Source organism: Scleropages formosus, chromosome 2 (assembly GCF_900964775.1).
Source record: "Scleropages formosus chromosome 2, fSclFor1.1, whole genome shotgun sequence".
NCBI lineage: Eukaryota > Metazoa > Chordata > Actinopteri > Osteoglossiformes > Osteoglossidae > Scleropages > Scleropages formosus.
This window is the reverse complement of record NC_041807.1, coordinates 5,836,588-5,980,766: the sequence shown is the minus strand read 5'-3', so window position 1 is coordinate 5,980,766 and position 144,179 is coordinate 5,836,588. Positions and strand designations below refer to the sequence as shown.

At 43.0% G+C, this 144,179-nt stretch overlaps 2 protein-coding genes across 4 annotated transcripts; one reads left to right on the top strand and one right to left on the bottom strand.

The window, feature by feature from the left end:
* Positions 1–39,907: 39,907 nt before the first annotated feature.
* On the bottom strand, positions 39,908–43,844 carry LOC108938218 (protein FAM72A). Of its 2 annotated transcripts, none has more exons than XM_029249675.1 (4): positions 43,325–43,844; positions 41,988–42,065; positions 41,322–41,446; positions 39,908–40,057 (listed from the first exon to the last, which is right to left on the bottom strand). In XM_029249675.1, exons 1-4 carry the CDS (start codon positions 43,468–43,470, stop codon positions 39,939–39,941), a joined length of 468 nt encoding a protein of 155 aa, XP_029105508.1. In that variant the 5' UTR covers positions 43,471–43,844; the 3' UTR covers positions 39,908–39,938. The 2 variants fall into 2 exon arrangements, with proteins under 2 accessions (XP_029105508.1, XP_018614101.1); XM_018758585.2 differs by having other exon boundaries at positions 39,908–40,033.
* A 392-nt stretch (positions 43,845–44,236) lies between these two features.
* srgap2 (SLIT-ROBO Rho GTPase activating protein 2) lies at positions 44,237–133,234 on the top strand. Of its 2 annotated transcripts, none has more exons than XM_018758582.1 (23): positions 44,237–44,535; positions 45,567–46,004; positions 92,428–92,620; positions 101,179–101,341; positions 107,778–107,840; positions 112,619–112,834; positions 113,189–113,317; positions 115,863–116,084; positions 120,029–120,130; positions 120,384–120,581; positions 121,607–121,691; positions 122,672–122,699; positions 123,302–123,332; positions 124,446–124,506; positions 124,644–124,721; positions 125,390–125,524; positions 125,821–125,926; positions 127,082–127,306; positions 128,789–128,868; positions 129,203–129,401; positions 130,042–130,194; positions 130,522–130,840; positions 131,237–133,234. In XM_018758582.1, the coding sequence occupies exons 2-23, from the start codon at positions 45,938–45,940 to the stop codon at positions 131,675–131,677; spliced, it is 3,294 nt and encodes a 1,097-aa protein (XP_018614098.1). In that variant the 5' UTR covers positions 44,237–44,535; positions 45,567–45,937; the 3' UTR covers positions 131,678–133,234. The 2 variants fall into 2 exon arrangements, with proteins under 2 accessions (XP_018614098.1, XP_018614099.1); XM_018758583.1 differs by having other exon boundaries at positions 44,238–44,535; positions 129,221–129,401.
* The last annotated feature ends 10,945 nt before the right edge of the window (positions 133,235–144,179 follow it).

Sequence of the window (144,179 nt, the reverse complement as noted above, 5' to 3'; positions counted from 1 at the left end):
GAGTGAGATGACTGTACCCAGTACAATAAACCAGTTCCATTTAATGCTTTATGCAAGATTGACAATGCTGAAAATGTCACACTACCAAATAGCGTTAACATGGTACAAAATATTTATAAATGCACCCAAGTGTAACACTGTTGTATATGCATGAATTAAGGTAGACAGAGAGCAGGAGAGAGAAGGAAAATTGAAGAAAAAGTTGAGAAAAGTCTCTTTCAAAGCCAGCGAATTAAGCAGAGAAAAACAAGGGACAAAGTATACACACTACTTTCTCGACACTTTCCAAGTGCAGCTCAGGGAATACGCCACCAACAACAACAACAAAGGGAAGAGGAAGGATGAAAGTCGACGCGGCAATCAGGATCTTCTCATTTCCCTTGGTAACGAAAAGGCAGTCATCTGGAGCCCTTTGGCTTTCAATGGGGCTTTAACTGAGTCACAGAGGCGAAGTGTTTCACCGGGGACAAGGGCCTCCCCAGCGACACCGGGTTTTGTCCCAGCACCCTGCAGGGGGCGCCGTGCGGCACGCTCCTGAGATCAGGGCAGATCAGAGCCCTGCTGCAAGGGTGGCAGCCCCCTCGGGTGGAGGGTGGCAAGGGGGGGTTGCCTGCTGGCAATGCTGTGGAGGAACAGTAGGGGGGCTCCAGCTCCTGCAGAAATCAAGGGGGGGTGGGGAAATCAAATCGAAACACAAGGGGTCCCCTGCGGTACGTGACACTCTGCCAAAAGAGTGCAGGCACACGGGGATACGTTGGGGGTTGCTGTAGTGTACAGTCTAACTCTCCCCCCCAACATGCATCACTTTAAGTCCAGGAGATAGCAGGGTCAAGGGTCATTCCTCCCGCACTCAAAGCCTCTCAGTGCTTTGCCACAAAACCGGTTCGTAGGGAAGAATGCGCAGAATTTCTGGAAGATCATCAGCCACAAACAATAATTGGCAGAGAGCACAGACCGGTCCCTCCGTTTCTGGGTGGTTCGTTCAGGTGTCCTCTCACAAAGCAGCCTTTGGTAAGCGCTCCCTTTCCACACAGACTGTGCTGCTTGAAGAGATCTTTCATTCTCCGCCTAAAGTGAGGGTGAGCAAGGACAGGAAAAATGCTGAAGGTAAAATCTAATTAGAGAGGCAAACGAGGGCAAACAGCAGAGTACATTAAAACAATAAACAGCATGCTTCAAAATGGCCCCAGATTGGAGAGGCGATATAGCGAGGCAGAGTAAGATGATATTTTGTTTGTTTGCGCTGAGATTTCCCTCAGAGGCCCCACTGACAACGAGGAACTCCCGCGTGGATGGATTGGAGGCTCTGAGCCCACCATATGTGGCTAATGAAATCCACGTTTCTGTCGCCATGCTGCCAGCACGCTGCCACTTGAAGCACAAAAACGCTGCACCTGAGAGAAGTCATGGCCTTCAACCTGTCTCTGCCTCAGAAGCGTAAAATCTGCGAAGATGTATGCCAACCTACCCACCGCCCAAAATGTAAAAATCAGTAGGCTATACTGTTCATAAAAGTTCATGCACTGAGTCACTTCGAAACGGTGGAACTCCACAATTCATTGAAAACTAAAGCAATTTGCAGAGCAGTTTGAAAAAAGGAGTGTGCTGAGAAGTGCTCCTAGTTTTGTGTACTTACGGCTTGGAATCACACCTCTTTGCCGGGCGAGCGTGAGGCTAGCCCCCAGATGTCGGGGTAAAGGGGTAAACTGCTGATCAGGCCCCGGAGCCAAGAGAGTATTTCACATTGTGGCCAAGAACAAAGGCAGCAAAAATCAAGGCGACGGATCCCGTCTCCCTACACGGCCATCCTTAATTCATGGTGTTCGCACTAAAGATGATTGATTTTAATTGATGACACGCTATGTATTATGGAATTAGCAAAATTTAATAAGAAGCAAGAGCTAATGCATTTGCCATTGTGCAGAGTGTACATTAACAGCTTTGAAATTTGACATTTTCTCCTTCCCCGTTGTCACTGTTGTGCCACTTTGCCAAACAAAACATCACCTTGCTTTATGCTACAAAGTTCTCATTTCAACAGGATTAATTCTTCAAGGTTGGTTTTAATGTTAAAATCATTTCCCTGGGAAATGCATTTCGATTTCACTGTTGCAGTGCTTGCCAGCTACTTTACTGGTAACACACACACACACACACACACACACACACACACACACACACACATATATAACTCTTAAGAACTAATAATGATGAAGAACTGAAAACAGGTTTAGATTCCAGTTCTCTTTTACAAAACAGTGTTCACTATGTTTGAAAGCTGACATGTATTAAATTCTTCCTCCATTAAAAACACTCTGTAGAACTTATTTTTTAAAAAGTATGTCGATATTAATTAGCTAAATTAAGAAATGGCCTTTAAAAAGGTTTTTGTTTGTGTTTATCGTACACCTATTGAAAATCATATCCATGAGGCATACTGGAGGGAACTGGGCTGGATTAGACTAATTCCACATTTCAAAATGTACCCTTTACTTTTCTGAAATGTTTTTTCCAGGGATGAAGAGCAGCAGCAGCCTGGGCCTGAGGATGGGGGGGGGGGGCACTTTCCCAATAGCCAGTCTAACCTCCACAAGACCCCTACCCTCCCCGTGACGAGTACCCCCACCCATCAGGTCAGGGTGTTGCGCCCATAATGCACCAGAAGGAATGACTATAAAAGGTAAAACAACGTTCCCTGAACATCGCTATTATAAACACCGCATAGAGAGGTGAGTCCATCCTCTCCACCCCCTTGCCCACACAACCATCCCCCCTCAGCCGGATGGGACAACCTCTGCAAAAGCATGGGAAAAAAATTTTGATAATATAAACGCCCTTGTACAATACTGTGTCCTTTTTCATCAACATCCACAGCAGTATGCTCCACTGACTTTACTGGCGCCTGCCAGTGCCAGTTCTGACCAAAACAACCAACTGTAGCCCCCTGTGCTCAGCACTGCAACTCGCCATAAGGTGGACATGGTGGGGGATGTGTGGTAGGGGACATGTGAAACAGCTATTAAGGAATTACCATGTTATTCACACAAAGGAAATGACAATAAAATCATCTTAATTTCTACGCCTGCATTGCTTTGAACAAACACGGTGTGCCTCGAAGAGAAGGGCCTGGGGTGTTTCGCCAGAGTCTCAGGTTACTAACACAACACAGTCGAGATTGCCAAGCTGAGCAGGCTGTTCCATCAGGCCAACACACTGCTTTTCTTCTCCTTTATTGTTCCATTCGAGCGGAAGAGAGATGCTGGGGAGCCTTCATTTGCCCAGGATTCCTCTGGGCTGACTCACTGGACGAAACCAGGCAGAAAAAGACAACGGCTATCCCTCCAATACACTCCCTACTAGAGGTCAGCCTGCAGTACATTTCTGACTTCGATAACATGATGTATATGAGGTCCTCTCCACTGGTAACTGATTACTAGCTGATATTAAGCATTTTACCTAAAGTTCTTAAAGAAGGGAAAATAAATTTTATAACTGTGCCATCGCAGTCGAGAATAGTGCATGGGACAGATCTCTGGTGAAATTGTGCGTCATACAGAAAACTGCCCAGTAACAGGTAGGTGATGCGGTCGGCTGTGTTGCCTGTTAACGCTTGACTGTTGAACAGTACAATATAGTTAATACAGGCCCTTACTACTGTTTTTCCTCATTATAAATTAGTCTTTCTAGGTTGCTAGGTGATACTGATATTTATTTCAAAAACCTAATGACATTTCCTCAAAGTCAACTTTATTGTCATTCTATCTATAGGTGAGTTACACATACAGGAGAATGAAATTTCATTTAAAACTTTGGATTTCTTGTGCCACACAAAACATACAGTTCAGTTTGTAAAAAAGATACATACAATAGATGAGTGCAGAAATAATACAAGACACTGCAGTTCAGTGCAGTTCAGTGCAGTTCCTGAGTTGCTTAAAGATTTTTCACTTTTTGAACATTTGATATTGACACTTTAAAACATGCTGGCATTTATAAATGTTAATATTTAAAAATACACACACACACACACACACACACACACACACACACACACACACACACACACACACACACACACACTTTCTGAACCGCTTGTCCCATACTGGGTCGTGGGGAACCGGAGCCTAACCCGGCAACACAGGGCGTAAGGCCGGAGGGGGAGGGAACACACCCAGGATGGGACACCAGTCTGTCGCAAGGCACCCCAAGCGCGACCCAAACCCCAGACCCACTGAAGAGCAGGACCCAGTCCAACCCACTGCGCCACCGCACCCCCTTATTTAAAAATACTAAACAGAAATTACCTTGTCTTCAGAAAAAGGCTGACATATACCTGCTCCACTACGAGAGCTTCAGCCAGGTAAACAGCTCAGTCTTTAGCATTCATGTTGCACAGGGTCACTACTTTCAATAGTCTTCTTCCAATGCTTTTAGTAAAAAATTAATAAGCCACATGCAGCAAAACCTTCAAACACAAAACAAAAAATAAGAATGCTCTCAGGCCTGTGAAGCTAATACCAGCAGATGCCGACTGAACTTGGAAAACTTATTCTGTAATAGTTGCGTAAGCAAAACGATATATTGGTCACCCTGTATTCTGTTTGCCATTTATTTCCCGATGTCCAAACAAACCATGCACCTGTGAAAAAAACAGAAGGAAAATAAACAACAAAAGGTCAAAGTTTGTGCAGCAGAGAGCCGTAGACAGATGGAGCACAGCCTCCCAATTCCTGTCTTGGTGCATTCACATGCAATGTGGTGGAAGACCCCCACAACAAAGAGACCCCACTAATCAGGAGTTTCGGGGGCCCACCTGTCGACCACTTTTTTTCAAATTACTTCTGCAACTACCCTGGTAGGATGTGTTAATTACAAACACGTGCACAGTAAATGCACTATCAGGACCTCTTTCAGTGCAACTGAGATCACAATGGGGCCCAGTGGCTCTGTTTTAAAGCCTGGAAGTAAAGTTCCAGTTTACCCGAGTACACGGGGGGTCCATAAAATCTGCAGTAAGCATGGCACTTAAAAGAGTGATTCTTTTAAAGAACATGTGAAATCGGAAGCAAAGCAAAAGCAGAATCTTTCCGATTTTTCAAAACAGTTAATATTCATCATTCTTTCTTTGTTTATAGGTTGCACTTAGTGTTAGCAAAGATTGCTGCAGCACAGCCCATGAAACACTGCAAAGACAACTGGTTTTAGGTTTGCATTTGTCTGTCAGAGCACTGTAGGCATAAATGAAATGTGAAGCATAACCATGCAAAGTAAAGAACAAAGGCTTCCAACAAAGCATGAAAAGATCTTTGCACGGTATGCCAAATGAATTGAGTAAACCACGGTAAATTTGAGAAAAGCATCAAGGTGGAGGGCAACAGCAAACTGACAAAGCGGCTGATTTGGCTAATCTAATCTCCGAAATTCACTTTTAAATGTGATATTCAATTTCCTCATTGCATAGGTACATACCCTATTTTCTTTAATAACAAAAATAATCATTTGTTTGAGACATAAAAGCAAACATCAAAATCAAGACAGCCACTGAAGGAGAAGGAGTACAATTCCATGGAGATTTTCCAAGGTACAAACACAGCCTTCGCTAACAAGGGCATGCAGAATTGGTTTTGCCCTGGCCTTTCAGGTATAATAATAATAAAAGAGATACAAAAATTGTGAAATTTAACATTTGCTCAAACGGAATTAAACACAAAAGGATCAAAAAAAAAATCCAAATTTTCCTAAAAGTCAGAAAATTTCACACACTTGAGCATTACCCCCCACCATCACTCCAGCCCAATACGCACAGAAGATGGAGCTGAGAAAACAGGGACCATCCTGTGGGAAGCAAGAGCTTCTGTGGACAAACTCATGAAGCTCTTGGTTTTAGCCTTCACAAACAAAATTAAACAAAAATGTCACACGACGGTATTGATCACTCCATTCATTCGCCCTCAGCGCCAACACTTAAGGGGGCCTGGTAGTACAAACATTTTGATACCTAGCTTGTATTGTTCAAGGACCGTATTTGTGTCAGCACTTTGGGGTCAAGTGCTTGACCAAAGACAACAGACACTGACCACAAGTGATTCTCGGAGAAAACCAGAATTTCTGTCGACCAAAAGCAGCCACACCTTTCTCCTCTCTGATGGACGACAAAAGAATTAAACAAAAGAGGGAGAAGTGAGTCAAACAAAAGAGGACAAATGAGGGCGGAGGAAGTACATCGCTAAAACCCAGGAAGGTGCTGACAGGTACTAAAACAGCCAGATGATAGTCAGAGATTTTCTGGGAGCTAATATAGCGAGAGATTAGTGAGACAGGACTGAGCGCGGAGGGGCTGAAGGTAGAGGGGGAAACAGATCGTCTCAGTCCCTGCTGCTCAGAGCACAAGGACAAAAAGCACAGTGTTCCAAACGAAACCCAACACTCAATATTTTGGTAGCTCCTCTACAGACAGATAGCAATCTCTCCCTGTGATATATAATATTCCCCTGGCCAACAAATAATAGGGAAATTTATTGCCAAAGTACCGGTTCTTTGCTTTATGAGTCTCTTGGACGGATGAAACAGCAAAGACTGTAAGACAGTCAAGCAGCTTGTTTAAACGGTAGATACTTATGGTCAAACTTTGTTACAGGGGGAAACTCAGCTTTCCGGTATCTGTCTTCTCCTAGTGAGATACAAAAGCATTTATTATCAGACTTCGGCAAGCCTCAGCCTTCGAGCACTTAGAGCTGAAAAATGTAATATTTCATAAAAAGAGATTTGGATAAGGAACCACTGCTTCACCAGCCTTTATGTTTACGACAGTTGGAAATGAGCTGACTATTTTTCAAAGAGTTGGCCGTGAACGAATTAGCACTTCCTCTGTTGCTACTCCTGCACACAGAGAAAGCCTGGATAAAGAACCAAACACCTGCAATACCTGCAAGTTTAATTTAAGGCATTTTTTTCAGTTTGCTTAATACTCACCTTTTTATCTCTCATGTCTCCACATGTAAAATATAACACTGAATATCCTACAGCTCAGTGTTGCAAAACAAAATTTGTTAGCAATGAAAATGCTGAAGAAAATGACCTTTTAGTAAAACGCCAGAATTTAACACAATGACACACTTCTGTGTTGATATTCTTGAAAAACAGCCTGCTACCAAAAATTCTGAGCGTACCTACAGATTCACACTCAAATTTTGCATTCATGTGTCCTGTTCATATTCAATACCTGAAACAATGCAAATAATTTCACATACAAGTACATATCTCAAATAAAATCAATCACATCTACCTCATCTCATTTGAATATAATAGACACCTTCATGCTCACTAGAAAAGGCATAATTACGGGTCTCCCAAATGTAGTGCCAGTACACTGACAGGCTTAATGCAGGGCTAGAGTCTCAAAAGGCAATCTTCCCTGTCCAAGACCTCAGGAAATGAAGAACCCCTTGTCTCCAATCACCATACACTACAATTTTACTGTCTTAATACACATTTGCAAAGGTTTGAAGAAATATGAAGGACTGTTCAATTTAACTGAACTGTGGTGTCATGAATGGCCTGATTGAATCTTCCCTCTAACAAACTTATAAAATTATTTCTGCATGACATAAGATCCAAAGTTTCAAACTGAAGCTGAGAAACAAAGAGGAACCACATAGTCTGAGTTCTTGAAAATGCAAGTAATGCATCAGGCCATTAACATCACACATTTACTTATTTTTTTTTTTTTACATTAATAATATAGCGGGTGGCGCAGTGGCGCAGTGGGTTGGACCGCAGTCCTGCTCTCCGGTGGGTCTGGGGTTCGAGTCCCGCTTGGGGTGCCTTGCGACGGACTGGCGTCCCGTCCTGGGTGTGTCCCCTCCCCCTCCGGCCTTACGCCCTGTGTTGCCGGGTAGGCTCCGGTTCCCCGTGACCCCGTAAGGGACGAGCGGTTCTGAAAATGTGTGTGTAATAATATAGCAGTCGATGGGAATGTAGTTTTAAACTGCAAAACATTTTCACACGATAATCTGAAGTTGTTGAAATCTAACTTAACTGTCTGGCTAAGATAACTGAACCAATACTGTAATAAAGGTAAGATTAATGTTATAAACTAGGTTTATTTCAAATTACCTGCTGTTATTCCTTATTTCGACACATATAAGCCCAATTTAGCAAAATGGGCAAGTGCTAAACTTCTGAAAAAAAAATCTAAGTATACACACACACACACACACACACACACACACACACACACATTGTCTGAAACCGCTTGTCCCAACCTATTAAAATATATCTATTAGACTCAAAATGGAACTTAGAGGCTTCCTTGAGTTTCAAAATTTTTATTTTAATACTTAATGCAAAATTGATATTAGCAAGCAGAACTTTCAGTTGACACTTTGCTCATTAAGCTGTTTTCTACAGGTACTCAAGATAAATAGCTCATTGAAGGGTACCATAGTAAGAACCCTTACAGGATTTTGAACCTGCCTTCTCTTGTTTAGAAATCTTCTAGAACAATATCCATGTATCATCCATTTTTTGTTTTTATTTAAGTTAAAACTTGTAAAAGTAATGGTCCTCTAGGATTTGTATTGATTGATTTAAATTTATTTGAAGTGATATGCATAACTAAAGGGTATGTTGTACAGCAGTAAAAGCAGTATTGACATTGATTATCAAAGATGAATACATTAACAACAAAGCAGCATTATATTTCATTATCAAGGATCTATACTACAAGAAGAAAAGGGGCTTTAAAAGGAAATCACAAGAAAAATCTCCTTCAGGTCTTTTTTTCACAGAGCCTCACTGTATGTTTATTTGAAAAGATGTTCTCGGCATCACTGTTTATGTACTCAATGCAAAGCAATTATAGCCTAACTGAGGTAGCCTCACTTTATTGACTGTGGAAACTGCTGCTAAGACATTTTATGGACTATGAACCTAAATGTTCAGGGGGATCTTATCTCTGGTGTCCGCAAAATGTTTGAAGTGATAGGGGAGGAAAAAATGCATTACCATAAATTCATTACTGAGACCCAACAGCGCTTCCAAACACAAGGAGATGTTGTTTAGAGTATTCGACTTAACAGATTACAGATATAAACGTTTTACTGGAGGAAACGGCTGCGAAATATGCAATGTTTACACAGGGGAGGGTAAACAGTGCTCTTAGGGGGGATGAGTGGCACGTTAAGAAATGAAATAAACATCCAATAAAATAAACACTGAGCGCATGTGTATCGCGTGGTGGTGAAAACCTTCACCTAGAGAACCCGTTGCAGAGAGGGAGCAGGCAGGATCCTGTCCACCAGGCCCTTGGTTTCTAAGCCCCTGAGGTGCTGTAAAATGGCCCTGGATGAGTTTCAAAGCTGCTCGATGTATTACTCCCCCCACCACCCCGTCCCCCACTGTGTCTGGAGGACAGGGAAAGGTATGATGTTACAACACGAGTACGCAATGCCTTCAGGGCAGCGATGGACCCTCTGGCCTTTCTACTGAGGGATGCATAAAAACGCAGCATTCGGTGGAGGGGGTGTGGGAGTAGAAAATCACACTAAATGCCAGTGAGGGTGTTGTTGGGAGAGAGGAATAAAACTGTTACTTTGATTGCTTTAATCTCAGTCATGCTTGTTGGTTGTTGTTATTTTGGCCCCTGTTGGCTGTAGACGATAAGGATGGGAATGAAAAACAGACTCAAGGGACACAAACCTTGGGAAGTATCCTGGTTCGTGGTTCTTCTCCACAATGATTCCAGGAGCACCACAACCGCCACCACCACAACCCCCTTACCCTTCATCCTTTTTCACAGTCTCACCCCTGAACTGTGGCTGGTGTAATACATAGCATTGCTGCACTACTGTAGTATGGTCATAAGACACATCCTTCATACCCTGATGGAAAGAAAACCCTCGTGAATGGCTTCTGAAAAGCAAATCCACACCTCGTCATAGTCCACCATGGATTCCTGAAACCAATATCAGTCACACTTCTGGACAATCGCTTTCACTAATAGTGTAATCCGGTCCTGCTTACTGTCTTATATGAGTTTGTTCATAAAGTACCTTGAACATTTTAAAAGATGTGCAGCCACATATATCCACATACAGCTATGCCTTCTCTGAATTATGCTCCAAAGACACGTTTTCCTCATCGCTACGTTTACTTGACAGGTTCTGTAATCCAGGCTGACAAATTGTATTAACCAATGTATTACTTTTGATTTACAGTAATCGTATGAATATACACTGCCTATAAGGCACCTTTTGTCACAGAGGAAGTACTACAGGTATATCTTTGACAAAGGAAATGTCTAAGATTGATTCTTTCCATAAACCAAGTACAGGTTACCCAGGAATGATAGAGAGGGAAAGAAAACATTTCGCCCCAAAAAAGAAGGTAAAGCAGACAAGTTGCGTTGAGAAAGCACACCCCCAGCTTGGCTGCTTAATGTCTCCGTGACATTTTTGCTCCAAGCGCTCCCCTCATATTTTCATCAACACTGTGGACACAGGCCCAGTAGAAGAAAAAAAAGGAAAAAACAACAAAAAAAATCCTGAATAACACTATTTGTGCTGTCTGTGTCTCACAGAGGGTTATGTGACCCAGACAAGGTCAAAGGTGAGAGTTCACCATGAGGGCAGGGAAACTGGCTGAAGCAGCTAAAGCTGGATTATATTTCACTACAGATCTCTCAGTGTTATTTTTCCTGAAGGTTACATTGACCAGTTTGTTCTATTCTTCAGCATGTACCTTCATCCAGGTATACGCTACCCTTTTATACGTCATACAGTGACACAGAAAATGTTGACATATTTCGGACGTATTTTGTAACTGAAGCTGAAAATTATACATTTACACCATCCCACTGTATAATTTTTGCCTTATCACGCATGGCATATTCATGGTCTTCACTATACAGCAGAGCTCCTTTTTTACTTAAAGTCATTAATTCATTCAGACGATTTTTTGCTCAGTTCATCAAGATGCTGTATGTGGCTCTACAGGTGAGATCTGGCTGTGACTGAGGAAGTACTGTACCTACAAACATTTGCATTAATGCAAAAATTTTGATGACAAACAAGCTGACTGACAATCACTCACTGTTTTTCAGTGTTCGAAAAGGAAAGATCTGGTAATTATATTACCCACACAGTGGGCATATTGCTAAAAAGTCCTGAACACGTGCAATTTTGTTAACCAATTGTCTTGCTCAGGGTTGCAGTGGTCCAGAGTCTAGCCCAGAATCACCAGGCACAAGGCTGGGGGGTACAACCTGGGCAGGACGCCAGCTCACTGCATTGTAGCCACACATGTACACATAACAGCCAGCTTAGTGTGACAGAATTCACCTGAAATACATGTCTTTGGACTGAACGAGGAAACCCGCACAGACATCGAGAGAACATGCAAACCCCACACAAACTGAGCTGGATTCAAACCTACACTCAAATAGTGTAGAGCACTTTCCACTGTACCATCATGACACCACCTTAGATGATGCTTTGTCTAAAGAGATTTACTGTTTTTACTGATTTACTATTAAGCTGTTTACAATTATTTACCCATTTACTTGATCAAGGCAACTACAGCAGCAGGCAGAGCTCAAACCCGTCTACTTGGAGTACAAGGCAGCTTGAACCACTTTGCTACCTGCTGCCCAGACTGTAGTGTATCTTACCCAGCACTGCTCATTGTGAATGGCACAGTGCATAATATATTTTCCTAGCATTGAACCAAATTAAAACAACAATCATAGCCTAACTATTAGGAATCATTCTGACAAAAACTAGGACTGCAACCCAGATGACTTGGGAGTTCACCAAACCCAACAGCTGACATTCAAAACAAGCCCAGAGCCACTTCCTTTCCAAGTTGTTTTCCTAGTGCATGTCATCTACCTTTTCCTCTTAGTGTTTAGAAACCTGTTACAGGGACTACCTGAGGGCCAACCTCGATTTACTTCTGAAGTCGGGGACAGCAGCATCAGTGCTTAAACAAATACCGGGAGATTGCTAGCGAAAGTCACACCTGTGTTCCATTACTGGTGACAGGTGAAACAGTCCACAGACTACTCTTTTAAACAAACCATTGACCAGGCTTACATTCCTATAAATGTTTGACATCAGCAACAATTATATCTGTGGTAGCCATAAACAAAAAACATATTAATGCACTCCACAGAAACATACTGTGGATCCTACTCTCAAGTGACTTCGAGAAGTGAATGAAGCCAATATTCCTCTACAAGACAGAATTCTGGTTTTCAAAGATGGACTGGGCTCTTAGTTAATCTCAGGTCATTGGGAAAAAGAAACTGTTTAAAATGCAAAGGCGATTTTGTTGAACGCACCAGTGAGGCCTACAAACATTGCACGTCTCCCCCTGGCAACCCCGCTAGAGAGGACATTCTGTGCCGGTTGAACCACAAGGGGATGAGACTGGACCGTTGGCAGCACAAACAGTCCTTGGTCGTCATATTCATTGGGTCACCACACCCATCTGGCCACTGCACCGCTTCACAGTTACTACAGATGATCGTAGCAATACTATGTTTTCGTGCTTACGGGTAACTTCTCCTTTTAGCTGACCACTCCCACTCGGTGACCTTGACCATTATGTGAACACTCCAACTAGGTTACCATGACTCACTGGCCCCTTGCAGGTAGTCAAATTTACTGGGTGATGCTTCTCACAAGTCGACTGCTCCCACTGTGTAACCACAGAAGAAGAGTTTGCCTACAGCATATGACCAATTTCTCTAAGGTCTTTCCACGGAGCACAAAGGGCGCAGGCATGACAGGATGTTGAGAAAAAAACAAGACAGGATTGATGAGAGGGACAGAAATTCAAAGATGGCCCTTGTTTATACTAAAGGAATCATTCAGCAGGCCACATACTCATTTCAGACAAGCACTGCAATGTCCAAAACAATTTCAAGCAGCAGGAATAAAAGAATACATTTTCCTCCAAGTGTATTTTCTGCATTGTCCCTTTTAATGGCTTGCAGTGCCCGAAAAATGAGGAAAGGACCGCTGGATTTTTAATTGTTTCTGAGTGCTTTAATGTTTCAGCCGCAGTCTTTGATATGCCCTCACTGAAATGTGCAGAGCCCCTTGAGAGCAGTAAACATTTTTTTAAGTGTACTGAATACCTCGGAAGTGTGTCCAAGAGTTTCCACATTAGTTCGCAAGCATTTCATTGAACTAAACATGAACAAGGATTGCCCTTCCAATGGAAAAAAAATGTGTGAGTGAATCATTTTTGTGGCTGGTGCAAATATGAATCCGGCCCTCACTAGTGTATCACCTGAGCATTCAGTATCATGGAACTGGTGCTACACACACTTTTGTGGATGGTCTAGCATTTACACACAGCACCACCTGGTGGGGAACCCCAGCACGCTGTCTTTGGAGAGGGGTTCTGGGATTGTCACCTTCAGGCTGTTCCATTTCCAAAGTGTAATTTATACCATTTCGGCAAAACCTTGCAACTTTTGCTCAGGCTTGTATACAGAGAAGGGTGAAAACGAGACCAAGGCATCACACTCCTGGATAGGGCACCTGTCAAAGTATGGGCCGGCAAACGTCACCTGCTTCCGTGACAAACGAGAGAATGGGCGTGTTTTCCGCCGGCCCTTGCGGGCCGTTGTGATCTCTGGCTGCCTTGTCGGCCTCAAACTGTGGAAATGCCAGGGACATTTGGTACTGAATCACAGATGAGATTAGGATCCGATAAAAAGCTGCCACGCAGCTCAGAAGCTCAGGTCATGGTGCCTGTCTCCTTCTCTGCAGACTCGCTCACAGATGTTGCCTCTTCTCAGTTATTAGGCACACTTATTGGTACAATTTCCTAATCAGTGATTAATGGTGCAGATGGGTTTATTGTTTTAAGGGGGATGCGGGTAGGGGTTGGGGAGAGCCCACAGATGACACCATCCTGCCATTCATTTTTCTTCCCCTCCCCTTTATCGTCCAGCCTGAGTGGTACAGACTGAAGCCACCTGCAAATTACAACTTAGTACTTGAAGAGTTAAGAATGTGTTTCTTTCAGGCTATTGTTGGAGTGTGGGGGTCAGTAGGGAGGGGGTTAACAGAATCTGGTAAAAGCCTTTAATCCACAGTCTGTCAGGCCCGAGCTCTGCTTGACGTCCTATTGATGTGTAACAGAACAAAACACAGGGCCCCTTACTAAGCTCCGGCCTGGGCCCCATTCACCGCGACAGGAGAGCAAATTCTTCAACCGCGGAGCCCAGGTCTTAAAGGGGACATGCAGCTGAATGGGCCTCACTCAGCGAGCGGCACGCTCAATTCACTCATTTCAGAAAGGAAGCCAAGACAAGGGTGGTTTTTAAGGGAGGAGACGGATGCCTGTTGTACAATCGCATAAATAATAAAATAAAACAGTCAAGATGCGAACTTTTTTTTGGGTGGGGGGGTTGGGGCACCAAGAAGCTTTTTAAAGTAAAGATAAAGGCCCGGGAAGTATTTTACTGATAATCTGACATACAGAGTCATAGATGGAACGCAATGTTTATTATTCCTTGTACGTTAAACTCAATGAAGAACATACACCTTCTAAAAACCTTATCAATCAAATACATATTGAAAACAATGAGCAAATTTTGTTGGGAAAATTACAGCATCAGTATTGATGTGAGAAGTCCGAGCATGAACCCCAAGTAAACTCTAACTGCTCAATAAAAAATTACAAATAATGGGACGAAAAACCTGCAGAACCATGAGTTCAGATGTTTGGCATTTAGGAAGGGAGACCAAGACTTTTGCTTTGGAGAAAAGCATTTGTTAAATGAATACATGTAAATGTAAATGTATGTAAGACTTGAACAGTGAAGGAACACTGGGATACAAGGAGCTAGACATAGTGGGTATGAGGATGACACCAGATTTCGAGTGGAAAGGAGTTATGCTTATCCCTCCCATACACACACACACATTTAGCTGTCAGTGCTCAAATGATGAGTGGGACTAACGTTTTACATTCATTCATGCTTTTCTCCAAAGCAAGTTACAATATAAAACTAAATACAATTATTTACCCATTTATACAGCTGGATAATTTTACTTGAGCAATTTTAGGGCAACCACCTTGCTCAGGGGTATTACAGCTGGAGGTGGGATACAAACTTGCATCCTTTGCATCCAAAGGCAGCAGCTCTAATCACTGCACTACAAGCTGCCCCCATGTCCCCTTTGCCACTGGTCTCATTTGACCTAGTGTTACAACTGAGTTCAACCTTTCAAGTCCAGTTTAACCCTGAGTCACAAGTCACCAAGGTTTGCTCAGTCACTCAAACTGAAGCACATTAACAAGATATGAAACTTAAGAAAGCTTATAAATTATTATAAATTTATGTTTTCTTGAAATAATATATTTTAAACAAAGCATTTAGCAAGCATTTAGTTTTAATACCCATCCATGGTGTATGTCTGTGCTACATTCTTTCCTGTCTGGGTTATGTTTTATTTTGTCTTTGTTGGTCATCTTCACTCATGAATTCAAGCACTTACAGTGACCAAAAAGCAGAGTCCTGAACAGCTGAATCATTGTTGTAAAAAAGGGTGGACTTATGGTGATAAAACAACCTTTTTAATTTAAAAAAAAAATACACTTTTAGAAAAATCCCACTTTGAGTTCTTCCTGTTCCCACCAAGCCTGAGTCGGATTCCGGTAGAATAATGACTCGGGTTTCAAACTTCAACGTTGTTTCAAACCCATGGCCACATGATCCCAATGCATTGTGTGACTTCCATTTAGCCGGTCTGTGCTAGGTGTAACCATAAGGAAACTGTACTGGGTCCAGCAGCAACCCAGTTGGAAAGGGCTGGTCAAAGCAGAGCGTTAAACTTGCATTGATTTGACCCTAAGGTACCTGAGAAGTACCACCAATCCCTTCCTTCACATACAGTGCACTGCACTACAGCAGAGGTTAATAATCTACACATCTGACACAAAGCTGAGCTTTTCCTTCATCAAATATTTAAATGCTATTTTTTGCGTGTACTGCAAAGCAATGCTCCTTTTTGTTCATCCCTGACATCAAGCCAGCCAAGAGTCAGCGTGAGCCAGTAAACCAACACACAGACGGCTGCAGGCCTCCTCGCACTCCCGCTGCAAGAGTCTGCAACTGCCGCCTCGTTAATTATTTAATTAGACATGCAGAGAAAGATCGCTGAATAATTAAGGAGCTGGTTTTAACTAAATAAAGAAAGCGTTTGAGCCACATTGGGCCAGGACCTTAAAAAAAAAAGACCAATGATAGCATCAAGCCAAAGGAAGGAAGAAAGGCAAATGAGAGCTTCTATACATTTTGTTTTAATGATTTCATGCAACTTACTATGGACTCTAAGAAATACTGTGTTCAAAATAATGTGAGCACACTTTGAAAAAGAAGTGTAGCCAGTGCAAAGGAGATGGTGAGGAATATACGGTGGAGCACTGTGGCAACATAATTTATGCTGGATACACGATGAGTTGCACGTCACTTTCAAATCTTATATACAGCACAAGAACACCAAGTTGGTGCTTTGAGCAGCTTATAATTCAGGGCTAATCCTAAAGAAGGAGGGACAGGGGGAAGGGTGCGAGGGAGAGACGCAGCCTTGGCGTAAAGGAGTTTGAAAACAGCTGAGGGCAGAATATCGGCGAGGCTCCAAAGACGAGCAGGCGCCTGTTACTGCCACGAGAGTTGCTGGCCAGTGAAACCATTAAATACCGCTGCTCTAAGCTGACCGTTGCATATTCATGGAGTGCGTATTTAAATGCGGAAGCACGGCCCTCAGAGTCAGAGCCAATGCGCAGCCTCCTCCTCGCATGAATTATAATGAGCTGCTGTATCAACATGGGGGTTCTTCTAGGTCCCGAGTCGTGGACCGCTAGAGACAGTGGAAGGCACTGGAGGTCTGACACGGCACAGACTGGTCATGACAACATATTTTGAAAAAAAACAGTATATGATGCAGACCTTGCTGTCATAACAGCAGCTTATATATATGCTTCCATCCAAACGTAGTAAATGTTCTAAATTTTACAACAGGTTGTGTGTATGTACCTGCTTAAGGGTGCAACAGTTGGGCTCCTCACAGCAGAGCCAGGACCTTCAGTCTCTACTTTCAATGCAGAAAGTGTGACATTAGTGTTTGTTACAGCCTTGGCTTTCAAAGGCGCACGGCGTTGAGTCAGCATCCACAGCAGCCCAGTCGACAGGTTTCTGGTGGCGAAACAGGCCGTGTCTGAACAGCAGTCACTTCCATTGTCACACACACACGCACAGCAGTTCCCATGGTTTCCTTAATTCACCACCTTTTCACCTGGGCTTTTTTAGCAGACACAGAGAAAGCGTGCGCTTCGTGAGCCTGCGTTACACTGCCGCAGCAGCGTCTCCCTCCACTATAAAATGAATCATTCTCATTCATGAATTCCAAAAATTAAAAACATATCTAAGGTATGTTCAGGTAAGGTAAAACACTTACAACGAGTAAAGGTGGCGATAATGATCTTCAATTGTTTTTTTTGTTAGTAGTTGCACTTCAAATGTACAATAAATTAAAATATATTAGAGTAACAGAGCCAAATGCAGCTTTGTTGTGTGTTGTATGATACCACTCTACTCTAAGATTCACAGACTTTCTATCACTCTGTACAGCAGCTGACAAAAAAATACATAAATATAAAACTAATAACAATAATAAGAATAATAAAAATTGCAATAAAAATAATATTTTGCTTTCTAAGAGAAGAGAGAATTTTCATGCTTTTACTACACCAAAAATATTATACAATGCTAATCAAAGAACATAATCATTTTGAGAAATGTCATTAAAATTTCTGCAAGGAATATTTGAGAAAGTGAATAAAACAAAATATAAACAGTTAATTTCATTCTGAGCAAAGGCTATAAAGCCTGTATGAAATCCATATTGATTGATTCATTCATTATCTGAACTTCTATTAATTTTTGAGAAACACAATCCCAAAATGGTGCTAATTGAGTAAAGTCTTATAGTAAGTAATTCCTTAGAATGAACCGTCAGGTTTCTGCGGGTTAAATACATATATTGCCAGCTCTACAAGATAAACAGGGCATCTCAGTAACTCTTCAGGACAGCATTTGATATATGTTTCAAAAAAGGCTACTTTTTATTTTTGAAAACATGTCAATTCTTCAAAATGTCTGTTTTAAATGTTTCAAGGAAATAGGAGTAACAAAAAATAACAGTTCATTTATTATTATTATTATTATTATTATTATTATTATTATTATTTATAAATTTATAATAATAATAATAATAATAATAATAATAATAATAATAATAAACATAATAATAAGAAGAAGAAGAAAGCTGTCAAGTCATACTTATTGAACTATACTCTTGTACTCAGTTGTACTGTGCTGTACTGCGCTGTGTATTGAAACTAGTGTGAGTCTCTGAGTTCGTCGAAGTTGTAACTTCCTTGGTGTCTCCACATACACCGTAATTTAAAAAGATGCCACATTTTTGCGTGTTCAGGAAACAAACGGACAGGCGGGTCAAGTGAATCATCACCTTCTACACAATAAAATAACTCAATATGTCCGCCAACAAAACTTTAAACTCGTTTCTAAAAGCAAGTGCTGTCCGGTCCAGTCCGGCTTATTCCAGTCCAATATAGTTTACTACAGTGCGACACATCTCATTCCGGTCCGGTCCAGTCCAGTCCAGTGAAGTCCAGTCCAGTACGTATAAACTCCTAGTACGAATTAGGAAGGAGCAGGAGGAGCCCGACGGGCGCGAGACACTGAGACACTGAGACGCTTCCTTCCTACCTTGTCTCCCCGGCCCTTCTGCGCGCGACCTGCACGCCATATTACACACAGGAAGGACTCCATCTTGGCGAGAGTCCAAGGCCGTCTCTCGGGGAAATGGACACGTCGGACATGCACATTATTATTATTATTATTATTATTATTATTATTATTATTATTATTATTCAGGCAACTTCTTCGTCACCAACTGTTATGATGAGTTCCACAGTCTCAGGGGTGCTGATAATGGCGTCACTTTATTTATTCATTTATTGCGAGCTTGTTGAGCCCGAGTTCAATAAACAAGTTAAATAATACACGGACTTAACAATAAAACAAAGGGTTTCGTTGAGCCGTCGGGGACCTCTTCAGTACAGAGATCCTCTTTTTCCCCAATGGCTTAATTAGCAATTTGATCCTTTAAATTAGTTTATTGAAAGAAACACAACTTTTACACAGAGCCTCGTAATCAGAATTCCTAATAGCCCAGAAGAATAGGAGACATAAAAGCACGTACATTTGCTAAGTTTCTCTTTGTTCCAACTTTCAGGTTAGGCAATAAAACACAACTTGCTACCAATTACTTGCAAAGAGGTTTGGGGTCCCGGGGTTGGGGGGGGGGGTAAACGGGCCATTGGTTTAAAGAGTCATTTTCCTCTTTCAAATGTCCTGTCAAAATACGACATTTGAAAGTGAAAGCGCAACATTTCTGAAGAAACATCATTAAGTATTTAAGAGTTCCAGTGTTCTGATATAGTATTTAAAAGGACGCTATCATATCACCACTGTTGCGATTCAGCACCAACGTGTCGTTTTTCACTTGTTTGCCGTGTAGCACGTTATTATTTCCATGAAAATCTTTTTAAAATTATTTTTATTTTTAGAATACGTTTTTTTTTGGGGGGGGGGGGGGGATAACTTGTGAATTTATGCTGCTCTCCATACATTCATTTCTTCCATCTAAAAATATAATCCGCACACGGAATGAGTAATTTTCCTAATAAATGGAATATCACTGGTTTACAATACATTAGAGCTCCTGGAGCGAATCTGTATTATATATTAGGGTAATTACATTTCCACCCAGATTATTTTATATTTTACGCAGATAAACAGCCAGACATAACAACAGATCGGTAAAGATTTGTCCTTAAATCTGAGAAGTAATCAGGTAAAATATTTTGCCTATTTCAAGACTCCACATTTGGTGGTTTCTTCGTAAGCACACTCTTCCGTGATTTACAATCTACACTATAACAACTGTGAGTCCACGTTAAACAGACTAAACATTTTACAGTATTACACTGTAATTTGGATTTTAGCTGTGAAGCACAGATTGATGGCACTATTTATGAAATAGAGTAAATCGTGGTAAATACAAGTGCCTGAGTATTCTCCTCACATAAAGCAGCAGGAAGGACTATATCTTGGAAGCCCGTTCACCCTCCACATTTATTCAATATTCATTTTCACCTCGCGCGAAATTAAATTAAGGCTACTTTAAAGTAGGCTATGTCAGGCCTGATTTAATGTAACTTTAATTATATTCTTTAATGTGTCGTTTTCACTCTCCTTAAATAATGCCGCAATAACAATGACTTGGAGGCAATTTTTCATACACTTAGCACGTTCCGATTTGTTTATTTTCGTTAGAGAAAAATGTTTGGCGCTCCTTCACGAAAAGCGTAAAATAACCGTCGCTTTAATTGAATTGAATAAATCCCACCAAGTGTCTACGCGCTGACTTAGCCTTAACTGGGGGCACCGACTTTGTGCCGGACGCTCGGAATTGATACGAAGCCGCCCTCTTGTGGCCACTTTTTTAAACGCGGCATAATGTGCACACTCGCGATGCCCGCTGTACCCGGTTTCGCGCTCTATTTCTCACCATGAAACACTTTCCTCCCACAGATGCATCTCAACTTGAAATCGAAAGTTAGAAAATAAGCACATTTATTATACATTATTTATAAACTATTATCTTCTACGATTACTCGATAATTTTTAAAGAAAGCCCTGTACAGGCACACATTACATTTTTTCTCAATCAATCGTGTGTGTTTAGTGTTGTTGCTCCCAGTTACAACTGTTCGATTCACTGTGCTGCCTGTTAAATACCTATTCAAATACTCATTCATTATGCTATTTAATAACGTACCACTGCTCGTTTTAGAAACTACTCATTTAATATTGCTACCGGTTGGTTTTAGTAATGTATGCTTAGGATGCTGTGTGGACACACACACCGCATCATAACATTTCTAAATTTAGCAACTTTTAGCTGTATTAATTCAGTAAATCTTCAAATAAAAACAAAGGTATGTTATTAAATACCAGAGTAGGTACGAAGCTAAAGGTAAATATGAAATAAGGTCCGTGAAGAGGGTTTTTTCATGCCATGAATCATGATTGTCCGAGGGAGCATCAGCTTCCTCTGTTCTGCAGTTTCTTGCTTTTTTCTGCAAAGTAAAATGCATTTATATAGTTAAGACCCAATGTTTCATACTTCCTCTGTTCACTCATCGTAAGAATCTTAAAAAGTGGCCAACAGAATGCAAAGCAGCATCAGCAGAAAGACAAGTTGAAAAGACGCTCAAGCCTTTCGTGGTTTTCGCTCGGACCTTCTCCATTAATATTAGTCTCCAGAATAGGAGCCGCTGTGCGCGCGAACTCTGCACGGCGCGCGCCTTTAAAGGAAGCGCTCATGTCTCGTCATTGGTCAACAGCATTTTGAGTAATTCACACACTTCTGTTTTCTTTATTTACATTTATATTTACATTTATTTATTTAGCAGACACTTTTCTTCAAAGCGACTTCCAATTAACTCTATGTAGTGTTATTAGCCCACACATCTTATTCACCAAGGTGACTTACACTGCTAGATACACTACCTATATCATATATAATATATATGGGTCACTCATCCATACAGCAGTGGAACACACTCTCTCTGTCATTCACACGCTATGGGTGAACCTGAACAGCATGTCTTCACAATATTTATACTGCTTACAATATTTCTGCTCCCAGATTTCAGCCAGATGCACACAGATTTTCTCTGCCCGATCTTCCTTTTACAAGTGTACGATTAATACTTTGAGTAAACTGTCTTGGGAAATTAAAGATGCAGTTTCCTCTCGTTTGTTCTTTTTATATATAACACGTAATGCATAACAATGCTTACAGTTCCCACTCATCAATGTGCATAAGTTAATGTGCATTTGTCAAAGGACAGCATCAAATTGTACAAGCTGTGTAAATGATTATTCAAGCAACAGAAACATTTCAAATTCGATGAAAACCAACACAATGATCTATCACATAACAAACTTCTACTTCTTAGAAATGTAGGTGTGATATTAAACTTTTAAAAGCAAATCAAATACAGAGTAGGCCTATGTACATGAGGCGCTGTGGCCAAGATATGAGAACTTGTCATCTGTTTACATTTACTCCAGATATGACTGGAAGAATTAGCAAAAAAAAATGCAACAATGACTGCTTTATGACATGCAAAAGGTGGAGGAATTTGGGGAACAGCTGGTGACCATCTCGGATTTCCAGGCATTTTGTACACGTGTCGTAAATATTTGGAGAACGGTTGGCAGCCATTTTGGATTCCTGTGATGCTGCTGTTGTTTAGTCTTGTCACTCCCAGCACTCCCCCTCTATTTATGTCATTACAGAATAACTTGTGTGCCTTTTACTGTTTCTATGTTTCGTCACACCTCTGCAGCCGATGTAACAACTCGCCTGGTTCGCTGTGTCGGCTCCTCTGACTTACTAATTCAAGGAAACAGGCAGAAGCGCTCTACAGGACAATGCTCATCTGCTAATAAAGCAGAGCTGCATTGATACATAAACATACCAATATATACAGGTTTCATGTATGGGTTCCACCTGTATGTGTCCAGCACATGAACACAGACTGTCAGGTAGCATGTGTGACTTCTCACCAGGCCTCATCTTGATTCTTTTTTCCCCATTACATTTATTCATTTAGCTGATGCTTTTCTCTAAAGCAACTTATAGTGTTAAGGTTATAATTATTTACCCATTTGTACAGCTGGGGTAATTTTACCGGACCAGTTCAGGGTAAGGACCTTGCTCAAGGACACAACAGCCAGAAATAGGGATGGAACCCGCAACCTTTGGATTCAAGGTCCGTAGCACTAATCCCCAGCTGACCCTACCATTATTATTGCAACAGCAACACTGCACCGCAGCCACATGCAGAATACAGTAACAGCACAGAGTAACACTGACAATGCAACTGCACACTGAAATCAAGGAAAGCAAATAGAAGTGTTGCATACAAGTGATTAAAAGTCATTATCTAAATCAGTTATCCAAGGAAGTATGAACCCATGAACTGTCATTCAGATCAGACAGAAAAAAATTCCTCACAAACATCATCCATGTTTAAAAAGAACTGTGAGTATGGAGCACAACTACAAAATACTTGGTTATGAAGAAGAAATAAATAAAACTGACAAGGCTTTAAAAGATTTCAATGAAATTGTGAGCAGATTGATTTTACATTATTTCAGCACAATGTTAATTTTAGGTGGAAACTCTACTTTACCTAAAAATAATAAAATTACTTAAAATAGTTACCAAAGAAGTACAGTCTGTCCTATTGTCAGACAAAAGAGCATGTGAGCAAGTGAAGTCGAAAAGAAAAACACACACATTTTCAGAACCGCTTGTCCCACATGGGGTCACGGGGAACTGGAGCCTACCCGGTAACACAGGACGTAGGGCCGGAGGGGGAGGGGACACACCCAGGACGGGATGCCAGTCCGTTGCAAGGCACCCCAAGCGGGACTCGAACCCCAGACCCACTAGAAAGCAGAACTGTGGTCCAACCCACTGCGCCACCGCACCCCCCGAAAAGAAAAACAGAAAGAGGAAAAGAAAGAAAGACAGAAAGAGACAGAGGGGCAGATGTCAAAACACAAGGTTCAAAGGCAGACAATAAGAAAACTTAAACAAACAGAACCATCTCCCTTAGAGAACCTGTCAGCCACCACCTACTGTATATTTATGTATGATACATATTTATAAATTTATATATTTATGTCAGACAGTGATGACACCTCCTAAGCGAAACTCCTAACTGGACATTCCTGACTACACCCCCCCCAAACCTCGCTACAATACAGGCAGTGAAGCCCCTTCAGATGGATAAAATAATGATATATTAATAAGAAATGATTTAAAGATTAAAAACTCTGTGAAACACAGGAATCGAGAAAGAAACACAAAGTCGTATAAGAAGAGAACAAAATGAAGACCTTCAGAAAAGCCAGGAAAGCAGTGCAGATTCCCGGCAGTCAAACAGGTGGATCTTTCCTTTTGTGGAGACACCTGAATGGAGCTGGGAATGCAAAACCTGGGTACACTGACACTTTTTTCATTCAAGTTTGTTTTGTTAGAAATAATCTGAGGAAACATGAAATAAATGAGATGTTTCAAGAATTGCACAGTTTCCCTCCTTGAGGGTTCTTTAAAGTACAGTGGCTATACAGTATGTGGTTACTTTTTTCAGAGTATTACCACATTGGAGGCAGTTTTCTCATTACTGTTGGTCACTTTGTAGAAAGTTGTAACATCTGTGTGTTCTGCACCTCCTTCGGTGTTCATTACCCTTCATCGTCATTTTATCATGACTGGACTAGGAAAGGAGGCGAGAACTGCCGGAGGGACCTCTTTTCCCTGTGTGTCACTATACGCGCACTAGGGGGCGCTGTGGCTCCAGCTCTCCTTGAGCTGCAGGCACTGCAGTACAGAACTGGCAAAGGAGCTGAAACCAACAGAAATCACATGGTTTGGGCATGACAAGTACTATATTGGTAAAGGACCCAAGGCTATTAATCTACATTCAGTTAAAATATGAACATTGATCTGTACGCATAGTGTTCAGTGCTGTGGATAAACATGTCTGCAATGCAGCAATCTAACTTCACAAATGGTTAGAAAAAAAGATGCATAATTTTATGTGCATGACAGCTTCCTCTGCAGGTGATGCCCTCTATAAGCACTGGAGTTAACCTCCACTTAACATTTGCTGCTATGACTTATACTGTTTATTCTGCTATGTTATATTATTTTATTACATTTATTTTCTTTTGTATTTTGCAATACTTCATATTCTGTATTTGTATGTTGCATCAGTCAGGGAGTTGCAGAAATTCATCTTTTTTATACCATACTTGTATAATGAGGATAAAGGTGATTTGATTATTTGCATAAGATTACTTTGTGCTAGGAGGGGGGAGCATGGTGGCGCAGTGGGCTTGGCTAGGTCCTGATCTCTGGTGAGTCTGGGGTTTGAGTCCTGCTTGGGGTGCCTTGTGACAGACTGATGTCCCATCCTGTGTGTGTGTGTGTGTGTGTGTGTGTGTGTGTGTGTGTGTGTGTGTGTGTGTGTGTCCAGCCCTATGCACTGTGTTGCTGGGTTAGGCTCTGGCTCACCACAACCCTGCTTGGGACAAGTGGTTTCAACCAGTGTGTGTGCTTTGTGTTAAGCAATTTGCTTTATTTCAGTTTGAATTTAATTTCATATAGTATCCTGTACCACAGATTGTCCTAAAGCATGACATAAAAAAACAAGAGAAGTTCATCAAGTGTGATTACCCATCCATTTATTGTCATAAAGCGCTTGTCCCAAGCAGGGGCATTATTGACCACAAAAAAAACACAGTGTTATAAACAAGTGTGGGGAATCTCAGAAGGATAGGAAACAAACTCTTACAGCTGGTTCAGGTGAGAAAAGCTCAGCGCAAGGCCAGCTAGTTGAAGCAGCCCTCCTGGGCATACAGACACGTGGTAAAGTATTAGTGTTAGTAGAGTGTAAGTGGTTTCAAGAGCAGTCACACGGTCATCTGGACACCCGATGTCTGTCCTTCAGTGGGTCATGCAGAATCAACAGCGATGGCTTACAGGTCTCACAGCGACATTCACCCTTAGAGCACAGAGCGTTAAGAAGAGATATAAACAGTTATTAAACTTCCATCCATCCATCCATTTTCTAAACCGCTTGTCTTTTAGGGTCACGGTGGCAAGATAAGATAAGATAAAACTTTATTCATCCCGAAGGAAATTCTTGTGCCAGAGATTGCTCAAACAGATTAACCACAACAATTAAATACAAAAGTAAAAGTAAAAAAAGTACAAACAAAGTAAGAAAGCAAAGTGGAAGGTAGAAAGTGGCACAGCACATGATATTACATCTTATATTACATTATTATACTAAAATTTAAAAACAATTTAAAACAATTGCACATGATATTAAATGGTTATATTGCTAGTAGGCTTATAGGGAGAGCAGAAAGGCCCAGACATCCTTGTCCCACACAACTTCTTCCAGCTCACCCTGGGGGATCCCCAGTCACTCCCAGGCCAAAGATGTAATCTCTCCAGCAAATCCTGGGCCTTCTTCAGGGTCTCGTCCCAGTTGGCTGTGCCTCGTATACCTCCAAAGGGAGGCGCCCAGAGGGCATACTTACCAGATGTCCAAACCGCCTCAACTGGCTCCTCTCAATGCGGAAGAGTAGTGGCTCTACTCTGAATTCCTCCCTGATGGCTGAACTCCACACCTTCTAACAGAGAGTGAGACCCACCACCCTGCGTAGAAACTCCTTTCAGCTGCTTGTATATGCGATCTTATTCTTTCAGTTATTACCCATGACCATAGGTGAGGGTAAGGATGTAGACCGACCTGTAAATAGAATGTTTTGCCTTATAGCTCAGCTCGCCCTTCACCACTACAGTCTGGTAGAGTGACTACATTACTGCTGCCCTTGCTCCCAGCCTGCAGCCGATCTCATGCTCCCTTCTCCCCTCACTCGTGAATAAGACCCCCAAACTCTTCCACCTGGGTCAAATTTTCTCCTCTTATCTGAAGAGGGGGATGCCAATCTTTTCTGTGAGAGAACCATGGACTCAGACTTGGTGGTGCTGATCCCCATACCAACCGCTTCACACTCGGCTGCAAACGATTCTAATGCGTGCTGGAGGCACCCATGTGAAGGTGCCAAATGGACAACATCACTTGCAAACCAGGACACACAGAAATTTCAGTAATATTTAATTGATATTATTTGGCTAGGGGGCAGAGCAGTATTTTTTCAGATGGCCCAGAACTCTTAGGTACCTCCCAGCATGGGGCCCTGTGTACATATCAATACCTCACACTGCACTGCAGTAGCATTGAGCAGTCTTACTGTGGGATTGTGGGACACTTTTTGACCTCTCTAGGTAAGGTTGGTTTACTTTCCAGTGCACAGTGTAGCCCCCTGCACACATCTCTGCAGAAGTGGAAGACCATTGTAGTGTAAGTAGTGCATGGGATTCTTACATGTAGGAATGTTTCAGACCCTGCATTTGTAATTTGTCATATGTTCTATAGAAATGTACTACACACACACACACACACACACGCACGCACACGCACGCACACGCACGCACACAGTTTCTGACCTGCTTGTCCCATATGGGGCCATAGGGAACAGGAGCCTAACCCAGCAACACAGTGCGTAAGGCTGGAGGGGGAGGGGCACACCTAGGACAGGACGCCAGTCCGTCGCAGGGCACCCCAAGCAGCACTCGAACCCCAGACCCACCAGAGAGCAGGACCCAGTCCAACCCACTGCGCCACTGCGCCACCGCACCCCCCGTATTGCATATATAAATACAATTACATATTATATATAATATAAGTAAAACACTTTTTATTTTCTTTGTTTTCTTTTTATCTCCATGGGCTCAGTCACACAGACAAAAGCTCCTATGCAAAAGAAACACAACTCTCTGTAAGTTAGGTAGTTGGTATGTCATCATGCTGCATTGCACTCAAAGGGTCAAGGTTTGAATCCCTCCTCCAGCTGCTGTACCCTTGAACAAGGTACATACCCTAAATTTGCTCAAGCAAAAAAATTCCTCAGCTGTACACATGGGTAAGTAACTATGAATAGCTAAACATTGTAAGTGGAGAAGAAAAGCGACTGCAGAATTACTGAATGCCCATATTACTTTCAGAGGCAACCACTAGGTGGCGCCAGAGCACGCGTTGAGATCCTTGAAGAGATCTTTGTTCTATCGATCATTGTGCCACATTCCCAGATCCGCCATTAAATCACTGTACTTAGTGATAAAACCTCTAGGCTCTAGCGACGGTGTGAATCGACGTTTTGTTCTTCAACCTTCTCTCTTTTTCCCCAAAGCAAACGTTTCATTTGTAATTAGTCGCAGACCACATATAAAATGGAACATTGACTGAAGTGTCCTCAGGCTTTATTTTACATTTAAATAACATTTATTTAGCCTAGACTTCTATCGAGGGCAAATTACTACGTGGTTGTACACAACTTTTCTTGCAATTACTTACTCATTTATACAGTTTTATTTTTTTAACTCTTACTCTGCATCAAATCAGAGGAAATATTTTTCCTCAGTCGAACTGCAGAAAGAGTGGGATGTGAAACCAAATCCTCCCGACTGCAAGGCAACGGGACATTACACCAGGACCTGCTGAGAGCAAGGAAATAGTCGCGTTTGAGTGTATTTTCAGCTGGAAAGAAAGTGTGTGCTTTCATTTCAAGTGGCCAGCACTTTTGTCATTGTATAAAAAGCAATCGAGAGCTCAGCTGCTGGATTAGCTGTTACGAATAGTGATAAGGATGTATGTTGGAGGCCAAGAGGTGAAAAAAGTGCACACATTGTGTGCTCTGCACTTGTACACCAAAATGACAGCCATTCTGGAATGATCTATGGAAAACAGCAACCTGAGATGGAGCAGCTGGTAGCCTAGTGGTCAGTGCAACTCCTGTTCTACCCAAAAATTGCAGGTTCCAACCTCACCTCCAGCTGTGGTACCTGTTGGGAAGGTACCCATCCTGAAACACTGCAGTGAAATTCCACTGCTCTCTAGGCCAAAGGGTAAATAACTGTGGGTGGCTTAACATTGTAAGTTGCTTTGAAGAGAAGTGTCAGCAAAACAAATGTAAGTTTTCTTCTAAGTAGTATTAACTAACATTTGAGCACAGTGCCACTTGTTGCACATGCATCTTTGTTAAGCTTTTTTCCTTTTAAAAAGAAACCTGTAGGATAAAACACACACACACACATTTTCTGAACCGCTTGTCCCATACGGGGTCGCGGGGAACCGGAGCCTAACCTGACAACTCAGGGCATAAGGCTGGAGGGGGAGAGGACACACCCAGGACAGGACGCCAGTCCATCGCAAGGCACCCCAAGCGAGATTTGAACCCCAGACCCACCAGAAAGTAGGACCCGGTCCAACCCACTGCGCCCCCTCAGGATATAACACCCAAGAGTGAATTACAGTCTCAACAGGTCCTACATGATTCTGGAAAGAGCTCAGCAGCACTGACCTTTACAGTTACAGGTTAACAACTTAAAGAGACATTTTTTAAAGTGGTTTTGTAGTCCATGCTGAAAAAGACCCATAACTGCAATTGTTTGTTCAACAGCTGCATTCTGCACTTAACCAGGAATGTATGTGAAAGCAATTTTTCATAGCTACAGTGGTAAAATGGACATGTTATTTTGCTTAAGGCTCGGGCTCCTGATTCCTCCCGATGATATGAACTCATTATACTTGCATTAGTAGCCCAGAGCAGTGCACTTATCGTTCGGCCACGTGGCGGAGTCTCGCTGCTCAGTGTCCAGCACAAGCCGCCACAAAACAGCCACAATAGCGCCATTTTGCACTTGATTCCTCTCAGAATGATTCCAATGGCATTGTGCTCTAAAATTAGTTGGCTTCACTATTCGACACAGTTATTAGTGAAGGCAATGTTATAGTTCCCTGCTTTTGCAAATCCTTTTGCTCTTTCCTTGGAAAATATTAATTGACATAGCAGTTAACGCCTTTTTGTGTGTGCAAGCGTGTACTGCTCTTATTACCACTGTCAGGAGAAAAAGACAGTTCTTAACAATAGTCTGTGTAGCAGGAGTGACAGAAACACTAATTGAGTGGGAAGTTTCAGAGCTGACAGCCTGTCTTTGTTAAGGCTTTTATTACTCTTAATTGTACTGGCTCTTTTTTCAAAAGTGCCTCATGAATGCAAATCTTTAGTCACAAATCATGCACCACAAAGCTGTGAGAGTGAAAAAGAAATAATCTCACTGGGCAGCATTCATATTGCAGCATTCTTAAATTGATTCAGCCTGTGCCACAGACCATGAGGCCATGAGAAATTTTTCTTCTTTTTTTTTCTTATTTTTAATCTGCTAAATAGAACTCGAGATGTCAATTACTGAGTTATGGGGTTCAGATTTATAACGCCGTCATTGCCTTCAGGAAGCATTTTAAATGGAAAACCAATATTAACAAACAACATTGTGTCGACATTTATGTTGCATAAGCTAACATGTCTTTTAAGGCTTTCATATACAGATATAAAAGCCCTCTAACACCGTGCAACATGTTTTTCTTCAGAGTTCAAACAAAAAAGAGATACACCAGATTAACGTGTTCTCTTTTTCATTAGCTGATATACAGCTCAAGAGATTTTAAAACGGGTGGGAGTGATGTGGGGGGGGAGCTGGAAAACCATTTGAGGCACGCGTGGAAAAATGACATTTGGCTGCCTTTGTAAATCTTGCTCAACATAGCTGATAGCAGAGAGAGGGCTTTCAAGTACTGCAGTGGCCTCCACAAATACAGCTGCACATAATGACCCTGTGACTAAACCGGATCCCTCGTGTGCCAGAATCGACTGAGAGTCCTATAAACCGCTCAGCGGTCGCTGCCGAATTGCTTCCACACACTCTAATGAAGCAGTAATGAAGGTGAGAAGTGAACATCAGAATGTCTGACACATAATCCTGCTCCATGGAAAACAGGTTTGAACCTCCTGGCCTGTTAACGCATAAGTAGCCGATTATAACAGGTTGGCTCTCTTGTCTCACATAACTAAAGGAATGAGTTACTATTTTTTTCTTCTTCTTATTATTATTATTATCCTTATTATTATTCTAGTAACTACTGACAGTCTTAAATTACTGGTTAGGTTTGTATTCTACGCTACTTACAATTATTTACCCATTTCATTTAATTCAACATAGGGCAAATACATTGTTCAGAGGTACCAAGATTCAAGGTGGGATTCTAACCTGGTGCCTTTGATTACAAGGTAATAGCTGTAATCCTTTGGCTGTTTATACATCCCTAGATAATTGCATGGGTACATGCCAGAGGATGAGCAGCAGTGCCTGGGATATTATTCCCTCAATGAATGGTGTGACACCGCATGCCTCCAGTGGCTCGGGACAATGTGGTCAGCAAAAATGGCAATTTACAGGAAGTGGCTAAGAAATAGGCCATGCCCACAGCACAAGGGTGACTCTCTTCTCTTAGCAACAGAGCTGACCCTCCAGCATTGCTGATCTCCTGTACAATTTAAATAACATTTCAGCAGCATCATAGGAATGTCACAGGATTATTCTGGGCCTTGAACAAATGTTCATCTTGAGTACTGAGTACTGAGCTCAGTCCTATCTCTTCTGCCACCTGAAAGTGTATGATATGTCATGAGTGTACATGGAATATCAAACTTGCTTTGGCCAAAGTCCTTATTTGCTTGCCTGAGATCTGATTACAAACGGAGAATTTTTGGCAGTTACACTTTGTACACACTTCATGCCCAGTTCAGTTACACTTTTTACACACTTTGTGTTTTTCCACAGTATGTAAAAAGGCAAGGGACAGACAGACAAGGATGGAGACTGAAAACCACATGGACTGTTTGCTGAGTTCTTCATTGGAAGACTCATGTGAGAAGTTCTCAACTGAGCATCTTAAATAGATAGACATTATGTATGGGGCTCACATTTTGTTCACTGTCCATTTTTGTGCACTTTTTTGAGTAAAATTTTTGAAAAATTTCTGTAGTCAAACAAAACCAAAGCTCAGCTGTTGGCAGCACCCTATCAAATAGGTGCAACCTTCTGAAATGGAGTTAAGAAAATGTTTGGAAATCAATCAGTTAAAAAAACACCTTCAATATGACTGCATAGGTGTTTCAACTAGTGCATGGGGTTACCCTTGGGGTACTTAGCTGTGGCATCTAAGTTGTCTGTAAGATGATCTCATTCATTTATTTGCAACCTCATTTAATTACACTTGCTCAGAGCTACAAAACCACAACTGTTTATTTGGCCAGACGTGAGCGCATAACGTAATGGGGTCTGGAGAATTGCCTATCCTTTCCTTTCTTTGAATAATACCCAGTGATGTGGCTCCTTCATTTAAGTTCCCTCAGACTAAGAGGATCAGTCCTTCGAAGATGAGGGCCTTCAGAGTTCACTAATTAAATTCCAGTATGAATCATTTGAACTCCATCAGTGGGGGAGTTCCGTCCAGAGCTATTCAGAGGAGATGTTTGGCAATGAACTTTTTAAAAGTGTTAGAATCCCTGAAAGCAGCCATGTGCATGAGATAATGCACCATGAACACCCAGTGATGTAATGAAATACAACTTCTGAAGCTTATGGGGAGTCTTTCTGGTTGTTGCAGAAATAATTAAAATCAAATCCACATTGAGCTTGAAGAAATATAGGACATGGTCGTCCACATTTATTGGGAAGTTTCTGCCATTTCTGCTAAAATTACTGAACCTGAGCCTGTGATAGACTTCTGGGATAGACCAACAAACATTACATCAGCCGTTTATACAACATGAGGTCTCCTGAAGCAACTCATTTTATGTATTTTGTCCAACACCAGAAAACATGACCATTGCCTGGAATTTGAAACTCCCTACTTCTGTCAGAAGTCTAACTCCTTAATCATTCTAGAACCTGCTGTGGGGTAGGGGACTGGAGCTGTCTCTTTTGAGCCTGCCTCCTCACATTTCCTTGAGTCCTCTCATCTTCTTTGGCCTGCATTGTGAGGAAACTGATTCTTGAGTATACACTGCCTACTTACTCTTTTATCCATAACAATTAATGGGCTATAATTAATGTGGAGAGAGCAGATATCCTGTTGGGGTTGGTAACACTGCAGCATCACAGCTCCTGTGTTGTTTGGGCATAGGTTTGAAACTGGCTTAATGTATGGAGTTTGCATGCTCTCCTTCTGATCATGTGGGTTTTTCTCAAGGTTCTCCAGTGTCCTCTTACAGTCCAAAGTCATGCTTCAGGTGGTGTCTCTAATTCACTAATAGTATGTGACTGTTTTTGGTTACCCTTTGATGGATTGGTGTCCCACCAGGGTGTGCCCTGCTTAGCCCTGCAGCCTGAGCTTCCAGGGTAGGTGCCAGGCCACCGTGAATCTGCCTTGACCAAGCTGTTAAGGATAGCGAGTAAGTGAGGTATCTTGGTGATCACAGACATGGAGTTGTAATGTAAAGATTATTAGATCATGCCTCAGTCTCTGTCACTGCTGAATTATTTATGATCAAGGTCATTACCATGAGTTACTCCAGTGAAAATACCTAGCTAAATAAATGGGTAAAATATTGCAAGTTGCTTCATGTAAAATGATCAGCCAAGCATCAGATTAATAGTAATGAGTTACCATTCTGAATATCAAATTTAACTGCACAATACTGTATAGTGGCATGTTAGGTTCTGTCTGGAATTCACAACACAAACTCACGAATGGTGTTTTGGTCAATCTGCCTGACCCCAGAGGACCGCACTAAAAACACATAAAATATATCATTCTCTCCCTAACTGGTCATTTCTGTGGTGACTGAACCATGTAAGGCTGCAGCAGGGATGATGGTGATGATTGGTGGGTGAAGTAGCTTCATTCTGGCAGTGACCTCCTGGTATGATGAGAAAAGAAGAATGATCTGATGAGTTAGAATGATGAGTGATGAAGGGTGTTCCTCTGTGGCTGCTAAACACTGCTCATCTTCATAAGTGCATGTCATGTCATGTCTCCCCACTTTGTGTTGCTGTACTACATCTCTGTTCCAGATGGTAGAGGAACTCCCTGAGTACTTTATGTGAAAAGCTCCCTCAGGGAAATAACTTGTGGCACAGATGCTCCTTTACTGGATTGTGCATCTGCAGGAAGACACAGTGTAAAGCAAGTGAACTTGTGAGGCCTTCTCACTTCTCCACTGGTGAAACAACCAAGTCAAAAGGGTCAAGCGCAGGAACAAAGCTCAAGGTTAACCCAAATACAGTGCTCAATAAGAAGCACACTTCATGGGAGAAATATCATAATGTTCACAAGATGAGAAGTTAATCTCAAAACTAATTTCATATTTATGCATTTGTCCTCAGTCCAGAGCTTTTCTGTCTGAGTCTGAATCACTGGGCGCTGAGTTCAAGCCTGAGTCAGGAATCACAGGCTAAACTGTTCTATGAATCCAATTCATTCAGTTTGAGTCACTCACTTTTAGAAACCTAAAAAAAGTTTTTAAATGAAAAAATCCCATAGACATACGGGTGACACGGTGGCACTGCGAGTAGTGCTGTTCTCTCGTTGCACCTGGGTGGTGCGAGAGAGCGTGAGCTTGATCCCTGCTCAGTCTGTGTGGAGTTTGCATGTTCTCCCCGTGTCTGCGTGGGTTTCTTCTGGGTGCTCCGATTTCCTCCCAGTCTAAAGACATGTTATTAGGGTAGATGGGTAACTCTAAGTCACCCATAGTGTGTGAGTGAGAGAGAGTGCGTTCCACTGATCTATGGATGAGTGACCCTTTGTAAGTAGTGTATTGAGCAGTGCAAGTCACCTTGGTGAATAAGGTGTGTGGGTTGATTACACTATTGGAAGTCGTTTTGGAGAAAAGTGTCTGCTAAACGATGTAATATAAACATATAAAATAAACTTATTTTCTGGCTTCCTTTTAAAAGCAGAAATTTTACATACAAATGCTACTGTGCACTGAGTAAAACTGGTAGAAACGAATATAATTATGGGTAGTGTGGCAGCACAGCAAGCTCCTGGGCTGTGGGTCTGGCTGCAAGTTCAAATCCATCTCGGTCTGTGTCGAGTGAGCACAGTGTGAGCATCACTATCTTCCAGGTTCCTCCCACAACCCAACTGTATGTTTCAAGTTAATTGTTGACTAAATAGTGCCCATAGTGTGTAAATGTGTGTGATGCTCGTTGCCAGGCGATGGACCGGCATCACGTTCAGGGTGAACCCTGCCTTTCACCCTGTCTTTCTGGGATAGGCTTGGCATAGCCCTGTATACAGCAAGAAGACAATGGGAGGTTTAAAATAAACATTACAATTTTTGAAATACTATGTGGAAAATTATGTTATCATATATAACATACTGTATAAGTGTCAGTATATAACTATTTTCTTACTTTTTCATGGCAGTGTATAGTAAAGTATCTGCCCCCTTCCTGATTTTTTTATTTGCATATTTGTCACAGTTAAATGATTGAGATCACAAACAAATTTTAATATTACACAAAGATAAGCCAAGTAAATAGAAAATGCAGTTTTTAAAATGATTTAATTTATTAAGGGAAAAAAGCTCTCGAAACCTACCTGGCCCTCTGTGGAAAAAGTAATTGCCCCCTAAACCTAATAACTGGTTGTGTCACCCTTGGCGGCAACAACTGCAATCAAGCGTTTGCGATAACTGGCAATGAGTCTTTCACATCACTGTGGAGAAATTTTGGCCCACTCTTCTTTGCAGAATTGTTTGAATTCAGCCACATTGGAGGGTTTTCGAGCATGAACGGCCTGTTTAAGGCCATGCCAGCATCTCAATCGGATTTAAGTCCGGACTTTGACTAGGCTACTCTAAAACCTTAATTTTGTTTTTTTTTTTCCAAGCCATTCGGAGGTGGACTTGCTGGTGCATTTCGGATCATTGTCCTGCTCCATAACCCAAGTGCGCTTGAGCTTGAGGTCACGAACTGATGGCCGGACATTCTCCTTCAGGATTTTCTGGTAGAGCGCAGAATACATGGTTCCATCAACTATGGCAAGTCATCCAGGTCCTGAAGCTGCAAAGCAGCCTCTGACCATCACATTACCACCACCATGTTTGACTGTTGGTATAATGTTCTTTTTATGAAATGCTGTGCTACTTTTACGCCAGATGTAACGGGATGCACACCTTCCAAAAAGTTCAGCTTTTGTCTCATTAGTCCACAGAATATTTGCCCAAAAGTCTTGGGGATAATCAAGATGTTTTTTTGGCAAATGTGAAACAAGCCTTTGTGTTCTTTTTTGGTCAGCAGTGCCTTTCGCCTTGAAACTCTCCCATGCATGCCATTTTTGCCCAGTCTCTTTCTTATTGTTGAATCATGAACACTAACCTTAACTGAGGCAAGTGAGGCCTGCAGTTCTTTAGATGTTGTTCTGGGTTCTTTTGTGAGCTCCTGGATGAGTCATCTTTGCACTCTTGGAGTAATTTTGGTAGGCCGGCCACTCCTGGGAAGGTTCCCCACTGTTCCAAGTTTTCTCCATTTGTGGATAACGGCTCTCACCATGGTTCGCTGGAGTCCCAAAGCCTTAGAAATGGCTTTGTAACCCTTTCCAGACTGATACATATCAATTACTTTGTTTCTCATCTGTTCTTGAATTTCTTTAACTCGCAGCATGATGTGTTGCTTTTTCAGATGTGCTTCACTTTGTCAGACAGGTTCTGTTTAAGTGAATTCTTGATTCAACAGGTCTGGCAGTAATCAGGTCTGGGTGTGGCAAGTGAAATTTAACTCAGCTTTCCAAAAAATGTGGTTAATCACAATTCATTCATAATTTAACAAAGGGGGGGGGGGGGGGGGGATTACTTTTTCACATTGGGCCAGGTAGATTTGGACAGCTTTTTTCCCTTAATAAATGAAATCATCATTTAAAAACTGCATTTTGTATTTACTCAGGTTATTTTTGTGTAATATTAAAATTTGTTTGATGATCTCAATCATTTAACTGTGACAAGTATGCAAAAAAAAAAAAAAAATTCAGGGAGGGGGCAAATACTTTTTCACAGCACTGTACATTTGTAGATTATGTATTGCAACTAGTTTTTCACTTAACTGCTTCACTGTTTTACAAGTTCAGGCTTTTAAAATCCACTTCTAAGCTAAGACAAATAAACCTCCTTGAGAGTGGTGACAATGTAGCTTACACTGTAAACCTATGATTAATTTGATATTGCTTATAAATTTAAACTATCCAGTTAAAGTATAAGCTACTAGGAATATTTGCTCAGAATAAACAAAATTTGCCAGCTGGAAAATAATTAAACAGATCCTTAGATTACATTCTACAGTCAAAACAGTTTTGTTAAGAAATCTGTATCTGGTGGCTGAGCCACTAAAACCCATTAAAATTTGTAACATGCAATCGGTGTCTGTTCAAGTACAGAAAAGGGACAACCCTGACTAAAGGTTTTGGCTGAGACAATGCCTATTTGGTAATTTATGGGTTGCCCAGACAGTAATATATTATTAATGTAAGTTCTTGCAATAAATAAGTTATAACAGTAAAATTAGAACCATTCTTGTTCACACTGGATCATCACTTTATTGTAATGATGTTTAGGTAGCTCTTAACAGTAATGTCAATTGCTTTCTCAGCAGGGAAGGGAACAAAATTGTCCATCCTGTAACAATCTATGAAGGTTGGAATTCACTCACTCACTCACTCATTCACACACTTGACAGCTGAAAAAAACTTGTGTGACCATCCATTTCTGCCGCACTTAGCGAACCCCAGAAAAGACAACATAGTTTTGCAGATTTTAAAACCAATCTGAATTAGCATCATTTGAATTTCACAATAATATTTTTAAAATCTTTAATATTAACACATCAAAAAATTCTCAGTCTTCAAACATATATCTCAAGTGCAATTTAAAAGGTACATTTCCATCCCAAACAAAAGCAAAGCACAATTAGATCACAAGAAAACACATCAGCATTTAAAAAAAATCTTAATACAAACCACTGAAAGGAATTACATAAATAAAAATAAGCACAAGTTACATTTAAAACATGATCCTCATTTAAATTCCTAGACATACAGTTTACCTCAGTTCATTTTAATTTTACCCCTTAAGGTAATTCTACTGAGATATCTTTTAAATTTTTAGGTCAGCCATAACCAAAATAAAATGATATAAATCAACCAAGTTAATGCAATGAATAAGAAACAAAAAGTATGCATTCTTCTATGAAAAGAAAATGCATATGCTTGGGGCAGCTAACAGCACATGGAATTATGTTTTTGAATTATTTGAATTTTTACTCTGGTAAAACAGTAAAATAAATTATACCTATTCAGTACCCGTAAATACGTTTTAGATATGATATACTTGTGCTTATTTGATGGCAATCAAAATCCCTCTTTATAGTTTGAGGTCTATGTACCATTATTAAAGACAAGGTAAAATACCTCAACTTGAAAGCATATCATTTGATTTCAAATATTCTTTCACATGTAACATGAAAGGAAACGGCAGCTCGAAATGTGTCTGATTAACCTGTTGTCCTACAATGCCCAACAATAATAGCAGATTACTTCCAAACACGACTGAATTGCTTCATACATAAGATACATAACTAGAAAGGAAGAATTATTTCAGCTGTTTTATGAAAATATATTAATGAAGAAATGTTATCAACTACCTTTTTGACAATTTCAGATGTATAGCAATTTGTGTGGTTTTTAAAAATACAACAAAAGCTGAGCAAGCTTTAATGCATCTTGAGCACATGTGAACTACTGTTCACCAGATTATGTTACATCAACTACCCTTATGTACAAAATGACACACTGTACTGCAGTACTTCTCAGGACAAGATGAAACTAACATAACTGTCACAATCCATCTTTGAATTAATATGGACTTTCTCAAGGATTTCAAAATTTGGCTAGAATTCAAACCTTGTGATTTTGACTGTTTTCACACATATAGCCATTCTACAGATCCACAACACTAAGCATTGTCACTAGGTTACGGCACAAAAAAAATCTGCCAGTCAATTAGTTTTATACTAAAACTAAACTGACAGGTGAGGGTGGTGTACAAGTACATGTTTTGTCATCCCAATGTCTAAGGCCTTCAGATACCCAAATAAGCCATGTTACTCAAAAATATTACAAGAAAGGTATAACAAAAGCTCTCTAGTATCTATTTATTTACACTGTTCTTCACAGGTCTTCACTAGTTTCTGCTACATTATTTTAGACAACACAATTTGGTTTTTCTATAGTGTGACCCACCAAAATCAGTAAGTTTTGTAATAATATTGTAAACATTATTTTTAAAAGTGTACATTAATACATTGTTCCAAAGCTTCTGATAGGCAGTAATTTACTTCAGTCATTGTCATTTCCATTTCCTGGTGCACATCATTGCTCATTTAGCACACACTTTTCTCCAAAGTGACATACATCTCAGCAGATAGGCAACTGAAATCAGCACAAAGCAAATAAACAATGATTGTATGAGGTGGTTTGAAGATGGTACTGTAAATTAAACTTCATATTTTAACATCACCTAAAATAATATGCTCTAAATGGAAATTACATTTAAAAAAAATCTACCTCATGGCAAAAACACATCTACCCAGTTTTAGCATACTTGCTCTCTCTCTCTCATTCTCACTCACACACTCACACTCACACACACACACTTGTTAACATGCAAGTGCTTGATATGACTGGCAACTAATTGCTCTTACAACCAGAAGTTTAAAGCTTAACTCTACCATTACTGGAGCCTGTCTCAGTTTTACTGTAATAGCGTCTTTTTATAATGTTGCTACTGTTCTACAGTTGCTTAATTTCATTTAGTTTAACACATACAGTTTACAGGTATGAAACAGATTTTGCTACACATCCCTCGAAACCAGTTTGCATACACACAAATTCACCAGAGAGAAATAAATATTGTGCATTCAACTATAAGCACACTCCAAAGGATGTTTCATAAGTCACTTTCAGCACCAACAACTGTGTAACTAATTAATGCTACATGGTTGGAGACAAATTGTATACAATACTGCCAGCACTCGTCACTGGATATAAAATCTTAGATTGTGCACAAAGCGAGAGTTTTAGATGCATTTGTTTTTGTGCAGTGTACATTACTAATAGCTGACAAGTGGGATCCTGAGAGACTATGCTTCATTGAGGCAGATGGGGGGGGGGGGGGGGGGGGGTGATCTTAGTGGCATCATCTTGCCATCCTACCGAATAAATTCTTCCTCAGACTGGCTGTCAAGGTTCTCATCTTCCTGGTCATCCAGCTCTGGAAGATCTCCCCAAAGCAGCAAGTTCAGTCCTGAAGATTTGTCCAAATAAACACCTTGGGTAAAACAAACATTCATGCCACTGTTTTTCAAAACTACTCTGCTTACTGCTACCAAGAGATCCTTTTCTAGTGTAAAACCAGTGTGCTGTCGACATTTTACTAAAATGTGAAATGCTGGATTGCATACTGCCTGCTCTTACTTTAGAAACTGATATACGTGGTTACTAAATACAAAGTGATTTATCAACAAATACACCTACACTGGGGGGGTGCTGTGGCACAGTGGGGTTTAGCTGGGGCCTGCTTTGTGGTAGGTCTGGGGTTCAAGTCCTGCTTGAGGTGCCGTGTGATGGACTGGCATCCTGTCCGGAGTGTGTCCCCTCCCCCTTTGCCCTTGCACCCTCTGTTGTTGGGTTAGGCTCTGGCTTGCTGCGACCCCGCTTGGGACAAGCGATTGTAGACGCCATGTGTGTGTGTGCGCACACCTACACTGTAATGTACTGGTCTTCTATATGGCAGACAGTCTTGCATTCACATTCATCTGACATTTTCCTCCAAAATGAACTACAATGTTAAGCAACCAACAGTTATTTATCCATTTATACAGCCGGGAAATTTATTGGAGCAATTTTAGAGTAAGTACCTTGCTCAAGGGTATTACAGACAAAGGTGGGATTCACACCTGCAATCTTTAGGTCCAAAGGTAGCAGCTCTAACCACTACACTACCAGCTGTTCCCCACACACATTAGAACACAACCATGCTCTTTTTATTACTGCCAAGAAAATCAAATCTGACCAGTCTGTTTTATGCACCCAGTAATACTCAGAGAAATGTGATGCAACAAAGATGCATGCGTGTACCTTATTGTGATGATAGGATTAAAGATTAAAAAAATCATTTTATACAGAAAATATATATATAAAAGTCAAAACAAATTGGACTAACGTCATTGACAATTTTTAAATGAAAAAAAACATACATTCACTTTAAATAAAGTGCAAATTATAGTACAATTCATACCTCAATAGCACTTTTGTAAAGAAAATATTTCAATTATGGCAGAAATAGGGTGGTGCAGATAGCATGCTTTTTTGAGCATCTTTCTTCACTTCTCTCCAGCAACAATAACTAAAAATACATTTTTACATTTAAATTAAAAAACTCAATTTGCAGGACAATGTAAAACTGCCATATAACTGCCTAGAGAAACAAGCATTATGCAAATCCCAAACTGTATCATAAAATCATAGTGGTCCACTGCTATCAGCCATGAGCATGCTCTACTCAAGTGAGACCACAATCCAGGCCTCCTCACCTGATGGGTCCAGCCTGTTTACAGTGGAGACCGCATCGCTATTGAACATCCAGAAGTGACCGTTGTTACAGGACATCAGACAGGGCTTGCATGGAGCCACCACGTGATAGCCCACAACATTCCCACTAGGGGTGAGAGAAAAGAAACAAGGCATCAGCTGTTTGTTCAGAGTGCCAACCAATGTATAAGCAACCACAGTGAGCCACCCTATATCACGTGTCTGCTTCAAACAGAGTGGAAAGGAACAATACGAAAAGACAAACAAGTGAAGCTTCCTAAACAACTGCATTTACCAAAAAGATTTACAGGATGGTGCTTTTGAACAAGACTGAGAATCTTAAAATGCAGACAAATGGAAACTGTTTAAGTGAAAGATTCTCAGTATTTAAGTGTGCTCCAAAGCAGGTCAACAGGACAGTGACACTTTCCCATGTGCAATCAGTGGACTGTTCTGTCACGACACTGGCTGCAGTCAGCCATGTCCTTCTGCAGATGTATAACACAAAAAGTGTTTGGCTTATCCAGAAGCCATGTGCTTTCATACTGAATGCTAAAAATAAATACATATTACATGTGAATGATCAGTAAAGTAGCAAATATAAATAATACAAGTGTGAGAACAACTGAGTGAAAATATTTTGTGACATAATGTAAAGAATCACCCACCACTTCAGACATGCAATGTCTCTTAGTTTGCATTGACAGCTTTCAGTGGCATAGCAGCTGGCAACAAAGTCCACGGTCCTATAGCAAGAAAATGAGAGAGAGTACGGTCAATAATAGCATTAAACACAAATTAATGACATTTACACTATGTGTTTCAGGTAGTGGACACCTACCCATCTGTTGGGAAAAACAAAGCATGTTAGGTAATACAATATTAACTTCTGAATTTTATTATGTGTGTATTTTTTATTCTAACACAAAACACAGTAACATATCAGACTTTGCAGGCAGTATGCATCTCACAGGATGGTTTATAAAGATAAGTTATGACTTGGTTGCAAACAATTGCATGTTAGCTGTTAGGGAATAGCTAGTTAGTACTGTAACAACATTGTTAGTTAATTATCTGTTAGGGGTGTATAGCTATTTAAAACTATTATAACACACTGTTACTCACCTGTTAGCAAGTGCACTGTGAACTAGTACTGCAGTAAGAGGTAGTGACTCACCTATCGAGTACATAGCTAGTTGGTATCCCTACGAACACTGCCATGTGTCTTTTACACGGTACGCAAGCCACTACATGCCATGGTTAGTTAGCATCCTCTTAGAGGGTTTGCACTTAGAATTCCTAATAACTGTCTTACTTAATCACTTTTTAGGAAGTTAGTAAGTACTGTACTGCAGCAATATTGCTACTCACCCATTAGGTGGTACAGCTATTGAGTATTGCAATAAGATTGCCATGTGTTCACAGGTTAGCTAAGTTAGTACTGCAATAACATGGGCGAACAGTAATACAGCAGGTATTGCAATGCTGGTACTTCCCACACTGTAGGCTGTACAACTGGAAGTGCTTTTGTTCCCCATTCAGTATGTAGTTTGCGTGTTCTCCGATGCATTCAGGTGGGTCTTCTCAGGGGCGAATCATGACATGGGTAACGTTAAATTGCCCACACAGTGTTGTCTATGTGTGTAAGATGCTGTCTACGAGTGGGTTGATTGCGAGACATTCTGTTTAGCCTGTCCTGCAGTGTAAATCACCTTGGATACAGGTGTCAGCTAAATACTACAGTGATCACTGTGTATGTGTCACTGGAGAAAAGCAGTCGCTTATTTAATAAGTTGCTCACACCTGTACTAGCTCGTATCCGGTTAGTACTGAAATAACACTTCAGTTAACAACCCAGGACCCAGTACTGTAGTATTCCTAAATCGCTAACAAGTTAGTTACCTGTGGAGGTACGTCATGGCTAGTTAGTACAGTAGACGTGTAACACTGAGTAAGTACAGTAATAGGAATACGTCGTTCCAACGAACACTATTTTATTACTCACCTGTTAGGCGGTATGTCCGTGGAAAACAACTCGATGTCTGTGTCTGCTAAGAGCACAGCCTTCATTCCTCTTGTACACAATAAACTGTCGCAGTATATACAGTAGACCTGAGTGACACATTTATTTTTGAAACTGGATGTCGACATGATGATGATGACTGCGACACGGACACCAAGTCCTGGTTAAGCCACCACACACTACCTCCTTTCGAAGAAAGATCACGAGACAACGCGACGGCCAACTTCGCAAAAAAAAGATTCAGAAAGTTAGCTAACTTAGCTAATCGTTCTGATCGCTAATTATCACATTTACAAACCCATTCATGGTTACCGAATGTAGACGCCGGTAGTTGAAAGTCAGTAATTCAACAGGATGAATTTTGCTATTTACCGAACTAATTCTATTAGCTAACTGTAACTTCTAATAGAATTCATCGGGCAGCAGTATTTTAAAGGAGTGATACTGTTAAAACAGCAAACTCCTTCTTGCTTCTTTTTGTTTACACCGTACCTATCAAACTGACAGGGGAGCTTAGAAACTTCCTGAAATATTTTCAAAATGTGCCATCTCTTACACGGATTGGTTCCCCGAAACCAAGCCCCAGTTACTATTGGGTCACATGAGTATACACTGTGGACGATGATTGGAGCATATCCGGACAACGAGTTATATGAATGTCTACCATTGGCTGGCATAGTGTTAAAGAGACAGCATTTAGCAAATCAATATCCGTTATTTCCGTTCCCTTTTTTCTATTGGTCACAAAGAAAAGCGAGCGACAAAACCTTACTAAGTCCCTACGATTACTTACATTATGATTAACAGTTATATAAACATATGCGATATGTTTTACTGTCTAATTATTTTAATTTAACTTTGATTTTACAATGGTTGGGACACAATTTAATTGAGTAAAATCGAATACTGTCCTCCAAACTATCAATTCACATTTCATTGGCTCATTTCAGTGACTGACAAGGGGGCACTGCCCTTTTCAGGGGGAAGGGCTCTTCTCGAGCTGATTTGTTGGCTGTGTTGTCATTCTTAGTGTTATCCACCAATGGAGAGATGATCCAAGTTTCATATCCCATCCATAGGGGCGGGTCTTGCGATCAGAGACTGGAGAAATGTTCGAAAGTTGAAAGCAATGAGGCTGGTGGAAAGTGGTCTTTAACCAACTCGAGAAAACCAAATGGAAAATCCTGTTCCAGGTACATGCGCACGCTTTACTGTGTCTTGACTAAACAGGCGAACTTTAATCCTATAATAATCTGTTAAGGGTTTTATGTTAAGAAAAAATAGCTTTCCTGAGAAGAGATTCTCTGCTTTTTTTCTGTATTTTAGGTTAGTTTAGCCAGATTAGCAACGCGAAATAAAATGGAAGCCGAGCTACTTACCATTTCTGTAGTATAGTATAAGCATTAATTTAAAAGAGTGTCTTATGTTTGAAAGAAGCACCAGGATCACACAGTCTGTGGCGCTCAACCATGCAGCATCAAGAAGAACTAATCTAAACTTAGTTTAGTGTAAAATCTACGCGGGCGGATATCATGTACAGTAGAAGCGCAAACCAGAGTTGAAATGCTCGTTGTGGAGTCCTGATGATCTAACGTGGTTACCAGTAACGGGTTAGTTAACTGTCCGACACTTCTTTGGAAGATTGCTGCAGTGGAATGTTACGATGGGGACAAAAAAGGCACAACTCGGAACAGACAGAGTTAATTGTAATTGTTTTGCTGACTCAGTGTATGTACACTCACTTAAATGAATGTGTTTTTGTTGGAGTCGTCAGTAGTATGTCGCTCTGGCACCTACGAGTGTTTGAGGAGCTCCAGGCTGTTGTTGATTAATCTTATATAGTACTGAAATCTGAATGTCCAAGTATGACTACAACTTACTTAGGCTTTACACGTGATTTCACTAGACAGAAGAGAAGCAGCAATTGTGTCCGCATTGTTCAGATTGCAGCGCAATTCGGATTTTGTCGCTCACACACAGTTACGCTTGTTTTTCGGTGGGGGGTTTAATCGCTGAAGTGCGGCGCGTGGTGATGGGGGTGATGTGCCTCACTCTGTGTGCGCGCGCTCAACAGTGTCCGTGGTCCCTGTTGAGTGTCACGATGATGTAATTGGGTTTGGAGCGTAGACCCCGATCGCGCGCCGCTGTCATGCGTGCTCCCGTGCTGTGTATTCACGTTCCGCAGGATCACACGCACTCGAACCTGTGTACTTGTGCGTTGCAGGGGAAAGAGGAGCTACGCCACACGTCACCCACGGATCTCTGAAATCGCACAGCAAGGACCGTCTTCGTGGGAGCCGTGGGGTCCCGCACTAAGCTACCGGGGGAGCAGGAGGAGGGAGCCAATCCGCTCCTCTGCTCTCGTGCCGCAGCCGTGATCAGGACCGCCCGTGGAAGAGGAAGGAACAGACACAGGGATCTCATAATTCATAATGCGGCCGATGTGAACGGCGGTGGGAACAATAAGAACCCGGGCCCTAGTGTGGAGTGTGTCGGTGCGTCCGCAGCGCGCGCCCACAGTGCTCACGGTCGCCGTGCCTCTTTCACTGCTCTACACTGTCACTTCCTTCGGCGAGCCCGAGAGCGACCAGAGAAATGACGTCTCCGGCCAAATTCCGGAAAGACAAGGAAATAATAGCCGAATATGAAACTCAAGTCAAGGGTGAGTTGTCTGAAATGACACGTCGTCGTATTGTGTGTGTGTGTGTGTGTGTGTGTGTGTGTGTGTACTATTGTGCGTGTGCCTAGATGCGCTTACATTGACTGATCCTGGTCGTGGACACGACACACACGGTACACTCGCCCCGAGTCCACTAACCTCCCGGACAGTGTATAACGGGCAGGGAGTGTGTGTAAATGTCGTCGTCGTCCCCTGAGCTGCGCTCGTTCTGTTACATTCACCCTGGAACTCGGTTGCGATAGGCGGGATGTGCCGGAGCACATCGGAGCACGAGTCGAGTGTCTTCTACACACACTTCACAGGCGATGCGCTTCTGTTCTTCTCAATCGGATCGGTCCGCGAGCTGGAACAATTTACGTAAAGCACAGTAGTAATGCGTCTCTTACTACTACGTGATTTGTGTGCTCCTACCGTTTCGTGTGTCTTAGAGTGCGTTTCTGCACCATGTGTCAGGTGTGTGTGTGTGTGTGTGTGTGTGTGTGTGTGTGGTCGGTGTACCCGTTTCTGGCCGAACGCTGTTCATGGACTCTGCATCCTTTGACTTTTTCTTTCATCTGGCAGAGAAGGGCGGGGCGGCGGTGTTCTTAACGCTGACAAAAACGTTCGCCCGTCATTTCTCAACGATACTGGATGCCGTGCTGCGCAACTGCTTAAATTATAATTTTTCCAGCGGAAAAAAAGTGCGGGAAGGGAAGTGAGGGGGAAGTGTGAGCTGAGCGCCGAGATTCCCGCCTTCTCCACAGGAAGACGCTCCGGTTTGAGGAAGCGCGTGGAACAATGACCCCCTTCCGCCCCCTCCCCCCCTTTTTTCTTTTTCTTTTTCTTTTTCTTTTTCTTTTTCCCGCGGTCGCAGATGTGCTTGCGCTCCTTCCCACGAGAGACGCTTCAGTATTTTAAGCAATTTCCATAAGGCTAGTATAAAGCGTGTGTTAGGAGGCGGTGTGCACGCAATGCGTGTATCATGTATGTGGCGCTGAACAGTGTGTTGGACGCCAGCCAGAATCTCTCTCTCTCTCTCACACACACACACACACACACACACAAACTTGTGACACCTTGGCTTGTGCTACAAAAGCACCAGCTGGACATTAATACCTTAGTCTCCTTGGTGGTGCACAGAGAGGGCAGAAGCATGAACTGCTCAGCTGACCATGGCTGCTTCACTGTTGCTCCTAAAACTTGCTGTGAAAACTCAGTGGTTTCTGTCGTATGTGCATGCACTGTGTGGATTCTGATGTAGCCATGGTATCAGTAGAGCGCTGGAAGATGTAGAAGATGCTCCAGTTTGACACGCTGACACAGGGTGGACCATGAGAAGCTGGCTGCCCAGGAGCATGTGGAAGATGATCGGGGCATGTGGCGTGACTGTCTGCAGCCCCCAGGCTGTCTGCACTGTTGTGTGGGACTGCAGCGCAGCAGGCCTTGCTGGGGCTGTCACTCACACACTTACTCCACTGGCGTTTGGCACGTGCCGATATTATTGCTGAATGGAGGGCGCCAGAGCAAGAGAATTTAAAAAATGATCTGAAAAAAAGACAGCAGCTCTGAGCAGAAATGCAGGATCGTTTCGTTCATCTTCTGGGAGAATTGCGGAGAGTGGTGCTGCACGTGCTTACTTTCCCTGGGCAGGGATCATGAACTACAAGCAGCTGGCACTCTACTAGAGATGAAGTTGCGCAAACGGCTGGTTCTGGAGGGCTTGGTGTAGGATCCACAGTCGAGCACCTCCCCCTTAAGCAGGGGCAGTGGAAATCTTGCATAACCCCCCAACCTGCTGTCCACATGGTAAAATGAGGGAAAGAAGTTTCTGTAAAATGCAGCAGGAAGTACTGGACTCATTAAGGGGAGTGACGCTAAGGCTGATGGATGCATGTAATAGTCTTCACTGATGCTGTTCGCTGCCTCACAGACTCGTGACGTGATCAAAAAAGGCTTTGGTATTGCTCGATTTTTAAAATTGTGTCTGTGTGTGTATGGGGTGTCATGGTAGGATTTCTGGAATAATGCCTTAGGCACGGGGGTGCGGTGGCGCAGTGGGTTGGACCGGGTCCTGCTCTTCCGTGGGTCTGTGGTTCGAGTCCCGCTTGGGGTGCCTTGCGACGGACTGGCGTCCTGTCCTGGGTGTGTCCCCTCCCCCTCCGGCCTTACGCCCTGTGTTACCGGGTTGGCTCCGGTTCCCCGTGACCCCGTATGGGACAAGCGGTTCTGAAAATTGCGTGCGTGCGTGTGTGTGCATGCGCCTTATGCACAACCACACAAAATAACAGGAATTGCATGGATTCCCCAGGAAGGAGTGGTATGTGATCCTAACTGCCATTTTATGCAAATGAGACATTGGAATTTTAAGAGGAAGTTGTGCAAATTTTACCAGCTGCTGTTTAAGCTGCCAGCAGTGCTTTCTCCTTGCTTCTTGTAAATGCATTTCTATATAAAAGTGTGTACGCCCTGTGTTGCCGGGTTAGGCTCCGGCTCCCCGCGACCCCGTATGGGACAAGCGGTTTTGAAAGTGTGTGTGTGTCTGTGTCTGTATATAGTAATAGTGACGCAGCCTTTGGGACTGTTTTCAGTATTGGATTATCAGATCATCTCCCTAGTTGAGCCATTTTTGTGTGAAACATGAATCTACACTCCTAGAGGGAAGAATATGTCATCACCAAACAAAATGGAATCATATACCTGATATTAATAAAAGGGTACTCCAGAAATATTAAAGTGTTGGTATTCTGAAAAGTAGGTGAAGGAGTCCCGTTCTGCAGGCAGCCCGATCCCTTACTTGGGTGAAATGAGAAAGTGAGTGGTCACAGCTTCCTGGCCCAGTTTCTTCTGTTGCACTGAATACAGTGTGTTAAGGATGGCATGCCCCCACCCCTACCTCCTGTTCACTCCGCCTTGCTTTCAGTGACATTAGATCCTGTGTGTAGCAACTTGTATGAAAAATGTCACTGATGTAATGATTGAGTTAAGACCTGAATTCCATTCTGTTGTGAAACGATTATCCATCTGTGCTAAAAATCACCAAAATCAAGTAGTCAGTGACTCAGCAAAACAGACAAACGTGTGGCAATAAGCTTTTTTTTTTTTTTTTTTCGGACAACCAGTTTCACATCCTCTTTCAGAATTGGTGTTCCACACTGTAGCACTTGTTTATGCCATTCACTCCAAGTTGTTTGCTCCTCTCCTGTGCCTTCAGCTTTTGTTTGTCACATTACTTTGAGCTCATTCGAAGTTGGCAGGTGTTCAGTGGAGAAATTGTACGTGGTTTAGCTTGAGCGCTAAACTGTAACCTTGAAGCCCAGTATTCTTGTAGCACATCTTCCCAGAACACCAGTCATGTTAACTGTGTTGCAAGAAACTGGTTTTTCTTTGTGAGCTCTCCACTGCAAACTGAAATTTACCAAGTCGGATGCAAACAAATGTCTTGCCCAGGCTTTACCATTTTTGGCAGATTGGCACCATGGCCCAGTGCCTGAGTGGGGCAAGAGGATGTGGGGTCAGTCCCTGCAAAGTCTGTATGGAGTTTGTGTTTGTGTTTCCTCCCTGCGTGCATTGCTTTCTTCTGGGTACTTTGGTTTCTTCCCACAGTCCGACATTTGTTTCAAGTGAATTGGTTACTCGACACTGCCCACAGTACGTGTGTGAAAAAAGGAATGTGTTCCACTCGTTTACAGATGGATGACTCATTGTAAGTAGTGCATCTAGCACTTTGTCACCTTTAGTGAAAAAGAACACACTGCGTAGTGTTTGCTGGAAGTCACTTGGCAGAAAAGCATCTGCTAAATGAATGTAAATGTAACCTGGACCTGACCTTTTTTTTTTTTTTTAATGCATTAGGTATTTAGGTAACAAGTTTGAACAAGATGTCAAAATACATGTCTTCACAGCTCTTGTACAACACTTCCAGAGCTGTAGTGCACTTGTCTGTTGCTTTGTCTTCTCTTCTTTCTGCTTTATCTCATGTAACTTGTCCCAGGTTGTCCACATGTATTCAGTTTTGACTGGTACTGTATCTCACAGGGGGTGCAGTGGCACAGTGAGTTTGGCTGGGGCCTGCTCTCAGGTGGGTCTGGGGTTCGAGTCCTGCTTGGGGTGCCTTGCGATGGACTGGCGTCCTTTCCTGGGTGTGTCCCCTTGTGCCCAGTGTTGCCGGGTTAGGCTCTGGTTTGCCGTGACCCTGCTTGGGACAAGCGATTTTAGGCAGTACGTGTGTATCTCACAAACTCCCCTTTCCTGGTCTGTAAGGGTTAGTGGTTCAAGGTCTTTGGGCTTGGGGTACAAGGTAGCATTTTAGTTTGGGCACAGTTTTTGGACTATTCCAGTCACTCAAGCAATTTTGAGAGCTGTCGTCTTCCATTCTGGCCTGACACTTTTAGTCTTGGTAGCGCACACTGTGGATCCAAAGACTTTCACATGGAGATGTTGTGGGGAAGTAGGGCAGAAACTGGCAACCCCTTGTTATGAAGCAATCGGAAAGGATTTGAGAGCGAAACTTGGCTTTGTTTTGGGGGTGGAGGATGATATCAGTCCAAGCAGCCTAAGAAATGATTTGTCAGAGTGGAGAAAAATGTACTTTTTTTTTTTTTTTTATAAACTTAAATCCCACCATAGCTGGGAGAAATTAGGGTGAAATTCAAGTATTAACAATAACCCTCTGACATGTTGAAGAATGACAAAGCTCTTTTGGCAACTGTAAAGCCCAAATTGAATTTTTCCCCTTAATATGTGTAACTTGCCATACTCTTACTGAACTACATTTAGTTGGTAGTTAAAGGTAAATTGTGTTTATTTCACACACTAATCTGGACATCTAATCTGCATTTTGCCTGTCTCTGCTCCATTTGAGTGTGTTAATGAATGGGGTGCAAATTGGTTCTAGACAATCCTCTCTGCAGTTTTTCTGAGCTACTAGGTGGGAGCATTAATGTGCCTTCTGATCTTGGTGAAAAGAGATCTGTCATCCAGTTGTAAAAATTCTTCCAGCTCAGTAGTGCTGATTTTCCCTGATATTGTCATGAAAGTCAACATGTATATGATATAATCAGTTTTTGTTTAGTCTTTAGTTACTACATTATGGTCTTTTCTTCTCTCCCCCCCCCCCCCCCATTGAAAATGGAGGCCATATTAGGCCTTGTATATCGATCAGGTGGGGGCATTATGTTAAACCCTTTTCAACAGTGTAGGTGTAGTGCCAGGACCAGTGATGGCACAGGAAGAAGTCTTTGGGATGTTCTTTTTGGTAGCCTATAGCTGACCCAGGGTGATGGGCAAAACAAACTGACAAAAACTTTTCTGCCAGGGAGATTGATTTGTCTGTCCAGTACAGAGAATATTCCCAAGGGCAGGTTCAGTGTTACTATACCTTTATACAAAATTCATGTACTATACATAAAGAAGACAGGAGAAAGTACTGCTGGCAGCTCAAACAGCAGTAGGTAAACTTTGCACCAACCAGTGATGTTGGCTTAAGTGTCATTTTAGGAAGCGAAAATGACCCAGATTGACCAATGACTGAATGAAAGAAGCCAGTGGGCCAGTGTTCGCAGGAATGATTATCTTTTGTTTTCTCTGTGTAAGCATGCGCGCACACACGCACACATACACAGTATGTAAATGAATCCATTATCACATCTCACCCTCCTTGTTTCCTCATCAGTGTTTTAACAACCTGTTCTCCTGTTGCTTTCAGCTGAGAAATGTGCAGAAAACCGCTGAAAGACAGCTGGAGCTATTTGGCTGGGGGCTTTATTGGTTCTTGGTTTGTATAGTCTTTGTGGTTGGTTTGACCCTCCTGTGTCAAAAGTGTTGTAGTAATAATGTTCGTTGCATTATTTTAATTGTAATTTAGTGCTGTGCTTAGGTATAAGAAGGCAAGTGCCAGCATGGGTTGCTTGTGAAATGAAGATGTGCCTCTTGTGGCAAATGTAGATTTTGTATGGCCTGACCGTCTTCAGCATAGTACTGAGTGAGCCTTCAAAATGGACCCTTTGAAATTGGGAATCTTATTCTTTGATGGCATATCAGTGGTTATTTACAGGTACATAATGGTCGTAGGAGAGAACTATGAGGTCCACAGATGACCGCTTCCTGACTTCACAATGACCAAATTCAGTTAGCAGTCCTTTCTGCTGAGTAGCATTGGGTTTACTGTTGTACTGTCTGCATGAAGAAGGCTCGGTTGAGTCTGTCTTCGGTTGTCGAAATAACCATATTTTGTGCCAAGTTTAATTTCTGGCTGCGTGAAAAATTTAGTTTGAACATACGGTAGACCACTGAAACAAGCAGAAAGACATTGGCCTTATGTGCTGTTTATCTTGAGCATGAAAATTTGTCATAACTCGAATTATGGTATTTGACAGAAGCTGTGACCCTATATAATACAGAATACATTTTTTTGTATGGGTGTTCAAAAGCCAAAGAACTGAACACAACGAATCTCGAATTTCAAATCAAACCTGACCCACAGCAACTGCCTCTGTGGGTTTTCATGGCAAGGGAGGAACAGAAGTGGGTAAGCAGCTCATAGTTGCCTATAATTATTAGCAAAACCAAAAAGATGGAGTTTGCAAGAAATGCTTATCGATCAAACATCCAAGAGAGACGATGGAAAAAAATCATGTGTGTTGCTGTTCATTGAATGTCAGTTTTGTGGAACCGGTTGTTGGAAAAGGATTGATGTAGGGCTGCCCTGTGAGTTATGACTGCACCAGGTATAAGGAGTTATGTGTAAGGAGGGGAGACAAGCATTCCGTCACCCTCCCTCTTGCTCCCCGTTGTTATTCTGCTGCAGAACAACAAGAACCAGCTCCGTGGCGTGCGATTCATCAAAACGCCTTTCTGCTGCATGGGCATAATTTACTCCGGAAATGAAAATGGCGTCATTGACTTTCTGTCCCTGCTAATTAATCTCCTGCTCCTCCACACAATGCAGCAATTTATTAATACACCTTACTGATGAAAGGGCAGCCGGTTGGCTAAAATCGCCTCTCCAGACATCTTTGAGATGATGTGGTTGAGAGGGGAGGGGTTTTTGTGTCATGCACCTGATGTAATATCACACTGGCCGATAGGCCTCCCTCAAGTGCCACCTGTTTGTCAGGGGTCTGCCATAAAGTCATGTGGTGCAGCCACATCCCTCCTTTTCCCAGCAGGCTGCATATGACTAGTGCTGTCAGGAATCCAGGAATGCTTCTGATTGATTGACTGGAGTAGCCGGTTTTCCTTGGTACTCACCAGCATACCAGTATCCTTTGGAGATTTTTTGCAGAAGAGCAGTTCACACAGAGACCACCTTTTACTGAGTGGCACGATAGGTGCAGCTGGTGATAGGCCGCACTGCTTGGCAAACACTGTCTTTTTGTTTTGGCTCTGAGGTGAGCTGCTCGAAGGAGGCAACACATTGCACTTTTAAAATCCCTCATGGGTGGCATTATGTGGGGTTTTTTTTTTTTTTTTTTTTTTTCCTTTTTTTTTAGGTGCAGTATGTTGACCTACCCATGCAGTCACTTTATTTCTTCCTCCCTATAGGGCTCCATGGTTGCCCTGTGGTATTTTAGAAGGGTATAACTGATAGTTCAGGTGTGAAATAGTGCTGGGTCAATTGAAAGTTGATCCTTCATTTGAAATGGTCATCAGTAGAGTGGTATGAGGAGTGGTGGTAATGGGGATCTTTTTGGGATGTAGCATTGGGGATTGTGTGCACTGTGTGATGATTTCAGCAGTGTTTACTCAACAAAGCAGCCAGCTGCTCTTCTGTTTGCTTGACAAATGCTTTTTAGTGACTACTAGGATTCAGTAACAGTCCTTTTTTTGGTCAGGTCATCTATTGGTGGTGCACTTTCCAAGTCTGTTATGAACACAGTTCCCAGTGCAGCACCCCCCTCCACAAAAAAAAACATCACATTTGATGATGCAGGTCAAGAAGACACTTTCTCTCTGTGCTTCACATGATGATGCTGATGGAGCGATGTCTAAATGGTCCTGTGTGAGTGTATTTCTCATTGCTGTAAGAGCCCCTTCCCTGCTTAGCCAAATGATGGGAAATCTAGATGCAAGTCTAAGTCTCATCCATTTCTGTTGTGAGGCATCAGCAAGTTACTGTCTTGTTTTGAAGTACTGCCCACACTTTCACTTATCCAATTGCTTTATGAAATTCCCTGTAAATGAAGAAGTGTTCAACCAAGGCTCTTATCTTCTCACCAGGGAAAGTTTTGGTTCCTTTGCTATTTGCCAGGGTACTTTTTGACTTGCGAAACACAGTAACCACTGTACACAGTACAGTCTCAATCCCAGCTTTTCAAAAACAGTGTAACATGCTTCATTGTCCAAGAACAACAGTGTTTCAAACCAGTTGTGTGTGTTGCAGCCACCCCTAGTATTCAGAACTGATGCCTGGAGTATCAATGGTTTTCACAGCATTCTGCTGGTAGTTGTATTGGTTTCAGGGTCATGCATTTTGGCATTTGGTATTTAATTTGCTCTTGGGCGTACTTTGGTCAAAGGCGTGTTTCATTGAAGGACCTCACTGATGCGCTGTGGTTTCTAGTGTGTAACGGAGTCATCTTCACAAACATGTTTGTGACCACAGGTGCAGAAATCAAGACACAGCCCCGCTTGCTGTAAAGTACTGGTGCAGTCTGTTTATTGTAAAGGTTTGTGCCGTGGGTTGAAAAGTGAATCAAGTGGATTTGCATGTAATAAGAATTCAAGGTTAAATGATGCTTGAAAGTAGTCTTAGTTCCTCATGAGAAATTGGTAAAATCCAACATTTAAATAAAAGCATTATGACTTTAATCATTTTCTACATGAGAAATCACTGTAGCACAAAGCAAATTGTCTTTAGTGACACTGGAGAAGTGAATTTGCTTTCTTTTGTTTTTACTTTTTATTTATTTGGGCTTTTCTTTTATGTCTGGGAGGACAAGACTGCACTTGCTCCCTTTTTCTTTTTGCTGAACTCCATTCTGGGATGTCAGAATTAATTCTCCTAAAAGGATCCATATTAAGACCAAGCTTTTCCGGTTTAATAGTCATCCTGTAATGAAGCTCTACTCACTCATCACTGTGTTGCCTCTGCTTTTAGTACCTCTGTTGCAGATGACAGTGGAGGAAGGGAGACTGGTTGCAGTCACCAGTTTGCTCTCCATTTTCAACATGTGCAGATAATCCATAAGAACTGGCAGCGATGTCTTTCTGGTTCCGGTGCATTGCTGCTTGGGTAGTCCGGTTTTCGCTCCTCATCTATCTGTCTGCCTGAGCATGCAGTATCACTCTGAGCCATTATCAGCACCTCTTAGGTCCGTGGACACTCGCAATAATGAGACTTCACTCAGGAATTGGGTGACTCCACACACCACCCCGTGTGCTGCAGGCTCCACCTTAATACCAGCTGTCCCCAGGTTATGAACGAGTTCCGTTCCTAAGTGTCTCTAAGTTGAATTTGTATGCAAGTCGGAGCAGCTGGATTTGGTTCATGTCTAATGTCAGTTAGTCAAATGTTTGTCTTAGTATATAGCGTATCATCTACCCTTCTATCCATGAAAAACGTTAAAGAAACACTTCCGGATACACTAAAACATCTTTAATTTAACAATACAGTAGTAATACAATGTAATAATGGTGATAAATGTAAATACAGTTTAATAGACATGTAGAATTAAATAAATGTTACTACAGTATAATGGAGAGAGAGGAGGAGTGTGTGTGTGTGTGTGTGTGTGTGTGTGTGTGTGTGTGTGTGTGTGTGTGGGTTTAAAAAACATTAGACACTTTAATGTTTGCTTTTTCCAGTATTCATTGGCATTTCACCTTTTTCCAATCGCTTTATTATTTCCAGTTTAGTTTCAGTTGTTGTTTCTTTTCTTGGATGCATCACCATCACTTGCATCATGTTTAAGCTTTGGTGGCATGGTTAGAAGGGTAAAAAAAATAAAACTAAAGCCAAATACAGCAACACTGTACAGTGTCACTATTAACAGAAACGTGGTCCGACTGAAAAGAACAAAGTCTGTCTTACCTTGTGCTCACATGCCCATGAGCTGACGAACTGCTACAGGCGTGCAATGTTTTGATGTGTGTTTCAAAGTAGCGCCCATTCGTTATTACAAATCATTGTATTTAACTCAAATTTTTTTAATTTAGTAGACTTTTTTTTCCAGGGGGTGGTTTGTAACTGCAGGTTTTACGTAAGTTGGATGTTCGTAACCTGGAGACTACCTGTATTTACCGGGTGAGCTGCAGATGATCATTAAGGGGCCCCATTGCTTTGGAGAGACAGGTTCATTTGTGTACAAGCTATCGGTTCTGCCATCAGTTGTGTTCCACTGCTATTTCTCTGTGTAGGTTGAGTGCACTCTCATGGCGAACAGGATTTCATCGTTTGCCTTCAAGGCAAGTCTTGGGCTCTACAACGCAAACACCCCTTCTGAAGCAGTCCATCAAGTTACCTGTCTTGTTGTGCTAGCCTGAATACATCTGCAAGGTCAGGTTCTTTTCTTTGACCCACACGATGGGGGAAATACCCTCATGCCTGGATGGCACTCGTTTCATCCCACTATTGAGCCTCTGGGCTTTGGCTTGTTCACCATTTGGCGTAGAGGACTTGAAACACATTAGCTCTGCAGTAGCAAATGGGTCTGTCTTGATAACATAATGACAGATCAATAGTGTGATGAGAGGATGTTTCAGAGAGGAACTGACAAATTGGCCTTTACTCCTGTATTACTGAAGAATAACTCAACAGGTACTGATAAGGGACACATGGTTACAGCCTGTCACAGAGCAAAATCGTAAATGTAAAAAACTGATACTATGATATTAATACTGCGCTGTTAGGTACTTTGATTATTCCACCAGGCATAAGCTATGCTGTGGGGGTTTTTTTGGGAATGTTAGCTCTGGCTTTATACTTTGCTTTGGATAAGAGAAGGTACTAAGTGGATACACTTTGAATCTGGAAATGTGCCTTAAGCAACTGTCCTTTGATCAGTTTGATTTACCTTCATAAATGTTATGGTTAGGATTAAGGGACTGTAAGATGATACTGAAACAGTGAGAGGCGGGACAGAAAAGGAGCCTGGGCCATATGTTATGTATACGTTGATTAATAGACCTAGTCCAGCTGATCCAGAGGGAATCGGTTTGTTCTGCAGTTCTTCACAAGCCTTCAGGAGGGCAAGAACACAGCAGTATCCATAGAGGTTCTTTCTTCTCCATGGGGGTGCAGCGAACTTGAGGAACGGTAACCTTTGGATGGATCTGTATGAGCGATGCGTTTCCAAAGGGTTCTCAGCTGTAGCGCAACTTCGTTTTGCTGACGTGCTGCAGTTTTTTCCACGATCTGGACTCCTAATTCCTTTTTAATGAAGTGATCAATCTCTTCTTTGTCTCGTATCTTTAGTCATCTGAACCACCCTGTGCAGAACGACAGATGTACCTGTACTGGTGAAGTTTGTGGGGGGGCTTCCCTGTTCCTTCGTGGGTTTTGGTCGTACACAGAGTCTACGTAATCGCCAAGCTCCAGCTACTGATGTGCTTTCCTTCCTTCCCTCCCTGTTTTCATGCAGTCGTCTTTTCCCTGCTTCATGATGGATTGGCAAACATTCACTGCTTCACTTTGAACTCGAGAAAATACATCTCAACTCATTAAAACCATAGACACACATGTGCATCCATAGTGTTCATGCTCTCTGACTTTTGTTGTGGTGGGTCTCAGACCTACAAAAGTATCCCAAAGAATACCATTTGTGAAAGGCGAATTATTGCGGATTCTTGATTACTTACCCTTACACCTGTGGACAGACTTGTAGGTACATACGGTCTCCTCCAATGTGACTGTGGAGGAAGCCTAAGAGTTCTGAAGGCAAGGGTGGTTGTGACTGAGGGTGGGGCTAACTGTTCTCTGAAGCAGCACAAGAGTGGCCTCAGCAGCCTCCTGTGGCTCTTTCAAGCCACATGTTGTCCTCTGCCGTGATAGGGGCTCTGTGGAGGCGAACTCTGACCTTTGACATGTCAACGGCTCTGCTGAAATGACGCTGACTTGGAAATGCAAAGCAAAGTGTAATCATCATGGTGGTGGTGACTGAACCAGAAATTGAAGACTGTCAAAGCTTGGCTGTTTTTGCTTTAAAACACACATTGCCAAGTGTTTTCATGCCTCTTTATTTGCCAGACTTTGGATTTTGAGTCCCTTTCAAGTTTTTATTTATTTTTTTTTTTTAAGAGTTCTTACTGATGAAAGCTGCACTTAGGTGCAGACAAACATCTTTTGCCTTACCCTTGTTTTCTTGCCCCCCCCCCAATTCCTGTCCTCTCAAACAGCTGTGGCTGCTGCCCTTCATCTGTCTTCCATAAGCCAAAGGACCCAAGTTCTCTTTGCGCTTGTCCAAACTGTAGAGCCTAAATGGTGTTTCTGTGCAGCCGGGCGGCAGTTCTCTTCCGAAACGCTGTGCCGTTGAATTTAGAGTTGTCTTGGGTGAAAGGCTGCTGCCGCTGCTCCTGCTGCTTGAACACACCCTGGGGCTACACGATTTCTGAATTACTGCACTGTTAGTTCCTTGCTGGAGCACACAGCAGATGGCCTGCTGCTGGAATAACAACGAATTGTACACACAATGCTGTTCGAGGTATTTAGGGCGGCTTCTTGTCAGTTTCACAAATTCACTACTTATTATTATTATTATTATTATTATTATTATTAATAAACTTGGTAAGTTGACTTTATACCAGATAAGGTTTCCTTTATGTCACGCTATTAATTTTTCGGCCATTTCATTTGGTAGGTGTATTGTGGAAGGTATTTGCTTTGGGTTATTGCGCCTCTTGATGTTTTTGTGGAGGGACACGTCTCAAACAAACGCTGTGACAGGATCGAGTGTCATTTTTGTGCTTCGGCGAGCTTATGTGTTGGAGGAACAAGTCAGGTAGCGGGTTTTGTTATTTGCTCACAATTAATTTCCAGTCACTTCCCTTCGCTTTGTGAGCTGAGTGAGAGGAGCCCTCTGTCCCCTGGTAGGGAACGGGTAGCTTCAATCTCCCTTTTGTTCCTTCATCACACAGTTTACCTCCTGTGGACAGTGCTTGGCCTGGTGCTCTTTTGCTACCACTTTCCTGCAGGTTCCAGATGCCATTTGACCCAGTAGGTTTCCCTCAACTTATGTCTCCTACAGAGTCTTGATGGCCTACTGTGCGGTGATAATCCCATGGGCTCCGTTGCAAGGATGACCCTGCTCCCCTCTCCCCTCTGACCTCCTCTGAGGAATTCATACTGAGCAATGTGGAACTGCACCCCCTCCCGTCCCTCCATCAAATTCCTTTTCACACAGTTCCTTTGCATATGCTTCATACAAAGCCTCATGGAGAAGTGATGCCTCAGTGCTGTACATTTTTGCAGCTATAGCAACTACAGCGGATGGCTGCATGAGCAACCCAGGAGAGCTCATGTGGGGCTCTTACGGCCTGACCCAGACTGCACGGGAGAAAGCCCTCACTCTGCATTCCCGATCCCTCCTCGCCGGCTCCTCAGGGCTCTGGGAGAGGTTGTGGTTTGCAGGCTGCTTAATTCCTGAGGAACGCATACAGTTTCTCCTGTTCTTTTGCACTCGCTTTCTCCCCACACGGACACACAAAGGACCTCCCCCTCCAGCAGGGCCACTTCTCCCTGCACAGTAGGGTCCAGTCATCGGACCTTTCCGGCAGTCCTGCTCTAAAGCGTTTGCCAGGAAGCCATTTCCAGCTTTGCCTCTTCACATGAAAGCCTGTGCTTTTGCGATTTAATCTCTTCACTCCAAGCTGCTTCTTGCAAATACATGTTGCCATTTAAGGCGTGTTCTCCTTTCAGGCTCAATGTTTGTATGCGTGTGGATTTCTTTCTTTTCAAGTGACATGACATGGTAGGAGTATTTGAGTAAGACGCTCCCTAGATATAAAAGACCTCACTTACAGCTTTGATTGTGGCTTAGAGGATTTATTGTCGTTTTCCCTACTAAAGGGAACTGGCGTGCTCCTTCAGCTGAGCGTGGAGCTCTGTGCTGGAGAAACGTTGGGCGAAGTTAACGTTTCAGAAGGTCTTGTTCCTCATGCTAGTTCTTTGTGTGACAGTTGACTGCTTTGTTTGGGAGGATCTCTGTCCTTCGGTCATTGCCTGCAATGCCTATTTGTTTGTGTTGGAGCTTCTGTGCCTGTATTGCTGATTAAGACAGGATGAAGCGAGCCTAACCCGATTAGATTGTTTGGTTTCCCATGACATCAGGTGGCTTTTCGTTCGCCAGGTCTACTTTCTGCATTGCAGGCTTGAGTTTCACCTATTTGAAAGGTCTTCTGCTGAACCTGCAATATAAAACTACCAAACAATGAACCATTCTTGGCAGCTGAACAATAACAAAAAAACTACACACATACACATGCAGAGAGTCCAGCCATTTTTGCATGAATTGCAAATTAAAGATCCTTTGCTAATGCTTTTTATTTTTGGATAACATGAATTAATTTGTACTTATCATAAAACACCAGAGTTCAGCTAAGTGTGTTGACGGTGTTTGTTACCGTAGAACTGAGAGCAGAGAGACACGAAAAGGAAGCAATTTGAGTTTGCTTTTTATTTGTCGTTGTTCTGGAAGGCCACGCATCTAATGGACTGTCGGTGTCCAGAAGTGTCTCTTCTCGGAGCAGAAGCTTGGGATCGATCATGGGTACAACCTGACTCTTCAGTTTCTCAGGGCTGCGCACGAATTCACACCTCATTAACTGTGTTCCTTCTAAAGCAGTAAATGGCACATTGGGTTTCTGCTGTGTGCTGCTCAGGGCGGCTAATCTATATCAACTTTGTGTGGACCCCTCCCTCGAGATCTAACAAGCCGTTTTTATTGAAATAAGACATTTATATATCTTTTTGCTTCTCTCTGCCATTCTACCAGTTTGCCTCCTTGCTTTGTGTGCCGGAAATGCAGACAGGGCATCTCTCTCTGTCACCGAGTGGGGAACCTCCAGTAAATGAAATTCATGTAAGTTTTTCAGGTTTTAACAAAGATTGGGCTGTCTGTGAAATGCTCAACATTAATGTCCAGAACTGTAAAACTTTATATTACTATGTGTTGATTCTACTAGTGCTACTACTCCATTTGAGTTTTTTAGTTGCTTTTTGCATTTGTAGCTCTGTTAGTGCAAATCTCAGTATTTTGCTCAATAATGCAGTAATCCCCCCCAATTTCCCCTTTAGCACTGATGGACTTTAGGTTGTTTGGATTGGCTTAGAACCAAAAGAAGAAATGGGTTAAAAGCTCTTGTGAAATTTTAAAGGTGAGGTCAGGCATTTGGTTGAAAGGACATCCTGAAACATTTAGGGGAGGGTGCAGGGAGCGGACTCTCCCCGGGTTCCTGGAGACCCACAGAGAGATAGAAGGGGCGTGTGTTGTCTTGTATTATCAGCTGTGACCTAGCCAGAGCATTCATCAAAGCGATGTTGTTCACATTTCCAACATCACATCTTGCCTTCTGATTTTAACCCATAGTTCAGCAGTTGTCTCCAGCTTTGACCGTGTCATGTTTTCAATGCCATTTATTGGTGATATGTAGTTTAATTGTATACTGGTATAGTTGCTGTCGGGGTTATATGTGGCCAGAGAAGCTGGTTTGTGTCTCACTCCCTCTTGCTTCCTGTCTTGCCCTTTAGGCTTCAGCCTCCTTACAACTTCTTTCCACAAGGGTTGCAAGGTGGCGTAGTCATTTTGTGGAGGATAAACTAGGCAGCCGAGCTAATGCTGCACCCACAAGCAAGGCTCCTGACCTTCTGTTCTTCAGTAAAGCTTCTGTAAGGCACGCCCTAATGAGTTCAGAAAGCTTAGTGCCGAGCTCATATGTCGTGGTGGAAGTTGCTCTTGAACATCTTTGAGCTGATTGAATGAAATTTGGATGAGTAAATGTGCCTGAGCTCACTTTTCAGCGAAGGCAGTGACAAGAGTGGTTTACTAGGAGAATGTTCTCTTTCAGGTACTGGTGGGATGAGGGTCTTTGAAATCTTTGGATAACAACGCGCCCTGTACGAGGGGGGCCATCTGTCTGCTGCCCAATCTTATTTACTCAGCATTGCCTCTGTCTTGTTGGAAATGGTGTGGGAAGGAAGTGTCTGTGCTGGTTCCCGCCATTGTCTTTTGCCCTTTTCCACCTCCCCATCCTTTTAAGGCTTCTTTTCCTACATGTTTAAGGCTCTGCTCTACAGCGTTTTATGGATTTCAGATCAGGATGCTCACAATGGCTTTTCACCATGGGTGATTCAGTGGTCTGGTGACTAGTATTTCCTAGGTGGTACCAATGGGGATGGACAGTTCACCCACTGTAGCTGTTTCCATAGTGACAGACTTTGAGATTTGCTTTCTGGCTTTGAGATGCAACTGCTGATAACTGGGGAAAATTGGTTTGTTTGTCAGGTCAGTGGCCTGCAGCATCCTTGACGTGGTGCCATAGCACATCATGGCTTGCTGCGGCCTCTTGCAGGGTTCTGAGCTTAGAGACGAGAGAAACTTGTTTGGGTTTAGCCTGGCACCAAGCCACTGGTCTCTTTTACAGAACAGGCTGATAAGCAGGGTTCCCATGGAAACTAGGAGGGATGAATGAGGTTTCATGTGTCAGAGAATCCTGGACTTAATTGGGTAGGGTAGGGGATATGTTGGTGGCAGATCTTCTTCTCATTAGGTATGGCGTTACTTCACCCACACCTCACTGTCTAGTGGTTGACAGTAACACACACTTTATCACACTCGCATCCTGCAAAGAGCTTTGGCCAGAAGAGTATACTCTGAAATCAATCTAACGAATAATCCCTTGGATATGTTTAACGTGTATGTGTCTGGGGAGGGGGGAATTTTGGGAGAGTGGATGGCTCTTAGTTCCCCTCTATCGTATCATTTTTAAAGCAATCTTGAAACATTACAGGTTTGCTTTTGAGCATTTTGAAAGGCAGCGGAGCTCAGGGCCTTGGCAGTGCCGCCATTTCTGATGCAGGATTCTTAATTAATGTGGGTTAAAAAAAGCAAACACAAGCATTCTGTTATGTTGTTCCTTGCATGGAATACAAAGCCAAGCTTCAAAAAGGATCCCACCTATCTGCCTAGGTCCTCAGTGCTGTCCCACTAATGTAGTTTTGGGGTAGCCGATTGCTTATAATCCTGCCTCTCACAGCACTTTAATCTTTTCTGGCTGAGGAAGAATTCTTCTCTGTTTGTTTTGGATGCTGGATGCTGTTGAGGTTCCATTTCTGCCTCTGATTTGACTTGTTTGTTTGAGTGCATGGCGGAGGTCAAATATGATTAACTTTTTCCAGAAGGTAGCCACAAAGCTCATGATGAGATGCAAAACCGAGAGGGGACATGTCATATTGGACATGTTGTATGGCTGCTCCCTGCCATGCAGCTAATGGGTCTTGCAGTTTCCTGAACAACCATCATTCTTTTTAACTGCCTAATGGTATTACCCCGAAACAGTTTTTTTTTTTTTTTTTTAAACTATTTAAAATACCCTCGTATTTGACTCCTTTTTTTTTTTTTATTAGCTTGTGTGTGAAACCCTCTCAATTCCTTTGACAGCCCTAAGTCCAGCATGTGGAGTGTTGTCTTGCATGGTGCCAGGAGTGTTCCAAATCGTGCCTTAGTTGAGAACTTGCTTGTTAAGCATCGCACAAGCCATAATTACAGTGTGCTAATCTGGTCTTGGAGTGAGTGAGCTTCAGTTTGCACCCCGTATCCCAGTGTGAGGCCTAGTCAAAGGACCGAGGAGAAACGACTCAGGTTGGGACTCAGACATCCCATTCTGCTGTTGGTGACTGGCAGTAAGGGGCGTATGGGGCAGAGCATGCTGCTCCACCAAACTTTTTTTTTTTTTCCCCCCCCCCCTTCTCCCCCCTTGTCACAATGAGCACTTTTCCTGTTTGAACGAATATGAGATGTCTGCCATCACTTGAGAACTTGCTGAAATGTTTTCTGGCAGCGATCTCCACTGTTCTTCTGGGTGTCCTTCAAGACTGGTAAATTGGTCGCACCCTACTGCGCCAGGAAGCAGTGGCCAGCCCAGTCTCTGGATAGTTCCAGCCCGTGGCAGGAAGATGGATAGCTTATGTTTATGGGTAGAAAAAAGACAATGTTCCAGGGTGGGGATACATTGCACACACTTTTTCTTCAGCACCTTGCCTGTGCACCTCAGTTGTCAACTCAAGACAGAGCAATGCAGTGTTCAAGTAGGTTGGCTGGTAAGCTCAAAGGTCCAGAACTAGGATTCCCATTTGTACAGTACACTGTAAAAAAAAAAAAAAAAAAATAATAATCCTGTTTTTACAGAAAAAATCTGGCAGCTGTGGTTGCCAGAATAATTCTGTAAAAATAGTCAAAATGTAAACAACTTTACTGAACAACCTGTAAATTTTACAGTTTAAAACTGTTGTAATTTACAAAAAAAATTACATTTTAAACTAGTAAATCCAACAGCCCTTTTCTGCTGAATTAGCATGACCATGCTGCTATTAAACTAATTCTTTCAGTAAGATTTACATGCTGCTATAGTTTATTGTACATTGAATCCTATTTGATTTTACTGCAAAATACAGAACAATTAACATTGTTAAACTGTAAAAGCCTCATTATAAGGCTGTCATTTAACTGCATTTTTCTGCAGATTTTACTCAAAAGTTGTTTATAATGTACTGACTTTTGCAGTATTAATGACAAGTTTTACAGTGAAAGCAACATCTAAATACGGCGACTGAATTTTCTGTACAATTCATCAGAATGTAAAGGCATAAAATCCTGTTCTATGACTCCTATCTAATAATCATCTAAAATATAAACTGTAAAACTGTATAAAAGTATTTTTTATTCCCTGTTAGGATTATTGCTCAGTGAAAAATAGAAACAGTTTCTGTACATTACAGGGAAATTGAACACTTCTATCTTCTGTACAATTTCATTTAAACGGCAAAGCCTGATATACCTTAAAAGTTACTGTACTGAAAGATTACAAAAATCCAGTAACAACTTGCATTTCCAAGAATTTATTAACCTCAAGGCAAGGAACAAAAACATGTAATTTCTCAACATACATATTCACAATATGTACTTTACAAACATTACAATGGAGTCATTGTGACAGATTAGCAATGATCTTATTGGAACTGAAAGAAGAAAGATGGAAAGAAAGAGAAAGAAAAAGTGAAAGACAGAAAAATAGTTTTCTTTGCAAATTGAGGTGCAGGCATGCACATGAGGACATACAAGATCAATAAAACTAACAATTGAATACAAACTAAGAATTTCATCAAACCTTTACTGGCTTCTTCAGCTTGAAGAACTCAGTGAGTAGGGCACATCACATACCATAAATCTTACTGAGTTTAGGCGAAATTCAGACATCACACCACTCGTGATCCAACAGTTCTTGAATCAAGGTAAAGGATTAGGGTTAATGTGAAGATGAGATGTGTTTGTCTTCTCCACTTTAGTGCCCTTCTCTGAGTTCATGGAGAAAAAATCTTGGGAGAAATAAGAAAAATAAATGACAGTATTAATAATAAAATAGCTTTCTTGATTCCAAATATTCTTGTATTATAACATCAAGATAGGCTACCTGTAACAACAAAATATTTTGTGCACAAATCATATCAACAGTATCTTTAAGCTGTAGTTAACTGCCACACATCATCTTGTGGATTTTGCACTTTGTCACCAATTAATACAGGCAGCAACCTTAAGAAATTCCAATTCTAAATGGCTTTACCCAAAAGCTTGGACACGTCACAGTTGACAGCACATGGATTTGTGAGAGCATCAGATCCTTTGTACTTGAACTGCTTGATGTGCCGGTTCAAAAGTGAATGTCAGCCATTTCTTCTGCTTAATGAAATACTTCAGGTACAGTGCAACATTGTAGGATACGACACCCTCAAATATGTCATGGCCTAAACAAGGTGGGAGACCAGGCTGGCAAACATGAAAAGATTTCAGACCATTGAAAACAGAGCTTACCTTTATGCCTTTGGTGTCTTGACTGTCTTCAGCTTGTAGATCACCAACAGCAGAATCATAACTTTCAGGGGTGTGTTGTGGACCACATACATTTGGATCATCGCTCTGAAACTCACTTTGCGTTATTTCACAGCACCTGCAAAAGTACTGAGAACTACTAAAGTTTTCAGTAAACCACCAATGCCGTGTGAACCCAGATTATCACCAGCAATATAATACAGAGCCCTTTTGACCATTTCACCTCTTGTAGTTATTCTATTTTCCTCCATATATTTCAAATCCAGTATCATCTCTGAGAAAACAACCTTGGCAATTCCAAATTGTTTGAGGTCATTCTCTCCACACAATAAGACGTGATCAGTATTGGACTGCACATGAACAGGTAAATTTGGCACAGAAAGATAGACTAACAACTTTGTTTTTTTTTTTTTTTTTTCTTCTTTCTTTCTTAGTAGAGGCAAGGGGACTGACAATTTCAAAAGCATCCTAGTACAGAATTAGCTTCAGGCATCCTGGATTTTCAATGAAGAACTGGTTGGATTTAAAGATTTGTCCAACAGTAATGTCACCAAAATAATCTGAGTCTGACACGACTGCTGTGACACTGAATTCTTACATAATTCTGATTCTAATAAGCTATTTACTATTTGTATCACAGATATGTAGTAAGCAAGCCTTTTGTGTCATATTTTCATCATTTCTTAATGTTACTTTTTAGGTTCTATGTATCTCTTTTGAATGCTTGAGCTCTTGAATATGCTGTTCTCAGTGGTCCTTGATGACAGACAGAACAGATTTTAGCAATATCATCATCTGTTAAACACATTTAATTTTTTAAAAGTGAACATACTTAGTGTATTCCTGTCCCAACTCATGCACATTTTGTATCTCTTCAACAATTGTCTGTGTTGTTGAAGCTGGAAGAAGGAGCTGCCCTTGCAATTTTAGGTAGAATAAACATACATGATTCCTAAGAGAGGTCTCATTAATTGATTCTGTGGGAATTCAATGCTTTCATTTGTTGCATCATTCATTGAACTCTGGGAAATATCTTCACATGCAATGACTGCAGAAGGCTGAGAATTACTTTACCTGTACATGTCACTTACGCTATTCACCGAACACAGAACATGCTCTGTGTCTGTTTCCTGGACATATGAGCAGTAAATGACTCACAGAACGTATTTACCACCACTGACTGGACATGCTGCAGGTTGCTCCTCCATCCGAGATATGCTGTGTGGGATATACAAGTTCGTTCACTGTGCAATTGGCACCCACACAGCGAAATGCAAATGCAACATTTAAAAAATATATAATAATAGCTCTCAAATGAGCTTTGAAAGCTGTGTAAAATGCTTGCATTGCATGAGCGCCAGCACATTTGAAAACACAATGACAATGTTGGGTTCGTTCTTATGAAGTCTACAACAATGCAGTACATAACCCTCAACGTCTCCAATATTTTTCTGCAAAAATGTAACGTAATAATTTTTAACATAGTAACAAAACCGCCGGTTTCTGTAAGTTTTACCCTCCTCGGATAACGCTGCAAAAACCTCCACTCCGTGAATTTGGAGCAGGCTGGCTGTTCCCGCCAAAATGAAGTTGCGCAATGAACGAAGAGCGACAAGCTGTTCTGCTCAGTGATTTGACGAGGCTGCACTCATTTGAAATACAAACGGAGGCGTTTATTCTCGCGGGACTGACTGCCTGTGACGTTTACGTTGAAAGTCATTACTGTTACATTTAAAATTGCCTTAAGGCAGTGAAAATATTACTAGATTGTATTTTCATTACAGAATAATGTAAACTTTTCATTTCATCATTAACAATACGATGCAAAAATAGAGCCGATGAAGAGCTATGGAACAGATGACCAGCTAACTGTCCATTGGAAAACAAAGATGAAATTTCTGCAATTTCACCACCAGTCACACCTGATGTATGAATACCCTCAAATTAAAACTGGAACCTGAAAATCTACACATTAGAAAATCATAATAATGATTTTTCTTTCAATTCCAATATGCTGTGATGGGCAGGCAAAACAACTTTTTTGTCAATGTCCTAATATTTATGGGCCGAACTGTAAATCTGTCATTCATCTCTCCACAATATTACCAACATACTCCATGTTCACTGCCAACACCTGCACTTAAGGATGCCAAGTGCATTTCATTTTCTACAGTCAACATAAATAGGAAAGTGCACTTTTTAAGGAACATTTCAATGTAATACTCTTAAAATCCATTGGCTATTAGCTACACTTACTCATGAGCTATTTCATCAGAGAGGCTATACAATAGCTCATATGTAATACACTTTTACTACTAGCCTACTGATATATTGTTTAAATATAGGCCTACTCAATTATAAACACACATCACCTGTTTTTTAAACCCTTCTTATTAACAGAATTTTAGTTTTGTACATATTCTCATCTGTAAAGTATGCCATATTTTGTGAAATGTAAAATGGTTTTTCTCAGTATTAAAAAAAAAAAAAAAAAAAAAAAAATCAACCTGACAAAAATGTTACTTTGACACTGTCGTGTTGTAATTTTAACTGTATTGTTGCTTTTTGTATTACAAATTTTCTGTGTTAAAGATACAGTAATCTGTAAATTCCACAAGGAAATAAGATGATTTTAACATATTCTTATTGTAGAATTAACAGTTGTGTTTGGTTCAGTATTACTGTAAATTAAACACCGTTTCTTTGTTTTTCTATTTACAGTTTTTTGATGTCACGATTTTACAGCATTTCACTGTTAATTTCAGACATTTTTTTTACAGTGTACCCTTTGTTTGTTATACATATGGTCTACTACAGTAAATGTTTACCTTCACAAACTGTAGGGATTGTGGTGTCAATGAGCTTTTTCTTCTAGTTGGCCTGCAAATTGCCCAATTCCGCTCACTGTCCTCATTGAACTCGTCAAACTCCGTTTGAGTTCAGTGATGTAAGGAGAGCTGGAGCACCTGCAGGGCTAATACTTTTGTCTTGCTCTGTATAAATTCACATTATACAACAAAATGATGTTGGTAGCATAACTGCATAGGTGAGAGGCCTGCTTTGGATGCTCAATACTGCTGACTTCAGCTGTAAGACAGCTCTGAACATGAGTGTTGCAGTACAAAATTGGATGAGAATATGGATTGGTCCTAAGAGACTTGAAGTAAGCTTCAGTTGTCTCATGTAGACCATTATCTTTTATGCATGTCTTCCTCCATTTGAATATCTTGTGCTTGCAAGAGGTGAATGCGTAATTGAAATGGTTTTATTTGTTAAAAAGGCTGTCTTGTGTGGTCACTGATATGAGTCTGTTTCAAGGTTGTCACAATCCAATTTACCCATTATCTCAGAAGTTTTTTCTTACCGTATCAATTCAGGGTGAGTTCCTCGACAGCAGCAGTGGTATTTGAACTGAGGACCTCCGTATTGCAAGGGGACAGCGCTAAACGTTATTCCAGCTGCGGCCTTATTTTACAAACCACCAGACACCTTTTTTATTTATTTTTTTTTTTTAAGTGAAATTTCCTCTCTTAAAATTGCTTTCCTTTAACATTTTTCCATATAGCCAGAGGATATTGAGTTATCAGTTTCCTGCAAGAATGAATTAAAAAAAAATTCTTTGCGTAAGTATTCTTGAAGCAAATGCCTGGCTGTTAAGAAACAGAAATTTCTGTAAATGTTGAACAGCATTGGTGTTGAAGAACAAATTTGATATTTAGTCATAATGCCGAGCTCCAGCCGAATCCCCATTGAAAAGAGATCCTGCAGGGAAAGCAACATTTCTTTGCTGTGCCGAAGATGTTTTTGTTGCATACACAGAAGGAATTTTTCATGTGCAGGCACATTTTCTTTCTTTCTTTCTTTCTTTCTTTCTTTCTTTCTTTCTTTCTTTCGTGTGTTGTAATGTGTCGTTTTCTATGAGCTAGAATGCCGGCTGACCGAGTTCCTGATCTGGAATAGGACGGTAGTGTTGGTTTCTTAGCATAGGACAGCTCTGTTTCAAGGGCTGCTGTGATGATAATGAAACCCTGTTTGCCTTTGTTGGTGCACACAGGTGAGTTTGACCCAGAGTAAATGGGACCCTGTGTGCCTTTGCTGTATTGAGCATGTTTTTTTGCTGTGCTTCCACACAAAGCATGCTGGGAATGGCCGCACTCTAGAACATGCTAGAGAAATGTGTGAAATAGGTCTGTTCTGACCAAGGGTGAGGTGGCTTATAATACCGTAGTATGTTTGGCTATAGACACATTGACATTTAATTGAAATTTCAGAAATGATATTGCTGTGCAGTTGGGGTGACAAACTTATGAATTATGTGGCAAAATTGCACAGGAAGGTTTAGGATCAGATTTTACAGCAGACTGCATTCTGTTTAAATACTAGATTTTTTTAAAAAAAAATTTATTTTGTACAATAGTGGATAAAATATACTCTGGGCCAAATTTGTAATGCAGCGTTTCACAGTGCTACTTTTTCCAAAGATCACTTTGACTGTGTACGAGGCACTGCCCTGCGCATTACACTGAGATCTTGTCGGTGGGCTCATGGATCTCCTAAAGTGGTATCTTCAGAGTTTAATTACACAAGTTGTGAGATGGGCCTCTGATCCTTTTTGTGCCTTACAAGGCAGAGAACAGGGCTGTTTCAATCCCAACTTGCTGCTGTGCTCTTACTGGGTGATGGGCAAACACCTTGTTTTCACACTGGTGGGTGTAGGAGTGAGTTACACCAGTCTGGGTGGAGGTTTCTCAACGAGCAGGGGGCTGTTGTAACTGGGATGAGTTTCTGTTTCCGCAGGTCCCCCCCCCCCCCCTTTTTATTTAAAAAAAAAAAAAATCAGTTTGGCCCTCCTATACTTTGTCTTGAAGCGCCACTCTATTCAGCCTTCATACTGTGAGCTTTGCACACAAAGCAGTTTTGTAAGCCTCGGCTACATTTAATGAGCTCCTGAAAGTGAATTGCAGAAAGGATGAAGAATAGGACGTTATTGCAAGGCATTGGCAATATTTCAGCAAGACCTCCGCTCCACGTGTCTCGAGTCCAGCATTGCAATATTGCCTGTCTTCTCTGAGAGCGATAATGGTTATTCAACGAAAAGCATTTTGCCTCTCTATAATGACGTGTGTTTTGCCCATGGGTACAAAATAGATTGCAGATTGTTTAGAGCTCTCTATGTGCTCATCGACGTGCTGGAGGCACCGGGAGGTTGGTGCAGGTTCTCCCTGTCTGTAGAACTCCAGTCCCTGGAAAAAGCCACAAAGCACTCTTGTGTTTTGGAGTGGGCGGCCTAGGTGTTAAACTTTTAAGAGCTCATAATGGTGCCCTTGTCTGCTCTGAGGAAGCAGCCCTACAAGTGTGGAGTGAGATGTAGCCAAGTTGGGCCACAGCCTGACTCTTGATGTGAAGACTCTTGTGGCAGTCTGGGGTGACATTGCCCAGAGGTGTGTGATGTCTTCCCTTTTCACACCAAAGGTCTTTACATTTATTCAGTTAGCAGATGCTTTTCTCCAAAGTGACTTACAACGTTAAGGTTACAATTATTTACCCACTTATACAGCTGCGTAATTTTAACGGAGCAATTTAGGGTAAGTACTTTGCTCAAGGGTTCTACAGCCAGAAGTGGGAATCTAATCCATGACCTTTGCATCCAAAGACAGTAACTCTAACCACTACTCTACCAGCTGTCCTGCTGTGCATATGAGGAAAATGGGAGTGGAAACAAGTTAAACTAAACTAAACAGGTGAAAATGTCTCTCTGATGAACATGGAACCCCAGCATGTCAAGGAAAGACGGCACCCCAACCAGACTGCTGTGCTCCTCCAACTCTGCCTGCTTGGTGGTCCCACACACAAAAGGTCCAAAAGCACAAAGGTTCTTGGTTCTGGCGCCGATGTAGAGGAATGACCTCCCCCTCTCACTCAGAACTGCTGAATCTTTTTTATATTTAAAAATGGTCTTAAAACTTACCTCTTCTGGACTTACTTCTTCCATGATCTAAGTTCATGTAAAGTGTAAATGTTCATGCTCTATAAACCTGAGATCATAACATTTGGATAATGGATAAACCTTCATGCAGCTACTTGTGTAATGTAAATGTTATATATACACATATATTAAATAAGGAATGTGATTAGGAATTGTCAATATTCTGATAACTTTTACAGCTACTCATGTGATGTACATTGATTCATATGGTGGAGAATAACAAACTGTACTTCAGAGCTGTGTGTCTACATATGTCTCCTCTAATGTAATGCACACATTGTATTTTCTATGAGATGTATGTCACTCGGGGGGGGGGAGATTCTGCTAAATGGATACGTGTGAATGAAAGAGGGATATTCAGGAACAAAAGTGATGACATATTCCATCTTTGTGCTTGATGGTAAGATGCATATGGGGCAAAGCATGTGGCTCAGTGTTAAACACTGTAGTCAGTGTTTGCTTAGTCTCAGATTGCCTGTGGATTTTGGACTTGGCTGAACCTGGGACAGATATGAGATGTTCATCTTGCCAGTAATTAATGTAGCTGCTTAGCTGGTATGTGACAAGCCCAACTCTAAATTCATGTTATAAACTGCTATGGAAATGACTACAAACTCTGCTCCTATGCATACTTGCTGTGTGATGCACTCAAATTGTTCAAGCATTACTGTCTACTGAATGTAATGGAACAGCTTGCGCTGATGATCTGCCAAGCTTCTAATTGGCTTACAGTGTGGTAGGGTTTTGGGACTAAGTAGGAGAGTGCTGGCGACTGGGTTAGGAGGTCACTGCTTAAAAATGACTGATGGAAAGCTGTTGCGAAGGTCATTCTCAAGCCAGAGAGAGTTTCAGTGGTCTTACCTATAGCCATGCAGGGCAGGACCCATATGCTTTGTAAAGGACCTAGAGTCTGAAGAGAATAAAATTCCTATGGCCCCAGGAAAGTAATTTGCCAGGTCAGTGAAGTTACGTCATACTAATCCAGGAGGTTTTAAGAACATGCAGATTCTTTGCATTGCCTTCATAAGGCTCTACTTAATCATCATGCTGGTTGGGGTGGCGTAAAATCTGTGTACACATGGAGCACTTTTCCATTTATTGCCTAATTCGAGTCAATGAGTGTAGGGCCTGGGGTATTAGTGCTGACATAACCAGCGTCATCTGAATTGGCACTGTGAATGTTTTGTCGAATGAGCTGATGGTCTGAAACAGGATCCCACGCAGGTTTGTTCACGGATCGAGGGCTGAAATTTGGTGCTTGTTCAGTTGAACCATGTCATCATTTGTCAGTGACACTTTTCAAGGCTCTCCGTTGCTGGCATTGAATAATGAGCCCATAGTACAGTTGGAGGACAGATGAATACTCACAATTTTACGTATCAAGGTGATGCCTAGCTTTGTATATTCATGCATATGTTGGATTTCAAATTTGCTTGTTGCCACTCTAATACAGCTTGTGTTTGATATGAACCAGAGTGAAAGCTTCAGAAGCTGTGCACAGAGTTGTTGGTTCTGCACAGCAAGAGATATGCTGTATATACCTCAGTATTTTTGTTTTTGAGGTATTTTGAGGTATGATGCTGCTGAAGAAGACCAGTGGCTTGCAGGTGCAGGCCTCAATGAAATCCCTTGATGCTTCCATATGTGACACGTCTAATGGGCAGTACTGTGCTCTATGTGAGTAATGCGTATGTAGTTTGCCCAGTAAATGAATGGACTAATCAGGGTGCTGTAACAGGAGACATCGAGGACACTTTGTCCTGTTTTAACAGTACTGGAAAGTGGCAGCGAAACACAACACCCACTTAAGGCTGTGTTAACATGGCTCACAAGAGGCCTAATCTTATCGGATTGCTTCAGTTTGTTGGTCACTTAAGGCCAAAGGAGCGGCTATAGCTGAGCGTTATTGAATGCCTGCTGGGTATCTCCTCCAGTCGAGCACCAGTGCATCTGAACATTAGAGTATCTTTGCACAACAGCACTGATTAAAGTGGGCAACACACACACACAGTCTGAACCGCTTGTATCCATACGGGCTCGTGGGGAGCCGGAGCCTAACCTGGCAACACAGGGCATAAGGCTGGAATGGGAGGGGACACACCCAGGACTGGACACCAGTCTGTTTCAAGGCACCCCAAGCGGGACTCGAACCCCAGACCCACTAGAGAGCAGGATCTGGCCCAACCCACTGCACCACCACGCCCCCCAGGCAAAATACTACATAACCAAGTGCAAGGAAACCAAGACCCTTGTATGCACTCTTCTCCATCCATTTATCAACAACCCCTTGTGCACTTTAGAGTTGCAGTGGTATGGAGTCTTTCCTGCAAGCATAGGGTATGAGGTGGGATATGCCCTGGAGGGTATGCCAGTCCATCAGAGCACTCTTTCACATATGCATTCGCATAGGTTCACACCCTATTGTTTGTGTCTTTATTATGACTTTCAAACCTTTAAATTCTTTAAGTTCCATTTTGGGGTTATAATCCAGGGGAGACACATTCCCCTTGTGGTGGCACATCAAAGACAAAACGGCTTGTATTTTGTGAAATTCTCACGTGTCATGTAGCAGCAAACACAAGGTTAACCTGTTTGCTGGCATCTACCTTTTGTATTTAAAATACCATACTTTGGGGACATGTGCTTGCCTGTATCTCATTGAGGGAGGCAGGTCTTGTGGGTTAGGGCTCAGGAATGTTCTCTGCAGAGGGTGTGATGCTGTGAGTCTTCTCTGCCCCCCCCCCCTTTTTTTTTTTTCTTTTTTTTTTTGCACCACACACACAAAAAAAGCCTTTTCTTTGCCAAGCTGGCAGAATTCCCATCAGCGTTACACTCATGCACCGATTAGCAACGTTTCGCTTAACGACTGACCACATATACGATGGTGGTCCCATAAGATAATGGAGCTGAAAAATTATCGATTAGCGACGCCATAGCCGTCGTGATGTCATAGCACAACGTGTCACTCACGTCTTTGTGATGGTGCTGCTGGAAGCAAACCTACGACGCTGCCAGTTGTATGAAAGTACAGCACATACTATTATGTACTGTACATAATACTTGATAATGATAATAAACACCTGTGTTACAGCTTTATGTATTTACTATACTGTACCTTTATCATTATTTTACAGTGGACACTTTCTATATATAAAGTTTTTACTGTAAAACAGTATGCCCTGTTTCGCTGGCAGCAGTGTCATAAATCTCATGTTTACTGCATCTCTTGACTGCATTGAGGCTATACCATCTAGGTTTGTATAAGTACACTGTGATGTTCATACAATGACCAAATTGTCTAACGACGCATTTCTCGGAACATATCCCTGTCGTTAAGCAACACATGTTTGTACTTTGTCTTGAAATTAGCTGCCGTCACATTACCTCAGATCATGACTTCTTTAAATGCCTTGCACTTGCTGCAGAAGGCGGTACTGTTCAGTCATAAGAGGAACACGTTGAAGCTTTTTCAGAAACCTGCCCTCACATCTTCATCTCTGTAGGTATTACACCCAAGTGGCATTGCTGGCTCCAGCTTGTGCAAACGATTAAGATCAACATTATCTCCAGAACAGTGGAGAAGCTTTCCCCTTATCCTTCTGCCAAAAGACCCTTTGTACTTATCTGATGCTTCTCTAGATGGGAAAGTGCATGAGTGTAGCTTACTTGTGGCAGGGCACGCACATGCACTCCTGCTTCTTTGAGTCCCATGTTCTTTCAGCTCTGCTAGAAGCACATGAGTTTCTTTGGTTTTCAGGAGGAGTTTGTGGCTGCTGTGGGTCTGATGCATTGTGCTCGGGTGAAAGACTTCCTGCTCAGTCCTGCTTAGTGGAATACAGAATTGAGCAAAGCATCTAAGTACTGTGGTCACTTTGAAGAACGTAATGGGATATGCATTCATTTGTTCTTTATTAAAAGCTTTTGGGGTTTGCTTGACCATGTTCTTAAATCATCATTAAGGTTTGTCACACAGGCTTTGTGCCCATGTACATTTTGAAATTCTGTGCTGAGGAATGAATCTGTTTACAAAGCCGTTCCCATGAGAAATCATTAGAAAAGTGCTACCAAAATGAACGGACACCAGCAGCATTGTGCTGTTTACTGCAGCATTGAAGACCTCTGCTTTAAACTGCACAGTGCCACTCTTTAGCAGATCATTTACTGGCAGTGTATGTAGCTTTTCAAAGAGAACCCACACTGTGACAATTCTCTCCTTCACCCTACACCTGTGACAAAAGCATAGTTTGTCAGTGCAGCGTGCCCAGTTGCTTGTTGTATATTCTTAACATTTAAATATTGGCTACATTCCTTAACCTGTGGCCATGATGTGGTGGTTGGGGGACAAGTCACTTCTCACCTCCCCATGTTGTATTGATCTCATTAAGGATCCCAAAGAACGATGGCTCCCGGAGTAGAATCAAGTGTCAAGTTGAAGCTGCTAATCTACAAGTGATTTCGCCATCTAGAATGAAGCAGTTTACATATACAGACATGCATCGCTTTATGACATGGGTACATTTGGAGAAATGCATCATTATGCGATTTTGTTGTTGTGCGAGCATCATAGTGTACTGTACTTATGTAAACCTAGATGGTAGGGCCTTGATGCAGTCAGACGCGATAAACACAACATTTATGACGCTGCTGCTGGCATAACACAGCATTCTGTTTACAGAAACTTTTTTGTAAGTAGTAAGAGTACAGTATAAAATTTACAGTATAGTAAATGCATAAAGCGGCAACAGGTGTTTATGTACAGTACATAATACTTAATTTTATTTGCTATACTTTTATACGACTAGCAGCGGAATAGGTTTTACAGCAGCAGCACCATGAACACGTAACACATTGTGCTACGTCAAGCTGAAAAACTAAAAGTGCAATTATCTTATGGGACCATCATCGTATATGCGGTCAGTCGTTATGTGAAATGTTGCTAAGCGGCGCATTACTGTACACATGTTGGGCTTGGCTGAAAGAATCTGTTGAATGTGGTGCTATTCAGACCATAGAATATATCATTTGGACCTTCTTGTCTTGATATGATAATTATAGGCTTATTTTGAAGGCCTTTTTTTGGCTTTCCCTTTGTTGATTAAAGATTGAAAGCTTAAGCAGGCCACCAAGGGGTGAGGAGATGACGTAGCTGTAATATTAATGCAAGGGCAGTAGTGTAAGTAGCGTGATGCCAGGGAGGCTGTGCATTGCCCCAGTCACTGCTCTGCACAGCTCCACTATCTGTGGATCGCGGGAATGTGCTGATCAGCTATGGTTAATGCTGTGGCTCCAGCCCATGCTCTCTGATCTTTATCTCCTGTCTGCATTGTTGGAGTTCTCATTCTGCATGTCCTCAGTTTGGTCCAGGGATGTGTTTCATGTTCAACAGCGGCGAGCATGTGCCAGTGTTTGGCAGCCTGCACAAGATCCCTGAAGAAGCTATGCACTTGGGTTCTCTCACTCCCCTTGTTCAGCACAAGTTTGAAATATTCAGTACAGACAGATTAAAGGCCATGTAAATCCTGTGGATTCTTCATAAGACACACTGCTTTTTTCCTAGTAATCATCTTGTAGATTATTTTTTCTTATCTGCTTCTCAGCATATGTTCCTGGTCTTGTTGGTGCAATAGCTTTCTGTCTGAAGCAGCAAGGCAAGATAGGAGTGTGTGTTTGTGAGCCTGATGATTACCCCTTTCCATCAATCTCAGCACCAAGTGTAACCAATTGCTCCTAAACAGGTTTTTCTGTCAGCCAGCAGTGCAATAAAGGCTCTACTGTTGGGCAAACTTAAACCCATAAGGTATGTGTCTGGATTTGTTTTTGGGGGACCTTTTCAGATAAACCATTTCAGGTTTTTTGAATGCACACATTTGAAGTGCTTTGAAATACTAAATGCATTGAGTTTTAAAGCTCACACACTTGCAGATTCCAGTGACCTTGATGTGAGAAATCCATATTGCAGCTGGGTTCAGCTGTGCTTTCTCCCACCTTGAAAAGTATTTGGAGTAGGGTGAAGCATTGAGGCTGAATGTAAAATGGGTAAACAAACCATTAGTTTTGTACTCACTCTCGCTTCTTTTAATCCTGGACTAAATGCAGCCTGTTTTGCTTGTTCGCCAGCTCTTTGGCAGAGTACGGAGTACCTTGAAAACATCTTCATGCTCTCTTTCATTCCTTCCCATTCAAAATGTATCACCTGGTTCATTTCTCTGACCAATGTAATATGTTCATTTACAATTTGAAATAAGAAACACATTTTCTAGTAAGTTCTCTAATTATTCATGTGTGAAGGCTTCTTGGAGCTTAGAGGTGCAGACTGGCTTGGCACACGTTTCATGCTCTTACAGGATGTGGAGGTTGGGCTTTTAAATGGACAATTAAATGTTAAAGTTGTTAAGTTCATGATGGCTTTCTGCAGGTCCCGAGAGACTGAATAAAGGTAACATGTCACCTGCTGTTCATTTTTCATCAGTCACATAGTAATATGCCATTTTACAATCAAAAATGACTGTTTACCTTTTAGTGCTGAATCTAACATCTTTACACTGTTCATTGAGGTTCTTTGAATACATCTTTGGAGGGGTTAATCTGAGAGTGTTTTCTTTTTCAAAGCTACAGTCTGATCTGGAGTTAATTTCTCTGGATGTGTGTTTTTATAATTTCCCTGTAGATTTTAATGTCATGAGTTTTGTGAATCGTGTATGATCCCCATTGTCAGTGTTTGCAGTGATCTTTCCGAGTGGAGGTCAGGGAGGCGCCCTCGTTGATCCAGGCAGATTTTTGCATCTTGCAGAAGGAGGGAGGACTGATCAAACAGCGTGGGATTTTTCTCACTTCCATGGTGGTATCCTGTAGCTGTCTGACCTGGCTGTTGGTTGAGGCAGGGGTGCTGTAATCCCCTCCATCACTGTGCGTCTCACGTGGAGAGCTTAATGAGATCCGTTATCTCCTGTGAGCCAACAGAGGGTTGGGCTGAGGTGCCTTCATCCCCAAACTGAGTTAAACAAGTATAGCAATACAGTGACTGAAAATGTTTTGTATTTAATAGGAAACACTGTGGGCCTGTACATGGCTGAGACTTGTTTGTAAATGAGGTTTGCCAGTACAGGTGGTCCCCGATTAATGATGGAGTTATATTCCATGAAACCCATCATAAGTTGAAAATGCATTTAATACACCTGATACACACTTCTGCGTGACAGACTGGGAGATGCAGATCACTGCCGCTGCCCAGCATTGTGAGAGAGTATTGCACCGCATATGGCTTGCCCAGGGGGGAAGAAAAAATCAGAATTCAATGTACGGTTTCTACTGAATGTCAATCGCTAGCTCGCCATCGTAAAATCGGGGGGGGGGGGGGAATCATAAGACGAACCACCGTAAGTTGGGGACTACCTGTAGTTTTAAAAAGTTTATGTTGTAGATGCCCCGCTGTTGAATGTTGTTTGAATGTTCTAAAATTCTTTGAAGAGTAGATTCTGTTCCGTAGGGAAAGTGTCATGTCCATGTGATTTCCTACAGAGCTGAGGTACTTTTGAAGAGTGTTGATGTGCTTCATGTGTTTTCTTGTGTTGGCATGTGCAAGGAGCACCAGATTTTTTCCAGAACACCCTGATAATTATTAACAACAAAGTGAAACCAAGCTTGGGAACACTGACAACTATAAATAGTTGATGTCCTGTTTATTGTGCATCCCTTGAATTCCAGGTTTATAGCTGTATTCTCTACTAGATTCCTAAGGCCCTTACCTTTAACACCTCAAAGTCTGTGGGCCACTGAAATGCTTTTTGAAGAGGGAGTGTAAGTCATCAAACTCCTTGTACTGTGTCTCATTCTTAAAATGTGCAATGCTCTTTTCACAGGCACGGAGTTCAACTCCATTGTTCTCCTCAAGGGGACATGCTCCTTAGTAGTAGCCTTCTCTCCCATAAGCCTCCTTTCTTCACCTGCTGAATTTGCACCCTCAATATTTGTGTATGTAATTTTTTTCTGTTCAGTCTTGTGGCGTTTAAGATCATTTCAGTTTAAGCTGGTAGTGAACACGTTAAGAGGTTTTAGGAAAAAATCTTCTGATTGCGGTAGTTCCAATATAAATGACATCTGTCCCTTGGGTGACCCTCCCTCCCTTCATGCATTGACTTTGTCCTTATAAGCAGGTCTTGGGTAAGATGTCTGAACATTTGACAGGATCTAAGTCTTTTTCAATAACTAGTATGTTATGGTTGAAAGCTGGGGGGGTGGTACTGAGTGTACCTTTGTGATTCCTGCTGTGCTTACTTGCCACACACACACACACACACACACACACAACATGCTTCTGTATGTCTCATCCCACAGTCCCTTGTCTCGGAGTCTGCCACACCATCTGGCACCCGTTTCGGCGTGGGCACCACAGTGTTGATGCCAGGACATCCAGACTGCAATGCAGATGGCTGCCCATGCAGGAGGGGCACTGTATTTGTGGGGGCAGCAAAGAGGAAGTTTGCCTTGTGGTGCAGCCTGGGGTCAATGAAGACAAATTTGGTCGACATTTCACCTAATGGGAGGTACAGATTTGTCGTAATCGCATGTGGTTCCCCCCGAAGTTCACCTTCAGTATCTTTGTAGCTATGCTGGGTGTAAGTGATGCTGCCTAGTTGCAGGTGAGGTCCTGTCCAACAGGGAGACTAATTATGAATGAGGCAAAGGAGAAGGCATTGGTTAAATTTGGGATGATTCCCAGTAAGGGGGTGCAGAGCTCTATTTAACTGGATGGGTAAGAAGTGGTTGGCGGTTCATTTGGTGTCTGTTTTAATTACAGTCTGCTGATTTGTCAGAGCTTGTCAGCCCTCAATGCTGGGTTGTCAGCTCTGTGTGTTTTGTGTAACCATCTCCGCCTCCCTGCTGGTGTGATGAGAGGGTGTGTCGTTCCGTGAGTGAGCTGGTAGAGATGTGTCCTCAGTCTTCTGCTGCCTGTCCTCAACTGGCATGTGTTGGTGAGGATGAAAGGACCTCCATCCTCTTACAAATCCCCCTCACCTCAGCTGGTTTGATTTAGAGGCCATAACCTTGTTCTTTTCCCAGAGCATGTAGTACTGAAGGACCTTTAGCAATGAAGGTGGCTAAGGGGAACATGGAGGAAAATGAGCAAAACTTTGAATAACCTTCCTATTTGCCTCCTTAGCTCTTAACCTGGCCATGTATAGAGGGTCAGAGGTCATGACTAGATGTATTAGCATTTCTGTTCTCCCCTACCCTAGGCCATGTATTCTATAGTTCTGCTACAGTTCTCCAATTTGTGTGCCACCTTCACATGTGTCTTGAGATACTGTAAGCTGCAGAGTTTTTGGTGTTTTGGTGCTCAAGCCGAGTTCAGCATGTCTTCCTCAGCGTGTTTGCTGTGTCGACGCAGGAACTGGGAGCACCGCAGTGGTGTGCAGGTGTTTGCTTTGCCTTGTTGACAGAAACCACACTGGGTCTTGCCTTGCCTGAGAGGTGGAAGGTTCAATGATGTGTGTGTGCTTTGTCGACCGGCCGGACAAAGTCAAGCTGTAGTTGTCAAGGCCATTGGAGGTGAGCTATTGCATGTTTGTTCCATTTATGAAGGTGGGTTCAAGCGACTCTACTTGATGATGTCTTGTATCACTGATTTTGGGTGTCATGCTGTGGGGTCACTTGGTCACTATGGGTTAAGTCGCACAGTGAATTCTTTCTTATGACAAAAAGGACTATTGTCCCCCTATGGTTGGGGCTCTGAGGTTTTCTTTCCCTGCTATTGTCCTTGTCGTGCAGTTGTTTGTGTTGGACAAGCTAAATGCATTGTGGCTGGAACAGAGACATTTCTCACAACTTCCGCTTGGGCTGCCTTTAGTCACTTTCTGGTCAGACTTGCGAATAAGTGTTATTAAAACGGAGCAGTCTGAGCTCTGAGAGGGAGAGCTGCTGCATGTTTTCGTTTCCCTTTACCCATCATCAACCCATGCAGTCGTCCCTTCGTGTTCCTCATAGCTTTCATAAAGGGAGCATGGACACTTTTCGCTGGTTCTGTCAGTAATTCTGTGCCCAGTATGGTAGTGCACAGAAACAAAGGGATTCATGTTTGTTCCATATACAGACACCACTCTACTTGCGTAAATTCGACTTGTGTAAAACCGGTTTTACACAAATTCCTGACATACACATAATTTACGGGTAGCGCTTTTAACCAAAACATCTGAAATACGTTAAGCGCAAGTTGGTGTAGCCAGGCAAGGCAGAAAGCTGCACTCTTCCCAGTTCCTGCGTGTTTTGAGCCTTGAACACATCTTTTCTCCTTAGTGTACTACTTTTTTCGCATATTTTTTTTACCCTTTTCATTATTCACAATGCCTGGTGGTAAATGTGCACTTGAAGGATTCACTTGCTGCTGAATCTCTGTCCACATTTAAAAAGGGTTTTAAAACTCAGCTCTTCTGGACTCATTTTGACCACGATCTAAGTTCATGTAGTGTTTAAATGTTCATGCATTATATCTTTGAGATCATGCCTGTTAAACGATGGATAAACCTTCATGCAACTTCTCCTGCAATGTAGCGTGTGTGTGTGTGTGTGTGTGTGTGTGTGTGTGTGTGTGTGTGTGTGTGTGTATATATGTATATGTATGTGTATGTATGTATATATATATATATATATATATATATATACATACATACATACATACATACATACATACATACATACATACATACATACACGTGCGCACTATAAAATACTAGGAAGGAATCGTCAATGTTCGGATTAAGCTTTATACAGCCAGTCGTGATGTACGTCAATTTATATGGTAGTAAGAAACTAAATACTTTAGAATTCACATGTCTGCATCTAAGTGTCTCTTTTTTTTGTTCATTATATTAACACATTGTATTTTGTATGAGGTGTACATCGCTTTGGAGAAAAGTATCCACTAATACATGTAAGCGTTCTCGTTCTTCTTACAATCTCACAAGCGTACAGTAATTGATTTGGAGGTCAAATTGAAAACAATGAGGAGGTATGAAGGTGGACAAAGATATGGTCTATAGCATGAGAACCAGGTTTAGCCGTATCGACTATAAATATGATAGTGAAGAATGCTACACGTATAAAGAAGCATGTGAAAGGAACAGCTAGCATGAAAACAACAATAACATCAAAGAAATGTCAAGGTGCAATAACTGGGATGGAGAAATTATTAGTGTTATTGTGTTGAATGGTGGGGGACAAGGGGGAATCCGACATACGTAACTTTTGAATTATGTAAGGGGTTGAATGGTTTATTTGCATAAGTCAAGGGGTGTCTGTACACGAATAGCACTGAGATGTGACTGGACCATTCGAAAAGGTGTAGAGGGGAGGCACAAGCAAAATAGTGTGAAGTAGAAATTGGGTGGGTAATGTGAGCCTGAGAGCCTTCAATGGAGAGTGGAGAGAAAGATTAGGATGAGCAGGTGAATGTTGGACAGTCACACCACCAAAAGAGCCACACAAAAGTAATTTTCAGCCTGTCACACTCCTGCACAATTCCACATTGCAGCTCCCATCCTCTCTACTCCAATCCAGGAATCGTGGCTGTCGTTATCAGGTGGCATGATGTGTTTGGAGATCGCCTGTAACCCTGTTGGTATTGTGCGTACCGCTGGCATTGCTGCGAACAGCTAAGGTGAGATGCAGCTTCCCCCCACGCAGAGACTCATTGATGTCTGTGTTCCCTGGACCTGTTCACCATGCGGACAGACACAGAATGTCACATGTGCGGAGGGCCCTGCTCCTGGTAACTTCCTCGCCATTTCCTCATTAGGATCTGCAGTGTATTAATGGATTGCGTTCACTGATCTGCGCTTTAACGTCAAATTGACAGAAGCCTGACCATGGGAAATGAGATGGTAGCCTGGTGACATCTGCCCATCCTTAGAATCAGGCTGGAAGTATTGGCTGAGGCCTGCCAGTCGCTGCCTCCTGGGTATCCCAGGATATGTGCAAGCCTATGGTCTTCACTGGCACAGTTGTCCATACTGTGCTGTCCTGATCCTCTAGTTAATGAGGAGAAACATTGGAATGGACAGCATAATCTCTCCATGATCATGTCCTCCAGGGGACAGCTGTAAAGGAGAATTTATTCTAAAATGGCTACTTTAGTTGTGTGTGAGGGAGGTCTGGTAGCAAGCAGTATGAAAGGCTTGTACACTTGGGTGAGGAGTATACACCATCAGTTACCACCTCTGATGACCTGACCTCATTGTTTAACATGGCGTGTGTGTGTGTGTGTGTGTGTGTGTGTCTGTGTGTGTGTCTGTGTGTGTGTCTGTGTGTGTGTGTGTCTGGCTTTTTTAATTCCTTCTTTCTGAGAACCCTAACTCCGCCTTCTGCCTCTGCAGAGGGATTTTGTTACCTTTTGCTTTTCACATCTCTGTTCCAGAGCAGCAGCACCAGGCAATGAGCGCTTTGTCTAGGGAACTGCAGCCTCAGCAATCTCCTCCATGTGAAACAAATGAAAATGTTGCATCAGCCACTGAGATTACCTCTTGTTTACCCCCTCCCACCACCACCTCCCAGCTGTGTGATGAGGCTGTCGCCAGAGCAGTGTTTCCGTTCTTTACCCATTTTAATTGTTTTCGAAAGGGGAGTTGAAAGCAAGGCTGAGGATCCTGTTTGATTTCTGGTTCTCTGAGCTGCAAGGGCAGCAAGTGTTGCTTGTGTTTCCCCAACACCACCTGCCCATTCCTTCTGTTGAGCAGCTTTTTCCTCTTAATGCGTTGCGTTACAATATGCTGGGTTGGGCAGAGTGGTTAAAGACCTGGATCTGTAATCAAATCCTGATAGGCTTTTATACCTGCAGCCAGATGCTGGATTTATGATTGTCATCACCCACTTTATTGGCTCTAACCTGGGTCACATTCTGGAAAAATGAGCTTTGATAGCATGATCTGGAATGCTGCAGCTCCCTGCCCTTCTTTTCTGATTTTTCAGGAGACGAGAACCTGCTTAGTATATTTCCATCTCCTTTTCCCTTCTTTCTTCCCCCATCTCCATATCAGGTTGTGTAGAAGATGTATGTTTCCATGGAAACGGTCTTGATTATGGTAATTGCGGAGGGTAAAGCTTTGATAATTTTCAGTTGGCTTCCATTTGTTTTGGAGCGCTCAGCATATCCTCTCCTTTGTTTCATCTGTGGAGAAGCTGATTTTCACACTTGTTCATCTGTCGGGTAGTGTGCCTCTTTTAAAAAATGATTCTATGGCAATTTACTGTAATTTTAGGTTATATATTTTTAGGATATGTATTTGCCTGGTGGTTGAAGCCATTTTTCTTTTTCTGTCTGATGTTCTTCAGTTAACTATAGGAATTTTAGCCCTTACCTGATTGAGTCTTTCACTCACTATAAATTTTGAAGTAGCAGGAGGATAATCTCAGGGGTGGAAATGCGCATGCATACTCGGCACCACTCAAAAGCACTTGAGCTTGCCCTGCAATGTTAACGGGGGTAGAGACTTGCAGGAATGTACAGCACAGGTCTCCAGTGACTCCGACTCACAAAATAGACTATATGCAACAGCTGAACACATGGTGGCTGGATTGCGTAAAGCACCATTTCAATTTCCTAATTCTACCATAGTTTTGGTTCCTCTAAAATTAAACGCGTGATCACTTCTATATCTGTTACATGTTGGTTGTGTTCTGCACGAATGCTGCCACCATGGAGGAGAACCCATATAGGTCCAGCATACAGTGCCTTCATTCCATCCATAGTTTTGCACCACTGTGCAGTGAAACTGTATCTGTTCCTCCACTCTCCCCAGCCTCCTTCTGCTCTCCCTCCCTCTCTTCCTAAGGAATGCATCTCTCATTGCAGGATTAGGTCTGGCATGTCTGGAACTAATAGATTCCACCCTGTTGAGGAATCCTATTAGAAAGCAGGCAAGAGCAGTGGCTCAAGGCAGTGGGACAGTATCCCTGAACTCCTCATCCCACGCAGTGTTTCCCCTGTCCAATGAGAGCTTCACTGAATCCAGGCTTGTCTACCAAGAAGGAGCACTTGGAACCCTCAGGGCCGGTGACATTGTACTCTGTCTGCTCCCTTAAAACCTCCCACTTTTTGGTGAGAGTCATAGCTCCTGCCTGTAGCCGGTTGATTTTCTCTCTTCCTCTGCTCATCCCTTATCAGCTCCCAAGAATAGTAGGGGGTGGGGGGGCATGGCATCCGGCTTGCAAAGATGAATGACCATATTCTCCTGAGCCGCTGCAGTGATGCAAGGACTCTCCAGGAGTTACTCCCTACAATCCTGTGGAAAAGCACCCTGCTATTGTCCTTCCCTACATATATTTTTGGATCTCCCCCCCCCCCCCTTTCATTTTCCATGAATGTTTTGTGGGACAATAGTATAGCTCAGAGCTGCACAATAGTGTGTGAGCTATGCCCCTCCCCTCTTTTCCTCTGCACCAGCACACACCCTAGCTAGTTAGACAAAGAGGGGGCTTCATAGTGAAGAATAACAGTCAGTCACCAGCTGAAGAATGTATGTCCGCCTCCTGAACCACCCCCACCCCAAAAAAAAAAAAAAAAAGAAAAAAAAGATGGACAGAAATTTCCAGCGCTTATGGTCAGGTTTCTTTGGTGAGCAAGAGAGAGAAACCTGGTCTACGAGCCAGTGCCCCCCCCAGGTTAATAGAAATGCAGGCAGTGCCATGCTTCATACTCTGCTACAAGAACTAGCTCCTCAGCCTTGGATATGATCGGCCTTTTATTTTCCAGGAAGTGCAGCTGTTGTTGGTTTTGGTATTTTTTCCAGTGAGCAGGACAATTTGCTGTTTATTCAAACTATTGTATATGTAAGGGATTTACATGACATTTGGGCTTGTCTAATAACTTTACCCTGTAGATGGTCATGTTGTACAGTTTTGTCAGTCAATTCCTTGGGCATTTTGATCAAGATAAATATGTTGTATGTTGTGCAATAAACGTCCAACATTGTGGTAAGGTTGGAAAGCATGTGGCACTACTCCTGTCTTGAAATAGAATTTTATAATACAAAAAGTTGAGTCGTCATCAAGGGCCTTCCTGCTCGTCCCACGACGACCGTGACGAGGATTGCCGCATACCGCACGTCAGACAAACAGGCTCAATGTGTTCGGTGTCTGTAATTTTGTGGTTTCCATATTCAGCATTCTGCCCACTCTGCTGACAGATGTCAGGATACCCAGTGGCGGGCGAGTCAACCCAGATGACTCACCAGAAAACGATAGGGTACTGTTGTATGTCTGTGCTTGTCGTCAAGGGTTCCTTCAGGACACCCTGCCCCCTAGGGTTGACCCTGCAGCCTTTACACATACAGCCCCCACAAGGGTGCCTGAGTTGAGGTGCAAACTCCCCCCATTCAGTGCTACTGCTGGATTTTGTAGGTTAAAGTTCAACTTATCCACTGTCTTTTCTCAGCATGCTGGACTGGATCCCGCACACTTGTCCTCATAGTGGCTGCCCCGTAATAGGATGTGACAGATCTGGGGTGGGATGGTTGATAGGCGTGAAATGCTCTGATTGGCAGCTAGGGGAGATTCAGGGCTTGACGACCTCACGATCGACCTAGATGTCAACATGGGAGCCCAAAAGCTGTTGATGTATACCAGCACGTGCACTCAGCCTGAGACAGACTGAGGCAGTGGTATTGACCAAGTGAGCCTCCCTTTCCTTCTGTTTTTCACCAAGCATATTTGCTCTGAGTTCTCACCAGTGCTTGATGACTCAGGAGGGCTGCTGCTCCTCCTTGGTTTCAGTCATTCAATTGCTAGAGTACCGTCGGGTTACCCATGTAGGGTTTTTCAGTTGGTGGAAGCGCTGTCCACACATGTGGGGACACAGCTGCATTGTGGTCCCTGTGCTAAAATCCCAGCTGTGCTGTAATTGCATCACTAAACCAATGCGAGTAGGGGTTGTGTCTGAGAGTCCGTTTTTGACAACTGTTGGCACCAAGGATAATATTGGCATGATCTGCTGCAAGGAAGCATGGCCCATCCAAGGATTGGAACCTGTGTTGCAGTTTGAAAGCTATAGGTTCAGGGAGCTCATAGTTGCTGAAAGATCAGGTAAGGGCTGAAGTGCAGTTAAAATGGGAGTTCCTTTGGAATGCCCCCTGCAGCTGTCTTCATCCACGTGTTATCTGGTCACATCTGTTTTTTTTTGTCACTGATCCACTACCTGAGACTGAAGAAGCCAAATTTAAAGGAAAGACTGAGAAGATGCACATTATTAGCAGATCACTTTTAATTAAATCCGGAGGCTTCTGGGTACCGAGTTCAGCACGCGTGCTCAACTGCAGGGGGGAGCGGGAGGGTGGCAGGATACTGGGAGCTGCTTCTCTCTGTCTGCCCAGCCACTCAATAATTTATAGCCCTCCAGCGCAGAGTCGATTGCTGCTTCCCGCCCTGGTCCTAATGGGTCGCTTCTGCTGAGCAGAATTTTAACATGTAATTGCTGCCTAATGAAGCTGGTGCTCAGTTTAAGTCCTAATTACATCAACCCCCCCCCTTTAAACCAGAAAGTTTCACTTTGAGGTTGCACAACTTAGTTAATCCCCAAGAGTCCCGAAATGGTTTCACTACGGCTTCGCTGTGCTGTTCCTACAGAGAATACGTTGGGATTTTTAACGGGGGTTTTTGAAGGTTCTCGTGGTTGTTCCACCAGTAAAATAAGTTTCAGAATTTTCCCCCAGCAAAATAAGTTTTAGAATTTTCCCCCAGCTTTAGAGAAGTTGGTTGCCTGAGGTGTCTTTAGTAGCTGTGTTTTATGAGCATCGACTTTTTCTCTTGTTGAAGGTGAAGTAGATGAGTTGGGTACTGTACCATGTTAAACTTGCTCGGTTCCTTTAGCACCGATGGAGGTAATGTACCCAAGTCTGAATAGTAACAGCTGGGCATCTTCCTGGGATGACCCTGCCCACTCTGTCCAACTAGCCCTTTTTCTTCTGCCTTCCCTTAGTTTCACCACAGTCAGGGCAGTGTTACGTTTACATTGTCATTTAGCGGACTCTTTTCTCCAGAACGACTGACAGTGTCAATTGTCTTGCAATTATTTACCCATTTATGCAGCTTGGTAACCATGACACTACCATCTGCCCCCCAGAGTGTGGTAGTGCTTGGAGAACCCTACCTTTGGTGATGACTTCAAATACAGTTTTATTTCTCTTTTAAACAAGGTGGTGGTGGTGGTGGTGGTGGTGGTGATGATGATGATGATGATGATGATGATGACTTCATGTAAAGGCCTAATGGGTGACTAGGAGCTTGCCGTCGTGTTTGTGAGCGTGTGTCCGGAGGCCTCCTTTAGTGTGGAGGTGTCTGGACCACAACAGCTTTGACTCTCTTCCTGTTCAATATCGCAACATCATCTGGTGTATGGGATGCCCTTATTCAGTGTGACAGAGGTGCCAATAAGTGTTGACAAACTATGATTGAAAGGGGTTCTATGGAGATGGTCATTTTGAGGAGGAGGGCAGATTTGTTTTAAAAGCAGATCCAGTCCTCTTGCTTTCACAGCGAGCTCTGCGCTGCACTTTGCTGTTCTGCCTTTAAAAATAACACTGTATGCGGGAGGAAGTCCACTTCTCTGATATCATCACGAAACTGCTCTCAGTCTGAGAAGTTGATTGTCCCCATCGGGGCTCCAAGCTTGCGCGTGGTGGCCTCTCCTTCAGACCTCGGAAGTGGAGGAGAAGGGATACATGATGAAGGGAAAATGCCAGAGGTTTCTCTACAGAAAGAAATGCAGAGGTACTGGGTTCATGTGATTTCTGCTCATGTAAAATACGAGCTTTTGGAGAACTGTATATATCCTGAGTGTGTGGAAAGGGCTCTGAAGGCTTGTGCTTAGGTTCAAAACTTAAATTTTTATCCTTTGGTCATATATCACATTGCCATGTAACACAGACGCACACATTGTTAGGCCAGACTTGTATAGATTCAAGGCTACTGATGGAAAAACAGTGTACCATGGCAATAAAAGTAGTAAATCTGTGCTATAATTGACCCAGCGTGTCCATACTGGGCAGGTTTAGGTTCGGTTGGGGTGAATAAGCAGTCATTTGAATTATGACTCTGTGCCCTGCTTGAGCACATGTACATATAGTGTATATAGCACACATGTACGGACTCTGTATAGTGCGCAGATGTAGTACAACCTGCGCAAGCCGAAGCCTCATGAGGTTCTAAGATGTCATAATTCAATATTTGTTGACGGTCCGTATCGAATGGTATAAGTTAATTTGGTGAAGCTTGAGTGCCCAGAGTAGGGGAGCGTGAGGGAATGAGGCTGTAGAAATGAGGAGTGGCTGGTGAAAACTAATGTCCATTTGTGGGATGCCTACCTTTACAATGTGCATACCTGTCATATAGGTCCATATAGAACAACAGAAGTGCTCTTCATTGGTCTCAGTGTCTTTGCGTCTCTCAATCACTTGTCTGTTCTTGACGTGCTGCTATGATTTCTGTGATGTATGATTGGTATGTAGAGAGTATAGTGAGAAGTCGTGGCAGGACAGCAGGAACCTTGCGTCAGAGCCTGAGGTGAGAATAGGACTTGTTTTGGTCCTGTTAAGTTTGCTTAACCTGAATTTATGTAAACCTGCCCAGATGTGTTAAGAGTACGCCTGTAAACTGTGTCATTAAATAAGTCTAAAGTGTTTTTTTGTTTGAATGCATGTAAAGCGGCACGGTGGCACAGCGAGTAGCACTTGCGTCTCACAATGCCTGGGTGGTGCGAGAGAATGTGGGTTTGGTCCCGGCTCAGTCTGTGTAGACTTTGCATGTTCTCCCCATGTCTGCGTGGGTTTCCTCCGGGTGCTCCGGTTTCTTCCCACAGTCCAAAGACATACTGTTCAGGTTCACCCATAGTGTTGGTGTTCCACTGATGTGTAGATAAGTGACCCAGTCTAAGTGTTGTATCTAGCAATGTAAGTCACCTTGGTGAATAAGGTGTATGGGCTGGAAACACAGCATAGTATCCATTGTAAGTCACTTTGGAGAAAAGTTTCTGCTAAATAAATAAATGTAAAGAGATGAACATGAAAAGTTTTATCAGAAGTCCTTGTTGGAGCCCTGTTCTAGTACTATTTGTGCTAAATGCTGTCCTGTTTCATGTCTACATGCACTGCAAGAGCTGCAGGTTGCTTTAAAAAAAAAAGTCTTTACTGTGGTTGAAGACTAAAATACTTTTGCTGTGAGATGTCAGACAAATTGGTTATAAATTGACAACCTTAATTTAGCTGACACCTTTGTCGTAGGCAGCTTGGAACAATGCTAAGCGGCTTACCACTATTTAACCTTTTGTGTAGTTGGATATCCTCACTGTATCAATTGAAGGTCAGTCAGGGATACTATAGTGGGAACTTGAGTGGGTATTTGAACCTGGGTCCTTTGATGGCAAGGCCATGTCTCTACTGTGCTACTTCCTGCCTCAATGTTCAGTGACGTCATTCCACTGTTGGTCTTAACCCATGAGAAGTGTCACCACACTTATCTGGTCTGATCATGGCTTCGTTCTGTTGACAATAGTCGTCTTTGGCTCTGCTTACACGACATTGTTGTCCAAAGAGTGTTTTTTTTGACTGCTGCCGGTGCAGTGACCCTGAAAAGGAGAATGCATATGAAAGGGAATGCTGCTGCTCTTACACGTGTACATTCCGTCAGAATGGAGAAGATCTGTTCACAACATTCCTGTGGATGTTATCAAAGGCTGCTGTCCTATAATATCTTAGTTCTGTCTCGGTGTAGGCGTCCAAGTGTCTCCAAACCGAAACCCGTATTTTATAAATTGTCTCTAGGAAGGTCAGTGCCAGGTTGAGTCTTAGTGAAGAGCTTTCATCTTTCTCTTTTTCATTCCCCTCCCCCCTTTTTCTTTAACCCAAGTCATGCATTGAAAATACAGCATCAATATTTCATAAATACCTACCTTCAAAGGTGCATCATGGTTCCTTCACACAGCAGGTGTAATGAATTGGATTTGAACAAACACCTGCATATGCAGAAGCCACCAGGAGCTCAATTGGAAAGAACAAGTCTCAAATCTTATTGTTAAATTAGGATTAAGGAAGAGAAATTGTTTTTGTTCCCATTTCTTTCACTAGCAGGGGTCTTCCATTTTCTTTATGTGCTTTGTGCAAATCAGTTTCATGGCCAAGAAGTTTTGTTTTGAACTTGAAGACCATGTTCTTTTGCAGGATGAGGCATACAGAGACATCCTACAACCAGGGGGTTAAGCTTTTGCCTTTTAATAGATCTTTTGTACTGCCTTGTTGGAAATAGGCACAGATCTGAGGTCAGCGGTGAGATGAGGTGAGACAGAGTTGTAAGGGACTTTCTGTGTGTGGGTGTGGGTGGGCTATCCTTTGAAATCAGACTGACTTTGTCCCCTCCAACCCTGCAGAGATCCGTGCCCAGCTGGTGGAGCAGCTCAAGTGCCTGGACCAGCAGTGTGAGCTCCGGGTCCAGCTGCTCCAAGACCTCCAGGACTTCTTCCGCAAGAAGGCTGAGATTGAAATGGACTACTCACGCAACCTGGAGAAGCTGGCAGAGCGCTTTCTGGCCAAGACCCGCAGCACCAAGGACCATCAATTAAAGTACGTGCTGTCTTAGTTCGTCACAGAAACAGTCTCTCAAATCCTTTGTATATTCTTGTACTTCCTGGGGATTTCTTTAAAGTCCAAACATTTAAGTTACCAAATTGCTACTGAACATTTAGTGCTGAATTATTTATGTATTTTTTTTAAACGTATAATTATGTGTTTTATGATAGTCCCATTAGTCGAAGTCTTTAAGGATCTCTCTAACCTGTGTCTCAGTTACCAGTGCACAATTATGGTGGTCCAGCAACTACTTCAGAAGTGTGTGTGTGTGTGTGTGTGTGTGTGTGTGTGTGAACAGAGTACACCCTGGAAGCAATGTCAGTTCATCAAAGGGCAATTACACGATCACTGCCACACACATACACAATGCAGTTTTGACACACTATCTCATTTGAAACATATGTTCTTGGACTGTGGGAGGAAATTTACACAAACACAATGAATATCAGATGTCCACATAAACTAAATCGGGTTCGAGCCCATGTCTGAATCCTCAGCTGAGGTGCTGTAAGGTACCAGTGCTGTCCACTGCACCACTTGCTTTTTCTTATGAGTTGTATGTAATTTTGCTAGATTAGTGGTATAGAGCTTGACTTATCCTCTTATGAATTTCTGAATTAAAAGCCTACACGCAGAGGTTAGTCAGTGTGTATGTGCCAGGAATAGAGTTGAAGCCACATTTCCTGGTTGGATCACCAGGCTCTTCATAATGAAATTAATTATGTCAGGGGCTTTAAGTGAATTAAGGGTGTTTGAGATGATTGGTTTCAGATGTGCGAATGTGTGTAACTGATTTTGAGCATTGAGGAAGAAAAGGTCATGTCTTCCCCAGAGAGTGGTCATTCTTAGAGAATATGATTTTATAAAAAGGTCCAGGCATGTGTTGTGCTATGCTTGTTGTTTCTGTTGTTTGCTGCTGTAGCTTTGGAGGCTAAGTGTGTGTTAGCACGTGATTATTAGTCCACTGAACCTTGTGGTAGTGTCAAGTAACTGAGATAGTCCTGGGGTGGAGCATGCAGTCAAAATGGCTACAGTGCCATTGCAGGCAGTTCTGTTAAAGAATACAAAGTGCTGTGAGGTGCACTGTAGTGCTGTTCACTACTGCTGTCCACAGGGAGGCACTTTCTCATCCTCATAGCTGATATTGTGATGCTTGAGTTTGCAGGGAGTGATAGTTTCAATTGGCATGTAACTGGGGTCTGTAATATTAAAGGAGTTGCAGTTTCCCTCTTGTAGAGAGCACAGTGAGATCCTTCCAGCAGCTGAGTGCTCCTATATAGCATGGGATCCTTTTGCCAGCCCGACCCAGTCCCCTGTTAAAACAGTCCCCAAATGCTCCCAGCTCGGCCACTCAAACGTCTGCAGTACGAACCAGGCCACATCATGCTTTTAGTAACATTCTGCAAGTTATATATTTACACACGGAAAACCATGCTGCATCCAGCTATTTCTGTCTACTCTAAACACCACACACACTCTAAACACCACACACTGCATTTGCTTGGATGTCACAGCTCCATAATAGGAACCTGCTTAGCAACACACTAAGGTCTTTAACTGTCTAGATCCATAATCTACTTTGCCCATATTTTCCTGCACCTCATTTTTTTGCTCTGGCCTTTTGATTGGATGTTATGTTGCTGTGGGAACCCAAACAAAGGGCAGATTAAAATGCCAAAAATAACACATACTGTGTGGCTTATTTTGAAACGCAAAACTGGATGCGTGTCTGAAGAGCTGTTAAGAGCGTTCCCTTTGGGCCTGGTGTTCCCTGTGCAGTTGTTTTGACTCAGCTAAGTCCTGGATTGAGTCTCCCTGGCACAGTCTTTGGGCAGATTGTGTACACAATTACCATGCTGCATCTGTTTCACTTATGCAACAGTGTTCATACAGAACAGCAGCCACCCTTTGAGGAAAGTCTCTGCTTCTGTTGCCCTTATGACCGGACAGACTATGGTGCAACCCCCCGTATTTATTAACTCATTTTCACAATATTAATGGAGTTTTAGTTATGTGCCCTCACAGTATTTATCATAGTGAACTGTGGACAGTTCAAGCCTGACTTCCCACTGTATCCTGCTGTAGTACTCTTTGACCAAGGTACTTAACTCTAAATCGACACTGTAAGAATACCGTTTGTCATCTAAATGGGTCAGAAGTGGGTGAAAGTGTTATCCTGCAAAGATATTATCAGTGCAGGTAGTCCTGTACTGATATAGGTGGTTGAATTGCGACATATGTGACTTAAGTAGACCTGTACTTTTACATTACTTTAGCCAGACACTTTTCTCCAAAGCGACTTCCAATAACCTCTATGTAGTGTTATCAGCCCACACACCTTATTCACCAAGGTGACTTACCCTGCTATATACAGTGTAACAATTACTGCTATATACTTAAAACTCCTGCTGCATCCGTTTGATAACGTATAACCACATCTGCTCCACCTGCTGTACGATAACATTGGCTGGCTATACTGCTGCAAGGCATCCCCATTTATTGTTGAAACTGTGTCAACTGGCAATTTGCGTTTTATTTACAAAACTCCTTTGCTTACAAAGTGTTTACTTTGTGTTTCCATTCAAGTTACCTTTTAGCAAGCAAAAATGTTAGTATTAGTATTATAGTGAAGCATGAAAATAAAATGCTCATTATTCTATGTTACTATTTTAGCATTAATGTGTGAAATTAGTGGGGCGGCATGGTGGCACAGCAGGTAGCGCTGCTGTCTCACTGCACCCGGGTGATGCAACAGGACATGGGTTCGATCTCTGCTCAGTCTCTGTGGAGTTTGCATGTTCTCCTTGTGTCTGCGTGTGTATTCTCCAAGAGCTCTGGTTTCCTTCCAGTCCAAAGACGTGCTTTTCAGGTTCACCCATAGTGTGTGAGTGACAGAGAGAGTGTGTTACACTGATGTATAGATGAGTAACCCATTGTAAGTAGTGTATCTTGCAGTGTAAGTCACCTTGGTGAATAAGGTGTGTGTGTGTGTGTGTGTGTGTGTGTGTGTGTGTGTGTGTGTGTGTGTGTGTGTGTGTGCGTGTGTGTGTGTGTGCGCTGATAACACTACATAGTATCTACTGAAAACTGCTTTGGAGAGAAGCATCTGATAAATAAATAACGTAAATCTAGTGAGTGACAAATTTCCACTTTTTGGCAGATTTTCACTTTTCATTTGTGCAATCAGTGTAAATCCATGGAGAAAATTTAATATGTGTCTCTCTCACACACACACACAGATAGCTGAAACTAGGAAAAGCTTGTGAAAAGACTTAAGCAGTCTACGTTTGACTCTTGAGTGACAAACGGATGAATGCATCACTTGTATAGAGACCAAGTGCTTGAATATTCTACGTTCTGTAGTTGATTAGTCTGGCAAGACAGCACTAAGTGACTCTGTACTTGCCATTCTTTTCCTGCCAAAAAAGGCTGCAAGAATTTTAGATCACAGAGGTGATGTTTTGGTGAAAGGAAACAATTTGAAAAATTTGTTTTTAAAAAAAAAAAAAAAAAAAAAAAAACACATTGCGATGGAATTGATATCGAGTAGTAACAATGAAGATCTTAGATGATGGAAGCGGTGACTGAGTTCTGGGTGAGTGCGTTCAAGATCAACGTGCAGGGAAAGTTCTTTGTAACCTTTGGAAAGATGCAGTTACACTTGTTGTGGCGTGAAGGCTTTTGACAGTCATGTGGCCAGCAGCAAACACTCCCAGATCAGCAAAATAGAATGACAAACTTGAAACTTGAAATAGCCCAGGATACATTTTTCTGGGGGATATGTCCCCATACCCCCATGCCACCAGTTGTCTGCACTTTCATCCCTGAGTGAGGAAAATACAAAAAAATGCCCTATTATACAATATACCATTTATGCATCTTAAATTGTTCGTAAATCCTTTTGGTGTATGTTATAAGGAGAGTTTGCGACTTTGAATCTCCAAGGTCATTGGAATAAAATCCATTTGCCATGTCAAAGACTACCTGTATTAGCAGTTATGAATTGATTTCATAAGCTGGTTTTGGGTGTTTCTGCTTCACTTTTGTCTTAATTTTTCTGTAAGTGTAACTTTTTCTTTTTTCCATCTTTCCACAACCCAAACCACTATGAAGCCTGTTGACCCCATGTCACCCAGACATTTCATACCCTGGGCTACATCAAACTGAGCCAGACTGGCCAATCTAGCCCCCAGTCCCCCTGACATACCCCCCCCTGCTGACAATGTTGAACTGGAAGCTCAAATTACACCACCTCTGCGGGTTTGGTGTTTCTTTTTCCCTATGTTTTGCTGCTGCTAGAAAGAATCCATTCAGGCTACATTCCTACTCTTCTACATTCGTCAGCAGTGGTATTTCCTTCCTCCTTTCACATCCCTATAGGTGCCCATGAGTTCACTAGTCCTTTTGAATGTTGTGTGATGGTGTCAGTTGGCGACATCTCAAATCGGGTGACCAGATTTCCTGTTCTTGGTGAAATGTTCACATGAATGATATCGCAGACCGACCTGCACCTATCTCTGCACCACATAGCAGGCTTTTGGGGCCTCACATCTCAGTTTCCTTTGCTTGCTGTTTTTTTCAGTGTGGATGTTGCTATGAAAGAACGTGGATAATTTTCCAGCTTCATTCGTTCCGTGTAGCTCCTGGTGGCTCAAGCCCCCCCCCTCGAATGGCAGAGAAATTCTGAAGGGGCCCTCTTAAAACTGAGAAGCTCCAAAAGGATCCTCTTCAGCTCCCTTAGGACTGGTCCTGCACCTCTCTGTCTTCTAGCCTGGTTTCTGTGAACTGCCAAGTAAAATGTGTTTCACAAGAAAGACAGATCAGCAGTAAGGCCTGCTTATACAAAGGCTGTTTTGTGAGGTTTTGTTCAACTGAAAGCTGTAACGTATGGCAATGAAGGGAGGTTCATGCAGGTTCTAAATAATACATGTCATATTGTGAGGCAGGCAAGGCCTCTGGCAGGAAGGCCAACTCTTGATGACTTCTGAGTTTCCTGTATTAAACTGCTCAGTAGGTACAGTGTTCTAAGTTGGGGTCATAAGTAGACCAAGAATTTGCTTGATTTGAATACTATAGCTACAAAATGTCTACCACCACCAGTTATGAAGACCCAGTGACAAGTGTGTGGGCATTAGGAAAGGCAGAGTACGATGGAGAGTCATGATTCTGTGATCATGTCCAGCAATATTTGAATAGTTTTCAGCTGTTGTTGTTGTTGTTGTTGTTGTTGTTGTTGTTGTTGTTAATAATTTGGGTCAAGTAAGTTGATGGTTTCTGGTTTGGAGTTCAAGGGTCCTAGCACACATGGCAGTCTGTACTGAACACCCTCCACCCCACCTTGAAGTGTGTTGCTCACCAAATACTACTTCCCAACCCAGGTCCCTAATGGTAATGCATGCTGGATGGGCTTTTCTGATGCAGGAACTGACTTTATTCATCTTGCAACTGTTGACTCCTGTAGAGTCATACCTTTAATATGGGTCTGTGCCCATCATGACAGGTGTAGTAGTAGATGAAGTGCACTGAGAACTCTAACACAGTATTCTGGTCCTCTGCCTTTTCCTACATTTCTGGTGCCAAGAGTTTATTCCATCAGTCTCATTCCTATGCTGCTCTCTGGTCAGGTCAGAAGGTTACTGTATTTCTGCTCTGTTTCACTTACTTTGTCAGAGCCAAGTGCCCTTGCCAGCTTCTCGGTCCATGGCACTCAATTTCCATATGTCCTCCCAAGCGAGTAGGAATGTGCTTGCGAGATTGCTTGAGTCACAGTACCTGCAAGGGGGTGGGAGCAGAGAGATGGAGAATAGTGTTTCTTGTCACCATGCCAAATCAGAAGTTTCCAGATGGTGCCAGTCAATTCTGCATACATGGAAGGGTAGAGACTCCAGTTGTCATTAGCAGTATTTTTACTCCCACAGAAAAAAGGGGTTTACACTAACGACCTTGCTATTAAAGGGCTCATCTTATTCGTGTCTTACTTCTGGCACGGTATAAGTGACCGTGGAGCTCTGCACCCCTCGTTCTCTGTTCTTCCTCTAATAACGTTAAACTGGCTGAGCAACTGTTGTCTCATCTGATTTAGATGCTCCATTGTGGCCTGCTGGGATCCTTAAAGCAGCTGCCACAATCCATGGGCTCCCAGTGGCATCACCAAGGGCACATTTCACAACAGTGTCTGTTCGTCAGAGATGTGTTGTTGTGCAATATCATCTTCTGACCATGCATGCCCAAACTGAAGCGGTATGCCTTGAACAGTTTAAGTACAGACACACAGCCCATTCTTCACACCAGCAGCTGCTCAGATCCTAATTCCACTTTGCAGCTCATCCGTTGAGGAAAACATCAAAATGTAATTGTTTGTGCCAGAGGGTCCGCAGTGCTGCCTTATATATATACAGAGAATACAATAAAATTCTAGTATGTCTTGTGTCAAGGGTTGGGAGAGGCTTGTTCACATTTACTTTTTATTTAAGATTATATTCCAGTATTTGTCTGATTCTCATTACTTATCTCTTCTTCCCCACGCCCATATTTCCAGGGATTTTCTCAGAGAAAGGAAAAGTTTCAAAATTCAGAGTATTGAAATCTGCCCACAGTGAACCTTGATTCATGATTTCAGTCACATTTTCTTCTGTTTGCTCAAATCCCCACTGACTTCACAACTGTGTGAGTTACTGCACTTCTCACCTATTGCTGCAGTCCTGCATTAATGCGGCACAGTGATTGAAGGAGGTTTTAAGATGTGAGGGTCACAACCCGGATCTCAGGTGCGCTCTGGTTATTGTTAAAGTACTGTGCTACAGTGTACGTTACCCATGTGAAATTAAATGTATCTTCATGAATGAATAATGAGCCCCCTTTATTCAGAACTGGCCCTTCATATTATGTGTATACTAAAGTTGGCTTTATTTTTCATTAAGACAATCTGAGAAAGCTGCATGTTCAAAAAATGTATTCATGTTCTTGTGGAATGTGCTGTTCTTGTTTTTTCAGTAAAGATGACATTAAACTAGCAAGTTGAGTCAAGCTGGCATTCCATAATGCGTGGTGTTGGTATTTAAATAGTATTTATTGGAACGGCAGAATGTAAATTGTTGCACAGGTACTGTTTTGACTTACAGATGATTATCTCCCATATTAACGCAGTCTGCTTGTACAAACACATCTGCGTTGACTATGGTAAGAGCCACCCAGGAAATCTGACATGTTCAGTTATGCTTAAGCATGCGCATACACACGTCCTACCCCCCCCATAGGATTTTGTAGAAGGCCCTCCCACATTCATGGCATGCTCCGGCTGCCTGTTCAGCACATGCGCTGAGCCTGCGGGTGATCCACGTTTCTGCTGAGCTCCTGTGTGTTTGAGGAATGATGAAGAAATAACACAAAGGCTCTGTGGAAGTGTCTACCCAGGCTCAAAATGCTCTCAACCGCAGGGGGGACAGAAACAATCCAGAAGACATTTTATGGTTCAACTGACCATTTCAAAGGTGAACTGTGGACCTGCTCGTTGATTCCTTCTTGTGGCTCATTCACTTCCTTCATTGTTTATTCTAGTATTCAGTGACATGAGATGATGAGGTGAATATGCAAAATCCGGCATTACTCACTTCTCTTACCGTAGCGTAGGCATGTGTTGTGACGTGGGGGTTTTTTCTTTGTGCATCTGCTTTCAGAATTTTCACCCGTGGTGATGATGAACCAGAAATTTGTTTAAAATAAACTATATTTTAGCGATATGCTTTCACAAGAAAGGAAACCTCACTTGTTCAGAAACACTTTTTCTAAACAAATATTCATACATGATCTCATATGTTCATACATGTATGCCCCCCCCCCAGAGTATGGGTTTCAGTAGTATTTCATCCTCGCTTTCTAACCCACCAACCATTGTCAACAACTGCTTGTCCTGAGCAGGGTTGCGGTGTTGCCGGGTTAGGCTCTGGCTCACAAGGTGCAAGGCTGGAGGGGGAGGAGACACACCCCGGACAGGACGCCAGTTCTTTGCAAGGCACCCCAAGCAGGGCTCAAACACCAAACCCACTACACAGTGGGTATCCTCACTTGCTAACACTTGGATAATGTTCCCTTGTCGTGGATGATGGCAAAAAACGTTTTTCTATAGCTTTCAGTATGGTTGATGGGTGCATTGGGTTAAATCATTTCTCTATGTCCACCTTTTCCGGCTTCTGACCATCCTTAGGTCTGTGCTTATCGACTGTTGAATTCATGGCAAGTGTTTTCAGTGTAGTTTGAAACAGTGTTGATGGCCATTGGAAAAAGCAGGGTTTTCTGACAACTGGTTCTTCCTTCATATCCATATGTTTGGGGTTAAACTCATGGTAGAAGGTCTACCTGCATGTAAACTGTAGCTTCCTTGCCCTGGTGCTATATTTTATCATGTTTTCCCCAATATTTGTGTGTAATTCTGTCAATTATTACTGGTAGTTTCCCCCCCAGTCTTTCACAAGTTATGTTCCAGATGTATGGATTGCCTGCATTTTTCCTTCTGACACGATGAGTCCTCCCACAGTGTGTTTATCCCCCTCCAGGAAGGAGCAGAACGTGCTGTCCCCGGTGACCTGCTGGAATCTGCTGCTGAGCCAAGTGAAGAGGGAGAGCCGTGACCACGCCACGCTCAGCGACCTCTACCTCAACAACATCATCCCACGCTTTGTGCAGGTCAGCGAGGACTCTGGCCGCCTTTTCAAAAAGGTAAGTCTAACGTCAAACCCAAATCCCCCTGCCCTCCATGGTTTTTCTGGTTGGATTCCAGTTTTTTTTACTGCCTTAGTCTGCTTTCATCATGTTTTTTAGTTCTTTTCTAAGTGGGTTAGTACATCTGAGCATAGCAGTCCGCTCCTATTGCCGCGTTGCAGTGTTCCTGCAGAACTGTTCAGATGTTGAATCGGGGGGAATTTGCTAAAGAAAGCCTGCTCACCCTTGTTTTATTGTGTTCTGGGTCTACGCATGAGCCTAATGCAGCTGTGTCCCAAACATGTCCATACAGCAGCCCGTGTCGTCGTGATTAGGTCACCTCAGTCTAATTTTATGGATTATGGCGTTCCAATTTCTACCATCTTGTTTGAACAAAGCAAAAGAGCGGTGGTCCTCCTACTGCAGTGGCACTTCTGAGGGATGGCTGTTTCCCTTGGCATCGTGCTTATTCTGGAACAATTTTTTCCCGAATCATGTTTTGCCCTGACGATGTGGTTTTGTTTTTATTCTGTGAAAAATATAGCTGAGTAAGAAAACAACAGTTTTTCAACTGCATAACAATATTTTTACTTTTCAGCTCATTTCAGTTTTTCCTGAAATGTGATTTTGTCTTTCATCTAGTTTTCAAAATACTGCTTTCTTGCATTCTTACATTATGTATTGCAATGTCTCATATCTTAGAAATGGAGAAGAGTCATCTGGCCAGTTTATTCCTATCTCTCTGCTGAACATTTGCTCTTCAGCCATAACGCTATTAAGTTTGATGGACATTTCTGCCCAGATCAGTCAGGTCAAGGCCTTTAATCCGGATGAATCCCTCTTCATTTGCCTAAATCGTCTCTTGCTCTTCCCTCCTGTCTGGCCCAGTTTACTGGTTGGTAGACAGGTGATGAGACTGTGCCAAATACCATGGTCTTGAGAAGCTCTGAGATAGTTGTCATAACCTGTCCTCATCATAGATGATCTTTCCCAGATACTGTCCATCTGGAGCACAAAACTACTGCTGTGCCATCAGAGATACGTGTCTGATACTAAAGCATATAAGTGGTTTCAGTTTGCCAATATTCTCTGAACGACCCCCCCCCCCTTAAAATGGGAGCATACGTCAGCAGGTAGAGAGCATGGCTGCATTTTCATACAAGATTTAGGGGGAGTCTGCAGCTTCTCATGAAACTCTCTTTCTGCTGGCAGTGGATGACTGCAGGTCTCAAGTCTTGGAGCTCTGCAGTACAGTCTCCTGTGTTCCAGAACTTCCTGTCTTTAAGAACCATGGCACTTTTGCCTTCAAGTATATAGTACGAAAGGTGTTGCAGAGCTAACTATGGACACTAACTAACATGTCTCTGCTCACTTGACTTTCAACACTCAAGACACAAGTAGGTTAAGAGCTGTGGAGTGCTCTGCTTTAAAGAACCTGCTGCATCAAGTCTGCAGCAGACTAAACATCTTACCCTAGTCACTTTGATGGGTGGGGAGAAAATTCCATCTTTCTGATGTTGGGTCTTGAGTTTCCTCAAGCTCCCTTATTGGGTCAGTAATGCTCCTTGAATATGGGGACAGCAGCTATAGACTCACCTCACCCCTTCAATTATTCCCCCTCAGGGGGGGGAGATTTGTACTCTAGTGGTTACAGCTGCTGCCTTTGGATCCAAAAAAAAATTATTTTCAAATCCCACCTCCAGCTGTAGTACCTTTTGAGCAAGATAGTCATTCTAAATTGCTCTAGTAAACTTACCCAGCTCCACAAGTGGGTGAATAGCTGTAGGTAAACATTGTAAGAAGCTTTGAAGAAAAATGTCAACTAGATGAATCAATGTAAAGGTGCTTTCAGCATCTCTTTCCCTCGAGGTTGACATCCAGCACCCATGGGTTAGTATGGGAAGATTATATATAGTTCTCTGGGTTGGAATGTTGTTGTGCCCTAGATGTTCCCTGAAGTGTGAGTTTTTATTATGTGCATGTGAAGCAGGTGAGAGAATCTGGTGAGACTAAGACCAGTTTACCATGAAATTTCACAGCGACTTTAAATTCTGAGGCTTTGGCTGAGAAGAGTACGATCACTCTGCTTTGCTGTGTGAGACAAAGATGAGCTCCAAATACATCGGTTTGTGTGAGAAAGCTACGAGAACTTCTCTTGAATTAAAAATACATGTGACAAGTGATTGTCTTTGGTGCAGAATAGGGGTCATATGACTTCCCTTCTGGTCTTTTCTTAATTACCTCATTGTGGCTTAAATACTCATATGCATTCGTGAGCATTAAAAAAAAAAAATTTCTAAAATATAGAAGAGGGGAAACCGCTAGTCAAGCCCCATAAGCTCATAAAGCTGCTCTGAAATCCCCAACTGTGGTTTCATGTAAGGCGGGCGGAGGATTAATTTTTTGTTGTTGCTCGTGTGGTGTGTTCTTTTTTGCCTTCCCTGCTTCGGCTGATTTGTCAAAAACAGAGTATGGACATGGAATGGAAGCGCTTCAGTAATGACACGAGCATCTGTTGTGTAATGGGAAAAAACTATCCTGAAATGGTGTCAATGGGTTGTGGATTAGGAGTTGCCTGTCTGAACTGCAGCCTCTGTAACAGGTCAATGGCCCTACGGCACATGAGCGACAGACTAAAGGATGACTTCAGTGGTAATGACGGCTCCGCTTGTTTCTGTGTGTGCCGTCAACAGATCATTTTGTCACCTTCACTATCTTCTCCACGAGCAAACTCTTTGCCAGCTCATAACCTTTCTGCTTCTTGTGCTGTGCATACCTCCATTGTTCTTTTGTTTTATCTATGGCGTCTATCTTTTCATAGACCTTGTCTCTATGCTCCTTCTGCTTCAACATTTCTGCCACGTTTGGGACATTGGATTTAATCATTCATTCTTCCATGTGTCTGTCTTTTCCCTCTTGAGGTTGCTCATAGCATGTGGGGAGGAAGTCTGTCTTCCTGAATTTTTCAAAAAATCCACCATATCATGTTGCCCTCATGATGGACTTGGCCCAGCTCTGATAAAAGCTGGGATTAAAGTGTCCCTCGGAGGAACAAGCCAGTTCCTCTTGATCTGGTGCTACCTTAGCCATACGTCTGTAGAGATCATAGCTGTAAAATCAAGATTTGTTGCCTGGTTCTCATCTCTCTCTACCCAACAACCTGACCTGCATTGGATAGACCTGCTATGCATTGACCATGTTGAGTTGAAGGGCTTTGCAGCAGTGATTTACTATCTTTGTTCCTTCCTCTTTGCTCTAATGGACCACCGTTGATTCTGAGGATGTATTTATAGCACTTGGCTTTTATTTCCTTCCTTGGTTTGGCAAAGGGACGAAATACATGAGCAGTTTGTCTTTACTCAGACTTGACTAGAAACATCCCATCTATGTCTCAGTTTCGGTTTTCAGTGATGTAATTTGGGAGCCTTCAAGAGCGATGGTCGACGACCACCATTGGTTCCTCTCCAGAACAACTCTTCATTAGCCTTTGGGATTAATATGTAATTTGACAGACCATGGATACAGGCTTGGCCTGTGTTTTGTAACACCCACCTGCCTTGAGTTTTATGTTCCTTCAGCCATCCGTTTTCCTCCCCACCTGACTCCAACTTCCTGTCAAAGTCTCACAGGAAAATGGGGACACAATCTTTTCTTTGTGCATGTGAAGGGTTTTTTGTTTCTCTTCTTAATACCGGTGCAAGTTTTAAGCCACGCCTTTTTAATTTTTGATAATATTGTTTAAGTTTATTTTGGCCAAGCCGGCCCTTGCTGGAATGACCTAAAAGGATGTTTTTCTGTTATATTAATTTTCTTTGCAGTTAAATTCATGTATGTTTTAGGCTTAAATGATTAAGTGATACACAAGTAAACGCATAACCCCCATTTGCCTATATAGCTACAGGCTTTTGCAAAGAGTTAGTTGAGCATCCAACGACCAACCGGGACACTGACACATCTGATCGGCCTGCTGTACCATTTTTTTTTTTTTTTTTTCTCCTCTGTCATTTGCGTAAAGGCTCCTCATTGATCCTGTCTTTTTAGTGGAAAGATTTGCACAGTGTTTCCTTTAATATTTTTTTTTTTTTTTTCTTAAGGGAAACTTTACACAAGTATTTCAACTGTTTCAGTTGAGGTGTTTTTTTTCGAAATGTAAAACCGGAAACACAACTGCATGTTCTGCAACTGCAAGAGTAAACATTCAGGATTTGCACAGGATCATATTCTTAATATTGCAGGTCCCTTTTGACTTGCTTTTGTAGCTGCCGAACACGCTGTGCAGTTTAGTCGTAATGGAAATGTGTACAGTGACTGGAACGGAGATCAAAGTCAAGTCCTCTTAATGGATGGATGATTGCATTTTTTTGTCAATAACCGCTTATCCCAAGCAGGGCCGCCGCGGCAAGCCGGAGCCTTCCCAGCAACACTGGGGGCAAGGCTGAAGGGGTGGAGGGTACACCCTGGATGGGACACCAGTCCATCGCAAGGTACCAAGCAGGACTTGAACTTCAGACCCGCCAAACAGCGAGGCACTGGACAAACCTACTCCACCACCACACCTGCTTTTTCGATGATGATGATGATGATGATGATAAACTGGTCTGAGGGTTGAGGACGTTCATGGAATCTTGCAGCAGTGCAAATTGTATGCATTTTGTGTCCTCTGGACACATGTTCTTACCCCATTTGTCAGTTTCCTGCTAAGTCCACTGTTGTGTGTCACAAGATAAATCCCCTGGACGGACTTTTCGACATCCTTGCTTATTGTATGCAAATTAGCAGTGTTGTTGCTGTCTGCATGGGGGAAGAATTAATTTGGTACTGTTGATTCACTCGGAGTACAGAGAGAACTGTGCCAACCAATTAAAGAGATAATTACTTCAATTATGAAATGGCATCCAGAACTGCATGATAAGCCACAATGCCTGGAGCCCTTGGTGACTCAGGGCTCATACTCTGAGTTATCAGGATGGAATAGAATGATATTTTGTCTTTTTCCACATGGATGGGCCTTTTCTACTGCAGTGACAGTTTATTCCCAGCATGAGATGGTGAAATGAAGTTTCTGCAGTTGAGTTTGAGAATAGTAGGTGGGCCTCGTGCTTAAAGAGGGGTCTGTTTATGATCAGCTGTGTGTCACATGCTGCCTAGTTATAAATCACAACAGATTTGCAGTGGTATCCTCAATGTACTTAATATGACGGATGTTCTGCTATTACTGTGCCATGCAGTGATAGTCCTACTGTAGTAAAGCACATCGTGTGGTTGCACACAAAGAGGCACAGTGTAATTGAAACTGCGTGATCTCCATTAGCTGCTGTGCACCCTGCCCAGCAGTGGTGGGTGGTGGGCTGTCCATTTGTCCTGTGAGATGGACCCATTGTGATGGTTGTGGATGGTTTTTTGAGCGTGTTTTGAAGGGGACGATCCTTCATAGAGGCCCCACACTGGCTCCCATAAATCAGGGGCAGGAGTTAAAGAGACAGTGAGGACAGGAGACTAAGTCGCATTGCTCTTGCACTTCTAGTCCTGCTTCTGTCCTGGACAGTACATTATTTATTCTGACACATCTCCCCCCCCACCATCTCTCCCGTACCCTTGATGAAACAATTTAAAATTGTTTTATTAATGCAGCCTACAGGGAGTGCGGGCCTGGTTTTCACAGACCTCCCTGGAGCCCATCATCTTCCTTCAATGAGTTAAATAGAGATTCTCTTTCAGTCGACATGTAGGATGAAAGCGTGTGACCATATGGTTTCTGCATTGGTGGAATTCTTTTGTGGAAGTGCCTTGTTCAGAGGGTCACACTAACATAGCTCTGTGTGTGTTAGACAATAAATGAGTGTCATTTTGGAGTCCACAATGAAAGCAATGCAGGAATTGAGCTGATATTTTTTGTGATGCTGGTGTGTGTCGCTTGTGTGTTCTCTGCAACTTTCCATGTTGGTCCCTGCATCCTGCCCTGAGCAGTAGTTCCGTGTTCAACAGCTCAGAGAGGCTTCTGTTTGTTTCATTAACACCTTCCGCGTACACATTGTGCTTGGCGTTTGATGGTGTCAGAGGGCCCAAATCATGTCATCTGCTTCACAACCTCATCTCCTGCCTTTTCAAAACCTGAATATTGATCATTCTGAACCAGCCTCCTAACAATGAACAGTGAGCGATTCTTATTCTGGTTGTATAGTTGTGTATACATGTGTATGCTTCATGGAGCATGTAGACTAATCACTCGACACAGGTTTGTATCCAATTTCTCGAAGAGAGGCTGTGTGTGCAGGTGGATATCACTCCTATTACTCACTCCAGCTCCGGCTTGTAACATGGACCTAATTGATAGCAGCAGTGCAGTGATTTTCTCTTTCAGGTAATCAGAAGAGAGCAACAGTGTGCCGTGGGCCCCGACTCATTAATCTCCACTGTCTGCCTCTCAGCTGTTTTTTCTCGCTTCTTTCCACAGAGCAAAGAGGTTGGCGTCCAGCTCCAGGAAGATTTGATCAAGGTCCTCAATGAGCTATACTCAGTAAGTACCTCACGCACACCCTCCCTTCCGAGGTGGGGGGTGGGGGGTGGGGGGATGAGCAATGTGTCTGTTCCATCTTTGGACTTTTTTCCTCCTAAAACTTTGTTTAAAAAAAAATAAATAAATAAAAATACACACCAAAAACAGATAAAATTCCCACACAAATGTAGATAAAATGACAAGCCTATGGTTTTTAGAAACTGATGATCTGACTTCACATAAAGCATGATCAGCTGTCATCACTCTTAGAACCCCCAAATTCTCCTCAGCCATTATTGTATAGTAGTCCCCCCTTATCTGCAGGGGATATGTTCCAAGATCCCCAGCAGATGCCTGAACCCTCAGATAGTAATATACAGGGTTCGGTACTATGTTTTTTTTTTTTTTTTTTTTTTTTTTTTTTTTTTTTCCCCTGTACATACACACCTATGATGAAGTTCAATTTATAAATTAGGCACAATGAGAGATTAACAGTAACTAATAATAAAATGGAACAAGTATAACTATACTGTAATGAAAGTTATGTGAATGTGGTTTAAGTATTTTTTTTTTTTTTTTTTTTTTTTTTTTTTAATAGTCTTTTTTTTTTTTTAAAAAAAAAAAAAAAAACGGGGGTGGGGGGTTACTTGAACACAAGCACTGCAATACCGTGACAGTTGGTCTGATAATCAAGACACTCCTAAGTGACTAATGGGTGGGTAGGGTATAGAGTGTGGATATGCTGGACAAAGGGATGATTCGCGGCCCAAGCAGAACCACGCAACACTTAATCCTGCTACTTGGAACAGCGTGCAATTTAAAACTTATTGTTTATTTCTGGAATTTTCCATTTGATATTTTCGGACCGTGGTTTTAGTTACCCACGGGTAAGGGGGCACCACTGTATAACGAATATAGTCATACGAAACAGCAAAAGACAAGTGTAACACAAAGTGAAAACCCAGGCTCACGCTGGGGATAAGTGACCAGAACCTTGTTAGCGCTTGAGTGATTGGCAGTGGCATTGAACAGAGGTGCTGTGCCACAGCTCCATTTGGTGCACCTGGCTTCTCTGTTATTGTTACGGTTGCCAGAGGTGATTGGCTGCACGTTTCCTTCGCCAATACCTTCCAGATTCTCCTCATCTCATCAGCCTTTTCAGAAACTGCAAAGTGGAAGTTTTTCCCCTCCCCTCCTCCAGTTTGTCTTTTGGGTTTGAGGTTCCATGCCGCTAGACAGTCTCTTCTCAGCCGGAGAGTCTCTTTCTCTGTCTCAGCTCCAATTGGAGCTGATTGGTCACTTTAAAGCTGTGAAGAGTGAAAGCCGGTGGATGTTTGCACAGTGGTTGTGTGGGGATCATATTCATGCTGCTTTTGAGTGCTGAAGGTCCATACTTTGCCAGGAAAGGGTTGGATCTAGAGGTGGCACGTTCTTGAGTCTTTCTTTCTGAATGTCGGAGGACTCGACAGCAGCTAATGTCCCATGTGCATGCTTTCTGGTGCAATTGTGAGTCACTGTGGGGAATAACTGGTGTGAAAGGCATAGCTGATTTTGAGTCAAACAGAAGAAATGGGTGAAGACTGAGACCTTCCCTTCTGTGCCTAGATGATTTACTGAAGCTGGCACTTTTTTAAAACCACATAACCACTGCAGCTTCAGTCCGGCAGTGTTAAAGTACCAATCTGTTTGCTAATATTGGTTAAAATCTTTATTATGTTGAAGTATATTTGAAACTGAGCTACATGTTTTTGTTTTGAGCTTAAAACAAGGTGTTAATGGTAATTCCAGCAACACTGCCTTTTTGTTGCCCCATCGCCTCACAGTGCAATCATGATGTATTATACCTTCTTGGCTGACGTTTTTTAATTAATAAATCAAGCTGAACCTTTAACCTTTAGTATACATGCTTTACGTTTTGCTTATTTGAAGTAATCTGCACTTTACCTCATTTGACGTTTTGTTTTTTGTGTTTGGATTTTGTGTATTTCCAAAGTATGTATAAATGATGATGTATTTTATTGACAAATGTGCATCCATAAGTAGTGGTGAGCTGTGTTACATGATTGGCTGCATTTTTTTAGTAGGTAGCTGAAAGGCAAATTGTTTATGTAAGCAGAATTCTGCTGCTGCTCCCAAGGTGAATATAAATGGTTTGAGATTATCACAACAAGCACCTATCCTTTAGTGTAAGTTGACTTCCACTCATGGGTTTCAGACAGAAAATGGTGTATTTATGTATTTTTACATAATTCCGAAAGCATGTTAGTGTAGTTACCTCCTGTAGGCCGCGATACCGATTCTGATTACCAGATCACTTCTGTCGAGGTTGCAGAGGACAGCAAAGGCCAAGGTTTTGGTTTCCATGGTACCAACATGGTTGATGCACTGCCTTTCCCTGCAGAAGCAGACGTGATGCTTGACTGTAGCCTCTTTGATCCAGCAGCTCCCCAACTCCGCCCTTCCCTGCCCTGCCCTGTTATTAACTTGTCTTGGGCGGTACTTGGACAAAGCCAGCCTGGCGCAGACGCAGAGTTGGGATTTCAGTGTAATGCTAATTAAGGCCATGTTCCTCGAAACACCCATTTTTAATGAGTTGTTATGGTTCATTTATAAAAAGGAATTAGAAATGGGCTTTCTAATGCAATGCTTTCATTTGCCTGTTTGCGATGTAGGATGGGGTGGCTTATCCATTGTAGATGCTTAGTGTTTCAAAGAATGCTTTTCTGTTCTCTTGCTTGTTAGCTGATATCAGCTACATCCTCAACTCCCCCTGAATGAAATCACTGTAATCAATTTCCAGGCCCATAGAGAAACCTGAACCTCTGCTTAAATGTTCAAGAAAGATCAAAAATGCATGTTTTATAGTTTTAAAGCAGCAGCCCATTAAATGGCGGTATGTGTTAGAAACTCTGAAATGGGCAGATCATCTTTAATACACATACTGCTAAAGATAAGCAGGAAACTACAGATGCTCCTCAATGGGGTAGCGTTCCAATTATCCCATCGTGGAAAAATTATAACTGGAAAAAGAATACAGTATCACACCTACCAAATATCATAGCCTGGCCTACCTTAAATGTACTCAGAACATTTACCATGGCCTACAGCTGGGCAAATTTAAGCAGGAGATGCACATGAGTGTTGAGTAGACATGATGGGATGTGAAAACACAAAGTAAAAACATCTTCAACACAGTATCGCTTGTTTACACTTGCAGTTGTTTCCGCTCTTTCACGTGATCGCTACAGAGACTGCGAGCAGGGTTGAGTGGATGCTGCAGCTCGCTGCCATCGCCCAGCATTGGGAAAGAATATCGTACCACATATCGCAAGCTCAGGAACAGATCGAAATTCAAAGTAAAGATTCTACCAAATCCGTATCACTATCATACCACCGTAACTTCCAAAAATCGGAAATTGAGCCATTGTACGTAGAGAGCATCTGTAACAAGTTACTTGCATGCCTGAAAATTTTTTCTTATTTTGCAAACCATTTTTGAATATACATTTATTCAAAGAGAGGCAAAGGCCTAATGGATTTTGAGAGGACTTCTCACACCAGCGGTTTCCCTTGCTATGTATTTCATTTATGAACCAAAGTGGTGCCATTAAGCGTGCACTTTAAATGTTCAGGGTGTGTGCTGTTTGATATGGTTAAGAGCATGTCACAGTCGGCCGTGTTACACGCACTCGGCCCCCTTGGAGACTCATTGCGTCGATTGTCTTTGTGCCAGTTTCTTGGCACCCCGTGTGCCTGCAGAACAGCATACTGGGGAAAGCTTAGAGAAAGGGGGCTGCTCTTCATACATCTTACATAGCTCTGATAATGGTAATGATAGTGAGGTCTTGTTCACGTGACACCATCATTATGTAAGGTTGAGCAGTGCAAAGTTGTTATTGCATTGGGGTGGTAGTGTTCCCAGCATTTCAATATGTTTGGAATATATTGCGCTTCCCCCCTCGATAACAGGAAGAATTGTGCACGCTCTGCTTGGCCTTCCCTTCAGTCTTCACTCATTGAATTAGCTAGTTCTTCTCACCAGGGGGACGAACTAGCTTGATGGTTTTTCAGCCTGTAGCAGGCAGCTCATTGGCCTCTGTCATTTCCCACCTTTGTGGCCCATAGCAATTTTTTTGCTTGTAAATTGCTGTCATTTCTGGCGACAATCAGGCTGTGGGGGAGAAGTGGGGCGACATTGTTGCCTACATCTACAACCACAGCACAGCCGTAGGCTGTCCTTGTTATGGCTTTGATGGATCATTGCCTACATTTTCTGAGAACAGAATCTTTTTGCTTTACATTTTTGCTGGGAGAATATGGTTGTCTTTTTTTTTTTTTGCCTAAAGTTGGCACCTTTTGCGCGAAAATATTTTTGATCGGCAATATTTTTGGTAGCTTTTTTTCAAATCTGAATTGTCAATCCCTATAGAGCCACTTTAGCCTATTTTCATTAACATTTTCTGTTTTCATTAGGCTAATCAGTACTGCTATGAATGGTCTACATTTTGTTAATTAGAATATTTGATTCTTTGAATAGTAATGCTCATAGAATGGAGCCCTGCTCTGAGAGCTTTTGGAACAGCCTATTGTAACTCCTTCCTCAATGTTAATGTGATTAATTCCACTACTGTGTTGTGTGATAATTCTGGCTGTGAACAGTCCCACACAACATTTATTTTGCTGTTTGCTTTGTTTATGGAAAATCTGACACAGTTAAGCAGCTGTGTTTTGGGCTTAGCGGAACACTGACGTTAAAGGACATCGTTCCCCTGAACTGACTCTCTGCCCACCCGCACTAGGTGATGAAGACCTATCACATGTACAACACTGACAGCATCAATGCAGAGAGCAAGCTGAAGGAGGCTGAGAAGCAGGAGGAGAAGCAGATGGGGCGCTCCGTCAAGCAGGAGGAGAAGCAGACACCACGCTCCCCCGATTCCCTCGCCAGTGTCAAGACTGAAGAGAAGCATGTACGCCGCAGTTCTGTCAAGAAGATTGAGAAGATGAAGGAGAAGGTGAGGCACAGAGTGGACTTGCTGTTTGATTGAGGTGGTCTAGGTGAACATCAAGTTAAGCTGACATCTTCGGGTGTCTTTGTGAAGGTGTCTTTGCCGGTTTCTCTAAGTATCTGGTGTTCAGCTGTCTGTTGGGAAGCTGCTGCTGTTCCTTTGAGCAGCATCCTTAATGTGAATTGCTGTCGCATACATGCGGCTGTGCGAATGGGTGGAATGTGTAATGATGAACAGTGAAGCAAAAGGGGCGGGGGGTCCTCACTTGTCACTATTTCTTAGTTATCATACTTGCTGTCTAACCTGGTCACTGTCTGTCTTGCTCCTGTTTTTCTTTCTTGTTGTTCCTGTATCCCACAGCGTCAAGCCAAATACACTGAAAACAAGCTGAAAGCCATCAAGGCCAGGAATGAGTACCTCCTGGCATTGGAAGCCACCAACTGCTGTGTCTTCAAGTACTATATCCATGATCTCTCTGACCTCATTGATGTAAGTTGACTTTTGAATCTGTGTGCTGGTTATAGCGTTCTCATGTAACAAGACCAAAAAAGCAAACATTTAAATAACTTTTTGGGAAAACCTGTATGATGTGCCTGATATCTAAGAGCTGGTGATAGGTAGGTAAGAGCAAATTCCAGGACTGAAACACATTTGTTCCTTTGGTATTGTGTATCACTTTAGTTTATGGGAAGAGAACACACATCATATGCGCAAACCTTAAGAACCAGACTTCCAATTTGTAGGTTGTGTTGTAGAGCTTCATTTGCACTAAAATGCCATGTGACTTGGTATTCAGACATTTCCTCTGAAGCAGAAATCAAGGAAATGCCAGCCTACAGAACATGATGAGCTCAGCTAGATCTTTGTCTTCTAAAAAATAAAAATTGCAGAAAAACTTATTGTTCTGAAGGTTCTTCAATGCTTTCTATCATTTCTGAATACTTCAAGCATTTCCTCAGTGCACGTACTGTGTTCTGGTTCCAACAAATGACTTTAACTCATGTAATCATATGAGTGTTTGAGACAGCCTTGTTCGATTCCTTTATCATGAAGCCGCCCTGTGACCTTAATCACAGATTGAATTCAGGGCCTCAACCAGCTTGACTATGTCGCGATCTCCTTGAGTGACTGTTAAGGCACTGCTAAATAAGACATACCACGTGCTTCAGGTACTTCATACTCTTCAGGTCATTTTACTGGAGAGGTTGCCGCCATAGTTTATTGAATGTATATTAGTATTGCCTTTGGTTGACCCTAAGTACATGAATATGAAATGCAATATTCATTAAGGGCTCCACTGACCTTTGCACGAAATGAACATAAACTGTTAATACAGTTTATCGTGCAATCTTTAGTGAGTAAGTAGGTGGACTGTACACACACACACACATACACACACACACACACACACACACACATACACATACACACAAAAGCTGATTTGGGCTTTCTTCACCATTTACCAGTGTCCACTGCTTGCACGGTCTTTACATTTATTCATTTAACAGATGCTTTTCTCTAAAGTGACATACATGTCATAGAAAATACAAACTATTATACACTTTATTATCAAGGTCTGTCATTTTCTTGCTCATATGATTACTTGGAATGCATGTTTTGAGTGTTTGTGGAATATGCCGACATGTGAATCTTAAATTGCGTCCCAGAACTGTGTAAATACTGTTTTTATTTGGATGCTTATTTATATGTATTTACTCTGAGACAAATGATTAGTTGTGACATCTCTTTTGCAGCAGGCGTTCCCATTTTTGTTAATGAACGATTGGCGGGGACCTCATTGAAATCTGCACGGGCTCCTTAACTTACACATACAGTTGGGACTGGAAGTCTGTTTATAACTTTGTACATTCAAAACTGTCACTTTTACCACTACATGGCAGTTAATGAAAGCTTAATACAGACATCTAGTATGATTCTGTAAAAACCTCAGCTAAAGCTGTAATGGATTTTAAAAATTGCTGTAATTTATTCAGTTTTCAGCAAATGCTTGTCCAATGTAGAGTCACTGTTTCTAAGCCTATTATGTAAATACAGGGTGTGGCAGAGAACACTGGATAGGATGCCGCTACACTGTAGGAATTTTACCTTTATTAACTTGAATTTTATTTTTTTTTTTTTTTTTTGTAGTTAAAATTTTATGAAGGTGAAATTTGTCAGCATCTGGCCATTTTCTGTTTGCTTTACCACCTATACAATAAGTGTATTACACACACACACACACACACACACACACACACATTTTCAGAACCGCTAGTCCCATACGGGGTCGCGGGGGAACCGGAGCCTACCCGGTAACACAGGGCGGAAGGCTGGAGGGGGAGGGGACACACCCAGGACGGGACGCCAGTCCATCCCAAGGCACCCCAAGCGGGACTCGAACCCCAGACCCACCGGAGAGCAGGACTGTGGGCCAACCCACTGCGCCATAAGTGTATTAATAAAGATATAAATTCATTTAGGTAGATAGGTTCTGTAAATGTCTCTTTGCAATAAATCAAAAGTATATGAACCTTTTTCCTAACATTTATCTATATTAAAACTAATTTACAGTTACTAAAAATAAAAATCCTAAACTCCACAAACTCATATTTAATACTGAGTGGTGACTGGGTTATCTTATAAATCCTCATCATTCTTATTTACTGGCACTAAACACCACACAGAAATTGTGAAGACTGTGGAAGTGGGTTGAATTCTTCTGGTTCCCCATTCCAATTAAAAATTTATAAATGAACTACCAAAGAAAAATATGTTCAGACACAAAACAAAAAGTTCATGTCTTTAACAATTTGTAACTGAAACGTTTGTAACGCTAGGGTACTGTGTAAATCCAACATTGATTGTGATCTGCAAGCATGGCTGTACACCTCTGAGGTCTTTCAGCAGAGCTTTCTCCTGCTGCTTGTGCATTCTTGAATATTGTTCTTCTAGTAGGTAAGCACTTCTCAATTTTTGTTGCTTTATTTGTATTTTAATCCATTTCCTGTCTCAACCCACGTTCCCTAAACCTCAGTGCTGTGACCTGGGCTACCATGCCAGCCTCAACCGAGCCCTCCGCACCTACCTCTCAGCAGAGTTCAACGTGGAGACATCCAAGCACGGTGGACTGGAGGCCATTGAGAATGCGGCAGAGAATCTGGATGCCACTGCTGACAAACAGCGCCTCATGGAGAACTACAACCATGTTTTCTGCCCCCCCATGCGCTTTGACTTCCAGTCCCACATGGGAGATATGGTCAGTCTTCAGGAGTGGAGAGAGGAGTTGGATTGGTGGGATAACTCAGCGGTTTGTGTGAGGGCACTGTGAAAATCTGTTACATGTAATCCATGATGCATTCATTTTCTCAAAGCACTTGTGCAGATAAATATGTGGTGATCTACAGTGTATGGTGAGAAGCATGAGGCATAATATGAGGTTCATCCAGGACAGGATGGAAGTCTGTCAAAGGGCATTGTCTTACATACAACTTCACAGAAAGCACACAAACAGCTGAGAGAGAGAAATTTCCTGGAATACATTATGTTCTTTCACATTTCAGCCTACTGGTTTTCTTAACAGCATGGAATATATAAGGCCTCTTCTGTGCAGAGTCATTAGTGTAATGCTGCACATTGGCATGAAGCGACACTGCTGGCCAGCTGTCAAGAAGAAAGTTGCTGGATGGCACCATCATGATTTCAGGCACACTGATGGAGAACATGTCGCCTTAGTGTATCTCACAACCTTGCTTCTCCGGGCATTGCAGTCTTTCACTGCTCAGGCCTGCTGTCATATCATCAATTTCATTATCCTTGGCAGCGAGTGCCTGGGAGCTTACAGTGAGTGGAGAGGGAGAGAGTGGTACTTGTAACCCTCAGGTGAGGGAGCAGCTCTACTGGGGGGCCCGCCTACAGTCTGAATAATGGTTGTGGAAGCAGTGGAGGTGTTAAATTGGCAAACTGTAAAGTAGCAGACATCCCTCGGCTTCCCTTTAATGAAGCTGTGCAACTGAGCTGTGAGCTGTTGATTGCTGTGCCCATGGTCTGCAAGTATGGAAGGGGGGGGTCTCTTTGCACAGATGTTGACATCCTACTGCTGCCAGCACTGTAAGAATGGCAGTAACTCTTTGTGTTCAGTACTCTCTACAACATAGGGGTAGAAAGGTACCAGTGGAAGCACTGGTTGGCATAATTCCTGTTTTAAGTCAGGAACAGTCTGGGGATTCTGTCTCTGTGAACATTGCCATGTGTGCATGTACCCTACAGAGACGAATCTCTCTCCCCCATTCCCCAAAATGAACATTTTTAATATCATGGATAGCAATGCTGAGCAAAGCTGTCCTGGCTGCTCCACCATACAGAGCAAGGGGGCCCTGCTCTCCATCATCATGCCCTGTCCTTGATTTCTTTGTTTCTGGACTTTCCTAAGAGATGAGCCTCAGGGCTCTTACTTTTCTCACATTTACATTTGTCCTTGATAAATGTTGAGGCACAGGAAGAAAATCCATTAAATGTGTTCTCTTAATAGTGGCTATATGTGAATTTGCGTGCGTGCGTGCGCACTGATTTAACCATCTTTAGGGAACTGTAACATTTTTGCTTCCTGCAGCTCCTACATGTATCTGTATTTTTAATTCTGTTTTGAATTGCCTTTGTCAATGGCTCTTCTGAGAATTTGTAACCTTATTGTGCAAGTTGCTGTCTGCAGTATTAAGCTTCCACTGTTTAAGAAAACATTCCTGCAGAAGTGGTACTTTGGGAGAGATGAGCTGCTCTGTTGAAACCCTTTAGGATGTTGGAAGCAAACACTGTACTTGAGTTGGTGTGAACATCTTACAAGGCTGTGAGAAACAGAACCAGTGGGGCTTAGTATATACAGTGACTTGGCGGTGGTCTGGAGGGTTAGAGGAGTGTGTATTGACCATAGAGACTTCTGTGAAATGTTCTACACCCATTCCTAGCAGCACACCTTAGACTCTTCAGGAATTTTCTTCTGTCTGCTTACATTTTTATTGCTCATTTACCATGGTTCTTTATCTTGATGTACAAAAGGTGTATGTGTGTATGTGTGTATGTGTGTATGTGTGTGTGTGTGTGTGTGTGTGAGAGATCGTTTCCTAGCTTGCAGATTTCAGCGAACATTTCTGCTCATGTTAACTTCCTCTATTCACCTAGCTCATAATTGCTCTACCCACTGGAGATGAAGGCTTTCTGCCTTGGAGGACATGTAGTTGTGCAAGTATCTGTAAACCTCTGACCACCATGAGATGAAAGCTTGGGAACAGAATTCAGTCAAGATTTATATTGAGCTGACTTTTTTGTAACGCTTAGGGTATAGGTAGGGTAGATGGTATAGTTCTTTGTGGCACTAAGGGAAGTGGTTGTGGAAGGCATAAAGAGATTGATGCATCCCTCCTTCCAGGGAAGTTAAAGTTGTGGTGTCTGCAGTTCGTGCTCTTGCCACGTATTAGGTGGCCACTTATGGTATATGAGTTTTCCGTCCGGGAGGTGGAGAAGCTCGAGTGAGTTATTAGTACAGCAATAAGAAGATGGCTGGAAGTGCCACGCTGTTTATGTAGTGTAGCGTTATATGGTAAGGGCATGTTGGAGCTGCTGGTATCAAGTTTGGTGGAGGAATACAAGTGTGCAGAGGTGGATTTGGAGCTGACCCTAAAGGAGTCAAAAGATGAGATTGTGAGGAAGGTGGTGCCATCAGTGAAGACAGGTAGGGGGTGGAACCCCAGAGATGGAGTCCAGAGTGCAAAAGGGGCACTGATGTTGTTGGACATGGTTGGGCACATGTAGAGAGAGAAGGCAGGGTTTGGCTCTGGCCATTTGCAGTGGTTGTGGAATGGTGCCCTGGGGACAGACAGATGGCAGTTGGTTGTTGAGCAGGTCTGGGGGCAGGAAGAGGAGGCAAGGTGTGCAAAGGTGCTCGTATTAGTTAAGCAGGGTCAGTGAGTGAACTGGGAAGGCGTGGAGAGGAGGAAGTTACGCTGGCAAGATGTGTGGGCGATGGAGGAGAGTCGCCTTAAATTTATTGTTGAAGCGACTTTTGATGTGCTACCAACGCCACAAAATGTTAGACAATGGGCAGGTGGCAATGGTTCTTGTAAGTTGTGTAGTGGTGTGGTGACGCTGAGGTGCATTTTGTCAGGGTGTAAGGTTAGTTTGGGGCAGGGGCGCTATACTTGGCTCCATACTCAAGTTCTTAGATGTTTAGCAGGTGTGTTTGAGAGTAAGCGGCAAGTTGTGAATTTTCTGCCTGTTGGTAGTTTTTAGCTAAAGCAATTGGTTCTGTGTGGGCAGAAGAGTAGTAGGGGTAACGCATGGGGCTGGAAGCTGTTGGCTGATGTGGGTAAGCAGCTCCAGGTTCTGCAGGCCATTGCTGTTACGTCACTGCGTTAAGTGTCGTTTGAGGATGCTATTGGGGAGGCATATGGTTTGACGGTTGGTTTTTTGTTAGTGGGATGGCTTGATGGCTGCTTTTTTGTTTGGTTAGGCTTGGTTTAGGTGTTTTGTTAGGTGTGGTTTGGGTTTTTTTTTTTTGTGTGTGTGTGTGTGTGTGTGTGTGTGTGTGTTGGTGGGTTAGGATTGAATTGGTTATTTGTAGGTGGGTTAGATTTGGTTTGGTGGGTAGGTTGGAGAAGTCAGTTAAGCTTCTTGGTCTCAGGTCATGAAGATGTTTGGCTGTGCTGGATGGTGTTCTTTGTGTCTTCGGGTTGGTGGGTGGACTGGGTCCTTGTGTACAACCGTTGAAAAATATGCATGGGGTATAACATCTCTTCCTGTCTGTCTTGAATGTGGCAAAGCTTGCAGATATGGTGAATGTCCAGAACATCTTGAACATTTCAGTGTTGAAGTTCTGTGAAATATTAACTGGAGTTGCACAAAGAGAGGTCTGATGTTAATGTGGATGTTGCAGCAGATTACACCCGAGCCTAGTTGCAATTGCTTTAAGCTTTCAAATGGAAAGGTTCAGAATAAAGTCTTCAGTGGATGCAAGGCAGGGTCATTCACATCCTAATGTACCAGGTCAATTCCACTTTTTTGTGAACAAATGCTGTAAATCTATAATTTTTCAAAATGATATGACAGATTAGGTTAGTGTGACAGTGGGTGATCATATGTGCGCATACGTTTTTTGTTAGAACATTGTCTCTGGAATTCAGTTTTTGTCCTTGATCTACCTCTATCCAGGTGGGATACATGTGTGCCCAGCAGCCTTTGCAAGGTGATCTTCTCCAAAGGTGCCAACAGCTGCAGTCCCGCCTCTCTACCCTCAGGATAGAAAATGAAGAGGTTGGTGCCCAGCCTTCAACAAGGATTCCCCCACCTGAATCAGACCTGGACTTAAAACATCATTAAATGGCATCATGTCCTAATTTATTGCTACATCGCATAAATCCATCAGTATTTCTGTAGTTCGTTCCTGGGTAGATACTCCTGAGTGGCACAGCGGTTCCTTAGTGTTGCCTTTGGCTTGCCGAAGACCCATTTTGATCAATCTATCAAATGTTTACAGGTTTTCTGTCCCCATTTCTCATACTCGTAGGTCAAGAAGACCATGGAGGCCACACTGCAGACCATCCAGGACATGGTGACCATTGAGGACTATGATGTGACAGACTGCTTTCACCACAGCAACTCCATGGAGTCTGTCAAGTCCACTGTGTCCGAGTCATTTATGAGCAAGCCTAGCCTGGCCAAGCGGAGGGCAAACCAGCAGGAGACTGAGCAGTTCTACTTTACGGTGTGTGGCCTGGGCTGGAGAGAAAGAAGGGCTAACAGCACCTGGCATCAGTGACAATGCATGTAACTCCAAAACATTTGCATTTATTTAGCAGATGCTTTTCTCCAGAGCTGCTCAGTTTAAAACTGGTTACAGTGATTTACCCATTTATACAGCTGGCTTATTTTTATTGGATCCGTTTAGGGGAAGTGCCATGATCAGTGCTACTACAGCAGGAGGTAGGATTTGAACTTGGGTATAAGGCAGCAGTTCTAATCATTGTGATTCCTGCTGCCCTGAAACAGTGAGAAACCAACTGCATTCAGTGATTTCAGCACGAACAAGGAGCAAATAAGCACTTCAGTGAGAGCTCTGCCTCTGAGAGTTGGTTTATTTTTGTCCTTAGATCCGCTCTTGGTTTTGTTGCAGTCCAAGAGGTTTTAAGCAAAGCCAAAAGGCTGAGGTTTGGCAGAAGTGCCTTCTGTCTCACTTTCCCCTGCAGCTGCTTGTTTCTTTTCCCTATCTGCAACCATGGCTATCTTCTGTGGTTGCAGTTTCTACTTGTACTTTTCTCTGCTGCACACCGACAGTACAGACTGTCCCCCATGGAGCGCCTCTGATACAATACCTGCAGTTCTTAGTTCTATAAGAGATAAGGCCATTAGCCCTGCAGGCAGAGGGTTCTGGGAGACCACATTTGATTGAAATTGTGGTGGTAGTAAGGAGTCTTTCTTCTAGACAGCTGGTCTTTCATCTGAGAGTTTAGTAGGCTTTTGAGTTCCCATTTGCATATTTTTACTGAGTTTTTACAAAGTGCCACAGACTGGGAATAAAGCACTTGAGAAGCGATTCACACCACTGCTTGACGTGTAAGTAACAGCACAGCCAGCTGGAGCCAAGGGGAGTGAACTCTATGTGTACCAGGAATCCCACAATCCCCCAACTTCATCACTCATCCTCATCTGATCCAGACTTCTGTGCTTTAACAGCGTTCCTTTTGACATCGCATTAACATGGTATATACCCGTCCCCTGTTCTCTCTGCAGAAGCTGAAGGAGTTCCTGGAGGGGAGGAATCTGATCACCAAGCTGGAGGCCAAACACGATCTCATCCAGAAGACACTGGGAGAGAGTGAGTTGTCCTTTAGGGAAGGGCAGGGCTGGGTGTGTGCCTGACGGCACCTGAAAATGAATGGTCTTAAATTCAGGAAATTTGTTTTTGCTCTCTTAATTTGCCATTCTTTACATGCGTAACTCTGGCCTTCTGTTTTTTCGTCAAGCTTATTTGTTCAGAAATCAGTTTCATTTTCTTCAAGCTCTTTAGTTTGCTGTTACTTTTTCAATTGCTTTCTGATTGTAATGAGTTGTTATAGTAACAGAAAATTGAGCCCATTCATGGCTATTGGGTCTGCTAGCAGAACTGCAGTCTAGGGGCAGAAGAGTGTAGCTGAAGGGTTTGGTGATAGGGGTGAAGCTGAGCTTTAAAGCAAGGGGAGGGAAATGGGAATCATATGTTTGCCAGTACTATCACATTGTCCTCTAGTTGAATAGCATCTTCACTTCTTTCTCTTTGCCAGAGCTGACCTTGGCTGCTGGCATGATGTGTACGAAGTTTTGACCCTGTCACATGTTTGATAGCTCCCATAGGCAGTCCTTGAATTGTCCATCATCGTTTTTCCCGGACACGGGACAGTGGAGTTCGGCACCCTTCTGTGAGGAGACAGCTGTTTCAGCATGCACTCCCCTGCAGGCCGCAGCATGGTGGTCTTGTGAATAGTTTCCCCTCGATGTCAGGCCTTGGCAGGGCAGGGGCGCTCGTGCATACAGCGCGTGGTTTGCACATCATGCTGGTCAGAGCGATGGCTCACGCGACTCATCTCAGGGAGAATGGGATTGGGGGACTGCTGTTGTGTATAGGTCAGCTGCGCCAGGGACTGTGGGATGCTTCAGGATGTGAGTGGCAGGAAAGCCATGATGGTGGGAGGTGTTGAAGGTGTGGGGTCAGTCATCTGAGGAAGTAAGTTTTCTCAGCTGTGTGTCCAACTGCTGCAATTTCCCCCTGTGGCTGCTGACAGAATAGTAACAAACTCCTCTTTCCTTCCTCCTGTTTAGGCCAGAAGACTGACGTTTGCCTGGCCAGGTGGGTGTAGTGACAGAGAAGTACACAATGAAAGACACACTAAACACCCAAGGACAAGCAATTCTGCTTGTAAAACTGATTTCCTTGTATACTTTGTGGGCACCTTTGCTTGGTGCTCATGCATCAGTGGGGGAAGGGCTTTTGTAGAGCTATGCACCATATACAAGTAGTACCACAGTTGTGGCTGGGGGGGTAGCAGGCAAACGCTACTGAACGGCAGACTTCGACTGCTGCTGTTTAGTGAGAGGCTTATCAGTGTAGCCAGTTCCACTCCATCATGTCCGTAATTCTCGAATCGTCGTTGTTCAGATTTTCTGCAGTAAATTAAAGCACACCACGGTGAGCACACTGCTTGCTGAGGTATATCAGAGACAATTACGCTGCTCACTTTGGAGGCATAAGCATTATACCCACAGAAACTACCATTATGCATGGTATTTTAAGAGCAGTGAATGGTAAAAATAGGTTCCTCTTCTGCAGTGTAATTTGTACCAACCTAATGGTTTCAGGCGGTGTGGTTGCAGGGCTCTGAGCTGTAGGAAAATAATATCAATCTGCTAATGACAGACTGCCCATTTTCTTCTGTCTTTCATGCTTATCAGCGGAAGGAGGAACTCGACAGTGCGGAAGCAGGTAATTTTACCTCCTGTGGGAGTTTATTTTCTTTGTGTGTGTGTGTCTGTCAGCCCTTGACTATCTATCATGTACACAAAATGTTTGTTTCATTCCCCTTCAACCACCACAGCCACATGAAAATCAGTCTTTGCAGTGTCAATGGAGTTTTCCTAAGGAGAACTCTTCCACCAGGGGGAACCCAACCCTGACCCCCTAAACACACGCCAGCCCCTCAAACAGCCAGAAATATCTTGCTATTGAGGCTCTGCCACCCTGCAGTCCTCATCTGTCACGTCTGGCTAGTTAAAGAGCACCTCCCTTCCACCGAAACACCTAAACAGCCACCACAGCAGAAGTAGAGTGGCAGAGCAGTAACCTGAAACAGCAGAAGGGGAACAAGGGACAGACTCCTTAAGCTAAGCACACCCTCGCAAAGCCGAGTTCCTCCTCGCCGCTCCTGCACGTCTGGTGCCCCCTCGTGTACAAGAAGTGTTTTGTGTGTGAAATTCTGTTGCTCTATTAGTAGTGTCTCCTGTTTAGCCCTCTTAAACACTGTATTGAAAGCACATTGTGCATAATGGTATTTACAGAATTATTGGATAATTTGGAAATTTTGTTAAACTGTATTTAATTTGAAACGATAAGACTGCTATTGCAGCTGCTATTCCCTGTAGATTGCACGTGTTTTACTTCTGCATTTTTGCAGTGCGAGGGGGTTTTGTCATCAGGGACTGATATGTGAAAAATAAGGGGAAGTGGTGACTATAGTGTGTAGCTCCTGCCTCCCACCCAGGTTGTGTGCCAGAATGGCGTGCGCATTCGTGCGATATGCCAAGGGAATGACTGCCAGTTCAACAGGCACGGAGGCGGGTGAAGACTGATAGAGAGCCTCTGAAATATGCCCTCGATTCACACTCTCAGCAATTCTCCAAAGTCAAATAAATAGAAGGGCCAGGAAGAAATGGTTGCTTAGCAACTGCTGATTTCTGTTGCTAGTTCTTTTGGCGCACGTTACCGTGATGCTAAGACTGTGATGGGATTTCTTCTCCTTTCCATATTAGGCTGACTTCCCCCCCCCACTCTCTTTCGGTGTATTTTCCTCCTCCTTTAATTTATTTTTCTTTTTTGTAGGAGTCCAGCCAAGTAATTCCCCTGATGGTGGAGAGCTGCATTCGATTCATTAGTCGCCACGGTGGGCTGTTTGCTTCAGTGATGCCTCAACATTGATTTTCCCAGTTTTGTTTTTCCATGTATGAATGTTGTTCATTGTTCTTATTGTGGTGTGTCTCCATTGATGTTATTACGAAGATCCTGTGCTTTCCTTTTCAGGCCTACAGCATGAGGGCATTTTCCGAGTGTCCGGCTCACAGGTGGAGGTCAATGACATTAAGAACGCCTTTGAGAGGGGTACCCTTTGAATTTACATTCCCTAATACTTGCATATTGAATGCTGCATCTTTATAGAACCGCAGCACAGCATTGGGGTGTAACCTGTCACAGTGTAGCATTAAAGACACGTTGCACAAGTAATCTTGACATTGTTTTTATTTAGGTGACACCTTTATTTAAAGCAATTAAATATTAGTCTTAAAATGTTAGATGTGCCACACTGAACTACCTGTAGTTGTTCAACTATTTATAAACTGGAGCAATATAACATTTTGATTCACTTAAATACTGTAAACAATGAGGGTAATTTAGATTCACCTGAAAGATTTTTTTGGAGCGTGGCAGGAAGCCCACATGAACATAGACATACAACATGCCAACTCCACACAGCCTGAACTAGGTCTGAATAGAATTCGGGAGCTGAGATGCACCAATGGTACCCACTGCACCCCCCCCCCCGATAACACCATGCTTCTTGTATACATTTGTGCTTTAGAGGTTGATTTATTTATCCATAAATTGTTGCAAAAGAATTAAGCCAGCGTATATTATGAAATTTACATATTGTCAACCAGAAAATGAAAAACATCACTACCCTTGCCAGAGCTGGAGTTGGTGATTTTGTGTGTGTGTGTGTGTGTGTGTGTGTGTGTGTGTGTGTGTGTGTGTGTGTGTCTTACCTACAGGGGAAGACCCTCTGACAGGAGACCAGAATGACCATGACATAGACTCCATTGCAGGGGTGCTCAAGCTCTACTTCCGAGGACTGGAGAATGCCCTCTTCCCAAAGGAAGTCTTCCATGACCTCATGTCCTGTGTCTGTACGTTAACATGATCTCTCCAACAGACTAACTTTAGTGCACAGACCAGAGCTTCAAATGGCAAAAATGTTCTTGGCCAAGTATACTTGGTCTGGAAATTAAATAGTGGAGCAAATGTTGGACATTGAGGGCTTCTGTTGATGTTCTCTGCAGTGAATGCACTCAGTGGTTCATAGCACATGACTTGTTGATAACCTGGTATTTGAGTGTCTAGGCTGCATGATTTTTGCTGAAGGGTTTTGAGAAGCGTACTAATGTACTGCTGTGTGTGTCCGTGTATGCCTATGGCGTGACAGCGATGGAGAACCTCCAGGAGAGAGCAGCCCACATCCGGAAAGTGCTCCTGTCATTGCCCAGCAACACACTGGTCGTCATGAGATACCTGTTTGCCTTTCTCAACCAGTAAGTGCTTCAGTACTCTGCTCCTGCCTCTCTAGGTGACCGTACTTCTAGTGCCCAGTGAGGTTCTGCCATTCAGTCCATTACAGTAGTATTGTTTTCTTCCTTGGTCCAGTATCTATGTCTCTGCTAGCTTAGGTAATTTTTTTTTATTTAATGTACCACTTCTGTACATCAGCATCAACAGCATGGTTGTCCACTGCCTTTGGCCATTCTGTGTCTTATCCTGGGTTTACAGGCTACTCTCTAGCCTCTGGATGAAAGTGTGTTTTCCATCACAAGTGTGACATTGTGACTTGAGGACAGAAGGCAGTGATAAGGCATATGGTCACCGTTAACCCAGTGACTGTCCAAGAATGAGCCTGTTGCTTACAGTCTGTCTGTGGGTACAGATTCAGTATAATCCAGTCAGAATGCCAGGTGCCTTTCCCAGAGCTCTAGGTTCTCTACCTTGGTTCTTTAGCCCTCGTAAGGGCTTGTAGGGCATCTAGCATTTAGGGATGAACAATTAAGAACTGCTTGCTTCTCAAGCCAGTGTTTGGTGAGGTGGGGGTGGCTGTCGACATCCTTAAGTTTGGGCAGAGAATTTTTCTGGGCCTGCAACAGAACTAGTCAAGCTTGAGCACTTATGTCCTCCTTTCGGAGTTTACTGAAATGGTGTTTCTGGGAATCTGTCCTGCCCACTTCCAGACTGTGTCTGGGAATTGGTGCTGAGGGGACAGGGTAGGGTTCCATGCTTAAGTAAACTAGCAGGGAGTGAGGTTATTTCATTTTTTTTTAAATGAGCCTTCAGTGCGCTCAGACTTTGGCAGTTTACCAAGATTTTCATATTACAGAGAAGCTGAAATTGAGCAGTGTTTCACTGTGACATCAAAGGCATTGCGGTGCATGAGTGTCCCTTTTACTCCACTGCTTGCACAGAGTTGCTGCCCCCATGGCTGCAGAATGGGTCCTTAGGGGCCACACTGAGACAGAATTCTGCCAGAAGCCTGCCAAAACAAAATATCTGGGTGGAAGCAGAGCCCTTCGAACCCTCGCTCATTTGTTCCCAGACCTGCTGTGTTCACTTCCTCTGTCACAATAACATATGGGGGAAGTGGGGGGCAGGGCCCAGCTTGACACTGGCCCCATGGCCCTTTCTTCTTTCTCTCTCTCTAGCCTGTCCCAGTATAGTGAGGAGAACATGATGGACCCCTACAATCTAGCCATCTGCTTTGGGCCCACTCTCATGGCAGTTCCTGAGGGCCACGACCAGGTTTCCTGCCAGGCGCATGTCAATGAGCTCATCAAGACTATCATCATCCACCACGAAGCTATCTTCCCTGGACACCGTGAGCTGGAAGGGCCTGTTTATGACCGCGGTGGGGCCACTGAGGAGTACTGGTGAGCTGCTGGGAATGCTGCAAACATCTGGTGGCCTCAGGCTACCATTACTGCTGATTCTGCTGCTCCCCGATGGTATCTTCCTTTCCTCCAGCTCAAGGTCAGACTGGAGGATGGGACAAAGATGACATCCCCCCCGTCACCTTGCTGCCTGTCTCCTACAGGAGCAAATTCAGTTCACTGAGAAGTTTTGAAATGCAGCTTTATGTTGAATAAGAAGCTCTTGCCAAAGACTCGTTATTCTGGAAAAATCTTGCATCACTAAGTTGGTGCTTCCCAGTCTCTTCACTTGAAGTGCAGCTCAAAAAGAGGAACTAATTCTGTTTTGTATTTTTCCATCTTCTGTTTCAAGTGTTGACAGCTGTCTGTCACCTCTTCACAACAGACAGTCGTACTGTGCTTTTGGTGTCATTAAAAACAAAATTGGTGTTTTCAAGAGCAATTTGACCTTAAGCCATACACAAGATATGTGCAGCCTTATGACACACACCACATTATTAATGTATTATTAATGACTTTCATCCTTTAAATACCAGACTGGTGTTGGAGTTTAGGCTCCTGCTTTTTGTACTGCCATTTCTTTAAAAGTTTCATAAGAGGAAAAACACATTTACATGTATTAATTTAGCAGGTGCTTTTCTCTAAAGCAACATGCAACTCTGTACACAAAAGGGCATAGACAAGATCCTCAGCTACCAATACGTGGCTATGAAAACACAGATTTTGGTATTTCTATTTTACTGGTTCACCACTCAGCAGCTTTCCACAGAAGTCCAGTACAGATAACAAACATGGACGGACAGACAGACATTGGCAAAGTGGAGGGAAGCAAAGTCTCTTTAGAGGAGTACTTTCCAAATATGCAGATCTTGGGACACAGAACAAAGGGGTAACACCTGCACACAAATTGCTCACCTGCAGTATCAAACAGTTGGGAGGGTAGAAGAAGAGTATGATTTTAGGCTATGAATTTGTTTGTGCTCCCCACCCCTTGTGTTGTACCTCTGACCTCTCTCCCTGTACAAAGCCTAGCCAATAAAGTGTCTGTGTTCAGCCCGCTCTTGTACCCCCAGCCTGGAGGGGGGATGGGAGTTGGCGTTGCATCTGAGTTTCACCCTTTGATGTTTTCATGCCTTTCTAAAGAAATCCTTCAGACTTCAAAGAGTTATGGGGTCGGTAGTTCTCTAGCTGCTTGAGCACCCTGGGTCTGGGGCCTCGGTTGTACCTCGTGGGTCCATAGCCCTCCTAGCCAGACTACCACTGCCACGGTGCTTTGAGCACCTGGGCTGCAGCCATCCTTCGCTCTGCTTTTGTCGTGTTCCTCTGCAGTGTTGCTGCTCTATTCTGCAGTGAAGCTTGGAGTGCCTTGTCAACCCTGTGTTTAAGTCCTGTATTCCTGGTAATACTTGCTCAATGACAGGTGTGAGGAACGGGCCTGATGCTTTATATCTGAGCTCACGTGTGGCTTTCTGTGTCCTGCAGTGACAGTCCCCACAGTGAAGCACCCCTGCTGGATGAAGCAGCACAAGACACTACCTCAGAGCTTCACAATAGTGATGATGGTGAGCAGGGGAGGGGATGCCTTCATTGCTTGCAGCAAAAAGTTACTCTGCTCCCCCCCCCCCTTGCCTTTATTTTGCTTTGTAATATAAAAACGGTTCTTGCCTCACTCTGACCAGACATTTAGTGTCTACACCTAAACCCTTCTCAGACTTCCAGGGATCTGTCTGTACCAAAGGTTGTTGGCAGCTTGATGCAACTTCCAGCAGGTGTAAATATAGCTGAGTGGCTAACAAGACTAATGCTTTTACTGTGCCATGTTACAGACCCTTTGTGCGCTAACACGTCTGCTTTGCTCTAACCACTCTTACTTCCGTCTCTCTGGCTTGAACTCAGGGTGCTCGCTTGTTTCAGAGTCGGAGCCCATCGAGGCCGTTGCCCGCTACGACTACACAGGCCGCACTGACCGGGAGCTGTCCTTCAGGAAGGGCGCGTCACTGCTGCTCTACCGTCGGGCTTCCAGTGACTGGTGGGAGGGCCGCCACAACGGCATCGATGGCCTAGTTCCACACCAGTACATCGTTGTCCAGGACATGTAAGGCCGTGTCCAGCCTCTTGCACTACAGCTCTACTGGAGTTGGTGGTTTGGAGACCAGCGGTGTCTCTGACTAATGGTGGAAAAAATCTCTCTGTACTGGTGGAAACTAAGCCAAGTCACTTAAACTGGTAATGTTGTAAGCAGTAGCACACTCACCATCATTAACTGCTTCTCCAAGTCAGACTCTGTGGTCCACAGTGTGTTTTGGAAGCATGGGACACTATATCAGTCAGAGTATGTCCTGAATAGGATGCTAGTCCATCGCAGAAAATTTTAATCAGTTGTTTTAATAACCCTTTGAACGCTTGTTTTATTCTTGATAGATTTGTTTTATAATTATGTTCAGAAATTTACTTTTGTTGTTTGTGGCAGTGCTTAGTCATACAAAAGTTAAAATGTGGAGCTGATTGGTGAGTGACTACAGTGGAAAAGCACGAGCAGTTTCCAGTGCACATCCCCTGGTGATGCATCTCGTTCAGTGCCTTAAGCACTTTTTGCAAGAGCATGTTTCCCCACTTTGTCACATGCCAATTTGACATGGAAGTTTTAGCAGAAGCTGTTCAGAGCTGAAACCCTGAAATGCAAAGGCAAGGTGTGGTTTCCAGCTCATTCACCACTGACCTGTTCACTGCCCTAGGGAGGACAGCTTCACTGGGAGGGGTAGCCCCAAGGCTGAGGTGGAGGCTGTGCCTGACACCCCTCTGCCTGAAGAGAAGGTGTCTATGAGGGGCAGTGTGAGCTCTCCTGCCGGTGGTCATGTGGCTGACATCTACCTGGCCAACTTGAACAAGTAAGAGAAACGGCAGGAATGTAGAGACGAACCTGGACTCTATAGGCTTGATGTATTATTTTGCATAACCATAACCAGTTGTCTTGTCATCTACATTACTGAGCTGATGGTTTTATTTAAAATGACAAACTTTCACCTTTCAAAACAGTTGGGTATGTTTGTAAATCTGGTCAGGATGACTTATTCCACTCGAATCAGTGCTGATCCTATATACTGTTGTTGAGCACTGTACAGGGCACAGTGTGTTGCTTGTCTGGAAAGGGCATGCGCACTACCCATTAGTTCATTAATATTAACGCCACTGCCTTGGTTTTGTCCTCGTCGCAGGATGAGGAAACGGCCAGAGCCTGGAGTAGTCTCCCGGACTTTCCGGACAGCTGAGGCACTGGGGGACCGCTCCCTGGGCTCTGCGGTGGGCTCCAGAACCACCTCTCTGCCCATCGGAGGTTTGCCCCGGGAGACATCTGACAAACGACCTGTTAGTGCCCACAGTGTCCTCAACTCCGTCACCCGTCACTCTTCCCTCAAGACTAAGGTGGAGAGTCCACAGTTCCGCAAGGCTGCCACCGCTGGGCGCTCCAAAAGCTTCAGTAACCACAGACCGCTGGACCCCGAAGTCATCGCACAGGTGGAGCACAGCTCTCAGGTATGACCAGGAGATTCAGTCCTCCCCCCTCCTCCCCAGATGACTGGCTTCTTTGGTTGTACAATGCAACGGTCTGGATGATCATGTATGCCAGTGTTATGAACACAAGCACTGGCATGTAGTTTTGAGCTGTTAGACTACATGTGTCCAAGCAGTCATCTTCTTATGCTTGTGGTGCAACACAGGGCTTGTGCTGGGCTAAATTATCATGGCCACACATGGAAGACCAGGGTATACCAGTGTAGTCTAAGACCTGCATGTGGTGTGAATGTTCGTGAGGTTGTAACAGATTTCTGTCAACCATGTGGGATCACATTGTAGCAGCATGTTAGCAGGTGTAGCGTGGGCATCCAAGTGTTGGTCTGCAGCAAAATGATATCTCTCCTCTGCCCGTAGGACATCGAAGCCACCATGAACACAGCACTCAATGAGCTCCGGGAACTGGAACGGCAGAGCAGTGCCAAGCATGCGCCAGATGTGGTGCTAGACACCTTGGAGCAGCTCAAGGGTGGCCCCCCTCCTGCCTCAGAGCCTTCCAGCCCTCTCCACTCGCGCCTGCTGAAGGAGGCAGAGTCACCCAAGCACCCCCTGCAGCGCAGCGCTAGCTCAGCCAGTGATGTGCCCAGCACCTTCTGCCCTGGCAAGCCTGCACCTAAAGGCCCTGCCCCAGGGCCCGCTCCTGTCCGTGAGCCCCGCCCCCCCGCTACCAGGCCCAAGCCCGTTGTCTTCCCCAAGAGTGGTTCCGGGAGCAGCCCTGCCATGGGGTCTCCCACCACCTCCATTCCACCCACACCCCCGCCTCCGCCTCCCCCCGCCGACAAGTCCTGTCCTGTGTGAGCAGCAGTGCTCCCCTCCCCCCAACCCTGCCTTCCTTCCTTCCCGTACAGCATTCCACTTGGCCTTTGAGCTTTCAGGGTCTACCCCTAACTTTGCTGGAGGAATTTCAGTGGACATCTCAGCTTGGCTCTGTCCCCAAACTTCCCATAGCATTATGAAGACGTTTCATGACAGGCATTGGAAGCGTGGAAGATTCATTTGAGAGAACTGCTCTTCCTATCGATGTGAAGTGCTTGTGTATGCGTGTGACTTTTACACATATGCACACCCAAGCAAGTTAAAGTAATAAATCACACTGTGTAACCTGCTAACTTTTTAAAATTTTTTAAATAAACCAAACAAAAATGCTTCCTATGATTTTCCTCAACCTTGGTGCTGTGTATTTCTGAAGACACAGCTTTATGTTGCCCTTTGACTGATGGCTGCTGTTGCTAGGCAACGGGCCAGCCTCACATTGTGTGCAGGAGACGTGGGACGGTGCTGCTGAAGCAGGGCAGGACTGGACAGGCCAGCTTCAAGGGAGTGCCTGAGATTCGACCACCGGCCTTGATGGAGCATGATGCCAACCAGCAGACTCTCATTACCGAGGACAGGGGGTTTCAGTGCCAGAACAGAAAGATACTTTGTCGTTTCACTTTGTATGTGGAACTCAGTCTCCCGTTCCACAGGTTTCCCCTTGTTTCAGTACAGACTAGTGTGAAAGACTTCTTTCTCTCCCCATGTCTCCTTCCATGTTAATGTGCATGACAGAGTAAGGAGCTGAGGCGTTGCCGCGTGATACCACAATCCTCTCAGCGACAGTGTAACTGTGTCCTGTAGTTTTGCGTTTGCTGGTGGTGATAATGTCACTGGTTTCGCTTCCCTTCCTTTCCTGAGCATTGTGGTAATCGTCTCTCTGCAGTTGTACCAGCATTGTGGTAGCAGTAGACCTGCAGCTTATCTGGACCTCTGCTGTGCTGACTGACAGTGATGTATGTCAGCTGTTTAGCTTCCCTTTCCGGAGCAGTGTAATCTTCTTATAAAGCTACACCAGCATCATAGTAGCAACAGGACACCCGCATGCTGTGGCGCACAGAGTAATGCGTTAGGCTGTTCCTGATCGCCAGGTGACACACTACACCAAGCTGAAGCATGCTGTACGGCACCAGAGCAGCGGTGTGTCACCACTGCATTTCCAGCTCATTCAGGTTTCTCGCATGGCACAAGTAGAGCAGCTAGGCTGCTTAACAAGCAGTTATAATAAAGAGCCATCTATAGCACCTCAACAGTTCGCTTTTGTATGATCTCATGTTTAAGGTAACAACTGGTAAACAGAAGAAATTCGTTTTTATTCCGTGTATATACATATATAAACGGTCACAAAAACTGGAATCTGCAGATCAGACTTTCCTTATTCCATTCAACATTGCTTTTGTTTTGGTAGATGTGCTCAGTACCTTCATCCAGACCTCATCTGAAGGTCTCCTTTAATTTTAGTTTCCACTCAGTTTTGCTCATTTAATGGAACTGTACCTTTTGTGAATGTGTGAATTTTACTTCTCTATAACATGTTTGAGGCAAAGATATCAAACTTTGGAAAAGGGAAACTCCACTCCTGATTAATGGCCCAGGACAAACTATGTCCACGCAAGCTGGTGTATAAGTGAGTCTCATTAGGTTGCTCCCCGGACATGTCAAACTGATGACCTGTTATCCAGAGTTAAGTTGGCCAACATTAGCATACTGCAGTATGACTGTTTTTTACTTCAGAGTGGCAATAACTCATGACTGTTAACTGCTGACTTTTTTGGGTTTACACAATTCAAAATGTCTTTAGAACATCTTGAAACTGTAATTTCTTGCAATGTTAAAGAATGAGAAAATGCTATGAGATCTTGTCTTTGGTCATTATCTCCAGCTTTGTAATAATCATCTGTGTATGCTCTTTTTTGCGATTGGTCCTTCTCTGAGAAGCATTGTCCATCCTCAGTCCAACACTGCTGGACTCTTTCAAAGCATTGATCAGTTTCTTTCTCCTTTCCATTTTATACTTAAGAAAATAATTTGTGTTGCTGTAACTGTATGCATTTGGCAAACTTCCTTCCTGGAATGCGTCGGACAAAAGGGAGAGTACGAACTTTGTCTTGTGAAAGTCTGCCACTGTTGTAAGTCTATCCAGGTAGCCAGTCCAGCAGCATTGCCCTTTCTGCAGCTAAAGGGAAAGAAACACTTACTGTCAGATTTTGCTCCCTGTCTTGGCCAAGGCAACCCATGAACTTTACTCATTGCCTCTGATTAAGCATGCAGTGATGTAAAGTTGAGCGGTTGTTGGTGTTGGCACTAGACATTTCTCAGGGGTGATGTACTACTCCCCTGGGTTGCAGAGTCTCTGTAAAAGCTTGTAATGTTTTTGGCTGCAGGTGGCTTCCGGACCTTGATTTTGCGGCTGCAGTAGATGCAAAATCCATGCAGCCTCAGATACGGGTGAGGTGTTGGACAGGGGCTTGTGCCACTGTGCACCACACACTTTGAGCACTTCTTGAGTGAAAAATGCAGAGATACTGTGAGGACTAATGCATCAATATCTTGTGAAATGTCATTGATAAAATGCCCCCCGTAATACACAATTCTAGCACTCCACTAACATTGTATTCAAGAAAATCTCATCTTTACTGATTTTCCTATTTGGGTGGATGTAGTAATTTATGTATGGTGTATAGTGGGAAGTATTCACAGCTGTGGTGTATCTCCTACTTCAAGTAACTTGAGTTGTTGGAGGGAGGCAATAACCATGTGTTTTACTATAGGGACTTAAGGGTAAAGCCTTGTAGGTGTCATTAAAAGTGTGTTTCTAAGCCTATCTTTGCCCCTCTCCCTTCAGGAATCAAGTCAGATTTAATAATGCACTTGAAAATGCCATTGTGTGCTTGTGGACAAGATGAGTGCAGATCTTTTTAATCATAACTATTAAATATGTATTTCTTGTCTTAAAGCAAAACAGAACCTAAAAATGTCTGTCTTGTTAAGATATATTTATAGTGGTCCATCAAAATGTCTCGGTATTATCTGAAAAAACCTGTGTTCCAATGTACTTTGTATATACAATGTTGTACATGACAGAGGTACTTTCTTTTTGGTACAATATTGTACAGTAATACCAATAGTAGTTTACTCTCAAATAGACCTTATATAATTATGTGTAGTTCTTGTAGTAAACTTTTTTTTTTTAATTAAATAAACATTGCTTGCTATAGAGCTTCTTGGCTTGGTGATTGTTTTGGACCGTCTCACTTTCACTTCTGTCATTTTAGCTATTTTGGCAGTCTTGGGTGGTCCAGCTATTGATTTTGATCCATTCAGGCCAGATTATGCAGTGTTGCTTGAAGGTGTGAACTGTATTGGGGTGATCATTCTTGTGTGAAATATTAAAATGAACTTAATTTAAATCTTAAATTTATTAAATGATTCATACACCTGATTCTATTGATCTGCTTAATTTAACTAATGCAATTAGAGGTTGACTTCTGTGCATGCACTACAGTTCTACATGCATGATTTCCTGTAAGCCAACATATGGAATTACACACCTGTTATGTCAAATGAAGCTGACTTCTGATTAAATAGCTTTTGTGGTAAAACTATGGGACACAAGGGCTCCTCATACTTTCAAGCAGCACTATATATCTAGCAGTCAGTGCCACAAATATATATTACGTGTGACAATTGCAGGTCTTTCGTGCGTTTAAAAAAAAAAAAAAAAAAAAAGTTTTTGGAAGAATTTAAAACAAGAAGTTTCTCTGTGGAAGAAGGTGCAAATGTACAGAATATAATGTTAGAGATGACTTTAGCAAAAGGAGAGGTACCCTGTAGAGTGTATTAGGAGACCTGCCTTAATTCTTAGCATTCATGAAGTCTGGAGTTACTTGTGTTCACATGGGAAGAATTTTGAAAAGCCAGCAGGCTGGGTGTTAAATGTTAAATACATGTGTGTTTATTTGGTAAGCAGATGCTATTTCTCCAAAGTGATGCACAGGTCAGGATGCATAAAAGCATACAGAACATATAACAGGGAGGTTTTGAGAACAGGAAGCTTGGAGGACTGCTACACTTCATTCATTTAGCTGATGCTTTTCTCCAAAGTGACTTACAATGTTAAGCTACTTACAATTATTTTCCATTTATTCAGCCTGGTAATTTGGAGCACTTTAGGGTAAGTACCTTGCTCAAGGGTACTACATCCGCAGATGGGGTTTGACCCTGCGACCTTTGGGTCCAAAGGCAGTAGCTACTTAAACATCACTTGAAGAGTAGCCAAACAGAAGGGCAGCTGTGTTGTCACATTCAGGCTTCTTATATTAAACTGCATTGAATCACTTTCCCCAGAGTGCAATGCAACTCGCACCTCTTCTGAACTTTACATGAGTAGTGCATAGTACTAGGGATTAATGTGAGCTCTGTGATTGTTATAAAGTGTCACATCAGGATTTAATAACCTGATGTGACACTTAACTATTACCTAATCTAATAACTTCATTACTGAGTTCCTCATAAAGTCTCTAGTGCATTACATTGCTTTAGACCTCTGCAGCATAGTCACCTTGACCACCGTCTACAGTGCAATATTTCCAAGACACAGATCTTTTATCTCCCTGTAGGTCAATCTACATGTTAGCAACTCTTATCAATCTGGACAGTTTACTCATTTCACGCTCAAGCCAGACCATAATAGCTGACTTAAGTTTCTACTTCCAGTACACTGCAGCCATAACCCAATGCTTTAGATACCTCCTGTACAACATCTGCATGAGCCACCCATATCTCACAACACACTCTACACAGCTCCTGGTGCAGGCCACAGTGATATCTTTCCTGGGCTATGCCAACTCTCCTCCCTCCTGTCTGTTCCTCCAGCCTCTGCAATCAAGCCTCTCCAGTTCATCCAGAAATGCTGGAGCTTCAGTTGCTTTGGCTGTCAAAGCATTTCTATGTTTCCGATCCTCATCTGACCATTGACTTCCTGTGGTTGCTTATATCATGTTTGAAACTCTTGATTATAGCCTACAAGACAGGAGGATCATTCCTGTACCAATAGGGCCTGATTATTCCCTACACCCAGCAAAAGCACAATGCTCTTCCACCTATGGTCATTTGGAGATCCCAGTCACAATGGTCCAGAAAAGACTAAGTTCTTAAAGTGATGTAAAGAGGTCCCTGTCTCCCTCAGAACTGCAGAATCCCACTGAGCAAGAACAGTCTTGAAACATATCTCATTGAAACACATTTCTTTCCTAATTTCAAAATAGCTAAATACATTTGCAGTGCACTATGTGTCATGATTATTTATATACTGTCTTTGCTGTTTAAATCTCACTTCTCAACGTCAGGTTGACTTTCCACAGACGTTCCACACTGTCCCAGGTACCTGAGTAATGTTCCCTGGCAAAATGGAGGTATAAAACAGAAGAGCTGTGCTTTGATATTTGTGTGATAAGGATCCTCTTTCATACACCCTAAACTGTCCCTGGCTTGGCAGAAAAAGGTCTGCTAAATACCTACGTGTAAATGTAAAGCCTTGCTTTCTGGTCTTCTGGCCACTGCCATGAAACCTTTCCAGCTGAAGTATCATGCTGTTGCACACATTGTATTTGACCTGCCAAAGCATTATCATGTATCATCCCTCTTCATCTCTCTGAATTGGCTTCCTTTAGCTGCCCAGATCAAAATTCAAGTCTCTGGTTAGGGCTGCAAAACTATCAGTGAATCTGCTCCCCAATTTCTGCAAGATCCGATAACTTTACATCCTAACAGTAATGCTACACTCCTCTACCTCTGCCCACTTGGTGGTCCAAAAACAAAAGCAAAAAAGTTTTCAGTTCTAGATCTGATGTACTTGAATGACTTCCACCAATCACTCAGAACTGCTATATCTCTCTACATTTAAGAAGGTTCTAAAAACCCATCTCTTTTGGACTCATTTCTACCCTCATCTCCTAAGTGCTTGATAAACATGTATGTATTTAATGATTAAAATTCAAAAACTCCTATGTTGTAACTACTCGTATTGTAGCACTGCACTCAGATGGGGCGAAGGAGGATGCATGGACAGCGTTTGTAACAAACTTTTACTGGAACACCAGCACACAGCGAGAGGTACAGGCGCAAATCCAGGGAAATAATGCTCTCAGACCAAGGACCTGCACCTCAAGTCAGCCTTCCCAGCCTGCTTAGTGCCTCTCAGGCTTTCTTCCTTTTCACTGGCCAACACACTCACCCCCCCTTATATTTCCCATGAGTTCCCACAGCGGTTGAACACAATTCCATTTTACCCACAGTTCAACTATTTACAAGAAACTCATTTCCCATTTAAACTCCTGGTAACGCAGATTATTACGTTGCCCCCGTCAAAAATAACAGCAGCGTCCTCGTTGTCTACCTGCCCCTGAAACATTCTGCTGTCTGGTGCTTTCACATGTGCCTCCAGTCAGGAGTGCAGAATCCAGACACTCTGGTTGCTTAGGTGAGAAGAGTTGAAGTAGCCTGCCATGGTGGAGCGCTTGAGGGCCGAGGTGGCCATCCTTGCCCCCTGTCTGCCCAACCTTGGTCCCAGCACAGCAATTTCCCACGCATGTAGCCAAGCCTGGTGGAACTGACCTGGTTTTTGCGGACCAACTTGTGCTCTGCGCAGCTGGGCGGCTTTTGCAGGAACGTCAGGTTGACTTTCCACAGACGTTCCACACTGTCCCAGCTCCATCGCTGGTGGCGAACACCAACCCTTCTTGCATGCCCAGTTACTTGGTCACCTTTCAACGACGGACCCGGGCAGCCCAATCTGCTTGCTGCTCACCGCCACGCCGCCACGCCGCCTTGCTGAGTCCACCGCAATGCACATGAGACCGGCTGCTTCTGGTTGCGCAACACTCCTGCTTTTGTGGCGTTGTCACTTGCTCTGACGCATCGCCCTTTTCTAAAAAAGCTCAATGAGGCTTTAGGCAAACTGGGTGCTTTCTTTGCAAACATGGCAACACGTTTAAATGGGGTGATCTCACATTCAAGGGCTTACTCACCTCGGCTACAAAGCCCTGCCTGCATATAGAAGAGGTACACTGTCAAGCGCCATTTATCACATCATTCGGCCTCTTTGGGAAAGCGCCACTCTCCGCAGGTGCAGGGGGACTTTCCCAAACACCTGCACTTGGCAGCGGTTCAGTGCCTCCTTTTGTTGCTTCTATCCTGGGAGCAGGGAGACCCCATTCAACCTGCTCATACGCCTTCAGTGACACCTTGCAGCTCTTCTCCACTGTCTTCACCAGAGTGTGCACTTTCCTGGGGTCCCCCAATAGATTCTCCGCCTAGAGACCAACGGTGTCCCGCTTCCTAAGCAATATGGCGCCTGCCGAGTGGAAGCTTGCTGCAGCAGCTCGTTAGATTCTTTTTTTTTTTTTTAACTTGTTGCTTTTCATGATCGATAACTTTATTACTTTATTACTTTTATTACTTTTTAATAACCGTGTCGCTGTTTTCTTCACTTTTTGTAATGGGGGGCCATGCTGAGCGGAGTGGCGTTGTGTCTACGTACACACGCGATCAGCTGCTAGCACTCTCCTATACAGGATACCTGCCCGGATCTAGGCCTGTTATCCCGGAGGAGCCCAGGAGGAGACGCCGTGGGTGTAGAGCCAGAGCAAAGAGGAGAGCAAAGAGGAGGAGATTTAAACCATCTGTCCCGTCGATCATCACCGGGAACGTGAGGTCTTTGGGAAATAAGATGGACGAGTTGTGGGCACTGATTCGGACCCAGAGGGAGTACCGGGACAGCAGCATTTTGTGCTTTACGGAGACATGGCTGCAACCGGACTTCCCGGAACACAGTGCCTCCATACCCGGCTTCAGGACAGTTCGGGCAGACAGAGACGTCAGGCTGAGCGGTAAGAAGAATTGCGGTGGGATTGTAGTGTTTGTGAATGAACGGTGGTGCAATCCCGGACATATTACTGTGAAGGAACGTTTCTGCTCGCCGGACACCGAACTCCTAGCTTTGAGTATGCGTCCATATTATTTACCACGGGAGTTCTCCTCCATCATACTGGTCGGGGTTTACATTCCACCATCAGCTGATGAGGCATCAGCATGGGATGCGGTACACACCACCGTTGCTAGGCTACAGTCTCAGCACCCCGATGCTTTTGTGGCCGTTACTGGAGATTTTAATCATGTTAGACTGGGCTCAATTCTTCCAACTTTTCATCAGTTTATTGATTGCACTACGCGGAAAAACAAAACACTGGATCTTTTGTATGCAAATGTCGAGGACGCACATACCACCACTGCCCTGCCCCCACTTGGTAGATCAGACCACAGTCTTATCCTGTTAACACCTCAGTATGTCCCTGCAGTTCAAAGGCAGTCTATTTCCACAAGGAATGTGAGGAGGTGGACTCAGGAGGCCTGTGAGGCCCTGCAGGACTGCTTTGAAACAACAGATTGGGATGTGCTCTGCAGACCACATGGGGACGACATCAATAACATCACTGACTGCATCACGGACTATATTAATTTCTGTGAGGACACTATCATTCCAACCCGGACAGTACGCTGTTTTCCTAATAACAAGCCTTGGATTACCAGTGACCTGAAAGGTTTGCTGAACCAAAAGAAGAGAGCCTTCAGGTCTGGTGACAAGGACGAGATGAGAAGGATACAGCGCCAACTGAAGGTGGCACTGAGGAAGTGTAAAGACTCTTATAGACAGAAGCTGGAGAATAAACTCCAGCTGAACAACATGAGGGATGTGTGGAGAGGCATGAAGCAGATCACAGGCTATAACATCAAAGATCGTCAGCAGGACAGCAGCCTGGACAGAGCCAATGAGCTGAATCTGTTCTTTAACAGGTTCAGCACTGGACCCCCTGCTGGCCCTCCCCGCACTGGACCAGTCTTCACACCCTCTTTGTCACCCACTTATGCCTTGCGTCGTACCCACCCCCCACTGTGTACATCTGACCACAATCCCCCAACTCCAACCCCCATGACTGTGACCATCGGCCAGGTGAGAAGACAGCTGGAGAGACTCCACCAAGGCAAGGCTGCAGGCCCGGATCACATCAACCCCCGGGTCCTGAGGTCCTGTGCGGCCCAGCTGTCTGGCCCAGCTGTCTGGCATCATGCAACACATCTTCAACCTGAGTCTGTTGCAGGAAAGGATTCCGGTGCTATGGATCTTGTTTAGTACCGGTACCAAAGATAGCCATCCCATCTGGCCCCAGTGACTTCAGACCAGTTGCCCTAACAACATATGTTATGAAGGTACTGGAGAGACTGGTGATGAAGCAGCTGAGACCACAGGTGAAACCTAGTCTGGACCCTCTTCAGTTTGCCTATCAGCCTCATGTGGGTGTGGATGATGCCGCCGCCTATCTGCTGCAGAGAGCTCATTCTCACTTGGATGGTTGTGGTAGCACTGTGAGGATCATGTTTTTTGACTTCTCCAGTGCCTTTAATACCATCAAACCTCTTTTGTTGAGTGAGAAGTTGCTGGGGATGGGTGTCGGTGCATCTATGGTCTCCTGGATCTCTGACTATCTGTCAGACAGGCCTCAGTTTGTACGGCTGGGGAGCTTCCTGTCTGATGTATTGGTTAGTAACACAGGAACGCCACAGGGAACTGTCCTGTCACCATTCCTGTTCACTCTGTACACCTCTGATTTTCAGTATGATACTGAATCATGCCACTTGCAGAAGTTCTCTGATGACTCTGCAGTGGTGGGATGTATTAGAGATGGACAGGAGTTGGAGTATAGGCACCTGGTGGATAACTTTGTGGAGTGGTGCAGCAGGAATCATCTGCTCCTAAATGTCAGGAAGACCAAGGAGATGGTCGATGGACTTTAGGAAAACAAGAACTGCAGTCAGACCCATAAAGATCCTGGGGGAGGAGGTTGAGACTATTCAGAAATACAAGTACTTAGGTGTCCACTTGAACAGCAGTCTGGACTGGAGAGACCACACTGATGCTGTGAACAAGAAGGGAATGAGCAGACTATATTTTCTGAGAAAGCTCAGATCTTTCAATGTGTGCAGCAAGATGCTGGAGATCTTCTACCAGTCTGTCGTTGCGAGTGCTATCTACTTTGCTGTGGTCTGCTAGGGGAGCAGCATCAATGCCAGAGATGCAGGCAGGATGAACAAACTCATCCGTAAGGCTGGTAGCATCATTGGACAGAACATGGAGACGTTTGAGTCAGTGAGGAATAGGAGGTCACTGAACAAACTGCTCTCCATCAAGGACATTCCATCCCACCCACTTCACAGCATACTGCAGAGACAGCGACGCTCATTCTCTAATAGACTCATTCAGCTCCGCTGTTGTAAAGAACGGTTCAGGAAATCATTCCTACCGTTCACAATAACACTGTACAACAGCTCACCTCTGTGTGACAGATGAACTATTCAGCACTATTGTTAGTTCATTTTGTTACTACTCATAATGATATTATCATTCTGCACAACTTGCACTATATACTGTCGCACTACTTGCACTACATACTGTTTTGATTTATTTATTTAATATACTTATTTATTATTCCTCCAACTGTATATATAATTGTACATATTTTTATCTTGTATTTTTTCCACTTGTTTTATATGTTTTTATATTGCAAGTATTTTCAGACTTGTGTTCTGCTGCTGTAACATAATAATTTCCCTTGTGGGATCTATCTATCTATCTTCTCCATCTTCAGTGTTCCACAGCTCCTGAATCCAGCTTCTCATCATCCTACCCCATCCCACTTTTGATATACCGTGCTGCACTCTGGGTTCGGATGGGGTGAAGAAGGATTCATAGACAGTACAAACACAAAGAAATAATGCTTTTGGTCCAAGGACCCCTTTTCCTCAAGGTTCTGTTTTTTTCCCCTTTCTTTTTACAGATCAAAATGGATTACCAGCCCACCAAAGGTGTCTGGTTCCACACACTTTCCAACTCGACAGATAAAAATTTCTCCATTCATCATTTCCAATGATTAAAATCTTTACTCAGTAAATAAGTCCTAAAAACTGTCATGCCAATAATAAAATCTAAAATAAAACAAAAAATCAGTAAGACCAACTAATATAAAGACTGCTTGACAGAACCTTTAAAACACTAAAGAAAACATACCCTGAGGCTTAAAACCATAAATAATTAAAAGGAACTTATTCGGTAACTCCACCACTAAAGAGGGGCAGTCCCCTGGCCTCTTCCCAGGGTGTTACCATATACCTTACCTACCATTCGTGGGTTTTTTGCTTTTCACAACACGTCTCCCCTATTCACATTGGAATGAAACAGGTGAATGATACAAATACATACACACAATTAAAAAATTGAACACCCACACAGCACATTAACCTACACTACACTAAACATAAAATAAAGTGAATAAATAAATAACAATGACAGCACGTAGTCATTTACAAGTGACTACTTGAAAGTGCAATAAATGCTATAAATTATAAAAATGTGCAATTAGATAAAGTGTTAAAAAGTTTAAAAATCCTACATCTAACATAAAACACATAACACACCACAAAACACAACACTTAAATTCACCAAAAATAGGGGTTGCGGTATTTTGTAAGTGCAAAAAGACATGTGTTACTTACCCAAGGATTGATGATCTGCTGCAAACCTGTGAGGTTACAGCCAAAAGAGGCCTTCCACCTCTCTTTGGCTTCTAAGTAACCCCATTGCATGACGTCTTTCTCCATACTAAATGTTAGGTCGGCCTGAATTTTATGATACACACCCTGGATGCCCAAGTCTACCCTGTATGGACCAGCTGAGTTCTTACATTCCAAAGCATTTGCTTGGCTACGCTGATCACCAGCCACGTCCAGGCAGCTGCTGCCTTCTGAGCTCCACCATCTGGACAGGGCAGTATCGGTGAAAGACTCACCCTGCTGATTCCGCAGAAGGGTAAACCCTCCCTTTCATTTCAAATCCTTCACCTTGTTAAAAAAGTAGGAGGCATACTTCTCATTCTCCTCTACCTCCTTAACTCTGGCACCAAACAGAAAAGCTTTGTCCTTATGCTCATACAGCCACCTCAAAATAGCCTTTATCTCCATGGCCCTATCATAATCAAAGGTCCTTCCATTACTGTGGCAAGAATAAATCCTCTGGAGTTCCTCCTCGAGCAAGCTGATATCCTGACATTGCAAAGCGGCACGTCGGATACAATAGTTGAAGGTGAGGGTCATGGGCTTCACCTTGACCCCCTCCCACCAGTCAGCCACTGAGGGGTAAAAATCCATGGAATCCTGACACAATTTAAAATTCTCATAAAAAAGGTCTCTATACTTCTTTTCTTGGAGGACTTCAATATTCATTTTCCAGTAGCCACGGCCATGGAGTCGGGCTCAACCATTATATGGTCCGTGGTCAGTCAAGAGAAGCTTTATAAAAGTAATGGAGAGCAATGCTAAAATGTAATCTAAATGACTACAGGTGCCGCGGCCATTGCGCCAGGTAATGCCCGGATCG

What these genes read in the sequence shown, in the direction of transcription:
- LOC108938218 (XM_029249675.1), bottom strand. Translation starts at nt 43,470, where the DNA reads ATGTCGACATCCAGTTTCAAAAATAAATGTGTCACTCAGGTCTACTGT. An exon ending in ACGGACATACCGCCTAACAG is followed by an intron (nt 42,066 to 43,324) that starts GTGAGTAATAAA and finishes TTCTTGCTATAG; the next exon opens with GACCGTGGACTTTGTTGCCA. An exon ending in GACATTGCATGTCTGAAGTG is followed by an intron (nt 41,447 to 41,987) that starts GTGGGTGATTCT and finishes TCTCACCCCTAG; the next exon opens with TGGGAATGTTGTGGGCTATC.
- srgap2 (XM_018758582.1), top strand. Translation starts at nt 45,938, where the DNA reads ATGACGTCTCCGGCCAAATTCCGGAAAGACAAGGAAATAATAGCCGAA. An exon ending in CTGGCCGCCTTTTCAAAAAG is followed by an intron (nt 101,342 to 107,777) that starts GTAAGTCTAACG and finishes TTCTTTCCACAG; the next exon opens with AGCAAAGAGGTTGGCGTCCA. An exon ending in ATCTCTCTGACCTCATTGAT is followed by an intron (nt 113,318 to 115,862) that starts GTAAGTTGACTT and finishes CCTAAACCTCAG; the next exon opens with TGCTGTGACCTGGGCTACCA.